At 40.3% G+C, this 144,179-nt stretch overlaps 1 protein-coding gene across 1 annotated transcript; it reads right to left on the reverse strand.

Annotated features, from left to right (window-relative positions):
- Window positions 1-127,235: 127,235 nt before the first annotated feature.
- Window positions 127,236-128,441, reverse strand: LOC132601537 (uncharacterized). The gene has a single exon (XM_060314616.1). It carries the CDS (start codon window positions 128,439-128,441, stop codon window positions 127,236-127,238), a length of 1,206 nt encoding a protein of 401 aa, XP_060170599.1.
- Between the last annotated feature and the right edge of the window lie 15,738 nt (window positions 128,442-144,179).

The following is a 144,179-nucleotide window of genomic DNA, read 5'->3' on the forward strand; positions in this document are numbered from 1 at the left end:
GCGAGAGTTTGTTGATGCTTTTCTCCGTCACTATATGCCTCCAGAAGTTCGGCGAACAAGGGCCGATAAATTCTTGAATTTGAGGCAAGGTAGCATGAGTGCTACAGAGTATAGTATCCGCTTCAACTCCTTGGCCAGGTATGCTTCGGCCATGGTAGCGGATATGGGCGATCGGGTGCACCGGTTCGTGCAAGGCCTAGGGCCACACTTAATGGATAAATGCTTGACTGCGTCCCTTCAGGATGGCATGGATATTGCACGCATTCAGGCATATGCTCAGGAATTAGAGGAACACCTACAGCAGCGGAGAAATGAACGTGAGAAAGACAAGGGACATAGCAAGAGGGCTAGACCTTCGGGTTCGATAAGCGAGTCCAGGGGCGGGCACAGACAACAGTTCCCCAGGCATTCAGGCTATCCTACGACCAGTACACCTCCACAGTTTATGGGGCAGAGAATTGACAGATGTACTCATTCCGGGCCGAGTCAGGGTTACTCGGGGTCTCAGTTTAGAGATGATTCAGGCCAGTCAAGGCCACCTTTACCACGATGTTCCCAGTGTGGGAAGTTGCATTGGGGTCGATGCCGATTGGGCTCGGATGGTTGCTATTCATGTGGTCAACCAGGCCATATCATGCGTGATTGCCCCTCAATACAGGGTAGAGGTAGGACCCAGCCAGCAGGGTCGGCAGCCGGATCATCAGCATCTGTACGCCCTACGGGCCCAGGTTCACATGCGCCAGTCGGCCATGGTAAAGGTAGAGGCAGAGCTCCCAATACTAGCAGTCCTCAACACCGTATTTATGCTTTGGCTGGACGCCAAGATCTTGAGTCTTCTCCTGATGTGGTCACAGGTATATTATCGGTATTCTCTCATGATGTATATGCTTTGATTGATCCGGGCTCCACATTATCATATGTTACTCCATATATTGCGGGTCGATTTATAGTCGAGCCGGAGTCGATCAAACCTTTTGAGGTGTCTACGCCCGTTGGTGAATCGGTGATAGCTAGCCGAGTGTATAGAGATTGTGTAGTCGTGATATGTGACTGTCGTACTATAGCTGACTTGCATGAACTAAAGATGGTAGATTTTGATGTCATTATGGGCATGGATTGGTTGGCTTCTTGCTACGCCAATGTCGATTGTAGAATGAAAATGGTTCGCTTCCAGTTTCCGGGAGAACCAGTTTTAGAATGGAAAGGAAATACGGAGTCACCAAAAGGTAGGTTTATTTCCTATCTGTAGGCAAGGAAGATGATCACGAAAGGGTGTATCTATCACTTAGTGCGAGTTCAAGATGTTGAAGCTGAGTCGCCGACTCTTCAGTCAGTTCCAGTAGTGAATGAATTTCCGAATGTGTTCCCGGAAGAGCTTCCAGGCCTTCCTCCCGAGCGGGAGATTGATGTGTTGCCAGACACTAAACCCATATCTATTCCTCCCTATAGAATGGCGCCCGCAGAACTGAAAGAGTTGAAGGAGCAATTGAAAGACTTGCTTGATAAAGGCTTCATTAGGCCCAGTTCATCCTCGTGGGGAGCCCCTGTATTGTTTGTCCGAAAGAAGGATGGCTCCTTGAGAATGTGCATTGATTATCGACAATTAAATAAGGTGACGATTAAGAACAAATATCCTCTTCCGAGGATTGACGATCTATTTGATCAATTGCAAGGTGCCAAGTGGTTTTCAAAGATCGATTTGAGGTCCGGGTATCACCAAGTAAGAGTTAGGGAGAAAGATATCCCTAAGACAGCTTTCAGAACAAGATACGGTCATTTTGAGTTCCGAGTGATGTCGTTTGGGTTAACTAATGCACCGGCAGTGTTTATGGACTTAATGAACAATGTATTCAGGCCTTTTCTGGATCTATTCGTGATTGTATTCATCGATGATATCCTAGTGTATTCTAGATCCGAGGCAGAACATGCGGATCACTTGCGTATTGTCCTTGGAGTTCTTCGAACTCGAGAGTTATTCGCGAAGTTTTCCAAATGCGAGTTTTGGTTGAACTCAGTGGCATTTCTGGGCCACATTGTTGCAGCTGACGGTATTCGAGTGGATAGCCAAAATATTGAGGCAGTGAAGACTTGGCCAAGGCCCACGACCCCTACGGAGGTTCGTAGATTTTGGGCTTAGCAGGTTATTACAGAAGATTTGTTTAGGGTTTCTCTTCTATTTCTGCACCGCTTACAAAGTTGACTCAGAAGTCAGTCAAGTTTCAATGGACAGACGCTTGCGAACGTAGTTTCTAAGAGTTAAAGGGTCGATTGACTTCTGCCCCAGTTCTGACACTTCCAGAGGGATTGGAAGGATACGTTGTTTATTGCGATGCTTCAGGTGTTGGGCTAGGTTGTGTATTGATGCAACATGGCAAGGTGGTTGCGTATGCTTCCAGGCAGTTACGGAAACATGAGCAGAATTATCCTACCCATGACTTAGAATTGGCCACGGTGATCCATGCATTAAAGATATGGAGACATTACTTATATGGTGTCCACGTGAATATTTATACAGATCATAAAAGTCTCCAGTACATCTTCAAGCAGAAAGAGTTGAATTTGCGGCAACGACGATGGCTAGAGTTTCTAAAAGACTATGATGTTGAAATCCTGTACCACCCCGGAAAGGCAAATGTTGTGGCTGATGCTCTTAGCCGTAGGTCGATGGGAAGTCAAGTGATGTACGACAAGAAAAGAAAGAGATGACCCATGATCTTCAGCAGTTAGCTAGCCTAGGAGTCCGAGTGGTGGACTCAGGTAGCAGCGGAGCTGCTATTCATAATTCAGTAGTTTCATCGCTAGTAGCGGAAGTAAAAGAGCGACAGTATGAGGATCCCATGCTAATGCAGTACAGAGATACACTCCCTCAGAAAGAGGAGTCATCGTTTGATATTTCAGGAGACGGAGTTCTCCGATGCCGGGGCAGATTATGTTTTCCCGATGTGGCAGGTCTACGCCACCAGATTTTGAGAGAAGCTCATTGTTCCCGTTACTCCATTCACCCTGGAATGGTATGAAGAAAGATATAGCGGAATTCGTGGCTCAATGTCCTAATTGTCAATAGGTGAAAATCGAGCACCAAAATCCGGGTGGAGTATTGCAAGCTATAGAAATCCCGACGTGGAAGTGGGAAGTGATTAATATGGATTTCATTTCAAGCTTACCCCATTCTCGACATAACTATGATTCCATATGGGTGATCGTGGATAGACTTACTCAATCAGCTCATTTCTTACCGGTCAGGACTACCTATGTGGCTGATGATTACGCAAAGCTTTATCTTAAAGAGATAGTGAGACTCCACAGTGTTCCAGTATCTATTATCTCCGATAGGGGAACTCAGTTTACAGCCAAGTTTTGGAGGTCCTTCCAAGAGGGTTTAGGGACCCAAGTGCGCCTTAGCATGGCATTTCACCCCCAGACCGATGGGCAAGCTGAACGTACTATTCATACTATTAAAGATATGTTACGGGCATGTATGATAGATTTTGGAGGAAATTGGGATGACCATTTGCCACTCATTGAGTTTGCTTACAATAACTGTTATCATTCTAGCATTCAAATGGCACCGTATGAGGATTTATATGGGCGAAAGTGTAGATCCCCGATTGGGTTGTTTGAAACTGGAGAGGCCAAGTTGATAGGGCCAGATTTGGTTCAGCAAACTATAGAGAAAGTCAAGCTCATACAAGATCGGTTGTTAGAGGCTCAAAGTCGCCAGAAGTCCTATGCGGATAATCGTCGAAGGGACTTAGAGTTCCAAGTTAAGGATTGGGTATTCTTGAAAGTGTCGCCAATAAAAGGCGTTATGAGATTTGGCAAAAAGGGGAAGCTCAGTCCCCGGTATATCGGACCCTATGAGATTGTGTGCAAAATAGGCAAAGTGGCCTATGAGCTAGATCTACCTCCAGATTTGGAGTCAGTCCATCCAGTATTTCATGTCTCGATGCTTCGGAAGTGTGTTGGAGATCCTACGAGGATCGTCCCAGTGAATGATATTCAAGTGACAGAAAAGTTAACTTATGATGAAATACCCATTGCCATATTAGATAGGCAAGTACGGGGGCTTAGAAACAAAGAAGTGGCCTCAATTAAAGTTCTGTGGAGAAATAACAATTGAGAGGAAATGACATGGGAAGTGGAAGAGAATATGCGATCCAAATACCCACATTTATTTCAGCCATTGGGAGAAGTCCAAGATGAGACGTCGAGATTATGAGGTATGTATGATTCCCTTTTATACATTCAGGTCGTGTGTGGGCAAATTTCTAGTGCTGTTGTATTATTTCCCTGTGAGGCATTGTTATTGTGGGTTGCTGTGACAGGGTGGTAGTGCCACATTACAGAGGAAACTCTGGCGTAATTTTTATAGAATTCCCCAAGCCTTTAACATTCGAGGACGAATGTTCCTAAGGGGGGTAGAATGTTACACCTCGGAAAATTTCCCGTTGATATGCAAGTGAACGAACTAGTGATTTGTGCGAGGAGTGCGAGAGTATAATGTTTCATGAGCAATGTGCGTAAATGGACGAGAATGATTAGAATGAAAAGTCGAGAAATTTGAAAAGTTGAAAGTTGGCAAAACTGCCCAGTGGTTGTAAAGTGCAAAATACGGACCGTAAACTGGTATACGGTCCGTAAATTGGAAGGTCGTAAACTGCCATGCAAGGCTTCGACTTTCTACCCAGTGGAGAAATGGTAAAATACGACCAGGAGGACGGACCGTAAATTGATTTACGGCCCGTAAACCATGGTCGTAAATAACCATGCATGCAGCCTAAAGTTTCTGGCGCTGCTTAAGGTTAAAGACGACCATGAGGGACGGTCCATAAACTGAAATACGGACCGTAAACCTCCATGGACGACCACTGTTCACCCCAGCACAGATTTTCAGTTCATTAAATATAAGGACCAAGACTTGTTTTATTTCATTTCTACACTACACCACTTCTCTCTAGAATCATCTCTCTACATTTATTTCATAAGTTTTCAAGGACTATAAGCCACCAACAACATAAACAAGTGAATCAAGTGAAAGCAAGCCATTAAATACCATTCAACTCAAGAAATGCAAATGGAGAAAAACTAGGGTTTTGCTCAAAGTTGAGTATTATTAACCAAAGCTTGTTCCTACAACTTCTAAGGTAAGATTCATGATTTTTACATGATGTTTAAGGTATTGAATAGTTGAAATACATGGATTGTAGAAAATATGGTCAAGTAGGTCATGAATGATGAATAGTGACATTTTGAGGAATAGTTTGAATTGAATCATGAATGTTGTTGTGTTGTGATATGAATGCATTATAAATGTTACTAAGATCATGAACTAGACACTTTAGACGAATGGACGAAGTTGGATGTTATGACCATGAATATGGGTGACTTAGAGGCAAATTAAGGAGTCTAAATAATGTGGATAATGTGAATGACTAATGGCCATTGTTATGATACTAATGAAGGTATAGACCCTAGCTTTGGAAGGAAGCATGCAAGTGTAGAATAGTCCGACAAAAAGGTATGTAAGGCTAACCCTTCTTACCTAAGGCATGGTTCCTTGGCCAAACTCTTAAATCCTCTATATGAGTATGTTGTATTCAAGTGACTGACACTCCGAGCTCATAAGCTCACGACCCTCGATACATGCTATGAATGTACCACGCACCCCCTTGACGAGTAAGCATAAGATAGAGATGTAGCGAAAATGATGATGATAGTGATGACGATGATGATAATAATGATGCTAAAGGTGCCTACGGGCTATTATATTCACATGTGCCTATGAAGGGCTATAATGACACCCCGAGCTTATAATGCCGGGTAGAATATATGTATATGGATGTATATATATATGTATGTATATGATTACGTAACGCGCGCACACATCTGCAGATGGTACGGATAACCCTGAAGCCTTGGTAGGGCCAGGTAGAAATAACATTGAGCCTTGGTTGGCCAAGTACGTATGAAACACCGAACCTTATGGTCGGGTACGCTATGTATGTATATAAGTGTATGGCTATGTATATAATATGAATATGAATGTGAAAAGACTATGTATACGAATACGAGCCCTATTATGAAATACGCATGAGAAATGGAAAGTTCCTATGAAAGGCAGGTAAGTGCCATGATGATGATATTATTGTCTTCCCTCCTATGCCACTTCATATATTGTCTATGATGCTTCTACATTGATGTTGATCATGTTTTACATACTCAGTACATTCTTCGTACTGACGTCCTTTTATTTGTAAACGCTGCGTCATGCCCGCAGGTGCACAGGGAGACAGACTTGATCCATAGCTGCTTATTCAGAGATTACATAGCGGAGCTCCATTTCCTTCGGAGCCATAGCTTTTGGGTACTTATTCTTTTGTGTATATAATTATGGGCATAGCGGGGTCCTATCCCGCTCATGTGATGTGTTATACTCTTCCTAGAGGTTGGGCAGTGAGGCCAATAGATTTGGTGAGTTTGCGGCCAGTTTCTTGCATAGAAAACTTAGTTTGCGACAGCAAACTGGTCCACAAACTCTGATTTTCGGTGAAAAAGCATTTTTTCGATTCGTTTGACCTCTAATCCTTATGGAACCTTCGTCGAACTTATATAGAACTTCATTAACCATCTAAGGAGCCTTATACCTCCCTCTCAAGAGAATGCTAAGTAATTTATAACTCAAATTATACGAAATCCTCCCAAAACATGATTCAAATTCCAATTTCTTTAATGAACTTACTTCCGCCGATTCATTTGACTCCAAAACCTTAAGGTACATACTTAAAATGATCAAATACCCTTCTTAACCTTGTAAGGGATTCATGTACATTTTAGGCTTGCATTATTTTACTCATAATGCAAACGACACGAAATTTTCAAAGTGTAACATTCTTCCCCCCCTTAAGAACATTCGTCCTCGAATGTTAGACTCTTAAGGATTCTACAAAAATTTTGCCATAGTTTTCTTTGTAACTGTACCACTACCATCCTGTCACAGTAACCTAAAATATACAATGCCTCACAGGGCTACAACAACAACAATAATAATGCCCACACATGACTAAGAAATCATTAAAAGAAAGCCTTACATACCTGAAGGCAATGGTGGCTCTGTCTGAACCTTATCCGGGAGTGGAAAAAAATGTAGATGTGGACTTCATATCTTCCTCCGCTTCCCAAGTCATTTCTTCCCTATTATTGTTTCTTCATAGAACTTTAACTGAAGCTACATCTTTAGTTCTTAGCCTCCGAACTTGTCTATCTAGGATTGCAATGGGGAGCTTCTTCATAGGATAATTGCTTGGTGACATGAACATCATCTACAAGTACAATTCTGGAAGGGACTCCAATGCACTTGCGAAGTATTGATACATGGAAAACCGGATGAACTGTCACGACCCGGCTAGGGGCCGCGACGGGTACCCGGGGCGGTCCCTAGCCGGGTCGTGACAGAAGTGGTATCAGAGCAGTTCATCCTAGGAAGTGTCTACGAGCCGTGTCTAGTAGAGTCTTGTTTATCGGTGTGTTGTGCACCACATCTATAAACAGGAGGCTACCGGGCATTTAGGAAACATGACCATCTTTGTTCTTAATAGATCGTGCGATAGAGCTGTGTTATAAGACTATCTCTCCCCTAACAGTGCGTTGTCATTTCAGCAAAACCGATGAAGGGAAAAGCTACGACTGCCCAGAAGGGCAAGATGTTGAAGAAGGGCTTGATCAAGAGCCGTCTACGGATATGGAGGAGGGCGAACCCCAGAATAACGCCCCACTTCGATTTTCCTATACCTCGCCCACTTTTAAGGATCAGAGGGAAGCCTCGATCTTAGCTCCAGTACCCCCCGTTCCTTCGCAAGGTACCGCAGGCCAAGAGATGAGACAGGCCATTCTTTTACTGACTCAATTGATAGCCGCTCTGTCACGACCCGACTCGGGGCCGCGACGAGCAACCGGTGCTAACCCACCCGAGCACCCTCTTAGCTTACTCTTATACTTACATCTAGGTGAGCCACATAAATATACATACATTTCCATTCATTCGTCAACTAGTCCCAATTGGACAACGGTACATTTATATCACCATAGGCATCTAAGCCACATCAATGTACGTGGGCCAACGTGGCCGACAAAATGATATACAAAACATAGGCCGACAAGGCCGGACATGTCTAACCATATACACATGACTACATGGAGCTGATGGGAGATGCAACCGCATATCCAATATTCTGAGCCGCATCTCCACCGCAAGTTGGAGTTTGGTGGAAGTTGATAAAATAGGGGAAGTGCTGCCCAAATTTTGGTAGCTCGTTCATTACACAAGTTTGAACTTAAGAATGTTTTCAATACTTAACATTAGTAAGAATCCTCTAAGATGTAGATTTGCGGGCTCGGGAGGAGAACATTAAGTAATTAAGGAGACGTAAAGGTATGTTAAGGCTAATCCTTTCTTTCATAAGGCATGACTCTATTGTCGGAAACATCTGCATGATATTCATAATGTCTTCAATGATGACTCCATGTTACACCCCTCATTTTTATAGTGGTAGAACCTAAGGTTTCCTAGTCGGGTATGCCTTTAGAATAGAGACTCGAGCCCGAGTTTGGAGGTCGAAAGTGTCTTTCCCCATGTACAAGGGTACTAGCAGGTATTCCTGGCAATTTACAGGATTAGAAGTTGAGCGAATCGAATCGACGCGATCTGAACAGAGTCTGAGAAAATTTGCAGACACCCGGTCATCGTCGATGGGTCGTCGACATGGTCGACGGACCGGCGATGTGCGGCGTCGACAAGGTTCCGCAGCTGGTAATCTGCATGCGCAGGTCGACGGAGCAAGTCGACAGACTGTCGACACGTCAACGGGTCGTCGACCCGCTCGTCGAACCGGACCATTGTTGCCTTTTTTTAATTCCCAGTATAAATATGTGGTTCACGACCTTATTTCATATTTTTATCTCTTACAAATCAGAAAAACCCTAATATTTACTCTCCTAATATTTTCCATCATAATAGTAGAGATTTGGTAAGATCAGAGCCCCATAAGACCCGAGCTTGTGATGAAGAAGGTTGCTTCTAGGGTTTCTTCAAGGTTATGGAGCTTAGGGAGTTGGAGTTGAAGTGATTCTTGGGATCTTACACCCCTCAAGGTATGTAAATGATTTCTACCCTTATATTTAAGTTGATTATCAAGAGTTTTAGTGATTTTAAGTAAAAAGAGGGTATTTGTGAGAGTGGTAAGTTGATGAAGGGCAAGGTAGTGATTTGAGACTATGTTAAGAGATAATTGGGGATAAATTTTAGTATGTATTTACATATATATATGTGTGTGTGTGTGTGTGTGTGTGTGTGTGTTCTTATTGTTATTGTGGTTAATGTTGGATTAAATAGGAAGTTGAAGAGTTGTAAGCTTACAAGGGAAATTATTATCTATAAGTCGTTAAGCTTTATATGCATTTGAGGATTATTAGTAAGCTAGGTAAATAGTTTAATTGAGGACTATGTTATCTTAATTGTAAACTTGCAAGTTTGAAAGGTAGAAGTTGGACGATTAGGTATACTTCAAGGTCTGTTAAAGCTACCCTTTCTTTCTTTTGGCCTTGTCCTATGATATGACCCAACAAGCGAGTAAGCAAGCTTCCATATTATTCAGCGAGTAAGCGAGCTTCCATATTACTCTACTCTTAGAAGCATTAGGAGAACTTCAGTCTTTGATGTTCATGTACCCCGTTTATGAGTGGTCCTTCTGTTCATGGGTCCAGTCTTATGTAGCCAGGTCTATGCATATAGTTTATTCATGCATTACATTAATTATATATTTATGTACATTGACCCGTCACCAGAAGGTGTTATATACGCGAATATTAGATATATGTAAGTATGAGAAGAGATATAGGCGTTATATACGCATTACCAATATGCTGATGATATGAGAATCAGGCTACAACTACCATAGCAATGTATATGATGATGGTCGCAGAGAGGCCGATATGATATGAGAAAAGAGACAGGCGTTATATACGCACATATATCAGGCGTTATATACGCATGTACACGTATATAGATGTATGACCATCATTGATAGGCATGAGCATGCATATTATAGGCCCACAAAGGCATTGTCAGTTATACAGATTTATGCAGATACAGGCAGATACTAGTACATACAAGTACATGCAGTTAGTCATTTCAGCTTATGATTTTAGATCTTATCCATGATTCTTATGTATATATATGTTGTTCTTATGCCTTAGATACTCGGTAAATTATCCGTACTAACTCCCCGTTGCTCGAGGGGCTGCATTCATGCCCGCAGGTACTGGTAGATAGACAGGTGGTCCAGCTCAATAGGATCTCTAGATCTAGCAGTGGTCAGTACGCTCCATTTGATCCAGAGCTGCAGTCAGTTTTGGCATACCACCCTTTTGAGATGTGTGTGTATATGGGTATGAAAGGGCCCTATCCCGTCCTTTCTACACCTTTCACTCCGGTAGAGGTCTGTAGACAGTTGTATGTAGTAGTCAGATGACGTAGCTGTTACATCCCGTATTTTTGAACGTCGGATTAATTGTAAGTTGAGGTGGGGCCCACACGTCAAGATTTTTTTTTGGGACATGTGACAAATTATATGAATCACATATGTGAAGTTAAACACAACTCAAGAAGGACCCTTGGGCCAAATCAAAGTGGAAGTCCTCCAAACGAATATTTTTAAGAAAACGGTTTCGGGTGACCTGACTTTGGGGGGAAAAAACGGTATTATAAGTTTCGAATTTGGACAATACCAAGAAATAGAAGTTGTAGATAATTGAATTAGCTTTCCATCCATAGGTCGTGGGTTCCAAGGTGACGTCGATACAAGGAGATATGAACGTTTTAAGGTCGAAAGGTCAGTGGGCTAGGCCCAACTCGGGACCAACCGAGTTGGCCCAAAAAAATGAAAAGAAAAATTTGGGCCCAACTCAAAGGGGTGGCCGGCCAACAATGGCCCAAACCCATGGTCCTAATTAAATTTTCCATGTGCTAATAATATATAGTAGTCATTATCCTATAGAGGGTTCAAGAAAACAACATAAGGAGAAGACAAGAACAACAACTCAAGCCAATTTCGGGTTTGGCCATAGAAAAATCAACCCCCAAAATCTTGCCTCTAAAATTATTTTCTTGTTGAATTCCTACTAATTCAAGGTCCCTCTACAACTTGGTGTAGTTGTTTTGGAAGAAGGAGCACTTGGTTCCTCAATTTGATCATATATTCAAGTGAAGAAGATTAGGAAAAAGGGTAAGAATTCATCCCTTTTATTTGTGTTATGAAGTCTTGTTTGTGTTGTAGTATGTGGGAATGACTTGATTGTATGGAAAAATGGAAGATTTCAAAGTGGGTATGAAATATAGTGTATGTAGCTGTGTGTGTATATTGTTGTATATATGATATGAGTTGAATTTTATGTTGTATTCTAGTTGTGGTTATGATGGAAATTATATTGGGAATGAAAGTTGAATGAATTTTGGTTGAAGTTGGAATGTAGAAGATTATGTCACCTTAGAATAATTTTGTGATATTATGGAAATGAAGTTGTTAAGATGTAAATTATGATTATGGTTGATGAAATTGGAAGATGGAAATATGTTATGAATATGTAGGTTGAAGATTTGAAGTTTTGGGTGAATTATGTTTTGGTGGAAAGTTTGTATATTTTGTATATCTTGCGAATATTTCGTAGAAATGATATGAAATATTTCCAAATTATATTGTGATGATCTAGATTAATGATGAATGTGAAACCATTGAGATTAGTTTGGAAATTGAAGTTGAAATGAAGGTTATGACATTATGTTGAAAAGATAGTTAGTTAAGTCATATTGTGGTTATAGTGATTGTTGTTGTTGTTGATGTTGTTGTTCGGTTGTTGTTGATTGTTTTGGCCGATTTAAATTCTCGGGGATGCTATGTGTATAGGGGAGATGCTGCCCAAAATTTTGTAGAAAAGTGTTGACTTGAGATTTAAGCCTAAAGCCTTATGGTTAACATTTGGTAAATGTGACCATTTGCAGATTTTGGACGAAACGGGAAGTGAACTTGGAAAGGCGTAAAGTGCGTAAAAGGTATGTAAAGCTATCCCGATTCTTCTCTTGGCATGTCCTAGGTGTACTAGGATTGGCTTTGAACTTCGGAAGACATTCTGCCCATTGGAATCCGCAATTGAAAATGCTCCTTTTTCGTTCAATAGAATTGAACCCTCTAAGCAGGCTTACTAAAAAATTATGCAAACTTCTCCAAACTGCCTAGAAAGTTATGGAATACCCCTAAGACCTCTGTAGGTGACCCCATAAGCTTAATATACGTAATTTGAGCCCGCCGCCTTGTTTGTCCCTAGGCGGGCCCACTATTTATGATTTTACCCTTATGGTCCTTTGTAAATTGATTTCAAGCAATTTTTAAGGAAACGTCTTAACTACTTTTCCGACTACTAATGATACTTATTCTGGATACTATATCGAGTCTCTGTAAAGGTACGATATTTTGTATTACGTTTAGCTCCACTATTCCCGCTTTGCCCTCTTATTGTACTATTGCCTTATTTTCGAATAATATAAAATAAAATGTTTTAACTATCCTTTCAACTACTAAGGAAAATCGTTTGCTGACTCCCTCGAGTTTGGTAAGCTATTTTGGAATATGAAAAAGATTTCAGGAGGATTATTCTTCCGTAACTCATTATGACATATGACATACACTTGCTATGATTTCGTCCGACTTCATCGATTTGATTTGTCATTCGATATGCCTCATTGAGTCTCTGGAAATCTATGACATTTTTATTGCATTTAGTTTCTCACTACTCCATTCGTGGATGCCTCAATGTTTCCCACACTGAGCCCGGGCCAGAATATGTTGTCAAGCGTATTCCACTGCATTGTTCGCCGTGCCTCGATGTGAGGGGGCAAGTATATATGTACATGGGTTTCGGAGTATGCTGTGCCATGTACACACATTCTTATATGCTATGATCTGATATGGCCATCTGATATGATATGTTATGTTACGGGGTTATCCCCTACTCTATTCCGTATGTATGGTGGCACCAGCGTCGGGGGGTGGCCACGTTCTGTTTGTCGAGCCCTTGACAGGGGCCGGATATGATATGCTGTATGTTTCTGAACACACTCCTCATGTTTTGAAAATATGCATTTGATACTTCAGATGTCACACTCACTTCTCTGTAAGTCTTGTTTCGGTTATGATCTTGCTCCGTATTGGGACCAGGTACGACATATGTTTTCAACAAATACTATTTATGCTTTATGATCAATATTTTGCTAATCTGGATATTCTGTCCATTTTCTGTACCTTCTGTTCTGATTATGACTTTGTTTACTACGTTCTGTGCTTTACATACTCAGTACATATTTCGTACTAACCCCCTTTCTTCGGGGGCTGCGTTTTCATGCCGCGCAGGTACAGAAGACAGATTTCCTGACCGCCTGCCTAGGACATCTATTCTGCTATATTGGGAGCACTCTTTTGTTCAGAGCCTGTATATTGGTACAGTTTGCCGCTATTATATATATGTATGCTATTCAGGGGTATGACGGGGCCCTGTCCCGTCTTATGATTATGTTATGATCTGTAGAGGTCTGTAGACATACTTGTGTGGGTTCTGTATATGTTCGGGTATGATACGATCTGTGACAGCCTCATCGGCCTCCATGTACTGTGTCGGTTCTTTTATGCTAATTACTAACGTCAACTGACTTTTATATTTGAAATATTCTGTCATTTTGCTAATTTGGGTTATCGGGTACGTCTGGGTGTCCAGCACGGACACTAGTCGCGGCCTACGGAGTTGGGTCGTGACAAAAGTGGTATCAGAGCGGTTTGGTTCTCGGAATGTCTACAGACCGTGTCTAGTAGAGTCTTGTTTATCGGTGTGTTGTGCACCACATCTATAAACAGGAGGCTACAGGGCATTTAGGGTGTTACCTTTCTTTGAATCTTAGATCGTGCGATAGAGCCAGCTGTAGGAAATGAAGTCCTTTTTTTTACTAACCCTTGATTGCAGCTGGAGAACGGTATCGACGTAAGACAGCGATTGATGATATTGGAAGCTACACAGTACACAGGTAAGCAATGGTATGAAAGACGTATGCTGGGTAAGGTATTGAAGTACGATTGAAACATAAAGTTTAAAATCGTAAGGGAAAGTAAACAGGAAAGTGTAACAGGTGCAGTTTGAGTTGGGCATGTGAGGTAAGCCTCGGGATCTTTGTACTTTTATTTGAAATTGTTAGCCCCGTGTGGCTATGATGCGATATGATATGATATGTATATACGTATATGTGTTGGCCCTGTGAGGCATGGTTGGTATTTCCTGTGTACAGGTTTTGGGATAGTAAGAAATACAGAGGAACCTCTGCCCAAATTTTTCCAGAAATATAAACAGGAAAATAAGATATAAATTCTTAATATGTCTTGAAAGTCGATACCGATAGGGTAAATCTCTTATGTTGGGTTAAAAGTTTAAGACATACCCTCCATGTCATTCGTAAGAAGCGTTATCCTCATATGGAAAATTTTATCTCGAGAAAGCATATACGAGTAGCGAATTCACAATTTATTTGGAGGGACCAGAAATATGTTCTAACCCCATTTTGTTTTAGCATAGCCCATGTGAAGGGCAAAATATGCGGAAGGGCAAAAATGTCTGACGATCAAGTTTCCTCTAATTGAAAGAATACAAAGCGTATGACAAGCAGGCGGGAATTGAGTGGTTCGCTCACGACTCAAATATATATATATATATAAAAATATGGAGGTAGTTATGTGAATTAAGTACTAAAAGATTCCGCGAAGTTCGTCGGACTCTAGTTTTCTTTTGTTGGTGGTCGGAAGATGCCTTACAGTAACATTTTATCAGTTTTCCTCGAATGATTGGAGATGGAATTTGTGGAATAAAAACTCCAACTCGGGGGACGTCTAGAATAATATATATATACATGGAGGTAAATATTGAGGACGTACAAGGGGCGACACGGTAACTATATAGTCAGAAAAGTAAAAGAATTCTCGCTAAGTCGGGGTGGGACCCGCTACGAGAACGTTTTGAAAAGTTGTTAAGACCCCGATTTGCCTTAAATTACGTGACAAAGGCTGTGCGGGGCAATCGATGTAATTATACCGGTCTTAACGTGCCTAAATGCATTAAAGTTGTAAGGTTAAGCGTGCCAGGGCCAGAGCAATTCTGGGATGGGTGACCCCCTGGGAAATGTACAAAATTTTCGCAACATAGATATGAGAGACGAATAGGAAATTCGGGGTAACCTAAATGGAATTAGGATATGTGGAATGGCTAGAAATTTTATAGGGGTCACACGAGCTGAGACGGATTGGATTGTTAAAAAGAAAGAAAAAGCAGCGCAGCCCTGAAATTAGAGTAAATTCGAACAAGTGATTGAAGATGTATTGTAAAAGAAATGGCAGTGATATATATGCGTATGTGTAGGCCCCCCCATTAATGATGTCGATTGATTGGTGAACCCTAATAGCCAGTGTTGTCATATACGAAAAACATTAACTGGAGAGAATGTACGAGAAAAGGGGAAAGGTGTGGTACCAATGTTACGAAATAGATTGATACTTATTTCGCTACCGGTTGAGATTGGAAGATCCAAATGTCAGGAGAAGTGAACCGTGAGAAACGTAATTAAGCGGAGCCTCTGAAAGAGTCGACGGGCAAAGCACGAAGTTAATTGCGAAAGCAAACTAAAATGGAATAGTACAGGGCAAAGAAAAACTTACGACATGAAATGATGAATTATGTGAATATCAAATAATTCGATTGTCGAGAAAATAGGACGACAGATAAGGAATGGGTATGAAGAAAGTATGTGGTTACTATGAGATAAGCAACTACCCTAATTATATCAATTGAGTGCCAACTATCGAGTAAGATTGTGTACTATGTAATTATGATTCTGTTAAGGTTTCGTACGAAGATAATCAAGTTGTAGGTTAGAAGGAAAAGATTCGAATATGGTGTAAGTATAACCCTAAGGAGGGGGAGCGAATGAAAGTAAAATAAATTAAGCATGAACGAAAATAACTGACATACAGAAGATTGAAGCGATAAAGGACTGGTCTAGGCCTTCGACATCGACTGAAATATGTAGTTGTCTGGAAATGGTCAGATTATGGCCTATGTCCCTCGGCAGCTCAGACCGCACGAGGAAAAATTATTTCGCCCATGGTCTGGAATTAGCTATGGTGATTCATGCTTTAAAGATATGGTGGTATTACTTACGTGGGTGCGCGTTGATATTTATACGGATCCTAAGGGCTGCCAGTATACGTTTTAAGAAAAAGGGAGCCGAATTCGCGGCAGAGAAGATGGTTAAATTATTGAAGGATTATGATGTTAATATTTTTTGCCACCCCAGAAAAGCTAAAGCTGTGACAGACACACTTAGTCGTGAGTCTACGGACGGCTTGACCGGCGTACATTCAGAAGTAAAGAATTGGTCTATAAAACTCATTAGTCAGCTAGCCTTAGAGTCCGTTTGGTCGGTTCTGAAGATATTGGAATTTTGTCCGAAGAAGTTACTGAATCATCGATCATGGGAAAGGTAAAACAGCGTCAGTTTGAGGATTCTATTCTAGTATCGTACAGAGATACAACCTTTGACAAGGAAAAGATCCAGCTCGAGGTTTTACCGGATGAGTATTGTTATACCGAGGAAGATTATGTGTGCCCGACATCGTAAGACCCGTTGACCAGTGCCCAAATTGTCAGCAAGTTAAAATTGGGTATCAGAAACCGGGTGGACTGTTTCAGGAAATGAAAATTCCGACTTAGAAGTGGGAAATAATTAGTATGGATCTCATTACGGGTTTGCCTCGCGCTCCACGGAAGTATGATTTCCATATGTGGTATAGTTGATAAACTGACAAAAACCAGCCCATTTTCTCCCCGTCAGAACCACTTATTCGGTTGGGAATTATGCCAGACTATATGTATTAAAGGAATAATGAGACTCCACGGAGCTCCTATATCTATTGTCATTGACAGAGATACTCAGTTTATGACTAATTTCTGCAGATTCGTTTCAGGAAGGATTAGGGGCTCAGGTAAGTCCAAGCACAGTATTCCATCCTCAGAGTAATGGACAGGTCGAGCACACTATACAAATGCTAGAAGATATGTTGCGAGCCTGTATTATTGATTTCGGAGGTAGCCGAGACGATCATCTGCCGTTGATCGAGTTTGCTTATAATAACCGCTACCATTCTAGCTTAATACGAGGCTTTGTATGACAAAAAAATGCAGGTCACCCATCGGCTAGTTTGATATTGGCGAAACAGAATTAATAGGCCCAGATATGATCCAATAGGCAGTTGATAAGGTGAAATTTATCCGAGAGAGACAATTAGCAGCTTAGGGTCGACAGCAGTCATATTCTGATAAACGGCGTCGACCATTGGAATCCCAGGTTAGTGATTCGGTATTTTTGAAGTATCGCCTATGAAAGGCATAATGTGATTCGGTAAAAAGAGTAAGTTCAATCCGCGATATATCTGACCTTATCAGATTGTTCGAAGAATTAAGAATGTCGTTTACGGGCTAGACCTACCATCTGATTTGGAAGAAGTACATCCGGTATTTCACGTATCCATGCTCCGAAAATGTGTCGGCGATCCTCCTAGAATATTTCCAACAAATAATATTCGGGTGACGGAGGAACTATCGTACGAAGAGCAGCCTGTAGCCGTTCTGGATTGCCAAGTAAGAAAATTACGGAACAAAGATGTAGCTTCCGTTAAGGTGCTGTGGCGGAATAATAACAGGGAGGAGATGACCTGGGAAGATGAAGAAGAAATATCCTCAGTTGTTCGCTATCCCTCCAGGTAATTGAAAAGCTTTGCTTAGTTATATTCATTAATGAATGTGTATTATGTGTGCTGACCATAAAGAGAAACTTCCCCGAAGTACTTACAGACCCTATAAGCCTAATCTAACATTCGAGGACGAATGTTCTAAAGGGGGGGAGGATGTTACATCCCGTATTTTTGAACGTTGGATTAATTGTAAGTTGAGGTGGGGCCCACACGTCAAGATTTTTTTTTGGGACATGTGACAAATTATATGAATCACATATGTGAAGTTAAACACAACTCAAGAAGGACCCTTGGGCCAAATCAAAGTGGAAGTCCTCCAAACGAATATTTTTAAGAAAACGTTTTCGGGTGACCTGACTTTAGGGGGCAAAAACGGTATTATAAGTTTCGAATTTGGAAACTACCAAGAAATAGAAGTTGTAGATAATTGAATTAGCTTTCCATCCATAGGTCGTGGGTTCCAAGGTGACGTCGATACAAGGAGATATGAACGTTTTAAGGTCGAAAGGTCAGTGGGCTAGGCCCAACTCGGGACCAACCGAGTTGGCCCAAAAAAATGAAAAGAAAAATTTGGGCCCAACTCAAAGGGGTGGCCGGCCAACAATGGCCCAAACCCATGGTCCTAATTAAATTTTCCATGTGCTAATAATATATAGTAGTCATTATCCTATAGAGGGTTCAAGAAAACAACATAAGGAGAAGACAAGAACAACAACTCAAGCCAATTTCGGGTTTGGCCATAGAAAAATCAATCCCCAAAATCTTGCCTCTAAAATTATTTTCTTGTTGAATTCCTACTAATTCAAGGTCCCTCTACAACTTGGTGTAGTTGTTTTGGAAGAAGGAGCACTTGGTTCCTCAATTTGATCATATATTCAAGTGAAGAAGATTAGGAAAAAGGGTAAGAATTCATCCCTTTTATTTGTGTTATGAAGTCTTGTTTGTGTTGTAGTATGTGGGAATGAGTTGATTGTATGGAAAAATGGAAGATTTCAAAGTGGGTATGAAATATAGTGTATGTAGCTGTGTGTGTATATTGTTGTATATATGATATGAGTTGAATTTTATGTTGTATTCTAGTTGTGGTTATGATGGAAATTATATTGGGAATGAAAGTTGAATGAATTTTGGTTGAAGTTGGAATGTAGAAGATTATGTCACCTTAGAATAATTTTGTGATATTATGGAAATGAAGTTGTTAAGATGTAAATTATGATTATGGTTGATGAAATTGGAAGATGGAAATATGTTATGAATATGTAGGTTGAAGATTTGAAGTTTTGGGTGAATTATGTTTTGGTGGAAAGTTTGTATATTTTGTATATCTTGTGAATATTTCGTAGAAATGATATGAAATATTTCCAAATTATATTGTGATGATCTAGATTAATGATGAATGTGAAACCATTGAGATTAGTTTGGAAATTGAAGTTGAAATGAAGGTTATGACATTATGTTGAAAAGATAGCTAGTTAAGTTATATTGTGGTTATAGTGATTGTTGTTGTTGTTGATGTTGTTGTTGGGTTGTTGTTGATTGTTTTGGCCGAGTTAAATTCTCGGGGATGCTATGTGTATAGGGGAGATGCTGCCCAAAATTTTGTAGAAAAGTGTTGACTTGAGATTTAAGCCTAAAGCCTTATGGTTAACATTTGGTAAATGTGACCATTTGCAAATTTTGGACGAAACGGGAAGTGAACTTGGAAAGGCGTAAAGTGCGTAAAAGGTATGTAAAGCTATCTCGATTCTTCTCTTGGCATGTCCTAGGTGTACTAGGATTGGATTTGAACTTCGGAAGACATTCTGCCCATTGGAATCCGCAATTGAAAATGCTCCTTTTTCGTTCAATAGAATTGAACCCTCTAAGCAGGCTTACTGAAAAATTATGCAAACTTCTCCAAACTGCCTAGAAAGTTATGGAATACCCCTAAGACCTCTGTAGGTGAACCCATAAGCTTAATATACGTAATTTGAGCCCGCCGCCTTGTTTGTCCCGAGGCGGGCCCACTATTTCTAATTTTACCCTTTTGGCCCTTTGTAAATTGATTTCAAGCAATTTTTAAGGAAACGTCTTAACTACTTTTCCGACTACTAATGATACTTATTTTGGATACTATATCGAGTCTCTGTAAAGGTACGATATTTTGTATTACGTTTAGCTCCACTATTCCCGCTTTGCCCTCTTATTGTACTATTGCCTTATTTTCGAATAATATAAAATAAAATGTTTTAACTATCCTTTCAACTACTAAGGAAAATCGTTTGCTGACTCCCTCGAGTTTGGTAAGCTATTTTGGAATATGAAAAAGATTTCAGGAGGATTATTCTTCCGTAACTCATTATGACATATGACATACACTTACTATGATTCCGTCCGACTTCATCGATTTGATTTGTCATTCGATATGCCTCATTGAGTCTCTGGAAATCTATGATATTTTTATTGCATTTAGTTTCTCACTACTCCATTCGTGGATGCCTCAATGTTTCCCACACTGAGCCCGGGCCAGGATATGTTGTCAAGCGTATTCCACTGCATTGTTCGCCGTGCCTCGATGTGAGGGGGCAGGTATATATGTACATGGGTTTTGGAGTATGCTGTGCCATGTACACACATTCTGATATGCTATGATCTGATATGGCCATCTGATATGATATGTTATGTTACGGGGTTATCCCCTACTCTGTTCCGTATGTATGGTGGCACCAGCGTCGGGGGGTGGCCACGTTCTGTTTGTCGAGCCCTTGACAGGGGCCGGATATGATATGCTGTATGTTTTTGAACACACTCCTCATGTTTTGAAAATATGCATTTGATACTTCAGATGTCACACTCACTTCTCTGTAAGTCCTGTTTCGGTTATGATCTTGTTCCGTATTGGGACCAGGTACGACATATGTTTTCAACAAATACTATTTATGCTTTATTATCAATATTTTGCTAATCTGGATATTCTGTCCATTTTCTGTACCTTCTGTTCTGATTATGACTTTGTTTACTACGTTTTGTGCTTTACATACTCAGTACATATTTCGTACTGACCCCCTTTCTTCGGGGGCTGCGTTTTCATGCCGCGCAGGTACAGAAGACAGATTTGCTGACCGCCTGCCTAGGGCATCTATTCTGCTATATTGGGAGCGCTCTTTTGTTCAGAGCCTGTATATTGGTACAGTTTGCTGCTATTATATATATGTATGCTATTCAGGGGTATGACGGGACCCTGTCCCGTCTTATGATTATGTTATGATTTGTAGAGGTCTGTAGACATACTTGTGTGGGTTCTGTATATGTTCGGGTATGATACGATCTGTGACAGCCTCATCGGCCTCCATGTACTGTGTCGGTTCTTTTATGCTAATTACTAACGTCAACTGACTTTTATATTTGAAATATTCTGTCATTTTGCTAATTTGGGTTATCGGTTACGTCTGGGTGTCCAGCACGGACACTAGTCGCGGCCTACGGAGTTGGGTCGTGACAGTAGCCTTGTTGGATTCTATTCTTTTGTGTACAGTATATGTAGCAGCCTAGCTGGCTTGCACTGTTCGTCCGCTTATTGTGTATATATGCAGATTGTACAAAGTTTTGATGTTTCCCTATTATGAGATCAATTTATGCCATTATGGGCCCTTGATGTTTAGTAAGATTAAGATATGAGTATAGGGGTGTTTGGTCGCTAGAGGTCAGACGCTCATCACGACTCATCGGTTTGGGTTAAGACAGAAATGGTATCAGAGCAATTCCATCCTAGGTTTGTCTACAGACCGTGTCTAGTAGAGTCTTGTTTATGGGCGTGTTGTGCACCACACTTATAAATAGGAGGCTACGGGGCATTTAGGGTGATGTCATTCTTTCTCTCTTAGATTGTGTGATATAGCCCTGTGTTAAGTGTTCGCTTTCTAATAAATTGCTCTGATTTCAGTGATGCCCCGCAAGAAAGCTACAGCTGCCCAGAAGGGCAAGAGAGTGGACGGTAAGGCCACTAGCCATACTCGGTAGGACACGAGGGCCCAGTATGAGATCCAAAGTGAGGGGCCATCTGAATACTCGCATACCCCGCGTCCAGCAGCTGCCCCAGTTCCTCAGCCGGATGCACAGGGCCAGGATGTGCAGGATGTTGTACAGTTGTTGACCAGATTAGTAGCTGCCCAGGCTCAATGGCAGGGAGTTGCTGTTAACCAGGCAGACAGGACCGGTAGTTCGATGGTTAAGACCTTCCTTGGGTTAGGTCCTCCCGAGTTTTCTGTGGTAAAGAAAAATACGGACCCCTAGGATTTCGTTGATGGTATTCAGACAACTTTGAGGGTAATGCATGTGGATGAGGTTGAGTCGGTGGATTTGGCTTCATATAAACCCTGAGCTATTGCGATACAGTGGTATCAGGCATGGGAGTTATCTAGGGGAGAAAATGCCCCTCCAACTGTGGGGCGAGAGTTCTCAGATGCTTTTTTTTGCCATTATTTACCTCCAGAGGTCCGACGGACCCGAGAAGACAAGTTCTTACGTATTGAGCAGGGAAGTATGAATGTTCAAGAGTATTGTGTACATTTCGATTTCTTGGCTAGATATGCCCCAGCCATGGTGGCTGAGATAGAGGATAGAGTTCATCGCTTTGTGGCTGGTCTAGGGCCACACTTGATAGATGAGTGTACTACTATTGCGTTACAGCAAGGCATGGATATCTCCCGTATACAGGCGTATGCACAGAATTTGGAGGATCGTAAATGCCAGGGGAGGATAGAGCGTGAGAGTGACCGGGGTCGTGGTAAGAGGGATAGATCTTTTGATATGAATGGTGAGTTCAGGGGAGGACAGAGACAGTAGCATTCCAGATATTCTTATCAGCCGGCAGGGAGTGCACCTCCTTGATTTTTAGTCCCTAGGTTTGATCGGTCTTCTTATTCCGGAGCAGGCCAGAGTTCTAGAGCATCCGGCTCTCAGTACCGACTAGAGTCAGGCTAGGTGAGGCCACCATTGCTGCGGTGTGCTCAGTGTGGTAGGCTACACGCTGGCAGTGTCGATTGGGGTTAGATGGTTGCTATGCTTGTGGGCAGCCAGGCCACAGGATGAAGGAGTGCCCGATGGGGGTTGGTACAGGTATGGTTCAACCTTCAGGGTCTGTGGCTGGCTCTTCTTCTGCAGTGCGCCCTTCAGGGAAAGTTTTTTAGATGCCAGCAGGGCGAGGTAGAGGAAGGAGTAGAGCATCCAGCTAGAGCGGTCCTCGGCACCGCGTGTATACATTGGCTGGTAGACAGTAACCCGAGACGTCTCCTGATGTTGGTACAGGTATATTATCTGTTTCCTCCCATGATGTTTATGCACTGATTGATCTAGGTTCGATTTTATCATATGTTACGACCTTTGTTACCGGAAAGTTTAGGATAGAGCCCGAGCTGATTAAACCTTTTGAGGTGTCTACGCCAGTTGGTGATCCGGTTATAGCTAGGTGAGTATACTGGGACTGTGTTGTTATAGTTTGTGACCGCCACACCGTAGCAGATTTGATTGAGTTAGATATGATTGATTTTGATGTTATTATGGGCATGGACTAGTTGGCTTCTTGTTATGCTAATGTTGATTGTAGAGCAAAGATGGTTCGATTCCAGTTTCCAAGCGAGCCAGTCCTAGAGTTGAAAGGCAATGCTGCTTCACCTAGAGGTAGGTTTATTTCCTACCTTAAGGCACAAAAGATGATCAGAAAAGGGTATATTTTCACCTAGTTCAAGTTCAAGATGTGCAAGCAGAGTCGCCGACTCTTCAGTCTGTTCCTGTGGTTAATGAGTTTCCAGAAATGTTTCCAGATGAGCTTCCAGGCATTCCCCCATAACACCGTGAAGCCGAACTATCTCTTTAATGTAAAGTTTTGCATAATCTTCTGCCACTTATGTAGTTCTGACTGGTAAGAAATGAGCTGACTTCGTGAGTCCATCCACAATCACCAATATAGAATAATACTTACGTCGAGAACGGGGTAAGCCTGTAATGAAGTCCATGTTAATTACTTCCCACCTCCAAGTTGGAATTTCTATAGCTTGCAACAATTCGCCCAGCTTTTGGTGCTTGATTTTAACTTGTTGATAGTTGGGACATTGAGCTACGAATTCCGCTATATCTTTCTTCATCCCATTCAACCAATATATAGATTTAAGAACATGGTACATTTTCGTTCCTTCGGGGTGGACAGAATAGCGGGAGCAATGGGCTTCCCTCAATATTTGGTGGCGTAACCCTGCCACATCAGGAACACATAATCTGCCTCGGCATCGAAGAACTCCGTCTCCTGCAATCTCAAATGATGACTTCTCCTTCCGAGGGACTGTATCTCTGTAATGCATTAGCATGGGATCTTCGTATTGTCACTCTTTCACTTCCACTACTAGCGACGAGATTGCTGAATTCTGAATGGTAGTCCCCTTGCTACTTGAGTCCACTACTCGAACTCCTAGGCTAGCTAACTGCTGGAGCTCACGAGCCATTCCTTTTTCCTCTGGTTGTACATCACACAAACTTCCCATGGATCTACAGCTAAGAGCATCAGCCACAACATTTGCCTTTCCAGGGTGATATAGGATATCAACATTGTAATCTTTTAGCAATTCCAACCATCGTCGTTGCCGCAAATTCAACTCTTTTTGCTTGAAGATATACTGAAGGCTCTTATGATCTGTGTAAGTATCCACGTGAACACCACACAAGTAATGTCTCCACATCTTTAATGCATGAATCACTGCAGCCAATTCAAGGTCATGGGTTGGATAATTTTTCTCATGTTTTCGTAATTGCCTTGAAGCATACGCAATCACCTTACCATGTTGCATCAACACACAGCCTAGCCCAATGCCTGAAGCATCGCAATAAACAACATGACCTTCCAATCCCTCTGGAAGTGTCAGGACTGGAGCAGAAGTCAATCTATCTTTTAGCTCTTGGAAACTACGTTCACAAGCATCTGTCCATTGGAACTTTGCTAATTTCTGGGTCAGCTTTGTGAGTGGTGCAGAAATAGAAGAAAATCCTTCTACAAATCTCCTGTAATAACCTGCTAAGCCCAGGAAGTTACGAACCTCCGTAGGAGTTATGGGCCTTGGCCAAGTCTTCACGGCCTCAATCTTTTGGCTATCTACCTGAATACCATCGGCTGAAACAATGTGCCCCAGAAATGTCACTGAGTTCAACCAAAATTCACACTTAGAAAATTTTGCAAACAACTCTCAAGTTTGAAGAACTCTAAGGACAGTACGCAAATGATCCGTATGTTCTGCCTCGGATCTAGAATACACCAAGATAACGTCGATGAATACAATCACAAATAAATCTAGGAAGGTCCTGAACACATCGTTCATCAAATCCATAAATACTGCCTGTGCATTAGTTAGCCAAATGACATTATGCGGAACTCAAAATGGCCATATCTTGTTCTGAAGGCTGTCTTAGGGAATCTTCCTCCCTAACTCTCACTTGATGATACCCGGACCTCAAATCTATCTTTGAAAACCATTTGGCGCGCCTTGTAATTGGTCAAATAAGTCATCAATCCTCAGAAGAGGATATTTGTTCTTAATCGTCACCTTATTCAATTGCCGATAGTCAATGCACATTCGCAAGGAGCCCTCTTTCTTTCGGACAAACAATACGGGTGCTCCCCACGGGGATGAACTAGGCCTAATAAAGTCTTTCTCATGCAGTCTTTCAATTGCTCCTTCAACTCTTTCAATTCTGCGGGGGCCATCTATAAGGTGGAATAGATATAGGCTTAGTGTATGGCAACACATCAATAGCAAAATCAATCTCCCGCTCGGGAGGGAGGCCTGGAAGCTCTTCCGGGAATACATCCGGAAACTCGTTCACTACGGGAACTGACTGAAGAGTTGGTGGTTCAACTTCTACATCTTAAACCCGAACTAGATGATAAATGCAACCTTTTGTGATCATTTTCCTTGCCTTTAGATAGGAAATAAACCTACCTTTTGGTGACGCAATATTCCCTTTCCATTCTAAAACTGGTTCTCCCGGAAATTGGAAACGAACCATTTTCATTCTACAATCAACATTGGCATAGCAAGAAGCCAACCAATCTATGCCCATAATAACATCAAAATCCATAATTTTTTAACTCATGTAAGTCAACCATAGTATGATGGTCACAAATCACAACTACACAATTTCTATACACTCGGCTGGCTATTACCGATTCACCAACGGGTGTAGACACCTCAAAAGGTTTGATCGACTCCAGTTTGACTCTAAACCGACCCCAATAAATGGAGTAACATATGACAATGTGGAGCCCGGATCTATCAAAGCATATACATCATAAGAAAATACCATTAATACACATGTGACAACATCAGGAAAAGACTTAAGATCTTGGCTCCAACCAAAGCATAAATACGGTGCTGAGGACCGCTAGAACTGGGGACTCTCCCTCTGCCTCTACCATGGCCGACCAGCGCATGTGAACCTGGCCCCATAGGGCGTATAGATGACGAAGATCCGGATACCGACCCTGAAGGCTGGGTCCTACCTCTACCACCAACTGAGGGGCAATCACGCATAATATGGCCTAGCCGACCATATGAATAGCAAACCTCTGAACCCAATCGGTACTGACCCCAATGTAACTTCCCACACAGGGAATATCGTGGCACGGGTGGCCTCGCCTGACCCGAGTCGCCTCTAAAATGAGAACCGAAAAAACTATGACTCGGCCCGGAATGAGTAGATCTATCAAATCTCTGGCAAGAAAATCGTGGAGGCACACTAGTCATATAATGGCCTGAATGCCTCAAAAACTACTATTTGTGCCCGCCTCTATACTCACTCATCGGACCCGAAGTTCTAGCCCTCTTGTTATACCCTCTATCATGCTCGCGCTCAGTTCTTTGTTGTTGTAGGCTTTCTTCTAAATTTTGAGCATGGGCCTGAATACGTGAAATATCCATGTTGTCCTGAAGGGACGAAGGCAAGCACCTATCCATCAAATGTGGCCCTAGGCCTCTCACAAATCAATGCACTCGGTCACCCATATCCGCTACCATGGCCGAAGCATACCTAGCCAAAGAATTGAAGAGGAGACTATACTCTAAAACACTCATGCTTCCTTGCCTCAAATTCAAGAAATTACCGGCTCTAGCTCGCCGAACTTCTGGAGGCAAATAATGTCAGAGGAAGGCATCTACAATTCTCGCCATACCGGGGTAGGCGCATTGGCTCCCCATGAAGCCATCCAAACCGTGTACCAATGAACCGCAACATCCCTCAATCCATAGGATGCTAACTCCACAGATTCGGTGTCCGAAGCATGTATCAACCGAAGTGTCCTCAACATTCCATCAATAAAATTCTGAGGGTCCTCATCCGGATTTGATCCAAAGAATTTTGAAGGGTTCAAGCTAATAAAATCACGGGCCCTTACACTAACAACCCTATCACCTTGCCCTGTACTTTGCCGCTGAGTCTGGGCGGCAACCAATTAAGTAAGCAAATGAATGGCCTCTTTTACACCTTGGCCTGAAGCATCCGGTGGAGGAGCTGGAGGTGCTAGAGCTGGGGCTGAGGCTCCCTCACGCTCCTCAGAAATAGGCACTGAATGGGAGGACTGAGATTGAGCCGCATTCTAGGACTCACTTTCCTCTACAACCATTGGCGGTGCTCTTTCAGCCGGATTTTCTGCCACTGTCTTTCCCTTTTGAGCTTTTTCTCTTTACAAGCATCTCTGAAATACATAACACACGGTTAAGGAAAAATAAGTCCTTATATCATAGCTCTATCACACGATCTTATGAAGAAAGAAGGTCATTCATTCCTAAGATGCCCGCAGCCTCTTGTTTATAAGTGTGGCGCGCAACAAACCCATAACCAAGACTCTACTGGACACGGCTCGTAGACACACCCTAGGACAGAACTGCTCTGATACCACTTTTGTCATGACCCAATTGGAGGGCCGCGACGGGCACCCGGTGCTAACCCACCCGGGCACCTCTCATCACACTTTCACATTAATATCTCGGTGAGCCACATAGCTAAATCGTACTTTCGGTCCATTATTCATACTAATTCCATTGGGCAACAATACATATATATCATCATCAATAACAATGCCCATATAGATGTACATAAGTCGATGAGATAAATAAAATGATATCCAAAATATAGGCCGACAAGGCTAAACACATCTAACCATATACACATGTCTACGAGCCTCTAAGGAGAGTATGTCATATCATATAGGCGGGACAGGAGCCCGCTATGCCCATAAATATGCACACAAAAGAATAAAAACCAAAAGTTGTAGCTCCGAATGAAATGGAGCTCCGCTATGTAGTCCCTGAGTAATAAAGCTATGGATCAAGCCTGTCTCCCTGGCCACCTGCGGGAATGACGCAGCGTCCACAAACAGAAAGACGTCAGTACGAAGAATGTACTGAGTATGTAAAGCATGATCAACATCATTATGAAAGCATAATAGACAACATAAGAATAGCATAGGATGGGAGATAGTAATATCATCGTCATAAACACTTACTTGCTTTTCATAGGGACTTTCCATTTCTAATGTGTGATTGTGTACATACATCCATATCCGTATCCGTATTCTTATCCGTACTCATTTACATTCATATCCATTTCGTATTCATATACATATTCATATTCATATACGTATTCATATTCATATACATATCATTTACATAACATACCCGACCATGAAGATTCGGTGTTTCACATACCTGGCCCTACCAAGGCTCAGGGTCATACATACCTAGCCTTACCAAGGCTCAGGGTTGTCCGTACCCAACTGCAGTGGTGCGCGCACAATATATAAATATTCTACCCGGCCATATAAGCTCGGGATTTCATAATAGCCATACATAGGCACATATACATAAAAACCCATAAGCGTCTTTAGCATCATTTCTATCGTCGTTCATTACATCTATCCCTAGAGGATTACTCATCATAGGAGGAATTTAGTACAATCGTAACATATCGAGAATCATGAGCTTAGTAGCTTTTAAAGATAGAATCATTTGGAGGACATCATAGGCTTATAGAATATTAGATATTTGGCCAAGTAACCATGCCTTATGAAAGAAGGGTTAGCCTTACATACCTTTCCATTCAACTATTCTATCATTTGCACGTTCTCCTTCAATGCTCATGTTTCTACCTTCATTAGAGGTATACTATCATTAGAAAATCGGTAGTTTAACATACAAGACTAAAAGCTTAGAGAAAATTGGACAGCATCTCCTTTATTTATACGACTTTCTCCATATCATATATCAACCCCCAAACATCAATAATAACATTCACAACATCATAACAATGGTCTTTATTCACCTACATTATCAATATTCCTCAATTCACTTCGAGTCATCCATATCCATGGTCATAGCACACTATTACATTCACTCATATACAATGTTTATCCCATGTTCTTAATATCATTTATAATGTGCTTTATAATCATAACATATCAAGAATCATGACTCAATCCAAGCTACTACTCAAAAATGACACTATTCCTACATTCATGACCCATTTTCTATCTCCTTCTACAATCCAAGTGTTTCAACTTTTCAATACCTTAAACAACATGGAAAGACCATAAAACTTACCTTAGATGGTGTAGGAATAATACTTGGGTGGAAATACTTCACTTGAGCCAAAACCCTAGTTCACCTCCAATGAAATTTCTTGTCTTGGATGATCTCTAATGAGTTTCTTACACTTGGTTTTCTTAGTTTGATGAAGTTGATCATAAATTTCTCTTGAGTTCTTATGGATGAAGAGTGGAGAGGGTTCTAGAGAGTTCTTGAAGTGTTGGGTGAAAATGAAATGAAATAATGAACTTGGTCCCCTTTTTAATAACTTAAAAATCTAATCCGTCGGGAAAATATACGGACACTTATATGGTCCGTATAAACTTATATGGTCCGTATAGTGACCGTGAAATCGCCGCTTCAACATCTCGCTTATTTGACCATTATACGGCGCATTACACGGTCCGTATAATTTTATACGGTTCGTATAAGTGACCGTATAATCCCATCAGTGAGGGACCTTCACTGTGATGATTCTGCGAACCATTATACGGACCGTATAACATTATACGGATCGTATAATCGGCCGTGTAACCCATCTTTTCTCTGATCTTGTTCTCGTCACTTCGTTTGATCTCCAATCCTTATGGAACTTTCTTGATACTTGTTTAACACCTCATTAACGATCTAAGGGACGTTATAATTCTTCTCCAAGAGACTATTAAATCATCATTAACTTATTACTCGTAAATCCTTTCTGATACGCATCGTATGCCTTCCCCTCTATTGGCAAACTTTCTCCTCTTAATCTGAATGTCTTTGCAAATCTCAATTAGGGTCATCAAATGTCATTTCTCACTTATTGCAATACCGTATACTTCATGCCCTTCGTTACTCTATTCACTGTGCATCAATTGGGAATTTTCCGAGGTGTAACACCGTTGTACCCCCTGTCGGGGTGTGACACCTATATGGCTCGGTATGGTATTATTATGTATGTATGTATGATAACATTTTCTTTAGAGAAAGGTTAACCATGTGCAACAGCCGCCTTCTAAGGTATAATATGATCTCTTCATCTTATGTTATTCGCATTCTTGCATTATGCTGTTATTCATACCTTACATACTCAGTATATTATTCGTACTAACATCCTTTGTGTTTGTGGACGCTGCGTTCATGCCCGCGGGTAGACAGGGAGACAGACCAGACCCTTAGGTTGTTTCATCAGCGATTGCATAGAAGTTCTCTATTGATCCAGAGCTGAAGTTTAGTTGGCATTATTCTTTTGTGTACATACTTGGGCATGGCGGGCTCCTATCCAGTCTTTATGATGTTTTGTATATCATTTTGGCAGCCTTGTCGGCTTGTAGATATGGGTATAGTTGATAATGTCTATATAGATGTGCATATGTTCGATGGAACCTGTATCTCTTCAGTTTGTGGTAATTATGAGTTAGCCATGTAGCTCACCTAGATATGATTATGAGAAGTATGTTAAGAGGTGCTCGGTAGCTTAGCTCCAGGTGCCCGTAATGGCTCTCCAGTTGGATCATGACATTTAAGCTTGTCTCTTCTTCTTGTAAAAGCTTGGGAGAGTATTTTAAGGTGAAGTAACCTTGGGTACAGTCACGACCCGACTAGGGGCCGTGACGGGTACCCGGGGCTAACCACCGAGCAGTACTCATTCTACTACTCACCATACTCATTAAGCATCCTTTTATCAAATTCATACTTAAATCATAAGAAAATCATTTCAATTGAAAACATAAATACCTTTATATACGTAAGCCTCTCGGCTATCAAAAGGAATATATATACATATAGATGTATAATAGCAACTTTGTGAGACCATATAACCCACATTGCGTATCTACGAGCCTCTACTGGAGTACTAGACATAAGGATGGGATAGGACCCCGTCGTGCCCAAAACTTACATATACATATATTGTTATACCACGTATATTTATACATCGAGTTATTCGCAAGAGAATCGACTCAAGTTAAAGACGGGACCATTTTCGGATACGAAATAGGAACCATTAATTTTCAATTTTAATTAGAACATAAATTGTTTATAAATTTTATTTAGTGTAGAAATATTATTGGAGATTAGGGATTAATTAATTATGATTAGATTATTAAGTGGGGATTAGTTGTTAATTAAGATTAATTAGGATTTTAATTAGAGAGTTAGGTGGGGCCCACCTGATTTAAATAAAAAAAATTAAAAAAAGAAAAAGAAAGAGAGATGACTCATTAAAGAGCAGCACGTGTCAAGTTGAGGTACAAGATATACATGGGTCATTGGATGAGCAATTTAGGAGCAAAAATTTAATTTCATAAAAGATCAACTTAGAAAAAAAAAAAAAAGGAGCAGCCATGGCTGTTTTAAAAAACAAATTGCTTTGATTTAATTCCAAGGTGATTTACAAGTTCAAGGAGGTGATAGCAACATTGGATATTGAATCGAGGAAGAAGAAATTGCGAAATTGGAGCAATTAAGAGTAGAAATTCCTCCAAGAAAATTAAGGTAAGATTTTCTTGTTTTATGGTATAATTGTGTTAATAGTGTTGTAATGGAGTTATTAAAATTGGATTGGACGAAATTGGAAGTAAGAAAATGCATAAAATTGATGTTATGGGAAATTGTGGGATGAAATGGATTTAGAATTGTTATGAGCGGAGTTATGAGAATTTTATATGTATATCGCTGTTGTTGGTATTGCTGTGTTGACAGGAGGAGAATTGGAAATTCAGGTTAGGCGAATATATGGGGGAAATGCTGTCCAATTTTCGTTAACTCTTTAACTAATGGAAAACCCTAAACGAGAATGTATAAGTTAAAGGATAAGTTCTATAAGAAATGGGCTACGGATTTATGAACTAGAAAGTATAAATACTAACTATGACATTACTCTTATATTAAATATGCTAAGAAGAGCGACAAAGCGAACGGAATTACGAGTCGTCGTTAACAGGTATGTAAAGCTGTCCCTTTTTTCTTTTGGCATGTCTTAGATTTAAGTGACGAATGATATGAGCTTTGGGGTAATTCTATTCATAAGTTTCGAGCGTGATTCATGATTCTTATTCACTTCTTGATGTTAGAACTCTTAAAATGATTGAGCTTCCCTCTTCAGTTTTCTGTACGCTGGATAATAGTCGATGTATATCAGTTCCTATTCTTAAGAACTCTATGATAACTAACGTCCAGACTTCTATAAGATGTTTCATACCATATTGACATATGACTATGATTCCTAAGGCTCTTTGATATACTTTATGATGACATTCGAGGGATGCTTGATATGTTTCCTAGTGGCATTCGAAAGGTACTTGATATGACTATTGCCTTGATTTTCAAATGATAGCTCGTTTTGATTATTCTATCGAGTCTCAGATGGTTTTAACTTGCATATGGTTTCTCACTACTCTGCTCGTGCATGCCTCAATATATCTTTCACTGAGTCCCGGGCCAGGGCATGTTTTCGTGCACAGTTTCGCTGCATTGTTCACCGAGTCCCTCACTAGAGGGCCGGGACACGTTATATATATATATATATATGATGATGTGATGATATGATGATATGATGATATGTTATGGCGGCCAGGAGGGCATATGATGACTTCATTCACTGAGTCCCTCACTAGAGGGTCGGGTACGGTATATGTATATGATGATATGATGGTATGATGACATGATGATATGATTTTATTCACCGAGTCCCATAATGGGCCGGGTACGGTATATGATAATGATATGCATGATTTTGTTTCGTAAGGCATAGGTATAGTGATTTCTTGATTATCATACCTGTCTCCTGGAATCTCTACTTCAGTTATGATCTTCCTTATTGTATTTCATGCTTTATATACTCAGTACATATTCCGTACTGACCCCCTTTCTTCAGGGGGCTGCGTTTCATGCCCGCAGGTACAGATAGTCGATTTGGTGACCCTTCAGCATAGGACTTCTACTCAGCTGTCTTGGAGAGCTCCGTTGTTCCGGAGTTTAGACTTTTGGTACAGATCTTATGATATATATATATATATGTGTATGTTTATCCAGGTGTACGACGGGGCCCTGTCCCGTCATATTTCACTGTTAGTACTCTTAGAGGTCTGTAGACATGTGTGTGGGTTGTGTATAAGTTCTGTTCAGCTGTGTCTATACGATGTGCTATGACATGATATCCGTCTGTAGTGGCAGCCTTGTCGGCTTGCATATGACATGATATTGATGTGTAGTGGCAGCCTTGTCGGCTTGCGTATCATTTTATGATTTGATCAGTTGTGACTCCTCAGGAGACAGTCTGTCTGACTATACATATATGATGACGTTATGAACCGTTGGAGTTCTTTTGCAAGTTTCCATATTGTTCATAGATTCAGTTTGATTATATTTAACAAGTACATATACGGGTGTCCAGGTCGGGCACCAGTCACGGCCTACGGGGTTGGGTCGTGACAAAAGTGGTATCAGAGCAGTTCGTCCTCGGAGTGTCTACAGACCGTGTCTAGTAGAGTCTTGTTTATCGGTTTGTTGTGCACCACATCTATAAACAGGAAGCTACAGGACATTTAGGATGTTATCTTTCCTTCTTATCCTAGATCGTGCGATAGAGCCCAGCCATAGGAAATGAAATTCCTTATACTAACCCTTGATTTCAGCTGAAGAACGGCATCGACAGAAGAAAGTGACTGATGATATTGGAAATCAAAAAGGTACGCAGGTAAGAAACGATACGAAATACGTATGTCGGGCAAGGTATTTGAAGTGCGATTGAAATGTAAAGTTGAAGATTGAAAGGGAAAGTAAACAGGAAAGTGTAACAGGTGTAGTTTGAGTTGGACATACGAGGTAAGTTAATCATTTCATACTGTTGTTGATATTGGGAGCCCTGTGTGGCTGTGATATGATATGGGATATATATATGCCGGCCCTGTGAGGCATTGTTGGTATTTCCTGCGTGCAGGTTTTGAGATAGTAAGAAATACAGAGGAAACTCTGCCAAAATTTTCCTAGAAATAAAAAGAGAATGAGATATAGGTTTGTAATATGTCCTGAAAGGTCGCGACGATAGTAATGATAGGATTTGACTAAGTTGCAAGTACGGCTGACTTCGAGAAATAAGTTAACCGTTGAATTGATGGTAATAGTAATTATGAGATCGGTATCAATATGGTAAAAAGGGAAATGCTAGGGTAATTTGGAAGGGCTTGAGATACTAAAAGATGATTTAGAAAAGGCTGGCAAGTCTTAATAGGGTGTTATATTAAGGTATCAACTGAACTGACAAGTAGGGATAAATTACGATGAGTTTACATTAAAAGGAGTAATAGTATGATTGAGATAAAGGTACGGAGGAGGAAGAGTTATGACAAATATGAAGGTATTGATAAGACAGCTTGTGAGATATTAAGGATAAGATTGATCTCAAAGGGTGAAAAGTTAAGTACGCCTACTCCACAGAGTGTAATTAAATTATAGTAAGAATCGTTAATAAGGTTAGGAAGTGTTACGTTATAGGATGGATTATGAACAGGATGTAATGTGAATACCATAAGGATTATTATAGAAATGAGTAGAGCCTAGCAAGGAAGTAACTAAAGGATATGATGTGATTAGTGTGAAACGGAAAAGCAAATGTAGAACGAATAAGAAAGACTTACAAAGTTCTACAGGGAAAGTTCAGAATAGAGATCAAGTGGTAATGAAAGTGGAAGCGAGCACAGGAAGAGAAGGAGTTAATTGAAAGAAGAAGATAAGAAGAAAGCGAGTGGGATTACAGTATAGCGATGTGTTATGACGTGTAGCTAAGAAAACAAGTAATATAAGCGACATAATGAATGCCAGAAATGACTGGTATGATAAGAACAAATAGGGATGAACAGAATAAACTATGAAAATAAGAAAGGGGTTATGTAGAAGTAGTTTTTTCTGAAGTATACATGAGTAGCATGAGATTCTTCGTGCACAGAATAAAAGATGGGCACACATTGGAGAAATGAAACGAATACTAAAGGAAGCACTCAAGACAGACGTAACTAATTGAGTATGAGTATAGGACAAAAGGGAAATATATAGCTATGAACTTAAGATGTAGTACGATGAGAAGGTGATAAGACAAGACCATTATTAAGACGAATTTGATATGATTTTGAGTAAGTTAGAAGTTACCGATGGGTATACAACAAGGATGAAAAGCAGGAGGCATAAAAGAGTACCACGTGTACGTGACTCCACCTCGGAAACAGTGAAATCCATAAAGGACAAGGATTGTGGATTTGCAAGACAACTGGTGTATTGTAAATATATTAGAAGAAACAGACGGTATCCGTTGGGATAAAGATAGTGTTATGAGAAAGCTGGAGACACTTATTATTAGAATATAAGTGCGACTAAATGGAGAATTTGAGACGATGATAAGCACTACCTAACTACTGATTGGGATGAATAGAATGTGGCTTCGGACAAATTGCTACATTAATTATATTACTCGAGTACCAACCATCAGATAAGATTTTGTACTATACATCGAGAGTTCTCATCGCCTCGTGATTGTGCTGGGGTTTTATACATGGGTAACATGAGTTATAGATGATATAAAGGAAGACATGGATATGGTGCAATATACCAAATGTATTGGAAAGGAATTATATGGATTTGAAAATTTGAAATGGAGACATAGAGAAGAATATAAATAGATAATGATATGGGTACACCCAAAAGGGGGGAAGTGGATGAGAGGAATGCAAGTGTAGGATGAAAACAACTGATACTGTAATACATTTAATGTGAAAACTTAAACTTAAAGTGAGATCCCATGTTGAAACAAGTTGGTAAGATCTAAAAGCCAGCGATAAACAGATAGAAGCCAAGATAGTATTTGAGACGGTGCTGAGAATTATTGGAAAAGATCTTGGGTAATATGACATCAAAAGGTGGATGCTTATACAAAGGGAGAATACGACAAGAGAATGGTAATGAATAACTTAACAGATGTTATGAAGGATAGCAATGCTATACTAGATTAGAGGTTAAGACGTTGGCAATGGGGTTGCTTGCTAATGGTACTATAACTTAGAAGTAGCATAGGAAAAGGGTAGGAAATCTCCTATAATAGGATATAAGGAAATCAAATGGTGAATAAAGGAAGGGAAAGGAGCATGACAAGATATACCATAACTGAGTTTTAGTAAAAATAAGATATGTAGAGCAGAATAAGCCAGGAGAAGGAAAGACTATGACTAAAATTGGATGCACTTTGTACAAATTGTACAGGAATAGTTCTGCAGCCTATAAATATTTGTATGCTAAGGATGAGACCAAGTAGGTACTTGATAAGAAGGGTAAGAATTCAGTAACAACAATATGGTTGCAATATTTTGGGTACGCCAAAGAAAGGTGTAAGATGGTTTCAAAAAAAACTACAGAGATATAATTAGTACTAAGGGAAAAGCCATAGTTGAGCCTTGATATCAATTGAAAGATATAAGAGAAGAATGTAGGGTCTGCATAAAAACTAGAGAGGCAACGCTAAGGTATTTTCTGGGCTGATTGAACACCTACTCATGCTCATGTAAAGGTTGCAATAAGAGGCGTGATAGGAGTACTAAGAGAAAATCGAAGTAAAGGGGCAATAGAAGGGTTTGAGTCAGATAGAGAAATGACACGAGATAATATACCTAAAGTATTGCCAGTTAGGGTAAAGGAAATTATCAAATGAGTTAACTGAGACAATCGGAACAAGCGGGTTACTGCTTACTGGATGACAGTAAAGTTGTAATGTGAGGGAACCCTAGCGCTATTTGATAGCCAACCCTAAAGATCAAGATCAAGAAGTAAAAACAAATGATAGTTAAAGACCTTTAAAAGAAAGTCAGAAAGTGACACATGATGGTGAGGATTCCAGAATATGGACTATCACAGTGGAGTAAAGCAAGGATACTGGAATACAAAAATGTTACTCTCTGTGAAATTTCGTTACTCGTAGAACCTGCGAAGGGTTCACAGGTTACCAGAGGCATGCGATACTCCAGGGATATTAAAGCCTAATGAACCGACGAGAGACGTCTGCGCGTTATAAAAATCATATTTAAAGATTGGGAGATAAGATGAAGGAAACAATATCTTAAGGGAATAACTATAGGAGAAGAAGGAGTCAAGTTAAGACTAAGCGCAAAAGGAAGAAAGTAAGATTTCAGCGGAAAAAGCTCGCAACACAACTGACAACGGACTGCGAAGTAAGATAAGAGTAAAGGCAATGACGTGGAATTATCACCTCGGGAAGCAACAGAAAGAGGAGATATTACAGGAATGACTATGTAGGGGCCTGGAATGCGTTATAATGAATTATAGAGAATCGACCAATGGAAGAGGTATGTGAAGGGCATAATTAAATAAGAGAACACTTGAGAAAGTATTGGGAATTCAAGATCAGTTAACATTCGAGGACGAATGTTCTAAAGGGGGGAACGATGTTATACCCCGTATATTTATACGTCGAGTTATTCGCAAGAGAATCGACTCAAGAAAAAGACGGGACCATTTTCCGATACGAAATAGGAACCATTAATTTTAAATTTTAATTAGAACATAAATTGTTTATAAATTTTATTTAGTGTAGAAATATTATTGGAGATTAGGGATTAATTAATTATGATTAGATTATTAAGTGGGGATTAGTTGTTAATTAAGATTAATTAGGATTTTAATTAGAGAGTTAGGTGGGGCCCACCTGATTTAAATAAAAAAAATTAAAAAAAAAAGAAAGAGAGATGAGTCATTAAAGAGCAGCACGTGTCAAGTTGAGGTACAAGATATACATGGGTCATTGGATGAGCAATTTAGGAGCAAAAATTTCATTTCATAAAAGATCAACTTAGAAAAAAAAAAAAAAAAAGGAGCAGCCATGGCTGCTACTGTTCACGGCCAGCCATGGCTGTTTTAAAAAAAAAAATTGCTTTGATTTAATTCCAAGGTGATTTACAAGTTCAAGGAGGTGATAGCAACATTGGATATTGAATCGAGGAAGAAGAAATTGCGAAATTGGAGCAATTAAGAGTAGAAATTCCTCCAAGAAAATTAAGGTAAGATTTTCTTGTTTTATGGTATAATTGTGTTAATAGTGTTGTAATGGAGTTATTAAAATTGGATTGGACGAAATTGGAAGTAAGAAAATGCATAAAATTGATGTTATGGGAAATTGTGGGTTGAAATGGATTTAGATTTGTTATGAGCGGAGTTATGAGAATTTTATATGTATATCGCTGTTGTTGGTATTGCTGTGTTGACAGGAGGAGAATTGGAAATTCGGGTTAGGCGAATATATGGGGGAAATGCTGTCCGATTTTCGTTAAGTCTTTAACTAATGGAAAACCCTAAACGAGAATGTATAAGTTAAAGGATAAGTTCTATAAGAAATGGGCTACGGATTTATGAACTAGAAAGTATAAATACTAACGATGACATTACTCTTATATTAAATAGGCTAAGAAGAGCGACAAAGCAAACGGAATTACGAGTAGTCGTTAACAGGTATGTAAAGCTGTCCCTTTTTTCTTTTGGCATGTCTTAGATTTAAGTGACGAATGATATGAGCTTTGGGGTAATTCTATTCATAAGTTTCGAGCGTGATTCATGATTCTTATTCACTTCTTGATGTTAGAACTCTTAAAATGATTGAGCTTCCCTCTTCAGTTTTCTGTACACTGGATAATAGTCGATGTATATCAGTTCCTATTCTTAAGAACTCTATGATAACTAATGTCCAGACTTCTATAAGATGTTTCATACTATATTGACATATGACTATGATTCCTAAGGCTCTTTGATATACTTTATGATGACATTCGAGGGATGCTTGATATATTTCCGAGTGGCATTCGAAAGGTACTTGATATGACTATTGCCTTGTTTTTCAAATGATAGCTCATTTTGATTATTCTATCGAGTCTCAGATGTGTTTTAACTTGCATATGGTTTCTCACTACTCTGCTCATGCATGCCTCAATATATTTTTCACTGAGTCCCGGGCCAGGACACGTTTTCGTGCACAATTTCGCTGCATTGTTCACTGAGTCCCTCACTAGAGGGCCGGGACACGTTATATATATATATATATATATATATATATATATATATATGATGTGATGATATGATGATATATTATGGCGGCCAGGAGGGCATATGATGACTTCATTCACTGAGTCCCTCACTAGAGGGCCGGGTACGGTATATGTATATGATGATATGATGGTATGATGACATGATGATATGATTTTATTCACCGAGTCCCATAATGGGCCGGGTACGGTATATGATAATGATATGCATGATTTTGTTTCGTAAGGCACAGGTACAGTGATTTCTTGATTATCATACTTGTCTCCTGGAATCTCTACTTCAGTTATGATCTTCCTTATTGTATTTCATGCTTTATATACTCAGTACATATTCCGTACTGACCCCTTTCTTCGGGGGGAGGGGGGGGGGGCTGCGTTTCATGCCCGCAGGTACAGATAGTCGATTTGGTGACCCTTCAGCATAGGACTTCTACTCAGCTGTCTTGGAGAGATCCGTTGTTCCGGAGCTTAGACTTTTGGTACAGATTTTATGATATATATATATATATATATATATATATGTTTATCCAGGGGTACGACGGGGCTCTGTCCCGTCATATTTCACTGTTAGTACTCTTAGAGGTCTGTAACATGTGTGTGGGTTGTGTATAAGTTCTGTTCAGCTGTGTCTATACGATGTGCTATGACATGATGTCCGTCTGTAGTGGCAGCCTTGTCGGCTTGCATATGACATGATATTGATGTGTAGTGGCAGCCTTGTCGGCTTGCGTATCATTTTATGATTTGATCAGTTGTGACTCCTCAGGAGACAGTCTGTCTGACTATACATATATGATGACGTTATGAACCGTTGGAGTTCTTTTGCAAGTTTCCATATTGTTCATAGATTAAGTTTGATTATATTTAACAGGTACGTATACGGGTGTCCAGGTCGGGCACCAGTCACGGCCTACGGGGTTGGGTCGTGACATATATACCAAAAGAATAATCAATGGCACCTCCGGAAGATGGAGTGCTCTTCAAATCAGCTAGTAGCCCCTATGAGTCTGGATCACCTCCTGTCTACCTGTGGGCATGAACATAGCGTCCAAAGAAAACAGACGTCAGTACGAATATTGTACTGAGTATGAGAGGCATAAACAATAATGATACATCAATGAGATAAAGGAGGCATTAATAAGGAGCAATTGTATATGACTGTAACTTATAGAAGAAATAGCACATGCTGACTTACTCATAATCATCATCATCTCATGTATGCAATAATGTATAAGCTGCTCGCCCATATAGGTACGGTGTGATAATGTATAAGCTTCCCGTCCATATAGGTACGGTGTGATAATGTATAAGCTTCCCATCCATATAGGTATGGTGTGATAATGTATAAGCCTGCGTCCAGGCCTCCCGGGTCCAGGGTATAAGCTTCCCACTATAGTGGTGTGTATGTCTGCCCGCCTTAGCGGTGTCTGCCCACCTTAGCGGTGTCTGCCCGGCCATATAGGCATGGTGTAATATCATCATCATGTGCATATCATAGGCCTATCATACTATTATCATAATGCATGCATAATAGCTCGAGGATAGCTATACATTATTGAGGTGACGTAAGGTCGTGATCCCCCGATTTCATTATGGAGCATTCATTAGCATTCTGCCTCACCTTGAAGGGATTAGCTTATAAGGTGAGTGTATACAATAACGACATCAATGGGTTATAGATAACATCATTAGCTTTTTAGGATCATCATATCATGGATTCTAGATTCTTTAGACTCAAACTTATCATCATCATTATCGTACTCATAGTGTATCTCTTATTTCATATGGCTATTCATGAACAAGGACTCTTAGTTTTCTTGAAGATAGGAAACTCATGAAGAAGGAGGAAATTCATGCCATAAGATTCATGCCTTAGAAAGAAAGGACTAGCCTCACATACCTTTTTTTTTAACTAATGTATCACTTGCTTGTTCTCCTTTGATGCCCACGTTTCTACCTTCAATAGATGTCGCATGAACGTTAGTCAATCGATTACTTAAACGTGCTTACTATTTCTAGGAAAATTTGGGCAGCATTCCCTTTGTTTACACAACTTTTACCATATTCTATATCAACTCCCAAACATCCGTAACATCATTCATAATATCATAAATAACAATCATCATTTATCTACATTATCCTCATCTCACAATTTCACTTCAATTTCCCCATAATCATGGTCATAATTCACTATTACGTTCTTGCACGTATAATGCTCATCCCATTTTCTAAATTTCATTTATAATCTACTTACAATCACAACATATCCATATTTATGATTCATTCCAAACTACTACTCAACAATAGCACTATTCTCACATTTCTGACCCATTGTCTATATTCTTCAACAATCCAGGTGTGTCAACTTCTCAATATCTTAAACATAGTGAAAATATCATAAAACTTACCTTAGATATTGTAGGAACAAGCCTTGAGTAGCAACACTCTTCTTGCACCAAAAACCCTAACTCACTTCCTTTGAAATTTCTTGGCTTAGATGACTTTGATGGATTTCATACTCTTGATTCTTGTTGGTTTGATGAAGTTGATCATCAATTTCCTTTGGATTCTTGTGGATGAAGTTTATGGAACCTTCTATAGGTCTTGAGAGATGAAGAAGGAATGTGGGAAATGAATTAATGAAGTGGGAACACATTTATATAACCAGAACCTATTCAGCTCGTCGGGACTTCCACGGTCGGTGGAATATTGTATGGTCCGTGGAACAGGTCGTGGTTCACCACTGGCCAGTCATCATTTCTGATGGATATTCCACGGACCAGTATACGGTCCGTGGAAGGTTTCACGGCCCGTGGTTGTGGTCGTGGAACTCACAGCTTCTTCCGAAGTTGTTCTCGTCGTTTCCTTTGATCTCCAATTCTTATGGAACCTTCTTAGCACTTGTTTAACAATTCATTAATGATCTAAACATCCCTATAACTCGTCCTCAAAACCTTACCAAAGAATCCTTAACACAAATATTTACGAAACCTTTCCTAAACCTCACTTATACTCCACTTGTCCTTATCAATTCTTATTTCATCAATTCATATAACCTCAAGATCTTGACGTACGCATTCTAAGACCACTACACATTCTAAGACCACTACACATTCGTCTTATAATCTTAAGAACTTCATGTGACCCTTAAGCTCGTGTTGGTTCATTCACTATGCGACAACGTGAAATTTCCAAGGTGTAACACTTGGATTTCATATTTTCTTCCGCTTCCCGAGTCATTCTTCTCAGTTGTTATTCTACCATAAGACCTTACTGAGGCCACTTCTTTATTTCGAAATCTCCGTACTTGCCTATCTAATATGGCAATGGGTACCTTTTCATAGATCAACTTTTCTGTTACTTGAACATCATTTACTAGCATGATTCTAGTAGGATTTCCAACATATTTACAAAGCATCGAGGCATGGATGGTAGATCTAACTCATAAGACATCTTGCCTATTTTGCATACAATCTCATAAGGCCTAATGCATCGGGGACTAAGCTTAGGTCTCTTTCTTAATTGTCGCTTATAAATAGCAATATTAGTAACAACGACTTTACCGCTAGTACCTATTTCTTCTATTCTAATATAGTGTCGCCATCTTTTACAATACCCCTTGAATTATTTGCTCTCAATATCACGGGGCTCAAGGTCTTCGCGAATGGTTTCTCGTACAGTCTCAGATGTCCGCTCAATTAGTGTCCGTTTATTTACTGGTTATTAGACTCATTCCTGCATAACTCTCACTTTTGTTTTAGAGTCTATATCTATCACATCATCGGGTTCATCGTTTCAATTTCTACACTTGTATTTTCCTTACTCACTTCCCCCCTTTAAGGGTTTTACTTGTACCATCCTCAAATTCGTTGCCTCACCTTCAAATCTTGAATTCATGTATCCCCTACTATACTACATCCCATTTATGCTGTTTCCCATAATTTATGGCTACGATAATTCATGTGAAGTCTTAACATACTCACCTTGCAGTCTTGTAACCAAATAATACAATCAATATAGGAATCCGAACAAGGATGTATTTTCACTTAGCTCATCTGGTAGTTATGAGTCAATATCTAAATCCGCTCCAATTAACAACTTTCTGCCCCATAGGGATGCTCACAATAGTAGTAGGTCTAATTATCCATACCATTCATATAATGTCGCTTGCCCTCTTCTTCGGTGCTCAAAGTTCACTTGTAACGTCATCTTTGTTTTCCAGGGTCTAATTCTCATATGCCACTAATACCCCTAACGCCTCACATTCTTTTACTCTTTTTTTGCACTCAACACTGATTTCAAGACCAATTATAATCGTATTATATTTTTCATTGGTGATAGATTTACTCCATCGCTTTATCATCGTACGGTAAACCCATAACTCGTGATCATCTCTTTCTTTTCAACTCTTTACTTCATATACTTTACTCGCTCTAACTTGGTATAGGATATTCAAAGGAGATACATTTTTCTTTTAGTCATAACACGACTACTTCTTAAGTGCGCATACTTCGTATATTTCCTTTTCTCTCTATTCTCATTTTTATTCCTTTACATTCCTTCCTCCTCAATTAATCTTATTTCCTCCCCTTTTATGGTTAATCCTTTATTATTTCACATAAGGAACTCTATTCCTAACTTAGTACCGCTTTGCCTCTTAGAATATATTGCCTTTGTACAATCCATTCTTTTTGCTTTCGAGACTTCTTCTATTCATCCTGATCATCCCCTCTCACCCTTATTGTGTTGATCCTCCTCCTGATAATCGTCCTATTTCGTTATTCATCTTTCTGTAGTCTTGGTCTCTTAGATTCAGCTAAAGATATCACTCATACTCTCGACTATACCAATCATAAACTACTACTACTTTGCCATACCACTTCTTTCCGATTTCTTTTTCAAGTTGACTTCCCCCTTTTTGTTGGCTATCATTTCTATCATTGTGGAATCCCTATGCTGGACTTTCCCCTAACAAGGTCTTTTAAGCTTTCTCATCTACCGCCCCGTGGCTCGCTTGCTGGTTTCACCATTGCATTCACTCTTTATTCATGTAGAACATGCCACATCCTTAGTCGTTTTCTCGCGATACTTTGTATTACAGTTCTTGTTACGTTCTCATTATACCTTGATCATAATCAACGCTATAGAGTGACACTTCTTTACTTCGTTCGCAAGCCTGCTAAAAAAATAAAATAAATCTTACGAAGTAAGCATACTCAACTTGTTACTCCTTCCAATCAGTTCTATTACGCTTACCATATAAATTGTTTTAACAACGTGTTCTCATTCATTATAACCCTTCGTATTTGTACCTCTGTCTCCAGGTACTGTTACTTTATTTACTAGTAAACTTATCATATCTTACTCGCACTTATCCGTACAATCAATACTCCAGTATCACACTCTATTGGGGTTACCCTTTCTGTCACGACCCAACCCCGTAGGCCGCAACTAGTGTCCGTGCTAGACACCTGAACGTACCCAATAACCCAAACCAGCATATAAGCAGAATATTTAAATGTAAAAGTCAATTGGCGTTATTAATTATCACAGATTAACGGATAAACCACAAGGAAGCCGATCAGGCTGTCACAGGTCATACCAACCCAAATCATATGCAGAACCCACATGTATGTCTACAGACCTCTACAGAACACATCAAAATCATAAGACGGGACAGGGCCCCGTCATACCCCTGAACAACATACAAATGTACCATAGCAAGGATTGTACCAAACATAGGCTCCGAACAATAGAGCACACCAAGATGGCAGAATATAGTCCTAAACATGCGGATCAGCAAATCTGTAGTCTGTACCTGCGCGGCATGAAAACGCAGCCCCCGAAGAAAGGGGGTCAGTACGAAATATGTACTGAGTATGTAAAGCATGGAACGAAGTAAACAAAGTCATAATCGAAGCAGAAGATACAGATAATGAACGGAATATCCAGATTAGCAAAGATGCTGATCATAATGCATAAATAGTATTTGCAGAAAACGTATGTCATACCTGGTCCCACTACGGGACAAAATCATAACCGAAACAGAACGTACAGAAAAGTGAGTGTGATATCCAGAGTATCAAATGCATATTTTCAAAACATGAAGAGTGTGTATAGAAACATATTCCATATCATATCCGGCCCCTGCCAAGGGACTCGGCAGACAGAACGTGGCCACCCCCCGACGCTGGTGCCACAACACATAAGGATCAGAAAAGGGGAATAACCCCGTAACATAGCATAACATATCAAATGGCCATATCAGATCATATCATATCATGTCAGAATAGTGTACATGGCACAGCATACTCCACAACCCATGTACATATATACCTGCCCCCTCACATCGAGGTACGGCGAACAATGCAGTGGAAGACGCTTGAGAACATATCCTGGCCCGGGCTCAGTGTGGGAAACATTGAGGCATCCACGAATGGAGTAGTGAGAAACTAAATGCAATAAAATACCATGTATACTTCCAGAGACTCAATGAGGCATATCGAGTGACAAGTCAAAACAATAAAATCGGACGGAATCATAGTAAGTAAACTTCGGATGTCATAATGGGTTACGGAGGCATAATCTTGCTGAGATCGTTTCCAAGATCCAAAACAGTTTATAAGACTTAACGGAGTATTTAAAACAATTCTTTAGATAATAGTTAGAGGAGTAGTTAAGACATTTCCTTTAAAGCAGCTCGAAGACAAGTCATAAATACAAAAGGGGTAAAATCGGAAATAGTGGGCCCACCTCGGGACAAACGAAGCGGTGGGCTCAAATTACATATTTTAAGCTTGTGGGGTCACCTATAGAGGTACTAGGGACATTTCATAACTTTCTAAACAATTTGTGAAAGTTTGCCTAATTCTTCCAACAAAGCATACCTAAAAGGTTCAATTCTATTGAATGAAAAAGTGACAATTTCAAACGCGGATACCGATGGACAGAATATATTCCGGGGCTCAAATCCGATCCTTGTACACCTAGGACATGCCAAAAGAAGAATCGGGATAGCTTTACATACCTTATATGCTCTTTACGCCTTTTCAAATTCAATTCCCGTTTCGCCCAAAATCTGCAATTGGTCACATTTACCAATTCTCAATTTCCAATCTTTAAGTATTCAATCTTTATTCATAATTGCCTACAGAAATTTGGGCAGCATCTCCCCTATACATATATCATCCCCGAGAATTTAACTCGGCCAAAACAATCAACAACAACCCAACAACAACACCAACAACGACAACAATCAATATAGGACACAATATAACACAACTAGTCTTCTTTCCGACATAATGCAAGAACTTTCATTCCGACTTCCCATTTCCAAACCAATCTCAATGTTTTCATATTGATTATTAATCTAGATTATCACAATATAATTTGGAAGCATTTCATATCATTTCCACAAAATATTCACAAGATATACAAAATATACAAACTTTGTACCAAAGTCATAATTCATCCAAAACTTCTAATATTCAACCTACATATCCATAACATATTTCCATCTTCTAATTTCATCAACAATAATCATAATTCACATCTTAACAACTTCATTTCCATAATATCACAAAATCATTCTAAAGTGATATAATCTTCTACATTCCAACTTCAACCAAAATTCATTCAACTTTCATTCCCAATATAATTTTCACCATAACCACAACTAGAATACAACATAAAATTCAACTCATATATGTATACAACATACATACACTCATGGCTACATATATATATATGCATATATATATATACATACACTTTGTAAACTTCCATATTTCCATAGTTTCTACTCATTTCCATATACTACAACACAAACAAACCTTCATAACATAATAAAAAGGTATGAATTCCTACCTTTTTCTCCAATCTTCTTCACTTGTCCAAAGTGTGAGATTGATGAAACTAATGCTCAATCTTCCAAAACAACTACACCAAGTTGTAGAGGGACCTTGAATTAGTAGGAATTCAACAAGAAAATAATTTTAGAGTCAAGATTTTTTTGAGGGTGATTTTTCTATGGCCAACCTGAAATGGCTCTTATGTTTGCTCTTGGTTTTTCTTCTTTCTCTTCTTTCTTTGTTTCTTGAAACTTCTATTAGATAGTGATCATTTATAATTAATTAGCACATGGAAATATTCATTAAAACCATGGGTTGGGCCTCACTTGGCCGGCCACCCCTTAAACATTGGGCCTAAATTTTCATTTTATTTGTTTGGGTCAACTCGGTTGATCCCGAGTTAGGCCTAGCCCACTGACCGTTCGACCTTAAAACGTTCATATCTCCTTGTACCGACATCACCTAGGAACCCACGACCTATGGATAGAAAGCTAATGCAATTATCTACAACTTCTATTTCATGGTATCTTTCCAAATTTCAAACTTATAATACCGTTTGTGCCCCTCAAAGTCAGGTCACCCGAAAACGTTTTCTTAAAAATATTCGGTCGGAGGGCTTCCACTTTGATTTGGCCCAAGGGTACTTCATGAGTTGTGTTTAACTTTACATATGTGATTCATATGACTTTTCAGATGTTCCAAAAAAAAAATCTCGGTGTGTGGGCCCCACCCCAGCAAATAATCCGACGTTCAAAAATACGGGATATAACATCCTCCCCCCCCCCCCCCCCCCCCTTTAGAACATTCGTCCTCGAATGTTAAATTAGCCTTATAGGTCTTACAAACACTCCGGGGGAGTTTCTTATTATGAGTAGCACACACGAATTATTTACCAATTAATATAACAAGTTTAGAGATTTAGATCACCTGTAGGTGTAGAGAACAAGTGAGGGTACTTTTTCTTCATTTCATCCTCTGCTCCCCAGGTCGTTCCTTCTTTATTATTGTTTCGCCATAAGACTTTAACAGAGGGTATATCTTCGGTACGCGGGCTCCTCACCTGACGATCCAGAATAGCTACAGGTTGCTCTTCTTAAGAAAATTTCTCCATCACCTGAATATCATTCACTGGAAATGTTCTGGAGGGATCACCAACACATTTGCGGAGCATGGACACATGAAATACCGGATGTATCGCTTTCAAATCAGATGGCAGATCTGGCTCATAGGCGACATTCCCAATCTTTCGAATATTCTGATAAGGTCCGATATATTGCAGACGGAGCTTACCCTTTTTGTCGCATCGCACCACGCCTTTTATAGACGATACTCTAAAAAATACACAATCACCGACCTGGAACTCCAAGGGTCGACGTCGTTTATCAGCGTATGACTTCTATTGACTCTGAGTTGCTAATACTCCCTCTCGGATAAGTTTCATCTTATCAACCGCCTATTGGATCATACCTGGGCCTATTAGTTCTGTTTCGCCAATATCAAACCAGCCGATCGGTGACCTGCATTCTCTGCCAAACAAAGCCTCGTACAGAGCCATCTGGATGCTAGACTGGTAGCTGTTATTATAAGCAAACTCAATCAACGGCAGATAACTATCCCAGCTGCCTCTGAAATCAATAACACAGGCTCGCAACATATCTTCTAGCGTTTATATAGTGCACTCGGCCTGTCCGTCGCTCTGGGGATGGAATGCTATGCTCAGACTCACCTTAGTCCCTAATCTTTCTTGAAAAGATCTCCAGAAATTTGCCATAAAATGGGCACCTCCGTCAGTGGTAATAGATGTAGGAACTCCGTGGAGTTGCACTATTTCTTTAATATATAGTCTGGCATAATCCTCCACTGAGTAAGTGGTTCTGACGGGAAGAAATTCGGATGATTTTTTTTCGGCCTATCCACAATAATCCAAATAGAGTCATACTTCCGCGGAGTGCGAGGCAACCCTGTAATGAAGTCCACTTGGCTTCTGATGTTCAATTTTAACCTGCTGGCAATTCGGGCACTGGGCAACGAACTCTGCGATGTCCCGTTTCATGCCATTCCACAGTATAAGCATATAAGTTCATGGTACATTTTAGTGGATTCAGGATAACAGAATACCGAACATTATGCGTTTCGCCCATAATTGGCCGTCGCAGCCGTACAACGTCAGGCACACATAATCTGCCTCTGTATAATAATACCCCATCAGGTGAGATCTCAACTGGGTCCCTTTCTTATCAAGGGTTGTATCTTTGTACCATACCAGAATAGAATCCTCGAACTGACGCTGTTTTACCTCTTCTCTAATCAACGATTCAGCAACTTCTCGGACAAAATCCCAATATCTCCAGAATCGACCAAACGGACTCCAAGGCTAGCTAACTGATGAATTTTACAAGCCAATTCCTTCTTTCTGGATACACGCCGGTCAAACCGCCCATAGATTTGCGGTTAAGTGCGTCTGCCACAACGTTAGCTTCCCTTCAGCAACTTGGACTACATTCACAAGTACCGGTCCACTGAGATTTCACTGCCTTCTGAATTAGCTTCATTAATAGTGTCGTAGCAGAAATAAATTTCTCTACAAATCTTCTGTAATATCCGACCAATCCCAGAGAACTGCGTATTTCAGTCGATGTCGAAGGCCTAGGCCAATTCCTTATCGCTTCAATCTTCTATGTGTCAATTGTTTTCATTTATGCTTACTTTACTTTCATTTGCTCCCCTTCTTTGGGGTTATACTTCTACCCTATCCATGTCTTTTCTTTCTAACCTATAACTTGATTATCTTCGTACGAAACCTTAACAGAATCACGATTATATAGTACAAAATCTTATCCGATAGCTGGCACTCAAGTAATATAATTAATGTATAAGTTTATCTCTTAGTAATCACATTCTTCCTTCATACCCATTCCTTATCTGTCGTTCTGTTTCCTCAATAATCGAATTATTTGATACTCACATGATTCATCGTTTCATGCCATAAGTTTTCCTTTGCCCTGCACTATTTCATTCTAGCTCGCTTTCGCAATTAACATTCGTGCTTTGCCCGTCAACTCTTTTAAAGACTCTGCTTAACTATGTTTCTTACGGTTCACTTTTTCTGGTATTTCATCTCCTTACCCCCCACTCAATTATTCTCTCTTCTTTCCAAACATCGTTGTATTAGAATTTTCCAAACTCAACCAGTAGCAAAATGAGTATCGGTCTATTTCGTAACATTTGTACCATACCTTTCCCTTTTCCTCGTAAATTCTGCCCAGTTAATCCTTTCTATATATTACAACACTGGCTATAAGGGTTCACCAATCGATCGACATAGTCGTAAATGGGGGGTCCTACACATACGTACATATCTCACTACCATTTCTTTCACCATACATCTTCAATCACCTGTTCAAATTTTTACTCTAATTCCAGAGCTGCACTGCTTTTCCTTCCTTTTTACCAATCTAATCCGTCTCAGCTCACGTGACCCCTATAAGGTTTCTAACCATTCCACACATCCTAATTCCCTTTAGGTTACCCCGAATTTCCTATTCGTCTCTTATATCTATGTTTGCCAAAACTTTTGGTACATTTCCCAGGGGGTCACCCATCCCAAAATTTCTCTGGCCCTAGCACGCTTAACCTTAAAACTTTAATACATTTAGGTGCGTTAAGGCCGGTATAATCACGTCAACTGCCCCGCGCGACCTTGGTCACGTAATTTAAGGCAAATCGGGGTCTTAACAACTTTCAAAACGTTCTCGTAGCGGGTCCCACCCCGATTTAGAGGGGATTCTTTTACTTTTCTAACTATATAGTTACCATGTCGCCCCTGTAAATCCTCAATATTTACCTCCATGCGTGTATATATATATACTTTTAGACAGCTCACGGGTTTAGGTTTTTATTCCACAGATCCCATCTCCAACCAGTCGATGAGAACTGATAAAATGTTACAAACTAGAATCCGACGAACTTCGCGGAATCTCTTAGCACTTAACTCACTTAATTACCTCCATATTTGTGTATATGTATATTTTTGAGTCGTAAACGGACCACTCAATTTCCACTGCCTGTCATACACTTTGTATTCTTCCAATTAGAGGAAACTTAATCGTTAGACATTTTTGCCCTTCCACATATGATGTCCTAAAGCAAAATAGGGTCGGAACATATTCCGGTTCGTTTAAATAAATTGCAAATCTGCTACTCATATATGCTTTCTCGAGATAAAATTTTCCAAATACGGATAATACTTCTTGCGAATGACACGGAGGGTATCTCTCAAACTTTAATCCAACATAATGAATTTACCCTATCGGTATCGACCTTCAAGACATGTTAAGAATTTATATCTCATCTTCCTCTTCGTATTTCTAGGAAAATTTGGGCAGAGGTTCCTCTGTATTTCTTACTATCCCAAAACCTGCCCACAGGAAATACCAACCATGCCTCACACGGCCAACACATATACGTATATACATATCATATCACATCGCATCATAGCCACACAGGGCTGATAATTTCAAATAAAAAGTATAAATATGCCGAGGTTTACTTCACATGTCCAACTCGAACTGCACCTATTACACTTTCCTGTTTACTTTTCATTACGATTTTAAACTTTATGTTTCAATCGTGCTTCAAATACCTTACCCAGCGTACGTCTTTCATACCATTGCTTACCTGTGTACTGTGTAGCTTCCAATATCATCAGTCACTGTCTTACGTCGATACCGTTCTCCAGCTGAAATCAGAGGTTAGTAAAAAGGAATTCATTTCCTACAGCTGGCTCTATCGCACGATCTAAGATTCAAAGAAAGGTAACACCCTAAATGTCCTGTAGCCTCCTGTTTATAGATGTGGTGCACAACACACCGATAAACAAGACTCTACGAGACACGGTCTGCAGACACTCCGAGGACGAACCGCTCTGATACCACTTTTGTCACGACCCAACCCCGTAGGCCGCGACTAGTGTCCGTGCTGGACACCTGAACGTACCCAATAACCCAAACTAGCATATAAGCAGAATATTTAAATGTAAAAGTCAATTGGCATTATTAATTATCACAGATTAACGGATAAAGCACAAGGAAGCCGATCAGGCTGTCACAGATCATACCAACCCAAATCATATGTAGAACCCACATGTATGTCTACAGACCTCTACAGAACACATCAGAATCATAAGACGGGACAGGGCCCCGTCATACCCCTGAACAACATACAATTGTACCATAGCAAGGACTGTACCAAACATAGGCTCCGAACAATAGAGCATACCAAGATGGCAGAATATAGTCCTAAACATGCGGATCAGCAAATCTGTAGTCTGTTCCTGCGCGGCATGAAAACGCAGCCCCCGAAAAAAGGGGGTCAGTACGAAATATGTACTGAGTATGTAAAGCATGGAACGTAGTAAACAAAGTCATAATCGAAGCAGAAGATACTGAAAATGAACGGAATATCCAGATTAGCAAAGATGTTGATCATAAAGCATAAATAGTATTTGCAGAAAACGTATGTCATACCTGGTCCCACTACGGGACAAAATCATAACCGAAACAGAACGTACAGAAAAGTGAGTGTGATATCCAGAGTATCAAATGCATATTTTCAAAACATGAAGAGTGTGTACAGAAACATATGCCTTATCATATCCGGCCCCTGCCAAGGGACTCGGCAGACAGAACGTGGCCACCCCCCGACGCTGGTGCCACAACACATAAGGATCAGAAAAGGGGAATAACCCCGTAACATAGCATAACATATCAAATGGCCATATCAGATCATATCATATCATGTCAGAATAGTGTACATGGCACAGCATACTCCACAACCCATGTACATATATACCTGCCCCCTCACATCGAGGCACGGCGAACAATGCAGTGGAAGACGCTTGAGAACATATCCTGGCCCGGGCTCAGTGTGGGAAACATTGAGGCATCCACGAATGGAGTAGTGAGAAACTAAATGCAATAAAATACCACGTATACTTCTAGAGACTCAATGAGGCATATCGAGTGACAAGTCAAAACAATGAAATCGGACGGAATCATAGTAAGTAAACTTCGGATGTCATAATGGGTTACGGAGGCATAATCTTGCTGAGATCTTTTCCAAGATCCAAAACAGTTTATAAGACTTAACGGAGTATTTAAAACAATTCTTTAGATAATAGTTAGAAGAGTAGTTAAGACATTTCCTTTAAAGCAGCTCGAAGACAAGCCATAAATACAAAAGGGGTAAAATCGGAAATAGTGGGCCCACCTCGGGACAAACGAAGCGGTGGGCTCAAATTACGTATTTTAAGCTTGTGTGGGGTCACCTATAGAGGTACTAGGTACATTTCATAACTTTCTAAACAATTTGTGAATGTTTGCCTAATTCTTCCAACAAAGCATACCTAAAAGGTTCAATTCTATTGAATGAAAAAGTGACAATTTCAAACGCGGATTCCGATGGACAGAATATATTCCGGGGCTCAAATCCGATCCTAGTACACCTAGGACATGCCAAAAGAAGAATCGGGATAGCTTTACATACCTTATATGCTCTTTACGCCTTTCCAAATTCAATTCCCGTTTCGCTCAAAATCTGCAATTGGTCACATTTACCAATTCTAAATTTCCAATCTTTAAGTATTCAATCTTTATTCATAATTGCCTACAGAAATTTGGGCAGCATCTCCCCTATACATATATCATCCCCGAGAATTTAACTCGGCCAAAACAATCAACAACAACCCAACAACAACACCAACAACGACAACAATCAATATAGGACACAATATAACACAACTAGTCTTCTTTCCGACATAATGCAAGAACTTTCATTCCGACTTCCCATTTCCAAACCAATCTCAATGTTTTCATATTGATTATTAATCTAGATTATCACAATATAATTTGGAAGCATTTCATATCATTTCCACAAAATATTCACAAGATATACAAAATATACAAACTTTGTACCAAAGTCATAATTCATCCAAAACTTCTAATATTCAACCTACATATCCATAACATATTTCCATCTTCTAATTTCATCAACAATAATCATAATTCACATCTTAACAACTTCATTTCCATAATATCACAAAATCATTCTAAAGTGATATAATCTTCTACATTCCAACTTCAACCAAAATTCATTCAACTTTCATTCCCAATATAATTTTCACCATAACCACAACTAGAATACAACATAAAATTCAACTCATATATGTATACAACATACATACACTCATGGCTACATATATATATATGCATATATATATATACATACACTTTGTAAACTTCCATATTTCCATAGTTTCTACTCATTTCCATATACTACAACACAAACAAACCTTCATAACATAATAAAAAGGTATGAATTCCTACCTTTTTCTCCAATCTTCTTCACTTGTCCAAAGTGTGAGATTGATGAAACTAATGCTCAATCTTCCAAAACAACTACACCAAGTTGTAGAGGGACCTTGAATTAGTAGGAATTCAACAAGAAAATAATTTTAGAGTCAAGATTTTTTTTAGGGTGATTTTTCTATGGCCAACCCGAAATGGCTCTTATGTTTGCTCTTGGTTTTTCTTCTTTCTCTTCTTTCTTTGTTTCTTGAAACTTCTATTAGATAGTGACCATTTATAATTAATTAGCACATGGAAATATTCATTAAAACCATGGGTTGGGCCTCACTTGGCCGGCCACCCCTTAAACATTGGGCCTAAATTTTCATTTTATTTTTTTGGGTCAACTCGGTTGATCCCGAGTTGGGCCTAGCCCACTGACCTTTCGACCTTAAAACGTTCATATCTCCTTGTACCGACATCACCTAGGAACCCACAACCTATGGATAGAAAGCTAATTCAATTATCTACAACTTCTATTTCATGGTATCTTTCCAAATTTCAAACTTATAATACCGTTTGTGCCCCTCAAAGTCAGGTCACCCGAAAACATTTTCTTAAAAATATTCGTTTGGAGGGCTTCCACTTTGATTTGGCCCAAGGGTACTTCATGAGTTGTGTTTAACTTTACATATGTGATTCATATGACTTTTCAGATGTTCCAAAAAAAAAAAAAAATCTCGGTGTGTGGGCCCCACCCCAGCAAATAATCCGACGTTCAAAAATACGGGATATAACACTTTCTCTTCCATGTCATGTTTTGGTACTACCAAGCATTTCTCTTTACCATATCAATGTCACTCTTATAACTACTATTACTATCAATTCAATAGTATTTAACTCATCTCGTGTAGTTGTTAATGATACTCCTAGCTTAATCTCGTCCTTCCATTACCTTGTTGCACAACGTCTTTTCTTGTTGGAACATGTCACAAGCTTATATCTTATCTCCTTTAGATTCTAGGAAAATTTCGGCAGAGTTTCTCTTGTAAGCATAACAATCCCAAACCTGCACATAGCCCAGAAAACACGTCCGATGTCCCAATAGGACATATACCAGGTCACACATAATACGCAACTCAGCAACACAAGATCACTTACCATTAAAGGATATAAATAGTAGAGCTTGTCTTATAAGTTGTGCCTGCACCCTCGGTCTAGGATTCCAATATCTATATACATACACATATTATTTATATTCACTCCCTATCAATCAGCTTACTCGTATCTCACAATCCTGGCTATCACTAGGTTACTAACAAATATAGCCATTTCAAATTGTCGGATTGGCTCAGATTTTCACCTCAACACAATCATCATAACGAGGGTGATACATGACAGCATAGGATCAGAATCAATCGATACACACATATCATAAGAGGATACTAACAATATACCTGGAATAATATCAGCGGAAGACTCAGGATCCTGTCGCTCAGCTAACACATGGATATGATGCTGGGATCCACTTGGACTGGGCGTTCCTCTTTGGTCTCTATCTCCACCTACTAAAATCTGTGGCCTTGGCCTTGGAGGGCGTACCGACGATGAAGAGCCAACTATCACTCCCGTAGCCCGAACCTTATATTTACCACGCCTCCATGGGCAATTGCGCATGATATTGCCTGGCCGAGCACAGGTATAACAAACGTCTGAGCTCAAGCGGCACGGTCCCCAATGTAACTTGCGACACCGAGTACATCGTGGCATCGGGGATCTCGTCTGACTAGAACCACTCCGAATTCGAGAACTGGAAACTCTGAGACTCTGGGGTGACTTAGAATAAGTAGGTCCATTAAATCTGGGTCTAGAAAACTGCGGAGGAGCACCACTTGTCGAATGAACTAACTGCCTAAATAATTGTTGCCTCGGAGCACCTCTAAACTCATGATCAAACCCTGAAGAATTAGCTCTCTTTCTCCAACCCCTGTTACCGTGGCCCACATCCGGCTGTCGAGCTTGAGCGGCTACTAATTGAGTCAGTAGAAGAATGGCCTGTCTCATCTCTTGGCCCGAGGCGTCTGGTGGAGGAACTGGGGGTGCTGGAGCTAAAGGTAAGGCTCCCCTCCGATCTTCGAAAGTGGGCAAAGATTGGGAAAACCGAGGTAGGGCCCTATCCAGGGGTTCGCTCTCCTCCATATTCATAGACGACTCCAGTTCAAGCCCTTCTTCGACCACTATCTTGCCCTTCTGGGCTGCCGTAGCTTTTCCTTTCATCAGCTTTGCTGAAATCATATCACACTATTAAGGAGGAGATAATCTTATAACACAGCTCTATTGCACGATCTGTTCAGATGAAAGATGGTCATTTTTCCTAAATGCCATGTAGCCTCTTGTTTATTAGTGTGGCGCGCAACACACCATAAACAAGACTCTACTAGACACGGCTCGTAGACATTTCCTAGGACTGAACTGCTCTGATACCACTTTTTTCACGACCCGACTAGGGGTCGTGACGAGTACCCGGGGCTAACCACCGAGCACCACTCGTTCTACTACTCATCATACTCATTAAGCATCCCTTTATCAAATTCATACTTAAATCATAAGAAAATCATTTCAATTGAAAACATAAATACCTTTATATACGTAAGCCTCTCGGCTATCAAAATGAATATATATACATATAGATGTACAATAGCAACTTTGTGAGATCACATAACCCACACTGCGTATCTACGAGCCTCTAATGCAGTACTAGACATAAGGACGGGACAGGACCCCATCGTGCCCAAAACTTACATATACATATATACCAAAAGAATAATCAATTGCACCTCCGGAAGATGGAGTGCTCTTCAAATCAGCTAGTAGCTCCTACGAGTCTAGACCGCCTCCCTGTCTACCTGTGGGCATGAACACAACGTCCAAAGAAAACGGACGTCAGTATGAATATCGTACTGAGTATGAGAGCCATAATAAATAATGATACATCAATGAGATAAATGAGGCATCAATAAGGAGCAACTGTATATGGCTGTAACTTATAGAAGAAATAGCACATGCTGACTTACACATAATCATCATCATCTTATGTATGCAATAATGTATAAGCTGCCCGTCCATATAGGTACGGTGTGATAATGTATAAGCTGCCCGTCCATATAGGTACGGTGTGATAATGTATAAGCTGCCCGCCCATATAGGTACGGTGTGATAATGTATAAGCCTGCGTCCAGGCCTCCCGCATTCGGGGTATAAGCTGCCCATTATAGTGGTGTGTATGTCTGTCCGCCATAGCGGTGTCTACCGGCCTTAGCGGTGTCTACCCGCCTTAGCGGTGTCTGCCCGTCCATATAGGCACGGTGTAATATCATCATCATGTGCATATCATAGGCTTATTTCAAATGGCTATTCATAAACAAGGAATCTTAGTTTTCTTGAATATAGGAAACTCATGAAGAAGGAGGAAATTCATGCCATAAGATTCATGCCTTAGAAAGAAAGGACTAGCCTCACATACCTTTTTCGGTTAACTAATGTATCACTTACTTGTTCTCCTTTGATGCCCACGTTTCTACCTTCAAGAAAAGTCGCATGAACGTTAGCCAATCGATTACTTAAACGTGCTTACTATTTCTAGGAAAATTTGGACAGCATTTCCTTTATTTATACAACTTTTCCCGTATTCTATATAAACTCCCAAACATCCGTAACATCATTCATAATATGATAAATAACAATCATCATTTATCTACATTATCCTTATTTCACAATTTCACTTCAATTTCCCCATAATCATGGTCATAATTCACTATTACGTTCTTGCACATATAATGCTCATCCCATGTTCTAAATGTCATTTATAATCTACTTACAATCACAACATATCCATATTTATGATTCATTCCAAACTACTACTCAATAATAGCACTATTCCTACATTTATGACCCATTGTCTATAGTCTTCAACAATCCAAGTGTTTCAACTTCTCAATATCTTAAACATCATGAAAATATCATAAAACTTACCTTAGATATTGTAGGAACAAGCCTTGAGTAGCAACACGCTTTTTGCACCAAAAACCCTAACTCACTTCCTTTGAAATTTCTTGGCTTAGATGACTTTGATGGATTTCATACTCTTGATTCTTGTTGGTTTGATGAAGTTGATCATCAATTACCTTTGTATTCTTGTGTATGAAGTGTATGGAACCTTCTAGATGTCTTGAGAGATGAAGAAGGAATGTGGGAAATGAATTAATGAAGTTGGAACACATTTATACAACCAGAACCTATTCTGCTCGTCGAGACTTCCACGGACACTTCCACGGTTCGTGGAATATTTTATGGTCAGTGGAACAGGTCGTGGTTCACCACTAGCCAGTCATAATTTCTGCTGGGTATTCCACGGACCGTATACTGGTCCGTGGTTGTGGTCGTGGAACTCACAGCTTCTTCCGAAGTTGTTCTCGTCGTTTCGTTTGATCTCCAATTCTTATGGAACCTTCTTAGCACTTGTTCAGCACTTCATTAATGATCTAAACATCCCTATAACTCGTCCTCAAAACCTTACCAAAGAATCCTTAACACAAATTTTACGAAACCTTTCCTAAACCTCACTTATACTCCACTTGTCCTTATCAATTCTTATTTCATCAATTCATATAACTTCAAGATCTTGACGTACGCATTCTAAGACCACTAAACATTCGTCTTATAGTCTTAAGAACTTCATGTGACCCTTATGATCGTGTTGGTTCATTCACTATTCGACGACATGAAATTTCCAAGGTGTAACAAGTACGGATAACACCGAGCCTATCATAGTCGGCTACAGATAACACTGAGCCTATATGACCAGGTAAAGTATTATATATGTATGTTGAAAATGTTTTTTTTAACGGGAAAGCATGCATAACATCTGCCTTAAGAGGCATTCAGATGTACAGGTTATCTCTCTTATCTCATACTCCTTTAGTATCCTTATTATGTTGTTATTCATGCCTTACATACTCAATCCATTATTCGTACTGACATCCTTTTTTTGTGGATGTTGCATTCATACCCGCAAGTAGACGAGGAGACGGATCAGACCCTTAGGCTGCTTCCTCAGCGTTTGTACAGGAGCACTCCACTTGTTCCAGAGCTGCAGATCAGTTGGTATGATTCTTTTGTGTATATATGGGCATGGCGGGGTCCTGTCCCATCCTTATTATGCTATGCACTCTATGTAGAAGCTCTTAGACAGATTCATACAGTTAGATGTCTTATGACTTTCTTGGTCCATGTTTTGTCATATCATTTTCACAGCCTTGTCAGCTTGTATATATAGGCATAGTTTGACGATGTATATATATGCATATATCTTTTAGTTCATGTGCCTTACATTTTATGATGATATTATTAGTTAGCTTAGTGTCCCACTCAGGTATGATTATGTGATGCATGTATGTCATATGGTGCTTGGTAGGTTAGCTCCGGGTGCCCGTCATGCCCTCCGGTTAGGTCGTGTCACCAATAATCACCCGAACTTCTTCCGAAACTTTACAAACTAACAAGTAAGCCTTTTATAAGCATGTGGTGACCCCTTCCATCTCTTTTCCCGTGAATAATCGATCATGTGTGGTCACCCTCAACTCCAAAAGATGAATTTCACCCAACTCATCAACCTAATATTGAGAAGCTATAACTTATGACTTAAATCATCATGTCCCTCAATTCGCACCAGCCACACAAATTTGATAGAACTCCATGAAATCTAAATGCATCAAATTCTCCTAATGCTTTCTCTTAACTTGCTCACAACCTCGAACACTTTGACGCAAGGCCTGCGGACTTATATACCACACCTTCAACCATTGAATCTCTAATTGTAATACCTCGTTAGGCCTTTAGCGAGTCCTAGGGTATCAACCTTACAATCCATGTACCTTACCTTCCACAATTTCTCCCAATTCTTTAATATTTGAATAGTCACACATGTTATCTAGTCGGCAACGCTTCAATATAATCTACTAGCACGAACATAGCCTCACCTCAAAAATATAACTTTAACTTTCAAACTGAAGAGATTTCCAAGATTCCCTCTTATTAATTAACTCTAACCCATTCATCCAAAAATGCTATAACATTACCCCTCTTGGTACAATACAAGTCGCCTTTCCATCAATCTCATCGCGTCGATCACCTGCAATTTGCTCCTCACCAGTCGCCAATCGCAAAACCCCATGAACTTCATCATAACACTCAGTCAATTTTTGTATACTTCCTTCTTCAAGCGTACTTAACAATTACACGCCATCTGAATAATGCAAAATAGCACCACCATCATTCATACCTGACCCAAGTAATCCCGTTGCTTCGAATTCAAATCCTTTCCTTTTCCGAAGATGTACCTTACTTCTTCCGATTCTGGATCAACTATGCATTTATCTTAGTCAAATTTTCCATATTCCATCCAAAATCACATTCACCGCTATCAATCGAACATCACTCAAACCCACTCAAGTGTGTACCATAATATCATAAGTCTAGAAAAATAGTTGAGCCAATTTTGGAGATAATAGTATACCACACGCCCAAAAAATTGAGAGTTTCCCTTTCCTCACTCGAACTTCAAATTGAATACTTCTTTAAATCCGGTGCATCACATTTACAATTCTTCATGAAGTCTCTCCTCTAGAAATACCAACTGACTCTGGTTATTCCAACAAAAATCAATTATTGTCGCTGTGATACCCCAAACCACCACTAAACTAGTCTATAATCCCTAAGTCTATCCTTAATTACCGCACATATAATCCTACTAATTTCCTCATATATCTTCACTGAAGTACTGCTAATCCCACTAAAGAATCCTTCTTCCATCTTGGCTCATGAGTTTACAGACACAAGATCAATACCCAAATGTTCTATAGTGAACTCATCTCTCCTGGTTTCAGCCGATATTGTTGATCCTTAACTCAATTTCTGAAATGCTCTTCACAACATAAATAGAATAGTCTCATACCACAACTACCTAAGGACTTATCCCACTTCTGACACTATAACCATGAAAGATGCCATGCTAGTATCACCGATTATCCTTTCCCATTCGACGACTACAGTATATCTCACCAAAATTGACAAACTCATAGCCCAAAATGTCTCCTCCCTATCACCATCCCCCGCGACACCAAATGACCCAATAAACACACCCTTTACTGAAGATTTACAACTGCCTATTCCCTTAAGATTCATTCGTCACAAGTAGCTTTCCCGACTTGACCTAAAGCCGATAGACATTTCCTCAGAGAACTCCCAAACCAATAGTTTTTACTCCATCGCCACGATTCTATCATGGCCAAGCTCAACTTACATTTCCATAACCTTACCCAACAACCACCTTCACATATCTTGCATCCTTATCCTTGTGAGATACCAATTGTCCCCTTCATATACCATAGATCAATCCATTTCAAGTTCTCTTCCTTACATTTGTGTCCCATAAGACAACAGAAGACTCTTTATAATCATTTCCTAAGAAGCCTTACTCCCTCATACCGTATCACAAAGGTCGTGGTTCATGTTTTATCGAAAGCTTCCCCTTATAGTATTACCATGGTAACTATCCTCTTGGCCAACCAGACGATCCTCCAGCCAAACCAGATGATCCTTCACAAGCTTACACTTGTCTTTCGATATCGACATTTATACTCTTCCATTGCTCATTTGTTTACTTGTCGTTGATATACTCGTACCACAAAACTATCATAATAAACTTAGACGACGCTGGAGCTTCCCCCCTCCAATCACACCTCGAGAGAACCATTCTTGTTAAGCCATAATTACACTTCTTCAACTTCCGAGAAATTAACCTTTGCAGACATGGCAATCATAGAGTCCTCTGTATTATCACTCCCATTTCCCAAGGATATCACCGAACTAAGGATTCTTAATACAACCCCACTCAACTGTGTCTTCAAATCGTAGCTGAAAACTGAACTTGGTCGCGTGCCCGTATCACAATGACACATCTCGTACCATATCGTGCGACGCCATATCAAGCCACCCGTGTACAAATTCAAGATCGTGTCCCCAATATCAGTGAGAGAATAGAACAATGAAATTCAGATACCAATTTGAACAAAGTCACACGTGATAATGAAAGAACGAAAGTTTCCTAAATGTCTTGTAGCCTCTCAACGATTGGTACGGACGACAACGTACCAATCCACAAGACTTTACTAGACATTGCTCTTTTACTTGTGAGACCGGTGAACCTTGGGCTCTGATACCAATTTGTCACAACCCATTTCATGGATCATGATGCCACCTAAACTATCCCCCGATAGACGGATTATCCCCGAATCCTTTAACCATTTTACAAATAATAGGAAGTACACACGCAAGAAAATACCACTTAACAATATTTATCCATATAATACGTGCGAAAATATTTAATCATTACAATCCCAAAAACCTGGTCTGACTTGTATAAGAGCTTCTAAATACAGTGCAAGTCTGATATACAAAATAGAAAACTGTCTGAAATCTAAATAACGGAATCATAAGATAGGAGGAGATCCAGGGTTGCAAAAGTGTCTGATGGCTCACCCTGAAATATCGAAATGGACCACCTTGGGATCAGCCACGATGCCTAGTACTGGAACAAGGATTAGTATCTGCACCCAAAGAAAGTGCATCAAGTGTAGTATGAGTACAACCACTAGTACTCGTCGGTATCATAGGCCGACAACGAAGGGAACACATATACAGAATATAAAGATCGAAGTTATACACTCAATGCATCAGTTCAACTTAGCTTTACCAACTATGCCCAATTGAATCACATTTCACACTAAAACAGACAAGCACACATCATATAAGGAAAATAAGAGACAAATGGATATATGAGTACATGAATGCAATGCATTGGCCAATATCAACTTGGTACACACACGCTAGTGGTCATTCTAGCTAGTCGTGACCCATGGGGGATGACTCGCAAGGTCCATATACCTGTCACTGTACCGCCCGAGGTCTGTTCCCTTCGAACTGTAACCACTCACTGTACCTCCCGACTTTACCGCCGAACTGTGAGACACTCACTGTACCGCCTGACTTTTTTGTTGAACTATGACAACAATAACCTTACCTTATTCCGATTCTTATGCCATCTTGTAACTTTCCTTTGTCGTAACTTATCCAAATGTGCATATAAATGGGAAATGAATGCAACAACATAGTATCTTATGTCAACAGCATTATGAATTTCTAGTATGAATATGCGTAATCAAACTAGATACATGTTACACCTTGGAAGATTCCCCGTACCTGTACTATGAATAGGACAACGAAGGTCATAGCGTATATGACATTTCGATGAGTAGGAATAGTGTTTGATAACCCCAAACGAGATTTCAAAACCATTCGAGATAAGGAAAGGAAGTTGTTGAGGAAAGCGAGTCGTAAGTCGTATATCGAGTAGGAATAACGAGCAACGAGTTGGTGAGGGCATAATGGTGTCTTAGAGACATGAAATGACGTCCCTTAGATTGGTATTGAAGTATTAAACAAGTGTTAAGAAGGTTCCATAAGGATCGGAGATCGAACGAGACAACGAGAACGAAAACGGAACCACTGGGCATTATACGGTCCAACCTACTGACCGTATAATTGGCCAATAAAGGGACCAGATACTGGACCAATTGTACTCCCATACATACGGTCCGTATAAATAGTACGGACCGTATGTTGGTCCGTATAATGGGCCTCGGCCAGCTTTTAAATTAAGTGTAAGGGGTCATTTTTCATTTCACCCATTTCATTTCCCACCTCTTCCAACTCAAGAAGCCTCTAGAACTTTCCCTACTCTTCAACCACAAGAGAAATCCAAGGGAAACTAAGATCAACAACACATAATCCATGAAATAAAGTGTATGAAAACTAAGTAGGGTTCATTTTCCTCAAAGAAAATCAAAGGAGGTGAAGAAGGGTTTTGATGCTAAGGTAGAAACTCAACTCAAGGCTTGTTCAACTAACATCCAAGGTAAGCTTTATGATCATTTCATGATGTTTAAGGTATTAGAAGGCTTAGATACTTGAAATGTAGAAGAACATAGAAAGTGGGTCATTATTGAGTGAATAGTGACATAATTGAATGATAGTGGAATTGAATCATGAAAGTTGAAGAGTTGTGATTAGGAATACGTTATAGTGATGTGTACATCATGAAACAAGCATTAAATGCGTGAAAACACAAAGATGAGCTATAAGTAGAAATATGGGAAATATTGGAGAAAAATGGTGGATTTTGCTAAATATGCATAAATGATGATTGTTCATTGTGATATGGTGAGTAGTATTGTGAATGTTGGGAGTTGATATAGAACATGGGAAAAGTAGTATAAACAAAGGAAGTGCTGCCCAATTTTTCCTAGAATTAACGATGCGTTCTTGTAGTCAATTAACTAATGTTAATTCGAATTCTCTCATGAAGGTAACGACGTGATACCGAAGTAGAACAAGTGAGCGATAGCTTACTTAAACGACCAAGGTATGTGAGGCTAGTCCTTTCCTTATAATGGCATGAATCCTATAGCGTAAACTCTTTATCCTCTTCATGAGTTTCCATTTTCCGGAAAGTTAAGAGCCTACATTCATAAATGTATATATAAGATAAGAGATACGATATGATGATGCTATATTGATAATGAGGTTATTGCCGCCTACACTCACCTTATGTACTAGTTTCTTCAAGGTGTGGCAGAATGTCAATAATTGCTCCATAATGACATCGGGGGATCACGACCTTACGTCACCCCGATAGAGTAGAAATGATCTTGAGCTTCATGCATGAACTATGATAAGATAAGCATGTTTTGATAAGTATATGATAGTAAGCATTTTATGATGAGCATGACATGATTGCATCACACCGGGCCTAGTTAGCCGGGCAGTCACCGCCAAGGCGGGCAGCTATACGGATACACCATGACCTTTTGGCATGGGCAGACACCACTAGTGGGCGGCATGAGATGGTACCCCAGACGCGGGAGGCCTGGACGCCGGCTAATATAATTGATTATCACACCGTTCCGACATGGACGGGCAGCTTGGATATTATGCATATATGACATGATGATAAGCATGAGTAAGACAGCATGCATTACTTTCCATATGATTGTTATTCAGATCCATATGTTTCATATCGATGTTCTCATTGCATTATTGATGTCTTTCTTCTTTGTTTATGCCTCTCATACTCAGTACAATATTCGTACTGACGTCCGTTTTCTTTGGACGTTGTGTTCATGCCCACCGGTAGACAAGGAGGTGAGCTTGGCCCAGATCCTCAGTAGCTGTCAGCTGATAGAGAGCACTCCATTGTTCGGAGGTGCTTATGGTTATTCTTTTGGTACATATGTGTATTTTTTGGCATGACGGAGTCTTGTTCCGTCTATGTATATAGTATGTCAATAAAGGCTCGTAGATACGCAGTGGGGGTTATATGGTCTCACATGATGTTGTTATGTATATATATATATATATATATATATATATATATATATATATATATGTTATTTTGATAGCCGAAAGGCAAATAAGTATAAAGCATTTATGTTTCTATAACATATATGCTTTCTTACACTTCCATGAATAAAAAAAATAAAAAAAATTGCAAAAGAGCATTAGATGAGTAAGATGAGTAGTAAAGTGAGCGGTGCTCGGTAGCTAGCTCCGGGTACCCGTCACGGCCCCTAGTTGGGTCGTGACAGAAGTGGTATCAGAGCAGTTCGTCCTAGGAAATGTCTACGAGCCGTGTCTAGTAGAGTCTTGTTTATGGTGTGTAGCACGCCACGCTAATAAACAAGAGGCTACAGGGCATTTAGGAAAATGACCATCTTTCTTCTTATGAGATCGTGCGATATAGCCATGTCTAAGATTATATCCCTCCTAAAAGTGTGTTATGATTTCAGAATATGCCGCCAAAGGGAAAAGCTACCGCCGCCCAGAAGGGCAAAGCTACGGCAAAAAGGCGCGTAGAAAGAGAGCCTCCGCTGAATGTAGAGGAGGGCGAATCACAAAAGGATGCCTCGCCCCAGGTGGAAGAGCAAGGGGGAGCCTCAGTCCCAATTCCTCCACCCGTTACTTCGGGTCAACAAGTGACCGAAGCTATTCATTTGTTGACGCAATTAGTTGCCGCCCAGGCACAGCGGCAGAGTGCGGGCCCGAGTGATCGTTCAGCCAGTACGAGAGCCCGTGACTTTCTGACTTTGAACCCTCCGGAATGTTTCGGGTCGAAGCCGAATGAGGACCCGCAAGGCTCTATTGATGAGATGCTGAGGACGCTGAAACTTATGCATGCTTCCGAGACCGAGTCGGTAGAGCTGGCCTCTTATAGACTCCGCGATGTGGCGGTATTATGGTACAACAATTGGATGGCCTCAAGAGGAGAAAATGCACCTCCTCCGGTTTGGCAGGAATTCGTGGATGCCTTTATTCGTCATTATTTACCGCCCGAGGTCCGCCGAGCTAGAGTGGACAGGTTTTTGAATCTGAAGCAAGGAAGTATGAGTGCTCGGGAGTATAGTATGCAGTTTAATTCTTTGGCTAGATATGCCCCAACTATGGTGACCGACATGGCTGTATTAGAATTTTCCAAACTCAACCAGTAGCAAAATGAGTATCGGTCTATTTGGTAACATTTGTACCATACCTTTCCCTTTTCCTCGTAAATTCTGCCCAGTTAATCCTTTCTATATATTACAACACTGGCTATAAGGGTTCACCAATCAATCGACATAGTCGTAAATGGGGGGTCCTACACATACGTACATATCTCACTACCATTTCTTTCACCATACATCTTCAATCACCTGTTCAAATTTTTACTCTAATTCCAGAGCTGCACTGCTTTTCCTTCCTTTTTACCAATCTAATCTGTCTCAGCTCACGTGACCCCTAAAAGGTTTCTAACCATTCCACACATCCTAATTCCCTTTAGGTTACCCCGAATTTCCTATTCGTCTCTTATATCTATGTTTGCCAAAACTTTTGGTACATTTCCCAGGGGGTCACCTATCCCAAAATTTCTCTGGCCCTAGCACGCTTAAACTTAAAACTTTAATACATTTAGGTGCGTTAAGCCGGTATAATCACATCAACTGCCCCGCGCGACCTTGGTCACGTAATTTAAGGCAAATCGGGGTCTTAACAACTTTCAAAGCGTTCTCGTAGCGGGTCCCACCCCGATTTAGAGGGGATTCTTTTACTTTTCTAACTATATAGTTACCGTGTCGCCCCTGTAAATCCTCAATATTTACCTCCATGCGTGTATATATATATATACTTTTAGACAGCTCACGGGTTTAGGTTTTTATTCCACAGATCCCATCTCAAACTAGTCGATGAAAACTGATAAAATGTTACAAACTAGAATCCGACGAACTTCGCGGAATCTCTTAGCACTTAACTCACATAATTACCTCCATATTTGTGTATATGTATATTTTTGAGTCGTAAACGGACCACTCAATTTCCACTGCCTGTCATACACTTTGTATTCTTCCAATTAGAGGAAACTTAATCGTTGGACATTTTTGCCCTTCCACATATGCTGTCCTAAAGCAAAATGGGGTCGGAACATATTCCGGTTCGTATAAATAAATTGCAAATCTGCTACTCATATATGCTTTCTCGAGATAAAATTTTCCAAATACGAATAATACTTCTTACGAATGACACGGAGGGTATCTCTCAAACTTTAATCCAACATAATGAATTTACCCTATCAGTATCGACCTTCAAGACATGTTAAGAATTTATATCTCATCTTCCTCTTCGTATTTCTAGGAAAATTTGGGCAGAGGTTCCTCTGTATTTCTTACTATCCCAAAACCTGCCCACAGGAAATACCAACCATGCCTCACAGGGCCAACATGTATACGTATATACATATCATATCATATTGCATCATAGCCACACAGGGCTGATAATTTCAAATAAAAATTATAACTATACCGAGGCTTACTTCACATGTCCAACTCGAACTGCACCTATTGCACTTTCCTGTTTACTTTTCATTACGATTTTAAACTTTATGTTTCAATCGTGCTTCAAATACCTTACCCAGCGTACGTCTTTCATACCATTGCTTACCTGTGTACTGTGTAGCTTCCAATATCATCAGTCACTGTCTTACGTCGATACCGTTCTCCAGCTGAAATCAGAGGTTAGTAAAAAGGAATTCATTTCCTACAGCTGGCTCTATCGCACGATCTAAGATTCAAAGAAAGGTAACACCCTAAATGTCATGTAGCCTCCTGTTTATAGATGTGGTGCACAACACACCGATAAACAAGACTCTACGAGACACGGTCTGCAGACACTCCGAGGACGAACCGCTCTGATACCACTTTTGTCACGACCCAACCCCGTAGGCCGCGACTAGTGTCCGTGCTGGACACCTGAACGTACCCAATAACCCAAACTAGCATATAAGCAGAATATTTAAATGTAAAAGTCAATTTGCGTTATTAATTATCACAGATTAACGGATAAAGCACAAGGAAGCCGATCAGGCTGTCACAGATCATACCAACCCAAATCATATGCAGAACCCACATGTATGTCTACAGACCTCTACAGAACACATCAGAATCATAAGACCGGACAGGGCCCCGTCATACCCCTAAACAACATACAAATGTACCATAGCAAGGACTGTACCAAACATAGGCTCCGAACAATAGAGCACACCAAGATGGCAGAATATAGTCCTAAACATGCGGATCAGCAAATCTGTAGCCTGTACCTGCGCGGCATGAAAACGCAGCCCCCGAAGAAAGGGGGTCAGTACGAAATTTGTACTGAGTATGAAAAGCATGGAACGTAGTAAACAAAGTCATAATCGAAGCAGAAGATACAGAAAATGAACGGAATATCCAGATTAGCAAAGATGCTGATCATAAAGCATAAATAGTATTTGCAGAAAACGTATGTCATACCTGGTCCCACTACGGGACAAAATCATAACCGAAACAGAACGTACAGAAAAGTGAGTGTGATATCCAGAGTATCAAATGCATATTTTCAAAACATATGCCATATCATATCCGGCCCCTGCCAAGGGACTCGGCAGACAGAACGTGGCCACCCCCCGTCGCTGGTGCCACAACACATAAGGATCAGAAAAGGGGAATAACCCCGTAACATAGCATAACATATCAAATGGCCATATCAGAACAATGCAGTGGAAGACGCTTGAGAACATATCCTGGCCCGGGCTCAGTGTGGGAAACATTGAGGCATCCACGAATGGAGTAGTGAGAAACTAAATGCAATAAAATACCATGTATACTTCCAGAGACTCAATGAGGCATATCGAGTGACAAGTCAAAATAATGAAATCGGACGGAATCATAGTAAGTAAACTTCGGATGTCATAATGGGTTACGGAGGCATAATCTTGCTGAGATCGTTTCCAAGATCCAAAACAGTTTATAAGACTTAACGGAGTATTTAAAACAATTCTTTAGATAATAGTTAGAGGAGTAGTTAAGACATTTCCTTTAAAGCAGCTCGAAGACAAGTCATAAATACAAAAGGGGTAAAATCGGAAATAGTGGGCCCACCTCGGGACAAACGAAGCGGTAGGCTCAAATTACGTATTTTAAGCTTGTGGGGTCACCTATAGAGGTACTAAGGACATTTTATAACTTTCTAAACAATTTGTGAAAGTTTGCCTAATTCTTCCAACAAAGCATACCTAAAAGGTTCAATTCTATTGAATGAAAAAGTGACAATTTCAAACGCGGATTCCGATGGACAGAATATATTCCGGGGCTCAAATCCGATCCTAGTACACCTAGGACATGCCAAAAGAAGAATCGGGATAGCTTTACATACCTTATATGCTCTTTACGCCTTTCCAAATTCAATTCCCGTTTCGCCCAAAATCTGCAATTGGTCACATTTACCAATTCTCAATTTCCAATCTTTAAGTATTCAATCTTTATTCATAATTTCCTGCAGAAATTTGGGCAGCATCTCCCCTATACATATATCATCCCCGAGAATTTAACTCGGCCAAAACAATCAACAACAACCCAACAACAACACCAACAACGACAACAATCAATATAGGACATAATATAACACAACTAGTCTTCTTTCCGACATAATGCAAGAACTTTCATTCCGACTTCCCATTTCCAAACCAATCTCAATGTTTTCATATTCATTATTAATCTAGATTATCACAATATAATTTGGAAGCATTTCATATCATTTCCACAAAATATTCACAAGATATACAAAATATACAAACTTTCTACCAAAGTCATAATTCATCCAAAACTTCTAATATTCAACCTACATATCCATAACATATTTCCATCTTCCTATTTCATCAACCATAATCATAATTCACATCTTAACAACTTCATTTCCATAATATCACAAAATCATTCTAAAGTGACATAATCTTCTACATTCCAACTTCAACCAAAATTCATTCAACTTTCATTCCCAATATAATTTTCACCATAACCACAACTAGAATACAACATAAAATTCAACTCATTTTTGTATACAACATACATACACTCACGGCTATATATATATATATATATATATATATATATATATATATATATATATATATACATACACTTTGTAAACTTCCATATTTCCATAGTTTCTACTCATTTCCATATACTACAACACAAACAAACCTTCATAACATAATAAAAAGGTATGAATTCCTACCTTTTTCTCCAATCATCTTCACTTGTCCAAAGTGTGAGATTGATGAAACTAATGCTCAATCTTCCAAAACAACTACACCAAGTTGTAGAGGGACCTTGAATTAGTAGGAATTCAACAAGAAAATAATTTTAGAGTCAAGATTTTTTTGAGGGTGATTTTTCTATGGCCAACCCGAAATGGCTCTTATGTTTGCTCTTGGTTTTTCTTCTTTCTCTTCTTTCTTTGTTTCTTGAAACTTCTATTAGATAGTGACCATTTATAATTAATTAGCACATGGAAATATTCATTAAAACCACGGGTTGGGCCTCACCTGGCCAGCCACCCCTTAAACATTGGGCCTAAATTTTCATTTTATTTTTTTGGGTCAACTCGGTTGATCCCGAGTTGGGCCTAGCCCACTGACCGTTTGACCTTAAAACGTTCATATCTCCTTGTACCGACATCACCGAGGAACCCACGACCTATGGATAGAAAGCTAATTCAATTATCTACAACTTCTATTTCATGGTATCTTTCCAAATTTCAAACTTATAATACCGTTTGTGCCCCTCAAAGTCAGGTCACCCGAAAACGTTTTCTTAAAAATATTCGTTTGGAGGGCTTCCACTTTGATTTGGCCCAAGGGTACTTCATGAGTTGTGTTTAACTTTACATATGTGATTCATATGACTTTTCAGATGTTCCAAAAAAAAAAAACTCGGTGTGTGGGCCCCACCCCAGCAAATAATCCGACGTTAAAAAATACGGGATATAACATCCTCCCCCCCTTTAGAACATTCGTCCTCGAATGTTAAATTAGCCTTATAGGTCTTACAAACACTCCGGGGGAGTTTCTTCTTATGAGTAGCACACATGAATTATTTACCAATTTATATAACAAGTTTAGAGATTTAGATCACCTGTAGGTGTAGAAAACAAGTGAGGGTACTTTTTCTTCATTTCATCCTCTGCTCGCCAGGTCGTTCCTTCTTTATTATTGTTTCGCCATAAGACTTTAACAGAGGGTATATCTTCGGTACGCGGGCTCCTCACCTGACGATCCAGAATAGCTACAGGTTGCTCTTCTTAAGAAAATTTCTCCATCACCTGAATATCATTCACTGGAAATGTTCTGGAGGGATCACCAACACATTTGCGAAACATGGACACATGAAATACCGGATGTATCTCTTTCAAATCAGATGGCAGATCTGGCTCATAGGCGACATTCCCAATCTTTCGAATAATCTGATAAGGTCTGATATATTGCAGACGGAGCTTACCCTTTTTGTCGCATCGCACCACGCCTTTTATAGACGATACTCTCAAAAATACACAATCACCGACCTGGAACTCCAAGGGTCGACGTCGTTTATCAGCGTATGACTTCTGTCGACTCTGAGTTTCTAATAGTCCCTCTCGGATAAGTTTCATCTTATCAACCGCCTGTTGGATCATACCTGGGCCTACTAGTTCTGTTTCGCCAATATCAAACCAGCCGATCGATGACCTGCATTCTCTGCCAAACAAAGCCTCGTACAGATCCATCTGGATGCTAGACTGGTAGCTGTTATTATAAGCAAACTCAATCAACGGCAGATGACTATCCCAGCTGCCTCTGAAATCAATAACACAGGCTCACAACATATCTTCTAGCGTTTATATAGTGCCCTCGGCCTGTCCGTCGCTCTGGGGATGGAATGCTATGCTCAGACTCACCTTAGTCCCTAATCTTTCCTGAAAAGATCTCCAGAAATTTGCCATAAAATGGGCACCTCCGTCAGTGGTAATAGATGTAGGAACTCCGTGGAGTTGCACTATTTCTCTAATATATAGTCTGGCATAATCCTCCGCTGAGTAAGTGGTTCTGACGGGAAGAAAGTCGGCTGATTTTTTTCGGCCTATCCACAATAATCCAAATAGAGTCATACTTCCGCGGAGTGCGAGGCAACCCTGTAATGAAGTCCACTTGGCTTTTGATGTTCAATTTTAACCTGCTGGCAATTCGGGCACTGGGCAACGAACTCTGCGATGTCCCGTTTCATTCCATTCCACAGTATAAGCATATAAGTTCATGGTACATTTTAGTGGATTCAGGATAACAGAATACCAAACATTATGCGTTTCGCCCATAATTGGCCGTCGCAGCCCTGCAACGTCAGGTACACATAATCTGCCTCTGTATAATAATACCCCATCAGGTGAGATCTCAACTGGGTCCCTTTCTAATCAAGGGTTGTATCTTTGTACCATACCAGAATAGAATCCTCGAACTGACGCTGTTTTACCTCTTCCCTAATCAACGATTCAGCAACTTCTCGGACAAAATCCCAATATCTCCAGAATCGACCAAACGGACTCCAAGGCTAGCTAACTGATGAATTTTACAAGCCAATTCCTTCTTTCTGGATACACGCCGGTCAAACCGCCCATAGATTTGCGGTTAAGTGCGTCTGCCACAACGTTAGCTTCCCTTCAGCAACTGGGACTACATTCACAAGTACCGGTCCACTGAGATTTCACTGCCTTCTGAATTAGCTTCATTAATAGTGTCGTAGCAGAAATAAATTTCTCTACAAATCTTCTGTAATATCCGACCAATCCCAGAGAACTGCGTATTTCAGTCGATGTCGAAGGCCTAGGCCAATTCCTTATCGCTTGAATCTTCTATGTGTCAATTGTTTTCATTTATGCTTACTTTACTTTCATTTGCTCCCCTTCTTTGGGGTTATACTTCTACCATATCCATGTCTTTTCTTTCTAACCTATAACTTGATTATCTTCGTACGAAACCTTAACAGAATCACGATTATATAGTACAAAATCTTATCCGATAGCTGGCACTCAAGTAATATAATTAATGTAGAAGTTTATCTCTTAGTAATCACATTCTTCCTTCATACCCATTCCTTATCTGTCGTTCTGTTTCCTCAATAATCGAATTATTTGATACTCACATGATTCATCGTTTCATGCCATAAGTTTTCCTTTGCCCTGCACTATTTCATTCTAGCTCGTTTTCGCAATTAACATTCGTGCTTTGCCCGTCAACTCTTTTAAAGACTCTGCTTAACTATGTTTCTTACGGTTCACTTTTTCTGGTATTTGATCTCCTTACCCCCCACTCAATTATTCTCTTTTCTTTCCAAACATCGTTGTATTAGAATTTTCCAAACTCAACCAGTAGAAAAATGAGCATCGGTCTATTTCGTAACATTTGTACCATACCTTTCCCTTTTCCTCGTAAATTCTGCCCAGTTAATCCTTTCTATATATTACAACACTGGCTATAAGGGTTCACCAATCGATCGACATAGTCGTAAATGGGGGGTCCTACACATACGTACATATCTCACTACCATTTCTTTCACCATATATCTTCAATCACCTGTTCAAATTTTTACTCTAATTCCAGAGCTGCACTGCTTTTCCTTCCTTTTTACCAATCTAATCCGTCTCAGCTCACGTGACCCCTATAAGGTTTCTAACCATTCCACACATCCTAATTCCCTTTAGGTTACCCCGAATTTCCTATTCGTCTCTTATATCTATGTTTGCCAAAACTTTTGGTACATTTCCCAGGGGGTCACCCATCCCAAAATTTCTCTGGCCCTAGCACGCTTAACCTTAAAACTTTAATATATTTAGGTGCGTTAAGGCCGGTATAATCACGTCAACTGCCCCGCGCGACCTTGGTCACGTAATTTAAGGCAAATTGAGGTCTTAACAACTTTCAAAACGTTCTCGTAGCGGGTCCAACCCCGATTTAGAGGGGATTCTTTTACTTTTCTAACTATATAGTTACCGTGTCGCCCCTGTAAATCCTCAATATTTACCTCCATGCGTGTATATATATATACTTTTAGACAGCTCACGGGTTTAGGTTTTTATTCCACAGATCCCATCTCTAACCAGTCGATGAGAACTGATAAAATGTTACAAACTAGAATCCGACGAACTTCGCGGAATCTCTTAGCACTTAACTCACATAATTACCTCCATATTTGTGTATATGTATATTTTTGAGTCGTAAACGGACCACTCAATTTCCACTGCCTGTCATACACTTTGTATTCTTTCAATTAGAGGAAACTTAATCGTTGGACATTTTTGCCCTTCCACATATGCTGTCCTAAAGCAAAATGGGGTAGGAACATATTCCGGTTCGTTTAAATAAATTGCAAATCTGCTACTCATATATGCTTTCTCGAGATAAAATTTTCCAAATACGGATAATACTTCTTGCGAATGACACGGAGGGTATCTCTCAAACTTTAATCCAACATAATGAATTTACCCTATTGGTATCGACCTTCAAGACATGTTAAGAATTTATATCTCATCTTCCTCTTCGTATTTCTAGGAAAATTTGGGCAGAGGTTCCTCTGTATTTCTTACTATCCCAAAACCTACCCACAGGAAATACCAACCATGCCTCACAGGGCCAACACATATACGTATCTACATGTCATATCATATCGCATCATAGCCACACAGGGCTGATAATTTCAAATAAAAAGTATAAATATGCCGAGGCTTACTTCACATGTCCAACTCGAACTGCACCTATTGCACTTTCCTGTTTACTTTTCATTACGATTTTAAACTTTATGTTTCAATCGTGCTTCAAATACCTTACCCAGCGTACGTCTTTCATACCATTGCTTACCTGTGTACTGTGTAGCTTCCAATATCATCAGTCACTGTCTTACGTCGATACCGTTCTCCAGCTGAAATCAGAGGTTAGTAAAAAGGAATCCATTTCCTACAGCTGGCTCTATCGCACGATCTAAGATTCAAAGAAAGGTAACACCCTAAATGTCCTGTAGCCTCCTGTTTATAGATGTGGTGCACAACACACCGATAAACAAGACTCTACGAGACACAGTCTGCAGACACTCCGAGGACGAACCGCACTGATACCACTTTTGTCACGACCCAACCCCGTAGGCCGCGACTAGTGTCCGTGCTGGACACCTGAACGTACCCAATAATCCAAACTAGCATATAAGCAGAATATTTAAATGTAAAAGTCAATTGGCGTTATTAATTATCACAGATTAACGGATAAAGCACAAGGAAGCCGATCAGGCTGTCACAGATCATACCAACCCAAATCATATGCAGAACCCACATGTATGTCTACAGACCTCTACAGAACACATCAGAATCATAAGACGGGACAGGGCCCCGTCATACCCCTGAACAACATACAAATGTACCATAGCAAGGACTGTACCAAACATAGGCTCCGAACAATAGAGCACACCAAGATGGCAGAATATAGTCCTAAACATGCGGATCAGCAAATCTATAGTCTGTACCTGCGCGGCATGAAAACGCAGCCCCCGAAGAAACGGGGTCAGTACGAAATATGTACTGAGTATGTAAAGCATGGAACGTAGTAAACAAAGTCTCTTCTTTCTTTGTTTCTTGAAACTTCTATTAGATAGTGACCATTTATAATTAATTAGCACATGGAAATATTCATTAAAACCATGGGTTGGGCCTCACTTGGCCGGCCACCCCTTAAACATTGGGCCTAAATTTTCATTTTATTTTTTTGGGTCAACTCGGTTGATCCCGAGTTGGGCCTAGTGATAACGTCCAAATCCACCCTATTAATTAGAATGGGCACGGTCGTATGCAAATATAATTTACCCAACTATGAGTCGGGGTCGAATCCCACAGAGAACAATATGTAGGTGATTTAAGCAAATTAGAAATTATCACTAACAATAGCTATGCCCGAACGCATCAATGGTGGTTTTTTATAAGGTTTTGATAAAATACGGAAATATAAATTCTAATCTAGAAAGCAAGTAAATTGATCAATGGCAACAAGAATGGAAGGAGGGAAACTACTTCTCAAGTAACGATCCAATCTATTTCACGAATTGTAAATAATAGCAAGTTTATGTTATTTAGCCTCGGATAATGACTCTAAATTAACTTCTTCCGAAGATTAACTAGACTACCCAATTGAACATCCCTCAAGCAATTAGGAGCATTAAGAACACCCGAATATGGCTACAAGTGGTATTGTCTATTCCTAGATCAACTTCCATTAGATGAGGGTTAACGCCCCAAATTCATGTTAATTATCCTATCCCAACTCCGTTTTTCCTCTTCCGAGTTTCAAACAAAGTAAATGGGCGAGTTCAAAGGTTAGCTAATCCCTTGAAAACATTCATGAACAAGAATAATTAAAATAGCAAAAACTTACTTGATTAAGAACAATGCAAATGAATAAATAAGCACAACAAGAGTATCAATCTTAATTGTCACCAAGAGATTTCCATCAACAAGGATTAAAAAGAAGAGAGAACATTTTTGTAGGAACCCTAGCCTCCAACTTGTGGGAGCTGCCAAAGATACTGATGTTTTGCCCTCATTTTCTATTTATAGGAACTGGAATGGAAGAAATCGTCAAATCCCAGGTTCTGGTTGAAAATTGCCGAAAATCCTTCATCGCGATCGCGCAATGTGTATGCGCGATCGTGTGGATGACGTCAACTTCCCCTGCTCCCTTAATCGCGATCGCGTGTAGCTCCTGCGCGACCGCGTGGAATTAACAACGCGCGTAGGCGCGATCGCGTTACATTCTAGTGCGATCGCGTGGAGTACAATTCCCGCGTGGGCGCGATCGCGTGGGTACTCTGCGCGATCGCGTAGAGTATTTTTCCACGGCTCTTTTCCAGAACTTCCAGTTAATTCCAGTTTTGCAACTTTTTTGCTTGTTTTCCACAGTTAGGCTCTAGGGACCTCGTATTACCTGAAACATGACAAAAACTACGTAAAATGACATAGACTTGCTTAAAAACAAGTAAAACTTATAGTTAAAAAGCATCGATTGTAGTGTAAAATCACGCCACATCAACACCCCCAACTTAAAGTATTTGCTTGTCCTCAAGCAAGCCATACAAAACCATGACTCAATCTAACACCTAGATATTATAGAATAACAATGTCTACATTGGTTTTGTCTTTGAACTACCGGCATGCATGTTTTCCTTTAAACGACCACCCCCAACTCTCTACTTTAAAACAATATGCATAACTCAAGAACACTACGACTAACAATGAAGCTTCAATGAATGACATTACATTATCGAACATATTATGGTGCACACAAACGCTACTTTAGGTGGTCACTTTATTTTGTTCAATTCTCATCCTTATGCCCTCACATAGACCAAAGAATGTCCCAACACACATATATACGATAAGAATGGGACGAAGACGAAAGAGAAGAGAAAAACACTCACACTCACAAAGAAATTCATATCTACACATGCAAATACCATATGCTTGCCCTTATTTTCTATGTTTTCATCCTAGGCTCGTTCGGTTGTGATCACATTAGGACTTGTTTCGGCTTGTAATGTAGGTTTAGGGACAGGTCGGATACTTTTTGGAAATTAGTGACTCACCCTCCTTGAACACTACAACATCTTGTCACCTTAATTCGCCTCTTTTCTTTCCACCCCTTTATTTTCTTTCAGTTTTCGACCTCGATGTGGTTTTACTTCTAACCAACTTACAATTCTTTTTGCGTTACAATTTTCTGATTTTTTTTTTTTTTTTATATATATATACGCAACTACCACATCGAATCTCCACTAGCAAACTCCACCACCCCCAACTTATGTTTTTAACATGTACTCCACATTTAATTCACCCCCAACTTAGGCATTTTGCCTCATCTAACTAGTAGCATCAAGGAGGGAACAGGTGCGAAGATGGATTAATTTCACAAAGGGTAAGGTTTCATAATTTGCTAGCCAAAAAAAAGGTCAAAAAGGCTCAAAAGGGAAACTAAGGGTATTTAACACTTTTGGTAAGACTTATTTTGGCAAAGTGACTATTTCAACAAAGAAAGCCTAAGATCATTTCACAACCAAACTAACTTTCGCATTTCAAACAAGACCAACCGGGCAATTTCTAGATTATACATGCATAAACAGAATCAAACTAACACTTCACACACACATCGGCATAAGGACAATAATTTTTACACTTGTGATCTCCTAAGTAGTAATTCATCACACACAACACCCCAATAATCACAATGTCATATAAAGAATCAATCATGTCAGACAATAACTGTTCTAAGTATGCATTTTTCAAAATTTCGAGGGGTCCAAAAATTTCAACAAAACACAATACATGCCATTAGTTGCCAAGTAGTACCAAATAAAACAAAATTACTCTATTCAACCTAAGTAACATCCTAAACATGCCAGTTTCAACAAAATAAAACCCCCCTCAGGAAAAGAACTCTGGCAAAGAAAAGCCGAGGAGGTTCCTACCCCTAACTAAAAAATTTGCAGTGTCCTCACTGCAGTACATCAACACAGATTTTTTTTTTCATACCTCCTAGCACTGCGTGCTATGGTCATCTCTGCTCACCCTCTGAACTGGAGCTGCTGGGCTCTAGCAGGACAAAATCGTCCTCATTTTCCTCCTCTTCATGTTGTGCGCCGCATACACTCCTCAGAATGCTCATCATTTTGTTCAGGAATTTGCTTTGCTTCTTGGCGTGCTCCCTTGCCTTTTTCTGCCTCCTCTCTATTTTTCCCTGCTTTTCTTTGATATGCTTCATGTCCTCCACAATACCTGCTAATGTTGGACCAATAGGAACAGAGGGAGCTGTAGATGTGCCTTCTCCATGTGGGCCCGCAGGGAGACTAGCCACTAGCTGCTGAAGCCGATTGTCCATCCCATGGACCTGGGTGGAGATATATTGGAAAGGCCTGGCTGCTTCTTGTATTGGTGGTAGGATTGGTATAGCCATAGGAGGAGCAGATGCCCCACCAGTAGAATCTGATGCAGTAGATGTAAACTGCCCAAATGACGAGCCTGCTATATCAATCTTCCTTTTCTTTTGTATAGCAACAGACCCTTTCTTTTTCAAAGGATGAATTGGTCCCCCAGGCCCCTTTTCTTTGTCACCTGGCCTTGTGGGCACTCCATCAGTGGAGCACAGGTAAGTGATTAATGACGGGAAGAATAGACTCTTAGTCCGTTCAAGCACCACCTCCCGGATTTCTTGCATAATGAGCCTCCCCACGTCGACAGGCAACCCTTCCATCACAGCACAAATTAATTTGGCCCTCTCAATGGGCACGTCTGACTCATGTTTGGAAGGCAACACCCTGGATGCGACAATATCAAGCCAAGTTTTGGCCTCAGCAGTGAACTCTGTAGAGTCAATTTTTCTCTGCATTGTTGTCAGCCACTTTGGTTGCTCCCCACCGTGGAGGTGGGTCACAAACCATTGTTGCCGCAGTTGTTCATACATCTGTGTCATCTCGCTGTTGTCACCATCCTGCAGATTGTAATAGGCATTTATTCTTGAGGCATTGCACAGGACATCCACACCTCTGACTTTGACAATTGCCCTATGTGTAATGTCTGCCTCTGCAGCATTTGCGTAGAATTCCCGCACAAGGGTATGGTTTGCCCTGATTGGTTCATCTGCAAAGCGTATCCAGCCGCTTGTTACCAACCTTCCATAGAACTCGGGCATCTTTTCTTCCAAATTTTCTGTTACAAAGCCCCTCTCTTCAATGAAGCTCTTTCCCAGCAGCCTATCATACAGCTTCGAACATTTTGCTGACTGGAAGGTGGTGGTGTCATAATATTCAATCAAGGGTACTTGGGCAGCACTGGATGATGAAGCCATTTTTTAAGTTTAAGTACTTACAAAACAAACACAATGCATATGAACACCTACAATGATGTATAATGAGGAGTTGGGTTAAGGAAATTTGTCCCCCAAGTTTTGAGCAGCTCTGAACGAGCATTCTGTTTGGGCACTGCCACTTTTTCTTAATCGCGATCGCGTGGCAACCAGGCGCGATCGCGCCAATTTGAGAATTTTGTTCACCGCGATCGCGGTTCAACATGACGCGATCGCGTAATTTTTCAGAAATTATTCAGCGCGATCGCGTCTATTTTCAGCGCGATCGCGCAGAGTCTTTTCAGATTCTCAGAAACATTTTGACAAACAGGTGGTGTGCATGATTTTTGGGGCTTCGATTCAACGATTTTAAGCTTGTATTTTGCCCCATGTTTTTCTTCATATCAACACCCATCTCTCAACTCACATTACTCAACAACAAACAACCATTTATATAACAAGAAATTCAACAATTTTATCATATATTCATGCTTAAACAAGTGGAAGAAAATTTTTCTTTCACAATTTCTAACATGGAAAGATGATAAAAACAACCCTAGGATCAAGACAATGAAAGAATCACATACCTTGTGGTTGCAAGTTGAAGAATTCTTCTTCAAAATTGAAGTTGAATTTGAGAGAAAATTGAGAGAATTTTTGAGAAAAAGTGAAGGAAATGATGGGTTTCTACGGTTTTGCCTTTCTTTACTCTGTTTTGAAAACTGAAAACGCGCCTCTGCGCGATCGCGTGGTGATGTGGCGCGATAGCTCAGAGTAATTTCTCTTTTTCTTTTTTTTTTTACCGCGATCGCGAAGAGTAAAATTCGCCCAAATTTTTCCAGATTCAGAAAATAAGCACAGAAACCAGTCTAACAAATTACAGAAACCAGCAGCTACTGATTTGTGGCTGTTCTGAAAACTCAACCTATTCAAAACAATTCCAAAAATTGTGAAATTTTGCAGATTAGTCACAAATCATAAACTAAACAATTCTAAAAAAAAAAAACAAATTTCAAAAATGATAAAATGATAAAAAAAAAAAACGATGGGTTGCCTCCCACCAAACGCTTAAGTTAACGTCGCGGCACGACGGATACCAACTTTACCGCTTTTCTCGCCATTTGGAGCTTATGAATTGGGCACCTAACTTGGAATCAAGTTTGTGACCACGAGCAGTGGGGGGTGGTAAATATCTGATCACGCCAAGTAAAATATTGTTCATTCTACGCTTCTTGGCTTTCAAGTGAGGAATGTCATTTTGCCTTGTTGAATTTTCAAATTGCAGAATATAAGGCTCTTGAACTTTTTGAACTATGACATCCTCTTTTTCCCCCGGATTGGGGTCAACACCAACCATATTGTTCAGAACAATGGTTGACTCCCATTCATTTTTTTCTTTGGCATTCCCAATAAACTCATCTTCATGATTTACCCTTTTATCTTGAGCATTGGGTAGTTCATAATGATTTGCCCGTGGAGGATTTTCTTCTTCTTTCATCAAACCAAGTTGGAGACTAGTTTCCAAGTACTCTTCAAAAGCTTTTTAGTTTTCATTACCCTCACCTAGTAGACACTCCATCATGAATTTGAACTCACCAATTTGGCCATGCTCACAATAAAAGTCATTACTAAACAAGTTTTCATGGAAAAATGCCATTTTTTTTTTTTTTTTTTATATAAAATAAAACACAGAAAACAACAACACAAATATTTACGGGTTCGGATCAAAGCAAGTTAGCTTATTTCCTAGATTAGCCAAAATACACCAATTGTTCCCCGGCAACGGCGCCATTTTTGATAACGTCCAAATCCACCCTATTAATTAGAATGGGCACGGTCGTATGCAAATATAATTTACCCAACTATGAGTCGGGGTCGAATCCCACAGAGAACAATATGTAGGTGATTTAAGCAAATTAGGAATTATCACTAACAATAGCTATGCCCGAACGCATCAATGGTGGTTTTTTATAAGGTTTTGATAAAATACGGAAATATAAATTCTAATCTAGAAAGCAAGTAAATTGATCAATGGCAACAAGAATGGAAGGAGGGAAACTACTTCTCAAGTAACGATCCAATCTATTTCACGAATTGTAAATAATAGCAAGTTTATGTTATTTAGCCTCGGATAATGACTCTAAATTAACTTCTTCCGAAGATTAACTAGACTACCCAATTGAACATCCCTCAAGCAATTAGGAGCATTAAGAACACCCGAATATGGCTACAAGTGGTATTGTCTATTCCTAGATCAACTTCCATTAGATGAGGGTTAACGCCCCAAATTCATGTTAATTATCCTATCCCAACTCCGTTTTTCCTCTTCCGAGTTTCAAACAAAGTAAATGGGCGAGTTCAAAGGTTAGCTAATCCCTTGAAAACATTCATGAACAAGAATAATTAAAATAGCAAAAACTTACTTGATTAAGAACAATGCAAATGAATAAATAAGCACAACAAGAGTATCAATCTTAATTGTCACCAAGAGATTTCCATCAACAAGGATTAAAAAGAAGAGAGAACATTTTTGTAGGAACCCTAGCCTCCAACTTGTGGGAGCTGCCAAAGATACTGATGTTTTGCCCTCATTTTCTATTTATAGGAACCGGAATGGAAGAAATCGTCAAATCCCAGGTTCTGGTTGAAAATTACCGAAAATCCTTCATCGCGATCGCGCCATGTGTATGCGCGATCGCGTGGATGACGTCAGCTTCCCCTGCTCCCTTAATCGCGATCGCGTGTAGCTCCTGCGCGACCGCGTGGAATTAACAACGCGCGTAGGCGCGATCGCGTGGAGTACAATTCCCGCGTGGGCGCGATCGCGTGGGTACTCTGCGCGATCGCGTAGAGTATTTTTCCACGGCTCTTTTCCAGAACTTCCAGTTAATTCCAGTTTAGCAACTTTTTTGCTTGTTTTCCACACTTAGGCTCTAGGGACCTCGTATTACCTGAAACATGACAAAAACTACGTAAAATGACATAGACTTGCTTAAAAACAAGTAAAACTTATAGTTAAAAAGCATCGATTGTGGTGTAAAATCACGCCACATCACCTAGCCCACTGACCTTTCGACCTTAAAACGTTCATATCTCCTTGTACCGACATCACCTAGGAACCCACGACCTATGGATAGAAAGCTAATTCAATTATCTACAACTTCTATTTCATGGTATCTTTCCAAATTTCAAACTTATAATACCGTTTGTGCCCCTCAAAGTCAGGTCACCCGAAAACGTTTTCTTAAAAATATTCGTTTGGAGGGCTTCCACTTTGATTTGGCCCAAGGGTACTTCATGAGTTGTGTTTAACTTTACATATGTGATTCATATGACTTTTCAGATGTTCCAAAAAAAAAAAATCTCGGTGTGTGGGCCCCACCCCAGCAAAAAATCCGACGTTCAAAAATACGGGATATAACACTTTCTCTTCCATGTCATGTTTTAGTAATGCCAAGCATTTCTCTTTACCATATCAATGTCACTCTTATAACTACTATTACTATCAATTCAATAGTATTTAACTCATCTCGTGTAGTTGTTAATGATACTCCTAACTTAATCTCGTCCTTCCATTACCTTGTTGCACAACGTCTTTTCTTGTTGGAACATGTCACAAGCTTATATCTTATCTCCTTTAGATTCTAGGAAACTTTCGGCAGAGTTTCTCTTGTAAGCATAACAATCCCAAACCTGCACATAGCCCAGAAAACACGTCTGATGTCCCAATAGGACATATACCAGGTCACACATAATACGCAACTCAGCAACACAAGATCACTTACCATTAAAGGATATAAATAATAGAGCTTGTCTTATAAGTTGTGCCTACACCCTCAGTCTAGGATTCCAATATCTATATACATACACATATTATTTATATTCACTCCCTGTCAATCAGCTTACTCGTATCTCACAATCCTGGCTATCACTAGGTTACTAACAAATATAGCCATTTCAAATTGTCGGATTGGCTCAGATTTTCACCTCAACACAATCATCACAACGAGGGTGATACATGACAGCATAGGATCCGAATCAATCGATACACACATATCATAAGAGGATACTAACAATATACCTGGAATAATATCAGCGGAAGACTCAGTATCCTGTCGCTCAGCTAACACATGGATATGATGCTGGGATCCACTTGGACTGGGCGTTCCTCTTTGGTCTCTATCTCCACCTACTAAAATCTGTGGCCTTGGCCTTGGAGGGCGTACCGACGATGAAGAGCCAGCTATCACTCCCGTAGCCCGAACCTTATCTTTACCACGCCTCCATGGGCAATTGCGCATGATATTGCCTGGCCGAGCACATGTATAACAAACGTCTGAGCTCAAGCGGCACGGTCCCCAATGTAACCTGCGACACTGAGTACATCGTGGCATCGGGGATCTCGTCTGACTAGAACCACTCCGAATTCGAGAACTGGAAACTCTGAGACTCTGGGGTGACTTAGAATTAGTAGGTCCATTAAATCTGGGTCTAGAAAACTGCGGAGGAGCACCACTTGTCGAATGAACTAACTGCCTAAATAATTGTTGCCTCGGAGCACCTCTAAACTCATGATCAAACCCTGAAGAATTAGCTCTCTTTCTCCAACCCCTGTTACCGTGGCCCACATCCGGCTGTCGAGCTTGAGCGGCTACTAATTGAGTCAGTACAAGAATGGCCTGTCTCATCTCTTGGCCCGAGGCGTCTGGTGGAGGAACTGGGGGTGCTGGAGCTAAAGGTAAGGCTCCCCTCCGATCCTCGAAAGTGGGCAAAGATTGGGAAAACCGAGGTAGGGCCCTATCAAGGGGTTCGCTCTCCTCCATATTCATAGACGACTCCAGTTCAAGCCCTTCTTCGACCACTATCTTGCCCTTCTGGGCTGCCGTAGCTTTTCCTTTCATCAGCTTTGCTGAAATCATAGCACACTATTAAGGAGGAGATAATCTTATAACACAGCTCTATTGCACGATCTGTTCAGATGAAAGATGGTCATTTTTCCTAAATGCCCTGTAGCCTCTTGTTTATTAGTGTGGCGCGCAACACACCATAAACAAGACTCTACTAGACACGGCTCGTAGACATTTCCAAGGACTGAACTGCTCTGATATCACTTTTTTCACGACCCGACTAGGGGTCGTGACGGGTACCCGGGGCTAACCACCGAGCACCACTCGTTCTACTACTCATCATACTCATTAAGCATCCCTTTTATCAAATTCATACTTAAATCATAAGAAAATCATTTCAATTGAAAACATAAATACCTTTATATACGTAAGCCTCTCGGCTATCAAAATGAATATATATACATATAGATGTACAATAGCAACTTTGTGAGATCACATAACCCACACTGCGTATCTACGAGCCTCTAATGCAGTACTAGACATAAGGATGGGACAGGACCCCATCGTGCCCAAAACTTACATATACATATATACCAAAAGAATAATCAATTGCACCTCCGGAAGATGGAGTGCTCTTCAAATCAGCTAGTAGCTCCTACGAGTCTAGACCGCCTCCCTATCTACCTGTGGGCATGAACACGACGTCCAAAGAAAACGGACGTCAGTACGAATATCGTACTGAGTATGAGAGCCATAAACAATAATGATACATCAATGAGATAAAGGAGGCATCAATAAGGAGCAACTATATATGGCTGTAACTTATAGAAGAAATAGCACATGCTGACTTACACATAATCATCATCATCTTATGTATGCAATAATGTATAAGCTGCCCGTCCATATAGGTACGGTGTGATAATGTATAAGCTGCCCGTCCATATAGGTACGGTGTGATAATGTATAAGCTGCCCGCCCATATAGGTACGGTGTGATAATGTATAAGCCTGCGTCCAGGCCTCCCGCATTCGGGGTATAAGCTGCCCATTATAGCGGTGTGTATGTCTGTCCGCCATAGCGGTGTCTACCCGCCTTAGCGGTGTCTGCCCGTCCATATAGGCACGGTGTAATATCATCATCATGTGCATATCATAGGCTTATCATACTATTATCATAATGCATGCATAATAGCTCGAGGATAGCTATACTTTATTGGGGTGACGTAAGGTCGTGATCCCCCGATTTCATTATGGAGCATTCATTGACATTCTTCCTCACCTTGAAGGAATTAGTATATAAGGTGAGTGTATACAATAACGGCATCAGTGGGTTATAGATAGCATCATTAGCTTTTTAGGATCATCATATCATGGATTCTAGATTCTTTAGACTTAAACTTATCATCATCGTCATCGTACTCAAAGTGTATGTCTTATTTCATATGGCTATTCATAAACAAGGAATCTTAGTTTTCTTGAATATAGGAAACTCATGAAGAAGGAGGAAATTCATGCCATAAGATTCATGCCTTCGAAAGAAAGGACTAGCCTCACATACCTTTTTCGGTTAACTAATGTATCACTTACTTGTTCTCCTTTGATGCCCACGTTTCTACCTTCAAGAAAAGTCGCATGAACGTTAGCCAATCGATTACTTAAACGTGCTTACTATTTCTTGGAAAATTTGGACAGCATTTCCTTTGTTTATACAACTTTTCCCGTATTCTATATAAACTCCCAAACATCCGTAACATCATTCATAATATGATAAATAACAATCATCATTTATCTACATTATCCTTATTTCACAATTTCACTTCAATTTCCCCATAATCATGGTCATAATTCACTATTACGTTCTTGCGCATATAATGCTCATCCCATGTTCTAAATGTCATTTATAATCTACTTACAATCACAACATATCCATATTTATGATTCATTCCAAACTATTACTCAATAATAGCACTATTCCTACATTTATGACCCATTGTCTATAGTCTTCAACAATCCAAGTGTTTCAACTTCTCAATATCTTAAACATCATGAAAATATCATAAAACTTACCTTAGATATTGTAGAAACAAGCCTTGAGTAGCAACAAGCTTCTTGCACCAAAAACCCTAACTCACTTCCTTTGAAATTTCTTGGCTTAGATGACTTTGATGGATTTCATACTCTTGATTCTTGTTGGTTTGATGAAGTTGATCATCAATTACCTTTGTATTCTTGTGTATGAAGTGTATGGAACCTTCTAGATGTCTTGAGAGATGAAGAAGGAATGTGGGAAATGAATTAATGAAGTTGGAACACATTTATACAACCAGAACCTATTCAGCTCGTCGAGACTTCCACGGACACTTCCTGTCACGACCCAACCCCGTAGGCCGTGACTAGTGCCCGATCTGGGCACCCAAACACATTTATCAAATGCTATCTCTAAATTTTTTTCAAACGCATTCAAGTATATAGCAGAAGCCGACAAGGCTATATTCCAAATTTAGGTAATTTCTAAAAAACTTTTGGCAGAGTTTCCTTTGTTACAGACTATCCAAAATAACCCTGCACACAGAAAATACCAACAAAGGCCACACCGGCCAACAAGGCAACATGTAAACATATGCGGACCGGCCGCCGCGGCGAATGGGATAGCCCAAATACAACATATACACACATCCGTACAGAAAGACCCCAACCCACAAACATGTCTACAGGCCTCTAACACAGACAACAGAATCATATGGCGAGACAGGGCCTCGCCGTACCCCAGAATAGTCATAAACACAACAATATGTACAACTGAAGGATCTGTACCAAAAAAGTGGGCTCCGGAACAAAGGAGCACTCCCAAAAGCAGACTGTGTACCTAGGCTGGCGGACCACCACAGTAAGCGTCTGTACCTGCGTGGCATGAAGCGCAGCCCCCGAAGAAAGGGGGTCAGTACGGAATATGTACTGAGTATGTAAAGCATGGAATGCAGAAAATAGAAACATAACCAGAACAACGGTACCAAAGCAATTTTGCTATCCAAAATACCAGAGTGCTTACCTTCCACACACAAGTCATCTATATATATTTATATGCCGATGTCGGAGGCCAGAAGAAATACAATAAATACGTGAATCATCCTGTGTACCAAAAACTTACCTACCAAACTCAGGGTGTGCATGACAGGATCGTATATCTTATGTGTATATATCGAATAACATGCCCCGGCCCTTTGTGAGGGACGCGGTAAATGGAATCATATATATTAACATCATAAATCAAATATTCATGTATCGTGCCCCGGCCCTTGGTAAGGGACGCGGTGAATCATATATCAAATATGCCAATGTCATGTATCATATATGCAAGTAACGTACCCCGGCCCTCAGGGAGGGGCGCGGTGAATCATATTTCATGTATGTCAATGTCATGTATCATATATGCATGTGACATGCCCCGGCCCTCTTTTGCGGAACGCGGTGAATGGAGTCATCATATGCCATCCTGGCCACCTCCCCGTAATCATATCATATACATATACATGCCCCGGTCCGCAAGTGAGAGGGACGCGGTGAATAATGCAGAGAAGTACGCACGAGAACATATCCTGGCCCGGGCTCAGTGAAATCCAAATCGAAGCTTGCACGAACAGAGTAGAGCGAAACCACATGCACACAATCAAGACCCGAGATACACACATACTTATATGCAAACACATTATCGACATCTGGAGGCCCAGAAACAAGCTTTGGGTCAATCGGGAATAGCATACGAAAGTTACGAGCGCTCGAAGTACAGAGCACTCCATAAATGTTTCGGAAGTCAATCTTTGCAAAACCGAAGTATTAGTCGTATCGGATATCTTCCGGATGATGTATAGATCAAATTAAGTACAACTTAAATTCATACGCACATACCATTACATATCAAGGCATTAATTATATCACTTATTTTATTTTATTTTCTTCTTCATATTAATAACTAAGGAACATATCAATGGGTCTTTAGATAACATGCCTCACGAAAATTGGGGACAATATGACTCATAATATTCTTTCCGACACAAATTCCTTATACTCATTTCGTTACTCAATCATATCGTAAGGTGGGTCATGTCAGGCATACTTCTATCAATATAATTCAGAATCATAGGATGACTCGGAACATATTAGCTAGCGCTTTAGAAGCGAATTACTTCCGGATATCTCACGAATCAGACCAAATATAATTTATAGGATCGCGTATTCATATCAACATATGGATTAAGGACTCAATGGTACAGTAAGACAACCATCGTTTGGTAATCGGAACAATCACCAAAAGTTTCCCTTAATTATTGTACGGAATTAAATCAAATAGAATAATAGGGAAGGATTCGGGAATAGTGGGTCCACCTCGGATCAAGTCGAGGTGACGGACATGAATCATGGACATTAGGGTCTATAGAGTCATCCAAGGAAGTTTCGAATCGATTTGATTACATTTACAACCAAAACAGGAGATTTATAGTTCAATTAGATTGAATGAATAGTGCTCAAATTAAATTTTGGATTTCTATGAACAGAATTGTCCCCGAGGCTCAAGTATCGACTTAGTATACCTAGGACATGCCAAAAGAAGGAATAGGGTAGCCTTACATACCTTTCTCGCGGCTTATGCTCGCGCAAAATCAAACCCCGTTTCGTCCAAAATCTGCAATTGGTCATAAGTGCCAAATATGAGTTGTAAACTCTTAAGAATTCAACTTAGATTCATATTGTCTATCGAAATTCCGGCAGCATTTCCCCTATAAATTCAACCTCCCCGAGACTTAGCTCGATCATAATATCAACACAACAACCCAACAATACCAACAACATCAAGAATCACAACAAAACACATCCTAGTATAAATGTTTTTTTTTCCTTTCTTCATTATGCAACCATTCCCATTCCAACTTCACACTTCCAACCCAATATCAACGTTCTCATATTCATTCACTAATTCAAAGTTATTCAAACATAATTTAAGAACATTCCGACAATACTCAAGTATTCAAACAACCCCGCCAATTCCATATTCCATCCTAGACTTCTACAATCGCGACGAAACAACAAAGTCGCGTTGTTTTCTTCCTAATTCATTACCAACAACCAAAATTCGCATTTTTGATTCTTGTATTCATAATTATATAAAAACTACATAAAAATCACATAATTTTCCCATAACAACCTACAACCATTTTCAATACCAACTCTAGTCGTTAAACCTTTGTTTACATCATAAACGCCACAGCGACACAACTAACAAGCCAAACAAAATATAATTCACCATTTCCATGTCACTATGGCTCACGGCCATACACACTTCACCCACTCACACACACCACGCACCCACACCTCAATTCCAAAATTTCCATGCAACACTAATCACTATAACATACACATTTCTTCCATAACATAAGAGAATAGAATTATTACCTTTTTCTTCCAATTTTCTCTTGCCGCAAACGTAGTCCTCTCGCTAAACTAATTATACCGCGTTGTAGAGCGTCTTGAACTTGTTAAGAATTTAAGGAGAACAATATTTTTGGATCAAGATTGATGAACTTGGAATTTTTTTTTCTTTCTTCACTATGGCCGAGGGCCTCTATTTTTTTTTTTCTCTCAATCTTTCTTTCTTGAAGGTTCTTGATCTCTTATGACAAATAATAAAGGCCTTTCTCTATATATTTCATAAATTAGATTTTTATGGGCCTTGGGCTATTTTTTTAAAGCCATGGCCGGCCAACACATGGTTTGGGCCTCAATTTGTTTTTTTTTTTTTGAAGCCCAAAACTTCATGGATCCTATTTTTTTTGTAATTCCCGAACTAATTTCCGAAATTCCAATTTTTGCCCTTAGCCTTCCTCCGTATTTCCGCACCAATATTTTTCATGAACAACATATACATATTGGCTAGAATCAACATATGGCCTTATTTCTTACAAACCAAAATCATTTCGAATTTTCCGAATGTCCAAAATTACGGGATATAACATCCTCCCCCCCTTAAGAACATTCGTCCTCGAATGTTCAACTGACCTTAGGGGGGGTCTCGTGATACCTCGGGGAGGTTTCCTTCTTTCTTTGAAAATTTTTCAAACGTTACAGTCGCTATCTCCTTGTCTTCCATTTACTTACTTTTCTTTTCTTTCCAAATATCGTCGTGTCGTCATCCTCTAACCTTATTGTGGTGAGATCAGTATCAGTTTATTTCATAACATCTATGGCACACCCTTTACTTGTCTCTTAAATTTTTGTTCAGCTAATGTCTTTCATATACCGCAACACTGACTGCTGGTGCCCACCGTCGATTGGTACCGTCATAAATGGGATGTCATACACATACACACACATTTACTACCATTTTGCTCACAAAATATTTCCAAACGCTTATTCAAACTTACTCTGATTCCCGTACTGTATTGCGCTTCCTCCTTCCTCACCAGCCGAGTCTGCCTTAGCCTACCCAACCTATTTAGAGTTCCTAACCGTGCGGTACATTCGGATTTCCTTTAGATTACTCCTGATTTTCCCATCTGTGTTTTATATTTACATCTATAAAAAAATTTGGTGTACTTCCCAGGGGGTCACCCATCCCAAAATTGCTCCGCCCCTAGCACGCTTAACCCCAAAACTTCCGTGCATTTTGATGCATTAATGCTGGTATCATTGCGTCGACTGCCTCACACGACCTTTGTCACGCACCTTAAGGCAGGTCGATGTCTTAACAACTTCCGGGAGGTTCTCGTAGCGGGTCCCACTCCAATCCGGAGAGGATCATTTATCATTTAATCATTATCATGAAACTACCGGGTTAACCCCTTTTTTTTTTTTTTTTTTTAACATTCACTTTTATCTGTACATATGACTACCACAGACGGTTTTTATCGATTCGGGTCTCATCCCAGTTTTACTAGCAATCGGGGGGGGGGGGGGGGATATATATATATCAGTACATATTTATTTCGGAAGAAAGTTAATAATATACCTGTATCTGCATCTGGCGGCGCCTCCTGATCCTGTCGGCTGGCCAACGCATACAAGCAGTTTGAAGGACCGCTGGAACCGGGAGCTCCGCCACGACCTCTGCCGCGGCCTGCTGGTATCGGCACAGCCTGCCCCGTGGGGCGCATAGCTACAGAAGGGAGAGACGAGCCAGCAACTGACCCAGTGGGCTGGACTGAACCACCTGAACCTCGCCTATACGGGCACTCCCTCATAACATGGCCTTGACGGCCGCAAGTAAAACAAGCACCGGTGGCACGACGACACTCTCCTAAATGGCGCCTGCCGCACTGGGGACACTGAGGCATAACTGACCTCGTCTGGCTGAGCCCTCTACTTACCTGCAAATCGGGAGCCCTAGAGCTCTGGCCAGCTCCTGAATATCTGACACTATCAAATCTCTCTCCGGTAGGCCGTGGGGGCGCACTTTGCGCTGGCTGGGAAGACTGTCTAATATACTGTTGAGGCTGTCCGCCTCGAAACTCCCCAGAGTATCCCGTGGACCTGGCCCTCTTGGGCGGCCTCCTGTCTCGATCCCTACTAGAATAATCAGCCCTGTGTCGGTCCTCCATACCCTGAGCATAGGCCTGTAGCCGGGCGATATCCATGTCTGTCTGCAATGCCACCGCCATGCAACCATCAATCAAATAGCGGTCTAACCCCATCACGTACCGGTGCATCCGGTCAGTCATATCTGCTACTATAGCAGGTGCATACCGGGCCAGAGAATCAAACTCCAAATTATACTCACGAACACTCCGACCCCTCTGCTGCAGATGCAAAAATCGATCAACCCGCGCCCGCCGTAACTCTGGTGGCAAAAAGTGGCGGGTAAAAGCAGCCACGAACTCGTCCCAAGTAGCTGGGGAAGCACCCTCACCCCTGGATAGCTCCCAGGACTCATACCAGTGAGCAGCAACATCCCGCAGTCTATGCGAGGCCAACTCAACAGACTCAGTCTCTGAAGCCCTGACCAAATCTAGTGAGCGCCGCATCCCCCGAATAAAGTCATGGGGATCCTCGTCGGGCTTAGACCCGAAGAACTCTGGAGGGCCACATAATAGAAACTCTCGAACCCTCAGGCTGTCACGCCTGTCATCATCATCATCATCTCTCCGCCCGCGTCTGCGAGCCTGCCCCGCTACCAACGTAGTCAATAACTGCACAGCCTCTCTCAGTGTCCTGTCCTCCGCCCCTGGCTGAGGAGCTGGAGGCTCGGGTGCGGGTACTCGGGCCCCTGGAGCTGCTGATGGACCTGCTCCAGGCTCCGCCGGTGGTGTAGCAGATCCCTCTGAGTGGGGTACAACCTCGGGCAAATCCTGAACACGAGCTCGGGTTACTCGCTGCGCCTGACTGGTCTCTCCGACCATCACCTTACCCTTCTGGGCAGCCGTAGCTTTCTTCGGAGGCATCACTGAAAAACACAACAACCGATCAGAACAGAATCACCTTAATAGCACAGCTCTATGGCACGATCTAAGATCCAAAGAACGGTAACACTCTAAATGTCCTGTAGCCTCCCGTTTATAGATGTGGTGCACAACACACCGATAAACAAGACTATATTACACACGGCCTGTAGACATTCCGAGGACAAACCGCTCTGATACCACTTCTGTCACGACCCAACCCCGTAGGCCGTGACTAGTGCCCGATCTGAGCACCCAAACACATTTATCAAATGCTATCTCTAAATTTTTTTCAAACGCATTCAAGTATATAGCAGAAGCCGACAAGGCTATATTCCAAATTTAGGTAATTTCCAGAAAAATTTTGGCAGAGTTTCCTTTGTTACAGACTATCCAAAATAACCCTGCACACAGAAAATACCAACAAAGGCCACACCGGCCAACAAGGCAACATGTAAACATATGCGGACCGGCCGCCGCGACGAATGGGATAGCCCAAACACAACATATACACACATCCGTACAGAAAGACCCCAACCCACAAACATGTCTACAGGCCTCTAACACAGACAACAGAATCATATGGCGAGACAGGGCCCCGCCGTACCCCAGAATAGTCATAAACACAACAATATTTACAACTGAAGGATCTGTACCAAAAAAGTGGGCTCCGGAACAAAGGAGCACTCCCAAAAGCAGACTGTGTACCTAGGCTGGCGGACCACCACAGTAAGCGTCTGTACCTGCGTGGCATGAAGCGCAGCCCCCGAAGAAAGGGGGTCAGTACGGAATATGTACTGAGTATGTAAAGCATGGAATGCAGAAAATAGAAACATAACCAGAACAACGGTACCAAAGCAATTTTGCTATCCAAAATACTAGAGTGCTTACCTTCCACACACAAGTCATCTATATATATTTATATGCCGATGTCGGAGGCCAGAAGAAATACAATAAATACGTGAATCATCCTGTGTACCAAAAACATACCTACCAAACTCAGGGTGTGCATGACAGGATCGTATATCTTATGTGTATATATCGAATAACATGCCCCGGCCCTTTGTGAGGGACGCGGTAAATGGAATCATATATATTAACATCATAAATCAAATATTCATGTATCGTGCCCCGGCCCTTGGTAAGGGACGCGGTGAATCATATATCAAATATGCCAATGTCATGTATCATATATGCAAGTAACGTACCCCGGCCCTCAGGGAGGGGCGCGGTGAATCATATTTCATGTATGTCAATGTCATGTATCATATATGCATGTGACATGCCCCGGCCCTCTTTTGCGGAACGCGGTGAATGGAGTCATCATATGCCATCCTGGCCACCTCCCCGTAATCATATCATATACATATACATGCCCCGGTCCGCAAGTGAGAGGGACGCGGTGAATAATGCAGAGAAGTACGCACGAGAACATATCCTGGCCCGGGCTCAGTGAAATCCAAATCGAAGCTTTCCCGAACAGAGTAGAGCGAAACCACATGCACACAATCAAGACCCGAGATACACACATACTTATATGCAAACACATTATCGACATCTGGAGGCCCAGAAACAAGCTTTGGGTCAATCGGGAATAGCATACGAAAGTTACGAGCGCTCGAAGTACAGAGCACTCCATAAATGTTTCGGAAGTCAATCTTTGCAAAACCGAAGTATTAGTCGTATCGGATATCTTCCGGATGATGTATAGATCAAATTAAGTACAACTTAAATTCATACGCACATACCATTACATATCAAGGCATTAATTATATCACTAATTTTATTTTATTTTCTTCTTCATATTAATAACTAAGGAACATATCAATGGGTCTTTAGATAACATGCCTCACGAAAATTGGGGACAATATGACTCATAATATTCTTTCCGACACAAATTCCTTATACTCATTTCGTTACTCAATCATATCGTAAGGTGGGTCATGTCAGGCACACTTCTATCAATATAATTCAGAATCATAGGATGACTCGGAACATATTAGCTAGCGCTTTAGAAGCGAATTACTTCCGGATATCTCACGAATCAGACCAAATATAATTTATAGGATCGTGTATTCATATCAACATATGGATTAAGGACTCAATGGTACAGTAAGACAACCATCGTTTGGTAATCGGAACAATCACCAAAAGTTTCCCTTAATTATTGTACGGAATTAAATCAAATAGAATAATAGGGAAGGATTCGGGAATAGTGGGTCCACCTCGGATCAAGTCGAGGTGACGGACATGAATCATGGACATTAGGGTCTATAGACTCATCCAAGGAAGTTTCGAATCGATTTGATTACATTTACAACCAAAACAGGAGATTTATAGTTCAATTAGATTGAATGAATAGTGCTCAAATTAAATTTTGGATTTCTATGAACAGAATTGTCCCCGAGGCTCAAGTATCGACTTAGTATACCTAGGACATGCCAAAAGAAGGAATAGGGTAGCCTTACATACCTTTCTCGCGGCTTATGCTCGCGCAAAATCAAACCCCGTTTCGTCCAAAATCTGCAATTGGTCATAAGTGCCAAATATGAGTTGTAAACTCTTAAGAATTCAACTTAGATTCATATTGTCTATCGAAATTCCGGCAGCATTTCCCCTATAAATTCAACCTCCCCAAGACTTAGCTCGATCATAATATCAACACAACAACCCAACAATACCAACAACATCAAGAATAACAACAAAACACATCCTAGTATAAATGTTTTTTTTTCCTTTCTTCATTATGCAACCATTCCCATTCCAACTTCACACTTCCAACCCAATATCAACGTTCTCATATTCATTCACTAATTCAAAGTTATTCAAACATAATTTAAGAACATTCCGACAATACTCAAGTATTCAAACAACCCCGCCAATTCCATATTCCATCCTAGACTTCTACAATCGCGACGAAACAACAAAGTCGCGTTGTTTTCTTCCTAATTCATTACCAACAACCAAAATTCGCATTTTTGATTCTTGTATTCATAATTATATAAAAACTACATAAAAATCACATAATTTTCCCATAACAACCTACAACCATTTTCAATACCAACTCTAGTCGTTAAACCTTTGTTTACATCATAAACGCCACAGCGACACAACTAACAAGCCAAACAAAATATAATTCACCATTTCCATGTCACTATGGCTCACGGCCATACACACTTCACCCACTCACACACACCACGCACCCACACCTCAATTCCAAAATTTCCATGCAACACTAATCACTATAACATACACATTTCTTCCATAACATAAGAGAATAGAATTATTACCTTTTTCTTCCAATTTTCTCTTGCCGCAAACGTAGTCCTCTCGCTAAACTAATTATACCGCGTTGTAGAGCGTCTTGAACTTGTTAAGAATTTAAGGAGAACAATATTTTTGGATCACGATTGATGAACTTGGAATTTTTTTTTTCTTTCTTCACTATGGCCGAAGGCCTCTATTTTTTTTTTCTCTCAATCTTTCTTTCTTGAAGGTTCTTGATCTCTTATGACAAATAATAAAGGCCTTTCTCTATATATTTCATAAATTAGATTTTTATGGGCCTTGGGCTATTTTTTTAAAGCCATGGCCGGCCAACACATGGTTTGGGCCTCAATATTTTTTTTTTTTGAAGCCCAAAACTTCATGGATCCTATTTTTTTTGTAATTCCCGAACTAATTTCCGAAATTCCAATTTTTGCCCTTAGCCTTCCTCCGTATTTCCGCACCAATATTTTTCATGAACAACATATACATATTGGCTAGAATCAACATATGGCCTTATTTCTTACAAACCAAAATCATTTCGAATTTTCCGAATGTCCAAAATTACGGGATATAACACTTCCACGGTTCGTGGAATATTTTATGGTCAGTGGAACAAGTCGTGGTTCACCACTGGCCAGTCATAATTTCTGCTGGGTATTCCACGGACCGTATACTGGTCCGTGGTTATGGTCGTGGAACTCACAGCTTCTTCCGAAGTTGTTCTCGTCGTTTCGTTTGATCTCCAATTCTTATGGAACCTTCTTAGCACTTGTTCAACACTTCATTAATGATCTAAACATCCCTATAACGCGTCCTCAAAACCTTACCAAAGAATCCTTAACACAAATTTTACGAAACCTTTCCTAAACCTCACTTATACTCCACTTGTCCTTATCAATTCTTATTTCATCAATTCATATAACTTCAAGATCTTGACGTACGCATTCTAAGACCACTAAACATTCGTCTTATAGTCTTAAGAACTTCATGTGACCCTTATGATCGTGTTGGTTCATTCACTATGCGACGACATGAAATTTCCAAGGTGTAACAAGTACGGATAACACCGAGCCTATCATAGTCGGCTACAGATAACACTGAGCCTATATGGCCAGGTACGGTATTATATATGTATGTTGAAAATGTTTTTTTTAACGGGAAAGCATGCATAACATCTGCCTTAAGAGGCATTCAGATGTACAAGTTATCTCTCTTATCTCATACTCCTTTAGTATCCTTATTATGTTGTTATTCATGCCTTACATACTCAATCCATTATTCGTACTGACATCCTTTGTTTGTGGATGTTGCATTCATACCCGCAAGTAGACGAGGAGACGGATCAGACCCTTAGGCTGCTTCCTCAGAGTTTGTACAGGAGCACTCCACTTGTTCCAGAGCTGCATATCAGTTGGTATGATTCTTTTGTGTATATATGGGCATGGCGGGGTCCTGTCCCGTCCTTATTATGCTATGCACTCTATGTAGAAGCTCTTAGACAGATTCGTACAGTTAGATGTCTTATGACTTTCTTGGTCCATGTTTTGTCATATCATTTTCACAGCCTTGTCAGCTTGTATATATAGGCATAGTTTGACGATGTATATATATGCATATATCTTTTAGTTCATGTGCCTTACATTTTATGATGATATTATTAGTTAGCTTAGTGGCCCACTCAGGTATGATTATGTGATGCATGTATGTCATATGGTGCTTGGTAGGTTAGCTCCGGGTGCCCGTCATGCCCTCCGGTTAGGTCGTGTCACCAATAATCACCCGAACTGCTTCCGAAACTTTACAAACTAACAAGTAATCCTTCTATAAGCATGTGGTGACCCCTTCCATCTCTTTTCCCGTGAATAATCGATCATGTGTGGTCACCCTCAACTCCAAAAGATGAATTTCACCCAACTCATCAACCTAATATTGAGAAGCTATATCTTATGACTTAAATCATCATGTCCCTCAATTCGCACCAGCCACACAAATTTGATAGAACTCCATGAAATCTAAATGCATCAAATTCTCCTAATGCTTTCTCTTAACTTGCTCACAACCTCGAACACTTTGACGCAAGGCCTGCGGACTTATATACCACACCTTCAACCATTGAATCTCTAATTGTAATACCTCGTTAGGCCTTTAGCGAGTCCACGGGTATCAACCTTACAATCCATGTACCTTACCTTCCACAATTTCTCCCAATTCTTTAATATTTTAATAGTCACACATGTTATCTAGTCGGCAACGCTTCAATATAATCTACTAGCACGAACATAGCCTCACCTCAAAAATATAACTTTAACTTTCAAACAGAAGAGATTTCCAAGATTCCCTCTTATTAATCAACTCTAGCCCATTCATCCAAAAATGCTATAACATTACCCCTCTTGGTACAATACAAGTCGCCTTTCCGTCAATCTCATCGCGTCGATCACCTGCAATTTGCTCCTCACCAGTCGCCAATCGCAAAACCCCATGAACTTCGTCATAACACTCAGTCAATTTTTGTATACTTCCTTCTTCAAGCGTACTTAACAATTACACGCCATCTGAATAATGCAAAATAGCATAGCCATCATTCATACCTGACCCAAGTAATCCCGTTGCTTCGAATTCAAATCCTTTCCTTTTCCGAAGATGTACCTTACTTCTTCCGATTCTGGATCAACTATGCATTTATCTTAGTTAAATTTTCCATATTCCATCCAAAATCACATTCACCGCTATCAATCGAACATCACTCAAACCCACTCAAGTGTGTACCATAATATCATAAGTCTAGAAAAATAGTTGAGCCAATTTTGGAGATAATAGTATACCACACGCCCAAAAAATTGAGAGTTTCCCTTTCCTCACTCGAACTTCAAATTGAATACTTCTTTAAATCCGGTGCATCACATTTACAATTCTTCATGAAGTCTCTCCTCTAGAAATACCAACTGACTCTGGTTATTCCAACAAAAATCAATTATTGTCGATGTGATACCCCAAACCACCACTAAACTAGTCTATAATCCCTAAGTCTATCCTTAATTACCGCACATATAATCCTACTAATTTCCTCATATATCTTCACTGAAGTACTGCTAATCCCACTAAAGAATCCTTCTTCCATCTTGGCTCATGAGTTTACAGACACAAGATCAATACCCAAATGTTCTATAGTGAACTCATCTCTCCTGGTTTCAGCCGATATTGTTGATCCTTAACTCAATTTCTGAAATGCTCTTCACAACATAAATAGAATAGTCTCATACCACAACTACCTAAGGACTTATCCCACTTCTGACACTATAACCATGAAAGATGCCATGCTAGTATCACCGATTATCCTTTCCCATTCGACGACTACAGTATATCTCACCAAAATTGACAAACTCATAGCCCAAAATGTCTCCTCCCTATCACCATCCCCCGCGACACCAAACGACCCAATAAACACACCCTTTACTGAAGATTTACAACTGCCTATTCCCTTAAGATTCATTCGTCACAAGTAGCTTTCACGACATGACCTAAAGCCGATAGACATTTCCTCAAAGAACTCCCAAACCAATAGTTTTTACTCCATCGCCACGATTCTATCATGGCCAAGCTCAACTTACATTTCCATAACCTTACCCAATAACCACCTTCACATATCTTGCATCCTTATCCTTGCGAGATACCAATTGTCCCCTTCATATACCATAGATCAATCCATTTCAAGTTCTCTTCCTTACATTTGTGTCCCATAAGACAACAGAAGACTCTTTATAATCATTTCCTAAGAAGCCTTACTCCCTCATACCGTATCACAAAGGTCGTGGTTCATGTTTTATCGAAAGCTTCCCCTTATAGTATTACCATGGTAACTATCCTCTTGGCCAACCAGACGATCCTCCAGCCAAACCAGATGATCCTTCACAAGCTTACACTTGTCTTTCGATATCGAAATTTATACTCTTCCATTGCTCATTTGTTGACTTGTCGTTGATATACTCGTACCACAAAACTATCATAATACACTTAGACGACGCTGGAGCTTCCCCCCTCCAATCACACCTCGAGAGAACCATTCTTGTTAAGCCATAATTACACTTCTTCAACTTCCGAGAAATTAACCTTTGCAGACATGGCAATCATAGAGTCCTCTGTATTATCACTCCCATTTCCCAAGGATATCACCGAACTAAGGATTCTTAATACAACCCCACTCAACTGTGTCTTCAAATCGTAGCTGAAAACTGAACTTGGTCACGTGCCCGTATCGAAATGGACCACCTTGGGATCAGCCACGATGCCTAGTACTGGAACAAGGATCAGTATCTGCACCCAAAGAAAGTGCATCAAGTGTAGTATGAGTACAACCACTAGTACTCGTCGGTATCATAGGTCGACAACGAAGGGAACACATATACAGAATATAAAGATCGAAGTTATACACTCAATGCATCAGTTCAACTTAGCTTCACCAACTATGCCCAATTGAATCACATTTCACACCAAAACAGACAAGCACACATCATATAAGGAAAATAAGAGACAAATGGATATATGAGTACATGAATGCAATGCATTGGCCAATATCAACTTGGTACACACACGCTAGTGGTCATTCTAGCTAGTCGTGACCCATGGGGGATGACTCGCAAGGTCCATATACCTGTCACTGTACTGCCCGAGGTCTATTCCTTTCGAACTGTAACCACTCACTGTACCTCCCGACTTTACCGCCGAACTGTGAGACACTCACTGTACCGCCTGACTTTATTGTTGAACTATGACAACAATAACCTTACCTTATTCCGATTCTTATGCCATCTTGTAACTTTCCTTTGTCGTAACTTATCCAAATGTGCATATAAATGGGAAATGAATGCAACAACATAGTATCTTATGTCAACAACATTATGAATTTCAAGTATGAATATGCGTAATCAAACTAGATACATGTTACACCTTGGAAGATTCCCCGTACCTGTACTATGAATAGGACAACGAAGGTCATAGCGTATATGACATTTCGATGAGTAGGAATAGTGTTTGATAACCCCAAACGAGATTTCAAAACCATTCGAGATAAGGAAAGGAAGTTGTTGAGGAAAGCGAGTCGTAAGTCGTATATCGAGTAGGAATAACGAGCAACGAGTTGGTTAGGGCATAATGGTGTCTTAGAGACATGAAATGACGTCCCTTAGATTGGTATTGAAGTATTAAACAAGTATTAAGAAGGTTCCATAAGGATCGGAGATCGAACGAGACAACGAGAACGAAAACGGAACCACTGGGCATTATACGGTCCAACCTACGGACCGTATAATTGGCCAATGAAGGGACCAGATACTGGACCAATTGTACTCCCATACATACGGTCCGTATAAATAGTACGGACCATATGTTGGTCCGTATAATGGGTCTCGGCCAGCTTTTAAATTAAGTGTAAGGGGTCATTTTTCATTTCACCCATTTCATTTCCCACCTCTTCCAACTCAAGAAGCCTCTAGAACTTTCCCTACTCTTCAACCACAAGAGAAATCCAAGGGAAACTAAGATCAACAACACATAATCCATGAAATAAAGTGTATGAAAACTAAGTAGGGTTCATCTTCCTCAAAGAAAATCAAAGGAGGTGAAGAAGGGTTTTGATGCTAAGGTAGAAACTCAACTCAAGGCTTGTTCAACCAACATCCAAGGTACGCTTTATGATCATTTCATGATGTTTAAGGTATTAGAAGGCTTAGATACTTGTAATGTAGATGTGATTGAATGATAGTGGAATTGAATCATGAAAGTTGAAGAGTTGTGATTAGGAATACGTTATAGTGATGTGTACATCATGAAACAAGCATTAAATGCGTGAAAACACAAAGATGAGCTATAAGTAGAAATATGGGAAATATTGGAGGAAAATGGTGGATTTTGCTAAATATGCATAAATGATGATTGTTGATTGTGATATGGTGAGTAGTATTGTGAATGTTGGGAGTTGATATAGAACATGGGAAAAGTAGTATAAACAAAGGAAGTGCTGCCCAATTTTTCCTAGAATTAACGATGCGTTCTTGTAGTCAATTAACTAATGTTAATTCGAATTCTCTCATGAAGGTAACGACGTGATACCGAAGGAGAACAAGTGAGCGATAGCTTACTTAAACGACCAAGGTATGTGAGGCTAGTCCTTTCCTTCTAATGACATGAATCCTATAGCGTAAACTCTTTATCCTCTTCATGAGTTTCCATTTTCCGGAAAGTTAAGAGCCTACATTCATAAATGTATATATAAGATAAGAGATACGATATGATGATGTTATATTGATAATGAGGTTATTGCCGCCTACACTCACCTTATGTACTAGTTTCTTCAAGGTGTGGCAAAATGTCAATAATTTCTCCATAATGACATCGGGGGATCACGACCTTACGTCACCCCGATAGAGTAGAAATGATCTTGAGCTTCATGAATGAACTATGATAAGATAAGCATGTTTTGATAAGTATATGATAGTAAGCATTTTATGATGAGCATGACATGATTGCATCACACCGGGCCTAGTTGGCCGTGCAGTCACTGCCAAGGCGGGCAGCTATACGGATACACTATGACCTTTTGGCATGGGCAGACACCACTAGTGGGCGGCATGAGATCGTACCCCGGACGCGGGAGGCCTGGACGCGGGCTAATGTTATTGATTATCACACCGTTCCGACATGGACGGGTAGCTTGCATATTATGCATATATGACATGATGATGAGCATGAGTAAGACAGCATGCACTACTTTCCATATGATTGTTATTCAGATCCAGATGTTTCATATCGATGTTCTCATTGCATTATTGATGTCTTTCTTCTTTGTTTATGCCTCTCATACTCAGTACAATATTCGTACTGACGTCCGTTTTCTTTGGACGTTGTGTTCATGCCCACAGGTAGACAAGGAGGCGAGCTTGGCCTAGATCCTCAGTAGCTGTCAGCTAATAGAGAGCACTCCATTGTTCGGAGGTGCTTATGGTTATTCTTTTGGCACATATGTGTATTTTTGGGCATGACGGAGTCTTGTTCCGTCTATGTATATAGTATGTCAATAGAGGCTCGTAGATACGCAGTGGGGGTTATATGGTCTCACATGATGTTGTTATGTATATATATATATATATATATATGTTATTTTGATAGCCGAAAGACAAATAAGTATAAAGCATTTATGTTTCTATAAAATATATGCTTTCTTACACTTCCATGAATAAAAAAAAATTGCAAAAGAGCATTAGATGAGTAAGATGAGTAGTAAAGTGAGCGGTGCTCGGTAGCTAGCTCCGGGTACCCGTCACGGCCCCTAGTTGGGTCGTGACAATACATATGTGTCAACTCCTAAATCTAGAACAACTTGCTTTCACAAGTATATGAGATATGGAGCGACGAGGTAAGCATAATCAATCATGACAAGTACAAGTCAAACATGGCTATCATAGCTCACATAAACAGCAATCATACCAACCTAAGTGGATTTATCACCACAACCATGCCCAAAGGCTCAACTTACTTTCCCCGTCATTCTAGCTACTGAACAATATACACTGGTACTCACCCAAGTGCTTATCGCAACCACTAAAGTGGGACCCCCATCATGCCTGATACCCCTTTAATATTTATGAACTACATATACCCTCCAATGGGGTCTAAAGAATAAACTGTAACCTGCCTTGAGGCCGAACAGGAGCCACGAACCCTCAAGCCAATGCTTTTTCTTTCCGTAGTGCTTCCGAGCTATCGAAGTCTATCAAACATGTAATCTAAATTAAAATACAATTCTACGAATACCCATATTGCTATAAGAAGGATTCGGGTCTGAAAAGTCAACTTAAAATCCCGTTTCAAACCTCGAAGGTCAAAATTGTAATTTATTGTGAAATCAAGTTCAACATGGTCACGCTAGTGCTCTACGAGATTATACGAATCCAACAATACCCATATTGCTATACTTTGGTTCGGAACCCAAAATAATCAAACCTCAGCCCCAGGGGTAAATTAAATTTGAATTTTAGTGTGGAATTAGATTACCCATAGTCTAAATAGTGAAATCCTAAGATTCATGGAAATCTAATCATAAATGAGCCTTCAATTTCACTATTTATTCAAAACCCCAATTAGGGAAAACCCTATTCTCATACCTAATATCATGGATTGAACTTGAAAATAATGGATGAAATCATGAATTAAAGCCTAAAATCATGAATTGCTTCTTTCTTTTGTCTTAGGCTAGATCCAACAAGATCACAAACTTCCCCAAACTTCGATTCAACACCCAAAACTCATCCGGAACCCACCTTGCACAAACCAAATATACAACTTGAGTATAATCAACGCTACGAAATTGCTCGCATATTTTGAATTTTCCAAAGAGGTCGTCTTGAACCGGTGTTGACCAAGGTCAACTCCAAATCCTTAAACTCGCAAAATCCTAGCCAACGACTCAAAACACACCCAAACGCCTCGGGACCCGAACCAAAGGCTGAACAAATTCATAAATGGCGTTCCTGATCTAATGGAAACGACAAAGCTTCGAAAATGATAAAAATATCCCCGATGTTGACTTTTGTCTACCCTATCCATTTCTTTGACTTAAAACGTCCAAAACCATCAAAATCAATCCGAAACCCGCACAATTACATCGGAGAACATGTCACCGATCTCCGCCAGTCATAAATACCGAGATGAAACTACGGGAAGGGTATTTTAGGTAAAATAAGGCAAAAAACTCAAAACGACCAAACGGGTCGTTACAAGTTTCCATCGCTCCAAATCGGTTTCTGTTTGAACATTCCTACGAAAAGTTATTAAATGTTTTATTGAAGCTAAGACTATCCGTAAGTGAAATCATGCGCACGAGAAAACCAAATCATGCACCCAAAATCAGAAAGGTGGGATAAGGGTGTCAAGTGGGTCGGGCCTGGCCGGGCCATTTAAATGTGGGCCACAAAGGGCCGGTCCAGGCCGTAAGTTAGGGGGGACGGGCTGGGCTTGGAGAGGGAAAAGGGTGTCCGGCCCAGCCCACCCCAGATAGGGGCTACACCTCGGGCTAACCGGGCCGGGTTATAGTTAGTGGGCCGGGCTTTTTTTTTTTAATTCTAATACAAAAATAGAAATTTACATTTACTAATATTAATAAAATTAACATTTACATCTAATGATAAAATTGCTAAATTAAAAAAAACAAATTTAGTCGTCATCAAATTCAAAAAGCTAGCCGTTGTAAATTTAAAAAACTTGTCGTTGCTAATTTTATTTCGTCCAAGTGAAAAAAAAAATTGTAGCCCATCAACCTTTGATCCAAAAATCTTAATTTTCTTGTATTCCTACTAAGCTCAAGACCCTCTTCAACGTGGTATAAATTTTGAGGCAAGAAAGTACCTTTTGTGGCAAGTGGAAAATTTTGAAAAAGGTAAAGATTCTATCTTTTTTTTTATGGAAGATATATATATATATATATATATATATATATATATATATATATATATATATATATATATTGTAGTATATGGAGATGAATGTAAAGTATGAAATTTGTGTGTTGTGGGTGTGTGGGTATGTGGCCGTGTGTATGGGTGTAGTGAAGGAAGGGGAATTAAATTTATTTAGTATGTTAATTATGTTGTTGTGTTCTTGTGATGTAAATGGAAGGCTAATGGTTCTAGTTGACATGAAAAACTTGTTGTTAAGTTGTTGTAGGAAAGTATGTGATTTTATTATAGTTTATGTAATTATGGGAATGGAGTTGTTAAGGTGCAAATTGTTGTTGTTGTTGATGAAATTGGAAGAAGAAAATGCGACTTTGTGACTTTGTCGCATTTGTGGAGATTCCGAGTGGAATATGGTGTTAGAGGGGTTATTGAATATTTTGTAGAATTGTATGAAATGCTTTTGAATTGTATTTGGTTGATCTTGAATTAGTAATGAATATGTGAGCATTGGAATCGGCTTGAAAATACGTAGTTGAATCGAATATGATACGCTATGTAGAGAAGAAAGTTATTAATGTTAGAATGCGTTTAAATTGACTCTTGATGACTATTATTATGGTTGTTGGTATTGTTGGTGTGGTTGTTGATGAATTTGACCGAGTTAAATTCTCGGGGATGTTGAATTTACAGGGGAGATGCTGCCGAAATTTCTATAGACAAGTACTAGTTAGAATTGAATTTCTAAGTACTTGTAGCTAATGTTTGGTAATTGATAATGTTATTGTAGATATTGGCGAGCCCGAGACTTGAGTCGGGGTTTGATTAGCGAACGATCGAGGTATGTAAAGCCTACCTTTCTTTTTTTGGCATGACCTTTTTGGAATGAACAAATAACGTATAAGTTTGCTCCTAAAGAAAATCCTATTCTTAGAGCCACTAGGATGACTAACATCTTTGACCTCCATAAGCTATTCCATATGGCTGGATACATATTTTATGATGTTCAAAGATTCTATTTGTTATGTTCCGAATGTTGTTCGAAAGAAAAACGAGAAGACTAAAGCCTTTGATGAATACTTCGATATGAAAAAATGGTCTTAAAGTCCCCATTTGATTTGATCCATAATGTTATCCGCAAGTTTCCTAATATGAATATGTGATCCATAATGAGGTTCGAAAGTCTTCTAATATGAATGATACTTGAATTTCCAAGTATGACTTATGAAATATTTTCGGAAGGTTCCGTACTTCGAAAGTTCGTAACTCTCTCATACTAATTCCGATTGACCCGAATCTTATTTTTGAGCCTTCAGATGTTTGTAAATATATTTGGCTATCGAGTTTGAAATTTATTTATGTACTTATATGCATATGGTTTCCGCATTATTCCGCTCGTGCATACTACTATTACATCGTTCGCCGGATCCCAGGCCGATTTTGTGATCGTGCGCACTATGTTATATTCGGCAGTATGATGTGTTACGGTTCCCGAGACCTCGCCATAGGGCCGGGTACCGCTTATATACGGCGTTATGATGTGATATGGCATATGATATGTTCTGATGTTGTGATATGTTATGATGATACGATATGTTCGGGGATTGTACGGAGATTTGAAACCTTCTGGAGTATGATGTGTTGTGGCGCCAGCGTCGGAGTGGCGACCACGTTCCTGAGCCCTATGCATGATTTTTATTTGCATTATATATATTTTCAGCACAGGTTTTGATATACTAATTCTGTATCCATCTTCTGCACTTTCTCACTCCAGTTATGATTCGGATGACTGTATCTCATACTTTACATACTCAGTACCTATTTCGTACTGACCCCCTTTCTTCAGGGGCTGCGTTTCATGCCGCAGGTACAGGCGTTCGTTCAGGTGACCCGCCAGTGTAGGGTACTTATTCTGCTGTTTGGAGTACTCCTTTTGATCCGGAGCTCATATTTTTGGTACATATCTCCTGTTATATATATGTTCTGTATATATGGCTATTTGGGTACGGCGGGGCCCTGTCCCGTCATATGTTCCTGTTATGGTTTGTAGAGGCCTGTAGTCATATATGTGGGTCATGGGTCATGTTTGTTCGTTTATGTTTATGATCTGTGCCTTAATGCGGTCCCATTTGCTATTATGGCCAAAACGGCCCATATGTTTGTATATGTACGTATATCTGGGCGATGTGTATTCCGCCAGCCTACCGGATTTGATATGATGTTTCTGTACGGGCGACCGCTTAAGATGATATTTGTTTTCAGTATCTGTTTAAAATAACGTATGTTAAGTTTGAATAAATCTTTGATATGTCAATCTGGTACGTAAGTCGGTTTGGGTGTCCAAATAGGGCACCAGTCGCGGCCCACGGGGCTGGGTCGTGACAAAAGTGGTATCAGAGCGGTTTGTCCTCGGAATGCCTACAGGCCGTGTCTAGTAGAGTCTTGTTTATCGGTGTGTTGTGCACCACATCTATAAACAGGAGGCTAAAGGACATTTAGGGTGTTACCTTTCTTTGAATCATAGATCGTGCGATAGAGCTGTGCTGTTAGGATGATTTCTTTCTGACCGATTGCTATGTTTACAGTGATGCCTCCGAAGAAGGCGACGGCTGTCCAGAAGGGCAAAGCAGTGGCAGGAGAGACCATCCAGATACAGAGGGTCACTCGGGCTCATGCTCAGATTATGCTCGACAGTGCACCCCAGTCAGAGGGTTCTGCTACACCACCACCAGAGGATCCTGGAGCGGTTCCACCACTAGCTCCAGAGGCTCCAGCGCCCGAGCCTCCAGCTCCTCAGCCAGGGGCGGAGGATAGGGCGATGAGAGAGGCTGTGCAGTTATTGACGACATTAGTAGCAGGACAGGCTCGCAGACACGGGCTAGGGGGTGATGATGGTGACAGACGTGACAGTTTGAGGGTCCGTGATTTCTTGACCTGTAATCCCCTAGAGTTCTATGGGTCTAAGCCCGAAGAGGACCCCCAGGATTTCATCCGACAGATGCAGCGCACACTGAGACTGGTCAGGGCTTCTAAGACTGAGTCTGTCGAGTTAGCTTCACACAGACTGCGGGATGTAGCGATTAATTGGTACGAGTCTTGGGAGCTGTCCAGAGGTGAGGATGCTCCTCCATCCGTGTGGGACGAGTTTGTAGCCGCCTTCCTCAGCCACGTTTTGCCCCCAGAGTTGCGGCGGGCGAGAGTTGACAGATTTTTACAGCTGCGGCATAGAGGCAGGAGTGTCCGAGAGTACAGCTTGGAGTTTGATTCTCTAGCTAGATATGTACCTACCATAGTAGCTGAGATGGCTGACCGGATGCACCGGTACGTGATAGGGTTGGATCGCTACTTGATTGACAGCTGTATGGCGATGGCATCGCAGACTGGTATGGACATTGCCCGGTTACAGGCTTATGCGCAAGGGATGGAGGACCGACACAGAGAGGATCAGTCGGGTAGAGATCGTGATAGGAAGTAGCCCAAGAGGACTAGATCAGCCAGTTATTCAGGAGAGTTCCGAGGCGGGCAGCCTCAGCAGCAGCAGTCTAGTAGATATCCTCCTTCGTCAGGCCGGGGTACACAGTCTACAGGTAGACGATTTGGCGGTGCAGGGCAGTCTGGGACAGGCCAGAGTTCCAGAGCCTCGGGTTCACAGACGAACAGGGGTCCCAGTCAGTCTAGGCCACCCATGCCCCGGTGTTCTTATTGTGCGAGGTCGCACCCAAGAGAGTGCTATAGAGCTACGGGTGCCTGTTTTTCTTGTGGCCGCCAAGGCCATATTATGAGAGATTATCCGTTGGCGGTTGGTTCTGGTGGTGCAGCTCAGCCGACGCGATCAGCTGCTGGTTCGTCTTCTACTCCTTCAGCTATGCGCCCTGCGGGGCGAGGTATGCCAGCACCGGCGGGCTGTGGTAGAGGCCGTGGCGGGGTTTCTGATTCTAGCGGTCCTTCGAACCACATATACGCATTGGCCAGCCGACAGGATCAGGAGGCGTCGCCAAATGTGGTCACAGGTACATTATTGGTCTTTTCCCGAGCTGTATATGCATTGATTGATCCAGGTTCTACTTCATCATATATTTCTCCCCTCGTTGCTATTAAAATTGGGATAACACCTAAACCTATAGATTCGTTCAAGGTAGCTACGCCGGTCGGGGATTTCGTTATAGCGAGACAGGTATATAAGGATTGTTCTGTGATTATATGTGGCCGTGGCACTAAGGCTGATTTGGTAGAATTAGATATGATGGAATTTGATGTTATTATGGGTATGGACTGGTTAGCCTCTTGTTATGCTAATGTAGACTGCCAGAAAAAGGTAGTTCGCTTCCAGTTTCCAGGGGAACCAGTTATAGAATGGACAGGAAATACAGCATCGCCGAGAGGTAAGTTTATTTCATACCTCAAGGCCAGGAAGATGATTCAGAAAGGGTATATTTATCATTTGGTCCGTGTGCATGATACTAAAGCAGATATACCTACTCTCCAGTCAGTTCCGGTTGTTAATGAATTTCCAGATGTATTTCCGGACGAGCTTCCAGGTCTTCTCCCTGAACGGGAGATAGACTTCACGATAGATGTGCTGCCAGATACTCAGCCTATATCTATTCCTCCTTACAGAATGACACCTGCAGAATTGAAAGAATTGAAAGAGCAGCTGAAAGATCTATTAGAAAAAGGCTTTATCAGATGCAGTACGTCACCCTGGGGAGCACCGGTATTGTTTGTAAGAAAGAAAGACGGGTTGCTGCGGATGTGCATTGATTACAGACAGCTGAATAAGGTGACTATAAAGAATAAATATCCCTTCCCCCGGATTGATGATTTATTTGATCAGTTGCAGGGTGCTAAATATTTTTCGAAGATAGATTTGCGTTCGGGCTATCATCAACTGCGGGTACGAGAGGGAGACATTCCAAAGACTGTCTTCAGGACCCGATACGGGCATTATGAGTTCAGGGTGATGTCTTTTGGGCTAACTAATGCTCCAGCAGTGTTTATGGATCTGATGAATCGGGTATTCAGGTCGTTCCTCGACATGTTTGTGATTGTGTTTATTGATGATATTCTGGTTTATTCACGATCAGCAGAGAAGCATTCAGATCATCTGAGAACCGTACTTGGCACACTTCGGCAACAAAAATTATATGCTAAATTCTCCAAGTGTGAATTCTAGTTAACTTCAGTGGCATTTTTGGGGCATATCGTTGGAGCAGATGGTATTCGGGTCGACACACAGAAGATCGAGGTTGTACAGAATTGGCCTAGGCCCACGACACCGACTGAGGTATGCAGTTTTCTGGGATTAGCTGGATATTACAGGAGATTTGTGGAGAATTTTGCTTCTATTGCAGCACCATTAACGAAGCTAACTCAGAAGGTAGCAAAATTTCAGTGGACCGATGCTTGTGAACGCAGCTTCCAGTTGCTGAAGGAAAAATTAATTACAGCTCCAGTTCTAGCTCTTCCAGAGGGGTCAGACAGGTATGTCATTTATTGTGATGCTTCTGGTATTGGGATAGGTTGTGTATTAATGCAGCATGGTCGAGTTATAGCTTATGCTTCCCGGCAGCTCAGACCGCACGAGAGAAATTATCCTACTCATGATTTGGAATTAGCCGCGGTAATTCATTCTTTGAAGATATGACAGCATTATTTATATGGGGTTCATGTTGATATCTATACGAATCACAAAAGCCTTCAGTATATTTTTAAGCAAAGGGAGTTGAATTTGCGGCAAAGAAGATGGCTTGAATTATTAAAAGATTATGACGTCGATATGTTGTATCATCCTGAAAAAGATAATGTTGTGGCAGATGCACTTAGTCGCAAGTCTATGGGCAGTTTGATCGACGTGCAGCCAAAGAAGAAGGAATTAGTTCGTGAAATTGATCAGTTAGCCAGCCTTGGAGTCCGTTTGGCCGATTCTGGAAATATTGGGCTTTCTTCCGAGAAGTTGCTGAATCATCGATTATGGAAGAGGTAAAACGGCGTCAGTTCGAGGTTTTTTTCCTATTTTGGTACAGTACAGAGATGTGGCCCTTAATAAGGAAAAGACCTAGTTCGAAATTTCACCTGACGGGGTATTACTATATGGAGGCAGGTTATGTGTACCTGACGTTGCAGGGCTGCGGCGACAGATTATGGGAGAGGCACATTATGCTCGGTATTCTGTTCATCCTGGATCCACTAAAATGTACCATGATCTCAGATGTTTATATTGGTGGGATGGTATGAAAAAAGATATTGCAGAGTTCGTTACTCAGTGCCCAAATTGCCAGCAAGTTAAGATCGAGCATCAAAAGCCCGGTGGATTGTTACAGGAAATGGAAATCCCAGCTTGGAAATGGGAAATAATCAATATGGATTTCATTACAGGTTTACCGCGCACTCCATGCAGGTATGATTCTATATGGGTTATTGTTGATAGGCTGACAAAATCAGCCCATTTTCTTCCGGTCAGGACTACTTATTCGGCTGAGGATTATGCCAGATTGTATATTAAAGAGATAGTAAGGATTCACGGAGTTCCTATATCTATTATAACCGACAGGGGTGCTCAGTTTACAGCAAATTTCTGGAGGTCATTTCAGGAAGGATTGGGGACTCAGGTGAGTCTTAGCACAGCATTCCATCCTCAGTCCGACGGACAGGCCGAGCGTACTATTCAGACACTGGAAGATATGCTATGGGCCTGTGTTATTGACTTCAGAGGTAGTTGGGATGATCATTTGCCGCTTATTGAATTCGCTTATAATAACAGCTATCATTCCAGCATCCAGATGGCACCGTATGAAGCCCTATATGGTAGAAAATGCAGATCTCCGATTGGTTGGTTAGCAGCCTAGAGTCGAAAGAAATCTTATGCAGATAAACGACGTCGACCTTTAAAGTTTCAAATTGGTGACTGGGTATTTCTGAAAGTGTCGCCCATGAAAGGTGTAATGAGATTCGGCAGAAAAGGAAAGCTCAGTCCGCGATATATTGGGCCTTATCAGATTATTCGAAAGATAGGCGAGGTCGCCTACGAGCTAGACTTACCATCTGATCTGGAGGCGGTACATCCGGTATTTCATGTATCAATGCTCCGTAAATGTATTGGTGATCCTTCCAGAATATTTCTCATAGAAGATGTCCAGGTAACTGAGGAGTTGTCCTATGAAGAACAGCCTGTAGCTATTTTGGATCGACAGGTGAGAAGATTGCGCACCAAAGATGTGCCTTCTGTTAAGGTCTTGTGGCGAAACAATAACAGAGAAGAAATGACCTGGAAAGTAGAGGACGAAATGAAGAAGAAGTACCCTCACCTGTTTCCTATGCCTACAGGTAATCTAAATTCCGTAATTGGTTGTGTTAATTGGTAATGACTTATATGTGCTGTTTATAAAGAGAAACTCTCCCGAAATGCTTGTAAGACCTTATAAGGCTAATTTAACATTCGAGGACGAATGTTCTAAAGGGGGGGAGGATGTTATATCTCGTATTTTTGCATATTCGGAAAATTTGAAATAATTTTGACTTGTAAGAAATAAGGCCATATTTTGATTTTATTTAATATATATGTTTTGTTCATGAAAAATGTTGATGTGGAAATATGGAGGAAGGCCAAGGGCAAAATTGGAAATTTTGGAAATTAGGTTCGGGAATTTCAAAATAAGACCCATAACTAATTGGGCTAAAAAAAAAAAAGAAAAAGAGGCCCAAAAATTATGTAGTGGCCGGCCATGGCAAGGAAAAGAGGGCCCAAGCCCATGTGTCAATTTAATTCAAGTCCACAAATAAATAAGAGGAGCCACTAGTCATCTTCATTTGGAAGATTCAAGAAAAACAAAAAACAAACTTGAGAGAGAGAGCCAAGAAGGGGTTCGGCCAAGTGAAAAAAAAAAATTGTAGCCCATCAACCTTTGATCCAAAAATCATAATTTTCTTGTATTCCTACTAAGCTCAAGACCCTCTTCAACGTGGTATAAATTTTGAGGCAAGAAAGTACCTTTTGTGGCAAGTGGAAAATTTTGAAAAAGGTAAAGATTCTATCTTTTTTTTTTATGGAAGATATATTTATATATTGTAGTATATGGAGATGACTGTAAAGTATGAAATTTGTGTGTTGTGGGTGTGTGGGTATGTGGTCGTGTGTGTGGGTGTAGTGAAGGAAGGGGAATTAAATTTGTTTAGTATGTTAATTATGTTGTTGTGGCCTTGTGATGTAAATGGAAGGCTAATGGTTCTAGTTGGCATGAAAAACTTGTTGTTAAGTTGTTGTAGGAAAGTATGTGATTTTATTATAGTTTATGTAATTATGGGAATGGAGTTGTTAAGGTGCAAATTGTTGTTGTTGTTGATGAAATTGGAAGAAGAAAATGCGACGTTGTGACTTTGTCGCATTTGTGGAGATTCCGAGTGGAATATGGTGTTAGAGGGGTTATTGAATATTTTGTAGAATTGTATGAAACGCTTTTGAATTGTATTTGTTTGATCTTGAATTAGTAATGAATATGTGAGCATTGGAATCGGCTTGAAAATACGTAGTTGAATCGAATATGATACGCTATGTAGAGAAGAAAGTTATTAATGTTAGAATGCGTTTAAATTGATTCTTGATGACTATTATTATGGTTGTTGGTATTGTTGGTGTGGTTGTTGATGAATTTGGCCGAGTTAAATTCTCAGGGATGTTGAATTTACAGGGGAGATGTTGCCGAAATTTCTGTAGACAAGTACTAGTTAGAATTGAATTTCTAAGTACTTGTAGCTAATGTTTGGTAATTGATAATGTTATTGTAGATATTGGCGAGCCCGACACTTGAGTCGGGGTTTGATTAGCGAACGATCGAGGTATGTAAAGCCTACCTTTCTTTCTTTTGGCATGACCTTTTTGGAATGAACAAATAACGTATAAGTATGCTCCTAAAGAAAATCCTATTCTTAGAGCCACTAGGATGGCTAACATCTTTGACCTCCATAAGCTATACCATATGGCTGGATACATATTTTATGATGTTCAAAGATTCTATTTGTTATGTTCCGAATGTTGTTCGAAAGAAAAATGAGAAGACTAAAGCCTTTGATGAATACTTCGATATGAAAATATGGTCTTAAAGTCCCCATTTGATTTGATCCATAATGTTATCCGCAAGTTTCCTAATATGAATATGTGATCCATAATGAGGTTCGAAAGTCTTCTAATATGAATGATACTTGAATTTCCAAGTATGACTTATGAAATATTTTCGGAAGGTTCCGTACTTCGAAAGTTCGTAACTCTCTCATACTAATTCCGATTGACCCGAATCTTATTTTTGAGCCTTCAGATGTTTGTAAATATATTTGGCTATCGAGTTTGAAATTTATTTATGTACTTATATGCATATGGTTTCCGCATTATTCCGCTCGTGCATACTACTATTACATCGTTCGCCGGATCCCAGGCCGGTTTTGTGATCGTGCGCACTATGTTATATTCGGCAGTATGATGTGTTACGGTTCCCGAGACCTCGCCATAGGGCCGGGTACCGCTTATATACGGCGTTATGATGTGATATGGCATATGATATGTTCTGATGTTGTGATATGTTATGATGATACGATATGTTCGGGGATTGTACGGAGATTTGAAACCTTCTGGAGTATGATGTGTTGTGGCGCCAGCGTCGGAGTGGCGACCACGTTCCTGAGCCCTATGCATGATTTTTATTTGCATTATATATATTTTCAGCACAGGTTTTGATATACTAATTCTGTATCCATCTTCTGCACTTTGTCACTCCAGTTATGATTCGGATGACTGTATCTCATACTTTACATACTCAGTACTTATTTCGTACTGACCCCCTTTCTTCAGGGGCTGCGTTTCATGCCGCAGGTACAGGCGTTCGTTCAGGTGACCCGCCAATGTAGGGTACTTATTCTGCTGTTTGGAGTACTCCTTTTGATCCGGAGCTCATATTTTTGGTACATATCTCCTGTTATATATATGTTCTGTATATATGGCTATTTGGGTACGGCGGGGCCCTGTCCCGTCATATGTTTCTGTTATGGTTTGTAGAGGCCTGTAGTCATATATGTGGGTCATGGGTCATGTTTGTTCGTTTATGTTTATGATCTGTGCCTTAATGCGGTCCCGTTTGCTATTATGGCCAAAACAGCCCATATGTTTGTATATGTACGTATATCTGGGCGATGTGTATTCCGCCAGCCTACCGGATTTGATATGATGTTTCTATACGGGTGACCGCTTAAGATGATATTTTTTTTTCAGTATCTGTTTAAAATAACGTATATTAAGTTTGAATAAATCTTTGATATGTCAATATGGTACGTAAGTCGGTTTGGGTGTCCAACTAGGGCACCAATCGCGGCCCACGGGGTTATGTCGTGACACCGGTGGTGGGCCGGGTTTACTAGGGCGGTTTCGGGCTGGCCCGACCCACTTGACACCCTTAGGTGGGATTTGATGTGTGCTATAACAAGTAGAAGACATGGAAGCACGCATGACTACAGGTCCATGGCATATAAAATGACCCCAAAACATGACTTATCTTATTTTCTTATCTTCTAAATTAACGTAGGGCATGACTCCAAGAGACTCTTTTGACAATCTAACCAACCTTTTATAATTAAAATCGATTACTTAACACGCTGGGATACAGATCTAACAGTAAAGTCATAAATTTTGGTAGAAATCAACAAAACCCATTAACCCTAAAGGATTAGGGCTTGGAGAATCTCTTAATGGTAATTTTCGATGCCCTAACTTGTTGGATTACTATTTTTAGAACGTATAGAGAGTATTCACTACAAGTATTAGTAAAGTTGAAGATGCAGTGGTGAAAACACATTGAAGGTTAGTTTGAAACTCTACGGAGGAAGATAGGTTTGACAAAATTTAATGTGATGAACATCGTTGTAAATAATCTTTTGGGACAATAACAAATCAGAATGGACTCATAACTCAATCCCCATGCAGGAATATTTAAATCAAGAATTTGGACAATGGTGGCCTAAGAACTGGTTCAAATATTAAAGTAAGGATTGATGATTTCTATAATCATAAAACGTACATTGTCGTTACGGAATACTCAGACATGTTGGCAGTTCGGATTGGTTGAAGAAAGTGAGTTTGAATATCGTTTGTGGCAAAGTTGAGGCTACTTTCCCGAGTCAAGGACTTGATTATAACATATGCATATTAAGTATTTGAAATTTGATGTAATTACATAGTTTAGTCTGTTTATTTGAACAAGTAATTATACAGATATGTGAAAATTGGTGTAATTGAGAGTGTGTAATTGCATTCTCCAATTTTCAAGGGGGGTTGAGAATTAGGTGTAATTACACCCTGAAATTACAAGGTTACTTTTTAGGTTGTTTTTTTTTTTTGTTTATTTTAATTTCTTTTTATTTTTCATTTATTTTTTATTTCTATTATTTTAATTTCTTTTGATTTTTAATTTATTTTTTATTTCTGTTATTTTAATTTCTTTTTTATTTTTACTTTTTTATTATTTTTATTTTTTAATATGTATTTTTGTTTTTATATTATTTATTTTTCATTTCATTTCTTCTCATTCCAAACTTTTACTTCTTGTGGTTCCATGTAATTGCTCGTATTTTTTTATTTTATTTATTCATTTAGCATAACCGTGTTATTATTCTAATTTTTTAAACTACACCTCTTAATATTGGAAAGAATGAGTCATTAACAAACTTGGCATATAACGAGTGACGTAATTAAAGTAGAATTTCTTTGTGAATGAGGTTATAGACTTATATTTTCCCTTTCTTTTAAATTATTTACTTAAGTTACGTTGGACTTACTTATTTAATGTTGGAATTTGACGTAAGAGTATTATGTTAAACCTTTTTTTATTTATTTTGAATTTAGGTTATATTTTCAATTTTAAGTTATTTGCATTCACATTGCATGTTTTTTATTTTTCACTTACATTTGATGGATTTTTTGCGTCAAATATTTGAATAATGTTATGGCATTATTTTTGTAAATATATTTTTTTTGTCAAACATCTAATCCATGACATTCTCACAAAAAAAGTCTTCTTTTAAGTTTTATAGTTAATTAAAATTAATTAACTTGAAAAATATATATCAATTATTTTTTACAATATCAGTTACAAATATATGATTATTAATTAATATATTATCAAGAAACAATGTGTTATTAAATAACTAATTTAATATCATTTATAAAGGAAAATATTTTTAAATATTAATTTTAAATTTTTTATAATTAAATTTTATTTTTAAATTAAACTAACTGTGTAATTACACTTGTGCAACCAAACAGCACCCTTGTAATTACACTGTAATTACGTTATGACAATCAAACAGATCGCTATAATTACACTACTGCGTAATTACTAGGCTGTGTAATTACTACCCTAGTAATTACACCAATTCCAATTACCAGGTGGCTTTCCAAACAGGCCCTAAGTATAAAGTCAAAGCCTATATATTTGTGCATTCCAATAAGCATTTGCAATTCTAGTACTTGAACTGCTAGAAGGTTTAGAATGAATAATGTAAAGAGCTCAGCAATCAGCATGTGCATACGTTTAACCAGTTAGCTCAGAATTTCATAAAGTGAATGAATTGCATGATTTGAATAACTTTTTAATTACTCCGCTACACTTTCTTATATTTATTTAGTCCAGGCTAGTCTTGCTCCTCCGCTTAAGAGGTGGTCAACGAGATTTACCGAGTTTCATATCCGTCGTACTTAGCTCTTGACAGGTGTTAAGGATGTAGGACCAGGCTCGTGGATCATTCTGGAATCTGCCGACTTAGTTACTAACTCCGTTCATTCAGCCCAAAAGGAGCAAATTCTCTTAAAAGTTTTATTTATCTTAGACACTTAGGGGTCGTTTGGTAGAGTGTATAAGGCAGGATATATTGGTATTAAATTTTTGGGTTAAATTTGTACCATGTTTGGTTTGAGCTATTAATTAATCCCGGTATAATATTATACCACAATCGTGGATAATATTATCCCATTTCCTAGCTGGTATAACTAATACCGATTTTAATAATCTTGGGATAACTTTCTTAAATGACTATCTTAACCCTTAACCACAATTCCTGCACTCATTTATGCAAAATTTCTGCATTTTTTTTTTTGCTTCAGTTTTTGTATTTTCTGCATTCGTTTTTGCATTTTTCTGCATAGTTTCTGCACTCTTTTTTGCACAATTTCTGCATAGTTTCTGCACTCATTTTTGCACAATTTTTGCATTTTTTCGCTTCAATTTTTGTATTTTCTGCAATTGTTTTTGCATTTTTCTGTACAGTTTCTGCATTGTTTCTGGCTTTCTGCACACTTTTTTGCATTTTTCTGTGAGTTCTTTATAATGGGTAATTTATAACCTATGCACCAGGTTAGAGCTCTTGCATGTTTCTGCACTTATGCACAATAAGCCATTGGAATATCAAGGTTAAAATTGGAAATAAAAAGTTTATCCAGTTTTATCCAATTTCAAACCAAACACATGCTTTGGATTATACATGGTATATCTCACCTTTAATCCAATGAACCAAATAAAGAAGTAATACTAAATAATCCATGGATTATAATTCCAGGACTATAATTCCAGCATAACTTTGTCCGCGTACCAAACGACCACTTATATTATTCCCAGAGAATATCCCAAAGACTTATGTACTCATATTCCAGTTAAATGCTCATGGATTGATATTGGGTTTAGTTTTGTGGACTTTTTATAATCGATTTGCTATTCAATTTTTCAGACAGTTATATATATATATATATATATATATATATATTTATTTATTTATTTTATTTTTTTTAATAAAATTCACTAGGTATTTTGGTGCCTAGGGCTAATTTTATAAATTTTTCTCAAAGCAAATCCTACAGGTCTTTACAAATGTAGCCAACGACTAATAATAAAAAACAAATTAAACTAATGACCAAATTAAGACTTATAGCTTGTCTTAACTTGATACTACAAATTGCTAAAGAATTAATTAAAAGCAGTAGAAGTAACAGTGAAAACTGAAATGAATCTTCCGGACCTTGCCTAAGCACACTACCTTCTCCAAATATTGATAATTCCTCAGTAGGATCAGCATCCTGGGGTGCTAATACCACCCACTGAGAAAAAAGCAATAAATAGATCATGAGTGTAACTTTGTAGTTCAAGCAGTCCCAAAATAGCACCGTATACCATGTATACCACTGGTATATCTGTGTATATCAATCTGAAATATCTGTTGTTCAAAACCTTCCCAACTGTAGTATAGTACACTGTTTTCCCTAACTGTTGTAAATTTTGCCCCAGCAGTATTGGACAATCTTCAAGCTGTATTGTTTCCTTGCAGTTACTGCAAATAGCCCTTGCAGCCTTTGTTGCTTTTTGCTCCAGTGATGCAGTTCATCTTGTGACACCACATTTGCATATGAACTGCAACATATATTGCCTCTTGCTGCATCTGTTCATTTCTTCCAATATCTTGTGTAGATTGCATTAGTGTAGACTGCTGCACCAATCATTTGCTACTGTCCATTAATTGTCCATGCTAACCTGCAAAATAGAGCACTACACCAGCAACCAAGAAAATTGTTGCTCTTTTTCATAACTGATTCCCTGCAGTTGCAGATGAAACAAAACTACACCACACCATTTCCTCGTAAGGATCAGTGATGTAGTTATATTTCCTGGCCATCTTGTGCTGATCAGAAGTAGCAGATCAACATCATTTTCATCCTGGCACCAGACCAGTTAAGCTGCCACTTGCTCAATTCTAGCTACATTGGTTCCCTTCAGTTGCTGTATGTATAATGCAGCCATCTTGCAGCTTTCGTGTCCTCCTTTTGTTGTTGTGAGTCCATGCTAAGCCTGCACTCTCCTTGCCAAGGTACCTGCAAAACAGAAAACAGTGTGAGAAAATAAAGTACCATTATGTTCTCTCCTTGAACATGATGGCAGTGATCCCTTTCTCCCCACCTCACCACCCTTGTGTCTCCATGTTAAACAGCAGCAACCAAAAGTGTTGTACATACTGGAAACACCAGGCCTGAGCTTTGCTGGTGTTTGAAACTTGCCAACAACTTCCCTCCACACTATTCCTTTAAATTTGCATTTTATCTCCAAGACGAAATCTTTGTTCCTCCATGAACACCTCCAACCTTCTCTGCAGATTCTCCTCCTTATTTTTTTTTCTCCTCCTTGTGCACAGCAGCAGCAAATATGCTGCATTTATGCACACCAACAGCAAAACACCTTGTGCACAACCATCAAACCAATGCTGCAAAGCTCCTGTAATGCATATCTGAAGGAGGCCAGCAGTAGAAGAAATACTGCTGCTGCCCTATTGTAACTCCCATAGTTGTTAGTTCCTCATTGTAATTTCCTCCAGTTGTACACTTCAGCTGAGGAACTAAAGAAGCAAAGAAGCATCAGCCTGTGTGTGCAGCAACCAGCAGCTGATGCATCTCTCACTTCCTGTTGTTTTTAGCTATAATCCTTCAGCTGCACATCTGTGTGTTTCCTAGCTGCTGTACACAACAGTGTTATGGCCCAGCATCATCTTGGCCACCTTAAGTTGTTCATGCCAACAACCACCTCCAGCCTTCTTTGCACATTCTTTTTTTTTCTTTATTTGTGTGTTCCCCTCCTGGTGCACACTAGCAGCACCTTGTGCACCAACAGCAACCAAACCAAGTCTGCCTTTCATGCTGCAAACAGGCCTCATTCTTGTCACCAGAAGCCTTTCCATGCTGTTCCTCTGATGTTGACCGAGGCAATGCTATGATGCAGCAACCTTCAACCTACTGCATTAGTAAACCTCCAACCTTCTCTGCATACCACCAGCACCCTTTGTTCCACCAGACTTGTACAAACTGTCCCCACTTTTCTTTGTATTACTTCACACAACCAGCCTCTATCCAGACCAAATTGCATGTGATTCTTCTTAGCACCCCACCATGATACAGACATGATGCATTGCTAGTGTTTCATACTCAACAGCTGTTCCTCCAACACATTTAGCTGCTGCACATTTGCTACTATCCTTGTAAACAACAGTGTTGTGCCTTAGTAATCAAGGCAAAATCCTTGTTCGTCCATGACTTCTGGTAATGATTCCTTGCTGCAAACCAGCAAACAAACCAGCAAACCAGCAACACCTCCACCTTCTCTGCAGAGTCTCCCTTTTTTTTTATATATATGTTCCCCTCCTGGTGCACAACAGCAGCTAAATTCTGCATTTATGCACACCAACAGCAAAGCACCTTGTGCACCAACAGCAACCAAAAAGGCTGCAATGACAGTACCAAGCTACTCCTCTGATGCATATCTGAAAAAAAGACCAACAGTAGAAAAAACTACTGCTGCTGCCCTATTGTAACTCCCATACCTTAGGAAACCAAATTTCCACCTGAAAATCAGTGACAAACAGGCCCCTTTCTTGTAGTTACTTCTTGTAACCAGTTGTACACTCAACTGAGGAACTAACATCAGGTGCCATAATTCATCTGAGCAGAAAGCACCATCAACAGCCTTTTGTTCATAAAGTCCCAACTGTAGCATGCCCTATCTGTTGTAGACCAGCATTGCACCAGAGAAACCAAACCAGAATCCCCCCCTGGTTGTAACTTCAATGCATCAGAATTCATCTGTGCTAGTTTCTTCATCTGACCAACTGCCCTCATCCACCAAAAATTATGCTAGAGTAAGCACAATATCCAGCAAATACTATCAGTCATGATCTGCAGATTGTGTACACCAGAACCACCCCTTATGCTTGCAACTCTAAATTCTAGTTGCACCAAATTAGCTGCAAAGAGTGAGCTGCTGCTTACACTGCCAGCAACCAATTCCAACCACACAACCTCCCATATACCTAGAATCCAGGCTCTCCACCCAAAACAGTTGTAAATAATGGCTCCAGCAATCTGCATCTTCCCATCAAGTGTTTCTAACCAGAAAACCATATTTCCCATTTTGCCCCTAATCATGAAAAAACCAGTCTTGCTATTCCAAACCATCAGGTTCTCCATACAACATAATTTAAATGATTGTAAACATCATTATCCATCATCCTACCAGATTTTTAGACCTGAAAAACCATATTTCCCATTTTGCCCCTCATTAAGAAATACTAATGAATTCCACCCTCCTCCTACTTATTATCAAATTATCAGTATAATGGGCAAACCACACACTGATATCCTGTCAATAAGCACTCCAGCATTCATCAATATCTCTTTTGAGTTCTAATTCTCAAATAAGGACACTGCAACTTGTCACTATTGAGAATCTTTCTTTCTATTGGATCCAGATCTATAAAGGAATTCGCAATCACCTCCCCATGATCGAGGGCATAATTAGCCAAGTGATCATCTAATTGATTGCCCTCTCTCATGATATGCAACACCTGGACATCAACATTATTAATAATCTCCAAAATCTCCTCTACAGCAAAGATTATATTCCAAGGGGGTTTCCATTGCCTCTCCAAAATGTTTTTCAATAAAAGTGAATCAGTCTCTAATATGAAAGAATACACATGTTGAGAAAGACAGTATCTTGCAGCTTTAAGAAGTGCCATAGCCTCAGATTCAGTGTTAGTACTGTCCTCTATTTCTTTAGCTTTTGCATAAACCAAGTTACCAGTAGCACCCCTAACACAAAATGCATATGAACTTCTACCAGGGTTGCCCCTAGTAGCACCATCCGTGTTGCATTTCAAGCAACCTTCAAAAGGCAATTTCCACCACACCTTAGTCACCTGCAACTTTGGAACATAATTTTCCAGGATTCTCAGAATTTCAGGCCACCTGTGAGGGACAGTTTTGATACATGGCTTCCTCAATCTCACAAATTGTTGAATATTAGTTGAGGCCTGATAAATGACTCTACTAATTGACACCTTGTCCCTATGCTTGTCTCCATTTCTCTTCTTCCACAACTCCCAAACAATGATAGAAGGGATGGCATAAAAGATTGGTTTTATCCTTAGTATCACATCAGCAGTCCACCACTTTGTAATAACTTGGTGCAAATGCATGCCATCTATATTTATACCAGCAGCACCACAAAAATAAGACCATGCTTTTTGAGCAGTTTCACATGTCAAGAAAATATGGGTGACAGTTTCTTCTTTGGGATTAGCACAACACATGCACATAGAAGGCATGTGATATCCCCAACTTCTAATAACATCATCCAAAGGCACTTTAAAATGCCACACCCTCCACATTAAGAACGAAATCTTGAATGGCAACCCTTTCACCCAAATCTTGTTGTACACATCCCTCTTTTCACCTCTGCTTCTTATAAATTCCTATGCTGACTTAACAGTGAAATCACCTTGAGTTTCCAGAATCCACCAAGGTTTTTCAAGTTCATCACCCTTAGCTGGAGGCTGCAATTCTTTATGAATGTAATCTGCATATTCTTCAGGAAGGTTATTTCTTATTGCTTGTTCATGCCATCTGCATTCTGTGACAACATCAGACACATTATTAATCTCTTCATTACAATAGAAATCAGACGGTGTTATAAAATAAAGAGGTCCCAAACCAGTCCAATTATCAAACCAAAACAACGAGGACCCCATTCTAAGTTGCCACCATATCTGATGATCAATTAAGTCCCTTGCTTGAAGCATTTTCCTCCAACTGTGTGAACCTGCTTTCCATGGCACAAGTATGGGGTTGTTTTTCTTTAAGTACTTGTTGCTCATAAAAGCACTCCACAGTGTTGGTTTGGTTCTAAAGTTCCACCATAACTTAGCAAACAATGCCATGGACATATCACGAAGTGATCTGAAACCCAAACCACCCTCATCACAAGGCAAGCAAACAGTATCCCAACCTGTCCAATGCCTTCCCCTCTCACCAACAGTGTTGCTCCAGAAAAATTGAGCAAATATCTTGTGCAGTTTCTCAATCACAAAGGAAGGTGGGTCAACAACAGACAACAAATGCATAGGCATGGCTTGTAATACATGCTTCAACAGAATTGCCCTTCCACCAAATGACAATAACTTCCCTTTCCACCCTTGCAATCTGTTTCTCACCTTTGCTATAAGCTCTGAATAGAAAGACATCTTGGAACTTGCATAATAAATGGGACAGCCAAGATATATCACAGGAAATTCCTTCTTTGCAATGTCAGTAACCCTTTCTACCTGCTGAAATATCTCCTCATCAACCCTGTCATGCAAATAAACTGAACTTTTGGCCTTGTTGATCAACTGCCCAGATGCTTGTTCATATTCAGTCAAAACATTCATGATCAATCCCAATGAAATCTCACATGATGAAGAAAAATGATAGTATCATCTGCATACGCAAGGTGGTTAATTTTTGGGCTCCATTTAGGCAAACCAAATCCGGTGAACCACAAATTGTTATGCAAAGCATTCAAACCCCTTGATAATACTTTAACAGCTAATATGAATAAAGTAGGCGACAAAGGATCACCTTGCTTGACGCCCCTAGTAGAATGAAAGAAACCATGAGGTTGGCCATTAATAAGTACCGAATACCAGTTATTTCCAACAATTTCATAAATCAGGCTTATAAACTGTTCACAAAATCCCATTTTCCTCAGAACGTTTGTAAGAAAAATCCATGACAGCCTATCATAGGCCTTTGTCATATCCAGCTTCATCACAACATTAGGAACAATAGCATTGGCATTCTTTTTACCTTTGTTTGTTCTGAGCCTGATATCAGTAATTATTTCTTGTGTCAATAAAATGTTCTCCACAATACTTCTACCCCTCACAAATCTTACTTGATTTTTTGATATCAAATCCGGCAACAAATGCACCATCCTCCCATGTACCACTCTGGAAAACACCTTATTCACAAAGTTACTCAGACTGATAGGCCTCATGTCACTAAAAGTCTGGATATCTTTCTTCTTTGGCAACAACACAAGATTAGTATGAGTAATGTACCTAGGCAGTTCAAAACCTCTGAAAAAGTCCCAAACCATGTTGAAAATATCATCTCCAACAATATCCCAGCATGTTTGGAAGAACAAGCCTGTAAAACCATCAGGACCACCTGCACTTGTACTATTTAAACCAAAACAGCCTGTTTCACCTCTTCTTTCGTAGGAACTGCCACGAGTTCTTCATTCTGCTCGTTACTAATCATGGATGGAACATGTTTCAGGATATCAAACCGTGTAGGAACCACTGTTTCATGAAATTGTGCCTGAAAATATCTAATTGCCTCATCTGCCATATCCTGCTCATTATCAATCCATTGACCAACACTATTTTGAATTCTCTTTAGCTGCAACATCTTCCTTCTGCCATTTACATGTGCATGGAAAAATTTTGAGTTCTTATCACCATCTTGAAACCAGCTCATGCCTGCTTTCTGTTTCCAGAACTCTTCTTCCAAATGCAGTACCCTTGTAAGTTCAGTCTGCACCTTCATAAGCTTTTCCCTATTGGCAAAGGAAGGATCAGCTTCAAACAATGCTTCATGAGCCTTAATAACTTCTTCCAAATTGGTTATCTGCTGAAATATATCACCATAAGTAGCTTTACTCCAAATTGATAAAACTTTCTTCAATGTTTTCAAATTCACATTGAATGTCATAAAGGAATTAGCAATCACATCTGTTGTCCAGTTTTCCTTTACAACATCAAGAAAAGTAACATGCTTGGTCCAAAAGTTTAAAAATTTGAAAGATTTCTTAAACTGTTGGACATGTTGCTTGCATTCTAGCAACAAAGGAGAATGATCTGAGCCAAGCTTGATCAAATGAGTGATTTCCAATCCTAGAAACAACTGCTGAAACTCAAAATTACCCAAGCACCTATCCAACCTTTTGAATACACAGTCATCTGCTCCTCTCCCATTCCACCATGTAAAGACACTTCCCTTATACCCCAAATCAGTAAGATTACAAGTTTGAATACAATGCCTGAAATCTTCAACTTCATTCAGAGACACCGGTAGGCCACCATACTTCTCCTCTTCATCAGTGATGACATTAAAGTCACCCCCAACTAACCATGGAATTGTCATATCAGAAGCAAGGTTATACAGGGAATCCCAAAGTTCAATTCTTTCAATTCTATCACACTTAGCATAGACCAAGGTGACAACCATCTCCCCTTCTATATCCCCGTTGAATAAATTCTGTGTAAGCTGCTGAACAGTGTCCATCAAGAATGTTACTTCATATTCTTCATCAACAAAGGCCCAAATTTTGCCAGAAATATTGCAAATAGCAGTCTTAAGCCCCAACCTTCTTCTGTAACTTTCCATCTTATAGGCTTGTTGAAATGGCTCCATCAAACCTATAAGAAAGAATTTGTGTTTTGTATGCATTGTTAAAAGCCTTTTTTGTATTCACTGATGTAATATTCCATATTAGTGCATTCATTAATACATATGGGATTTAGAATTTGTCCTCCTCGTTGTCACCCCTGAAACATGAGGTGCACTATCTTTTGCAACTTTCCTCTTTGCTTTCCCAGGCCCTTTTGCTATCTGTCTAGGGGAAATATCACTCTCTTTTACAGCATTTAAAAAATTCTGAGCAGTCGATTCTTCATCCATATCAATTCTAGCCTGTTCCCTATCTGGAATTGCTACTTGCAAATCTATAACATTATCTGGAGCTTTTTGTTCTACCAGATCCTTAGCACTAGAGTTTGCTTGAATTCTAGATTCTACACCAACAGTCTGATCTTGAGATTCATCAATATCATTCCCATCCAGGCTATACTCCTGCCTGCTATCTGATATTTGTACCTTGTCACCATGCACCTTATCACCATGCTTTTCCTTTCCAAGCGACCGCACCAGCTTTGAGCCACTCTCCAATTTATTCCCACTGCCTTTGTTTCGTGGCACTAGAGCAACTGTTTGCTTTCTTTGTATGTGACCTCTAGCTATTGGAGTCCCCTGTTGACTCTCATGTACTTTGAGTGCATTAGGATTTGCACTAACTGCCTGTTGTTCAAGAAAATCATTGGCTTTTTTGGCTGGGAAGTTATCCAACTCTTCACTACATGCATTATCTTCCTGAACCTGAGTATCGGCATTTTTTATTTTCTCTTCTGCAGCATGCCTCATACCACCATGCTTAGCAACTGCCTGAGTGTTGTTTGCTGCATTTGGAATATCCACTTCCTCTTCATCTATTACCTTGTCAAACATTGTGTTACATCCGACATTTTTGCATATTCGAAAAATTCGAGATAACTTGACTTGTAATGAATGAGGCCATATTTGGACCTTACTTGGTATGAATGTGTCGGCTATGAATACCTTGGTGTGGAATTACGAAAGGAGGCCAAGGGCAAAATTGGAATTTTGGAAATTCGTTTCGGAAATTACAAAATAAGAATTTTTGATGAATTGGGCTCAAAACAAATAATAATAAAATGAGGCCCAACAAAGGGAGCCCAACCGGCCACACTTCATGGCCCAAGTCCATGGAATATTATTCCATGTGACAAATTAATAAAAAGGGATAAGTATATACATGGATCAATGTTCATCTTTTGGAACATTCAAGAAAAAACAAGAAGAGTGAAAAAGAAGAAGAGGTCACGGCCTAAGAGAAAGAGAAAGAGAAAAAGAAAAGAAAAATTCTTGGAGCTCAAATCCTTGATTCAAAAATCCATCTCTTTTGGAATTATTACTAAGTTCAAGATTCTCTACAAAGTGGTACAATTATTTTGGCAAGAAACTACCATTTGTGGCAAGTGGAAGAGTTGAGAAAAGGTAAGAATTTTACCATTTTTAAACCATGGAATATACGTATATATGTTGTAGTGTGTGGGAATGAATGAAAAGCAAGAAAATTTTGTGTGTTGTGAATGTGTGTGTATGGCCGTGTGTGTGTATGATGGTGTAGTTGAGATGTGTTGAATTTTGTATTGTAATCTAGTTATGGTTATGGTAGAAATTGTATTGGAAATGAAAGTTGAATGAATTGGTGGAAGTTGGAAAATATAGAATATGGCCGTGTGGTACCATGTTAATGAGGGAAGATGAACTAAATTTCTCTAGTAGGTTAATTGTGTTATTGTGAAGTGAATGAAAGAATAATGGTTCTTGTTGTCATGGAAAAACAGTTGTTAAGTTGTTGTAGGAAATTATGCAAGTTTATTGTAACTTATGTAAATGTGGAGATGAAAGTAGTAAGAGGCAAATTATGATTATCATTGATGAAGTTGGAAGATAGAAGTATGTCATGAACATGTTTGCTAAAAGATTGGAAATTGTGGATGAATTATGCCTTTAGTAGGAAGCTTGTATATTGTGTATACCTTATGTATATTTGGCGAAAACGATATGATATGTCTCCGAATCATGTTGTAATGACCTTGATAAGTGATGAATATGAAAATGGTAAGATTGGTTTGGAAGTGTAAGGTCGGAATGAAAGATATTGTGTTATGTCGGAAAGATGGCTAGTAATGGCATATTGCATATTTTGTAATACTTGTTGTTGTTATTGATGTTGTTGTTGGGTGCTGTGTTGATATATTAAGCCGAGCTAAGTCTCGGGGATGTTAAATATATAGGGGAAATGCTGCCGAAATTTCGGTAGGCAATTATGTGATTAAGTATGGAATCCTAAAGGCTTGAATTGACAATTGGTAAACTTGACCATTTCTAGATTCTGGACGAAATTGGAATCGAAGCCAAGCGAGCGTAAGGCGCAATCGAGGTATGTAAAGCCTACCCCTTCATTCTTAGGCATGTTCTGAACGTAATAGGCTCGGTCGCGAGCCTTAAATACGACTCCGTTCCTCGGAATTCGAGATGGAAATCCGCTCCAATTCCTTCAGTAAGATTGAAACCATTTCCTTATAAAATGTCTTTAAAGTGAACTTTTGTATGAAACTTTCCTAAACGGAGTCGGAATACTTCCATATGATTATGGATGACCTCATAAGGTCTATTATCAGTAATTTACGTATATCGCCTCGAGTTGGTCCGAGGTGGGCCCATGGAGCCCCGATACCTCTTGTATGGCCTAAATTGCCTTCTTTCTGTCCGTTTTTCACAGGCAACATCTGAACTATCATTTTGACCATGATTTGACTGTTTTTATATAAATCTTGCAAAATGGTTTTGACATCTGAAAATATGATTCTGGTGATAATCTGTCGTGCCTTCCCAAGTAGGATATAGGCGCGTATTATGAATACCATCCGAATACTCTGATTTGACTCGCCGCTTGGCATACTTCAGGTTGATTGAGTCTGTATGTGTGTGGTTTCTCATTAATCTGTTCGTGGATGTCTCAATGCTTCCTTCACTGCGTCCCGGGCCAGGTTCTGTTATCGTGCATATTCCTCTGCATTGTTCATCGCGTCCCTCGGTGTGCGGGCCGGGATCTGTTTATATCGGTATGATATTATGATCAGTGTATGGGGATGGCGGCTAGGATGGCACATTATCTGATTCTGTCTGTCCACCGCGTCCCGTACTAAGAGGGCCGGGTTCTGTTTACCGCGCCCCCATGACAGGGCCGGGATCTGTATGTATGTTTGTATGTGCTATCAGCATTTATATAAGCACATGACTCTGTATGATTCGGTATGACTCTGCATGCATAATTCCGTCCGGTACACGTCTGTCTGTTCGTATGTATTGTGATTCTGTCTGTCCGTATGTATTATGATTTTGTCTGTCAGTCTGGACCATGATTCTGTCTGACCGCCGGTTCTTCGGGGGCTGCGTTACATGCCCGCAGGTACAGACGCACCTGGAGATACACCGCCAGTCTAGGACTCAGATTCTGCTATTTTGAAGAGCTCCTTTGATCCGAAGCGAATACTTTTGGTATATATCTTCTGACATCTGTATATTCTGTATGTATGACAATTCTGGGTACGGCGGGGCCCTATCCCGTCATTTGATTCTGTATGTCTGTTAGAGGCCTGTAGATATGTATGTGGGTTACGGGTTGCTACGATTCGGATAGGTACGTACGATTTTGTGACTCTGTCCGTTATGTTAGCCTCATCGGCTTATATGTAATTTCAGTATGTTCGGATATGTGGACTGTCACGACCCAACCCCGTAGGCCATGACTAGTGCCCGATCTGGGCACTCAAACGCATTCTAGTATATGGCAGAAGCCGACAACGCTTTATTTCAAATTTAGGTAATTTCCAGAAAAATTTCGGCAGAGTTTCCTTTGTTTTACGGACTATCCCATATACCCTGCACGCAGAAAATACCAACAAAGGCCACACAGGGCCAACAAAGCAACATTTAAATATATGCGGACCGGCCGCCGCGGCGAATGGGATCGCCAAAACACAACATAAGCACACAACTGTACAGAAAGACCCCAACCCACAAACATGTCCACAGACCTCTAACAGACCGACAGAATCATATGACGGGACAGAGCCTCGCCATACCCATGAACGAGAATATACATATATAGGAGTGACAGACTATACCAAAAGATGGCTCTGAATAAAAGAGCGCTCCAAAAATAGCAGAATGAGATCCTAAGTGGACGGATCAGCAAACCTGTCGTCGGTACCTGCGCGGCATGAAAACGCAGCCCCCGAGGAAAGGGGGTCAGTACGAAATATGTACTGAATATGTAAAGCCTGAGTTGCAGAAACAAAATCATAACTGGTATAGAACGTACAGAAAGTAAACAGAAAATACAAAGTATCAGATATATATTTTCAAACATGCGGAGTGTGTACAGAAACATATGTCATATCAAATCCGGCCCCTGCCAAGGGACTCGGCAGACAGAACGTGGCCACCCTCCCGACGCTGGTGCCACAACACAGAAGAATCAGAATAGGGGCATAACCCCGTAACATAATATGTCATATCAGATGGCCATAGTAAATCATATCAGAACAAGCGTACATGGCACAGCATACTCCACAAACCCATGTACGCGTATACCTGCCCCCTCACATCGAGGCACGACGAACAATGCAAAGGATCACGCTTGACAACATATCCTGGCCCGGGCTCAGTGTGGGAAACATTGGGGCATCCACGAATGGAGTAGTGAGAGACTAATGCAATTAAAATATCATGAATGTTTCCATAGACTCGATGAGGCATATCAAAGACAAACCGATCCAATGAAGTCGGAAAGAATCATAGTAAATGAGTTTCGAGTATCAAAACAATTTATCAGACTTAATGGAATATTTAAAACAACGTTTGTTAGGTAATTAGAATGGTAGTCAAAACGTTTCTTTTAAGAACTATTCGAAAAAGAAGACTTAAGTACATTAAGGGCAAAACCGGGAATAGTGGGCCCACCTCGGGACAAGCAAGGCGATGGGTCCAAATTACGCCCTTTAAGCTTATGGGATCACCTATAAAGGTTCTACGGACATTCTGTAGCTTTCCAAGGAGTTTAGAGAAGGTTTGCATAATTTCCAAGAAAACATACCAAAAGAGTTCAATCTTACTGAAAGAAAAAGTGATATTTTCACTTGCGGATTCCGAGGGGCAGAAAGTCTTTCGAGGCCCGAATTCGATCCTAATACACTTAGGCATGCCAAAAGAAGGATCGGGGTAGCTTTACATACCTTTTGAGCTTTTTAAGCCTATCCAAGCTCACTCTCCGTGTTATGTCCCGTGTTTTCGTATAATTGGAAATCGAGAAATAATTACGACTTGTGTGTTATAAGGACATAATTTGATTTTAGTGAATATGACTATGTTGGTTATGGAATTATTAATGTTAAGACCTCGGGGAAAGCCGAGGATAAATTTGGAATTTCGGAAATTAGTTTCGGGAATTACAAAATGGGACGTTTAGTGAATTGGGCCAAGAAAAATACAACACAAAATTGAGGCCCAAAGGATGGAGGGTGGCCGGCCATAACCATGGCCCAAACCCATTCCTTTAATGTCATGTGCTAGGCACATGACCAAGGTTATGGATATATATCACATTGTAGTTGGTAATTATCAAAGAACAAAGCAAAAATTCAAAGAGCACAAAAAAAAAGGGGTTCGGCCGAACTAGAGAGAAAAAGAAAGAAAAATTTCCAAGCTTGGTTGTTAATCCAAAAATCCTAATTTCTACATAGTTGTGAAGCACTCAAGGCCCTCTTCAACGGGGTATAATTAGTTTGGCACAAGGACCTCGTTTACGACAAGTCGGGTTTTCAAGAAAAGGTAAGAATTTTGCCCCTTTAATGTTATAGAATTGATATGAATATGTTAAGGATTGGGAATAGACGAGGATCCCGTAACTTTGATGTAAATAGGAAGCCGTGGGTGTGTGTGTATATGGTGTGTTGGCCGTGAGCCATAGGGAGAAGAAAGTGAGGTGAATTGATCTTGTTTAGTTGGTATAATGTGTTGTTGTGATCCTTGTGTCGTAAATGATTGATTGATGAATTAAATTGGCGTTGAAAAATGATTTCGGATATTATCGGAAAGCGTATACCTTCGGTATCAATATGTATATCATTGTATATTTAGGGTGCTAGAGACTTTAAATATGAATTTATAATGATGTTAATGAATTCGGAATGAACCGACGCGAGTTTGAATGTTCGTCGTGAATTTTCGATGTTTTGAAGAATTTCGGAAAGTAATGGATTTTGGGGCAATTTCGTGTATGGCTTGGATTGTAGTTAGGATGTGATTGTATAAGTTTGAATGAGGAAATGAATACCATTATGTAGATATAGAATTGGAGTTTTGGAAGTTTGAGTGAAAATTGCCAACTTAGGTAACAAAGTAGAACTTTGAAGCTAGAATGATTTGATTATAATTTGTGTTGTTTGATGATGTGTGGGCTGTTGTATTGATGTATTTTGAGCCGAGATAAGTCTCGGGGATGTTAGATTTATAGGGGAAATGCTGCCGAAATTTCGGTAGACAAAAATGAAGTTAGAGGCATTTTAAGCCTAAGAATCTCAATTGGTAACTTTGACCATTTGCAGATTTCAGACGAAACGGGACTTGACTTTTGGGAGAGCATACGACGTCTGTAAGGTATGTAAAGCTTCCCACTCCTTCATTTGGCATGTCTTAGTGTGATAGGCGAATATTGGAACTTCCGGAGCACTTCTGCTCCTCGAAACCCGATCCACAGAAAAGTTACTATTCATTCAATTCAATTGAAGCCTAAGGGCTCTATTTTGGCTAGGATGCCACCAATCGTTCGAAACCTATCGACATGTGGTCGGGTGACTTAGAAATGATTATGTATGACCTTTTGGCCCCTAAATGTTCGTAAATTATGTTCGCCACCTCAATTTGACTCGAGATGGGCCCGCTAACCCCGAGACGCCCTATTTGTCTTATTGGGCTATCTTTGTGAATAAAGTTTGATATGATACTTTCGATTTTGGAACTCCCTCCTATGAGATATATTTGGAATATTATGATATGCTAAGTTACGTTTTGAGCCATACGTACCATTTTGGAAACTTTTGTGAAACGGATCTTTGCATCGACTAAGTATTCGCTTATTTTGTGCTATGGAACGATTTGTAAAACTATTATGTTTTGAAAGACTATTTTGAAGTATGATTTGCATTTGTTTGCTCACGACTCCGCTCGTGCCTTATTATGACTTCGTTCACCGGTTCCCGGGCCGGTTATGATTCGTACGCCTTACGATAATTCGGCCGTATGCTGTGTTACGGTTCCCGAGGCTTCGCCATAGGGCCGGGTTCCGTTTGGAGTTATGCTGTGATATGGCTCATGATGCGATACGCTCACCTATGTTTGTGTTTGTGTTCGGAGATACGGAGATTTGAAACCTTCTGGTGTTATGCTGTGTGTGGCGCCAACGTCGGAGTGGCGACCACGTTCTTAAGCGTTTGCATGATTTCGTTTGCATTATGTATACGTATATGATTTTGATACGGATTTTGACATCCCGAATTGTACTCCACTTTGTTATCTGATTTGCTTTCAGTTTTGATCCATATTTCTGTACTCCGTGCTTTACATACTCAGTACATATTTCGTACTGACCCCCTTTCTTCGGGGGCTGCGTTTCATGCCCGCAGGTGCAGATATTGGTGATCCTCCACAGTAGGCTTCCCTCTTTGCTATTCCGGAGTACACCTCTTTGATCCGGAGTCCACTTTTGGTACAGACTCCTTCTGCTTTGTATATATTCGGTATATTTGACTATTTGGGTACGGCGGGGCCCTGTCTCGCCATATGTCTTTGTTTTGAGTTCGTAGAGGCCTGTAGTCATATATGTGGGGTAAGGGTCCTGTATATGTTGGTTTGATTTCGTTTTCTGGTCTTAAAGCGGTCTGCTTGTTATGATGGCCCCAAATGGCCCTTATGCTTATGTTTGCACTTTTGACCGGCGATGTCTATTCCGTCGCTCAGTTGTATTTGATTTGTGCGACCGCTTAAGACATATTTTCATATAAATTATGTTTGATATGATTTCGTAAAAATTCGGAAATAAGTTTGGACCTTATAATGAATGTGTGATTCGGTCTGGGCACCCAGGCAGGGTGCCAGTCGCGGCCCACGGGGCTGGGTCGTGACACTCCGTTTCGTCGAAAATCTGCAAATGGTCACATTTACCAATTGTAAGCTATAGATGCTACGAATTTAATTCAACTCATATTTGTCTACCGAAATTTCGGCAGCACTTCCCCTATACATATAGCACCCCCGAGAATTCAACTCGGCTCACAATCATCAACAACAACCCAAACAACAACATCAACATCAACAACAAACACTAGAAACACAATATGGCACAACTCACAATATGGCACAACTAGTTCTACTTGCCGACATAATGCCATAACCTTTACTTTAACCTTAACTTTCAAACTAATCTCAACGATTTCACATTCATTATCAATCTAGATCACCACAACATAGTTTAGAAGCATTTCATATCGTTTTCCTCAAATTATACACACGATATACATAATATACAAACTTTCCGCCAAAGTCATAATTTATCCAAAACTCCTAATCTTTGGCATACGTATTCATAACATGTTTCCTTCTTCCAAGTTCATCAATACTTGTCATAATTAGCAACCTAATAACTTCATTTTCATAATGTCGTAAAATCGTACTAAAACGACATAAGCTTCAATATTCCATTTCGATACAAACATATATCATTTTATCTCCATATACATTGCAAGTATCATAATAACACATTAAACAAACTTAATCCATTTCCATTCCACACACTCCAAACCACACGGCCAAACACCCCACTAACAACTTCTATCAAATTCATTCAACTTTCATTCCCAATATGCATTTTACCACAATCACAACTAGAATATGACATAATTTAAACTCACCATAATCATACAACATATATACACACACGGCCATATACTATATCTCCTACCCACTTTGCAAACTTCCATATTTCCATTCAATCAATTCATTTCTACATACTACAACATAAACAATACTTCATAACACAATAATAAGGGATAAATTCTTACCTTTTTACTCAATCTTCTACACTTGAATATAGGGTCAACTTGAAGAAACAAGACTTCTTCCTTCCAAACCAACTACACCAAGTTGCAAAGGGACCTAGAATTAGTAGGATTCCAACAAGAAAATAATTTTGGAGGCAAGATTTGGAGGGGGTAATTTTTCTATGCCAAACCCGAAATGGTCTCTTAGTGTTGCTCTTGTTCTTGTTTTGCTTTCCTTGTCTTATTTTTCTCTTGAACCTTCTTAAGAGATAAAGACTAATATTCACTAATTAGCACATGGGAAATATCTTAAAGGCATGGGTTTGGGCCATGTTGGCCGGCCGCCCTTGTCAAGAAATGGGCCTCATTGTGCTTCTTATTTTTGCAAGCCCAATTGGCTACAAATTTTATTTTTGCAATTCCCGAAACTAATTTCCGAAATTCCACGTTTTTCCCTTAGCCTTATCCCACACTTCCACGACAATATTCTTTCATACACAACTCCTATGTCAAGTAAAAATTAGTTATGACCTTATTTCTTACAAGTCAAGATTGTTTCTAAATTTTTCCAACGTGTGAAAACATGGGATATAACATCCTCCCCCCCTTTAGAACATTCGTCCTCGAAAGTTAAATTAATCTTATTGGGTCTGAAAATACTTTGGGAGAGTTTATGTTCAGAGACAGCACATCTGACACACATTCATTATTGAACACAATTAAGCAAAGATTTGAGGTTACCTGCGGGCATAGGGAACAGATGAGGATATTTCTTCTTCATTTCCTCTTCAGCCTCCCAGGTCATTTCCTCCCTGTTATCGTTCCGCCACAGTACCTTAACAGAGGCTACATCTTTGTTCCGGAGCCTCCTCACCTGACGGTCCAAAATGGATACGGGCTGCTCCTCGTACGATAACTGTTCTGTCACTTGAATGTCATCCGCAGGAAATATTCTGGAGGGATCGCCAATGCATTTGCGGAGCATAGAGACATGGAATACCGGATGTACCGCTTCCAAATCAGATGGAAAATCTAACTCATAGGCGACATTCCCAATTTTCCGCACAATCAAATAAGGCCCAATATAACGCGGACTAAGTTTGCCCTTTTTGCCGAACCGCATTACGCCTTTCATAGGCGATACCTTCAGAAATACCCAATCACCAACCTGGAATTCCAAAGGACGACGCCGTTTATCAGCGTATGATTTCTGTCGACTCTGGGCTGCCAATAGTCGTTCCCGGATAAGTTTCACCTTATCAACGGCCTGCTGAATTATATCCGGGCCGATTAACTCTGTCTCGCCAATATCAGACCAGCCGATAGGTGACCTGTATTTCCTACCATATAAAGCCTCGTACGGAGCCATCTGGATGCTGGAATGGTAGCTGTTATTATAAGAAAATTCAATCAATGGCAAGTGATCCTCCCAGCTACCTATGAAATCAATAACACAGGCCCGCAACATATCTTCAAGCGTCTGGATAGTGCGCTCGGCCTGTCCGTCACTCTGAGGATGGAAAGATGTGCTCAGGCTCAGCTGAGTCCCTAATCCTTCCTGAAAAGATCTCCAGAAGTTCGCTGTGAACTGAGCACCTCTGTCAGTGATAATAGATATAGGAACTCCATGAAGTCGCACAATTTCTTTAATATAAAGCCTGGCATAATCCTCAGCGGAGTAAGTAGTTCTGACGGGGAGAAAATGGGCTGATTTTGTGAGCCTATCAACAATAACCCAGATGGAATCATACTTCCGTGGAGTGCGAGGCAACCCTGTAATGAAGTCCATATTAATGATCTCCCACTTCCACGTCGGAATTTCCATTTCCTGCACCAGTCCACCCGGTTTCTGATGTTCAATTTTGACCTGTTGACAATTGGGACACTGGGCGACGAACTCTGCGATATCCCGTTTCATGCCATCCCACCAGTATAAGCATCGGAGATCATGGTACATCTTCGTAGACCCAGGGTGGACCGAATAGCGAGCATAATGTGCCTCGCTCATAACCTGCTGCCGAAGACCTGCAATATCAGGTACACACAACCTGCCCCTGAATAATAAAGTCCCGTCCGGAGTGAACTCGAACGGAGTCTTCTCCTTATCATAGGCTGTGTCTCTGTATCGTGCCAAAACAGGATCTTCATATTGATGCCGTTTGATATCTTCCTTAATAGATGATTCAGAAACCCCTCGGACAGAAATCCGTGTACCTCCAGATTCGGCCAGACGAACCCCAAGATTAGCCAACTGATGAAGGTCACGCACTATCTCTCTCCTGTTTGGCTGTAAATCTGCCAATCTGCCTATAGATTTCCGGCTAAGCGCATCTGCCACAACATTAGCCTTTCCCGGATGATACAGAATATCCACATCATAGTCCTTCAGGAGCTCCAGCCACCTCCGCTGCCGCAAATTAAGTTCTTTCTGCTTGAAAATATACTGGAGACTCTTATGATCTGTATAGATATCAACATGAACGCCATATAAATAATGTCTCCATATCTTCAGGGCATGGATCACCGTTGCAAGCTCCAGATCGTGAGTAGGATAATTCTTTTCATGCTTTTTCAATTGCCGAGAAGCATAAGCTATAACTCTGCCGTGCTGCATCAATACACATCCCAATCCCACGCCAGAAGCGTCACAATAAATAACATATCCATCGGGTCCCTCTGGAAGAGTCAGAACTGGAGCTGAAGTCAACTTCTCTTTCAGCAACTGGAAGCTTCGTTCACAAGCATCAGTCCACTGGAACTTGGCTCCCTTCTGAGTTAGCCTTGTCAAAGGTGCTGAAATCGAAGCAAACTTTTCCACAAATCTTCTGTAATAGCCAGCTAACCCCAGGAAACTACGTACCTCTGTGGGCGTCGTGGGTCTAGGCCAATTTTTCACGGCCTCAATCTTCTGTGTATCCACCCGGACACCATCAGCTGCAATAATATGCCCCAGGAATGCCACTGAAGCCAGCCAGAATTCACATTTAGAAAATTTTGCATATAATTTCCGATGCCGAAGTACCCCAAGTACCACTCTCAGATGATCTGCGTGTTCTCCCTCGGACCGAGAATAAACCAGGATATCATCGATAAATACAATTACGAACATGTCTAAGAACGGCCTGAATACCCAGTTCATTAAATCCATGAATACCGCAGGAGCATTAGTCAGCCCAAAAGACATAACTCTGAATTCATAATGCCCATATCTGGTCCGGAATGCTGTCTTAGGAATATCAGCCTCTCGTACCCGTACCTGATGATAGCCTGACCGAAGATCTATCTTTGAAAAATATTTGGCGCCCTGCAACTGATCAAACAAGTCATCAATTCTGGGGAGGGGGTATTTATTCTTTATAGTTACCTTATTCAGCTACCGATAATCAATACACATACGCAGCGACCCGTCTTTCTTACGCACAAATAATACCGGAGCCCCCCAAGGCGAAGTACTGGGCCTGATAAAGCCTTTTTCTAACAGATCCTTCAACTGCTCTTTCAGTTCTTTTAATTCTGCCGGTGCCATTCTGTACAGGGGAATAGATATCGGCTGAGTATCTGGAAGCAAATCAATAGTAAAATCTATCTCCCGCTCCGGAGGAAGGCCTGGAAGCTCATCTGGGAACACATCTGGAAATTCATTAACCACGGGAACTGACTGAAGAGTCGGCGTCTCTGCTGTCAAGTCTTGTACCCGAACCAGATGATAAATATAACCTTTTCTGATCATTTTCTTCGCCTTAAGGTATGAAATAAACTTACCTTTCGGCGATGCTGTATTACCGGCCCATTCTATAACTGACTCCCCGGGAAACTGGAAACGAACTACCTTATTTTGGCAGTCAACATTAGCATAACAGGAAGCTAGCCAGTCCATACCCATAATAACATCGAACTCGATCATATCTAACTCCACCAGATCTGCCTTAGTGTCTCGGCCGCATATAATTACAGAACAGTCTTTATATACCTGTTTCGCTACAATAAAGTCCCCAATCGGTGTGGCTACCTCAAACGGCTCTATAGGTTCAGACGTTATACCAATTTTACTAGCAACCAGAGGCGAAATATATGACAAGGTCAAACCTGGATCAACCAATGCATACAGAGACCGAGAGAAAACCGATAATGTACCTGTAACGACATTAGGCGATGCCTCCTGATCCTGGCGGCTGGACAGAGCATAAATGCGGTTCGAAGGACCGCTAGTACCAGAAGCTCCACCACGGCCTCTGCCGCGACCCGCCGGTGCTGATGTACCCGGCCCTGTAGGGCGCATAGCCACTGATGAAGATGATGACCCGGCGGCTGATCCGGTAGGCTGCGCTGCACCACCCGAACTACCCTTATACGGGCAGTCTCTCACAGAATGGCCCTGGCGGCCACAAGAAAAACATGCACCGGTGGCTCTGTAGCACTCCCCAGGATGGTATCTGCCTCAATAAGAACACTGAGGCCTAGGTGGCCTCGTCTGACCAGAACCCCTGTCTGTCCGCGAACCGGAAGCCCTGGAGCTCTGACCTGCTCCTGAATACCCTGGGCTATCAAATCTGCGACCTGTAGGCTGTGGAGGTGCGCTCTGTGCTGGCTGGGATAGATGTCTGCTAGGCTGCTGAGGCTGTCTGCCCCGAAAATCTCCAGAATACCCCGATGATCTGGCCCTCTTGGGCTGGCTCCGATCCTGACTCCTATCAGGCTGACGCTCCCTATGCCGGTCCTCCATGCCCTGGGTGTGCGCCTGAATCCGGGCAATATCCATGCCGGGCTGAGCAGCCAATACCAAACAGCTGTGGACAAAATAACGATCCAGCCCCATAATGTACCTGTGCATCCTGTCAGCCATAGTAGCTACCACAGCAGGTGCGTATCGGGCCAATGAGTCGAACTCCATACTGTACTCTCGAATACTGCGACCCCTCTGTCTCAATAATAAGAATCTATCAGCCTTGGCCCGCCATAACTCCGGAGGCAGAAAATGGCTAAGAAAAGCCTGAGAAAAATCATCCCAAACTGCTGGGGGAGCGCCGTCACCCCTAGATAACTCCCATGACTCGTACCAATTAGCCGCCACATCATACAATCGGTACGAGGCCAACGCAACTGACTCTGTCTCGGAAGCATTAATCAGCTGTAAAGTGGCGGTGTGGAAGAGCCTTCTGCCGGGGGCAAAATATCAGGAGCAATATGAGCATGGGCCCTGGTAACCCTCTGGGCCCGACTAGTCTCTCCCACAGCTGCTGCCTTGGCCTTTTGGGCCGCTGTCGCCTTTTTTGGAGGCATAACAGCAAATGTAACAATTCGTTAGGGAGGAATCATCCTGATAACACAGCTCTATCGCACGATCTAAGACAGAAAGAAGGGTAGTATCCTAAATGCCCTGTAGCCTCCTGTTTATAGGTGTGGTGCACAACACACCGATAAACAAGACTCTACTAGACACGGTCTGTAGACATTCCGAGGACGAACCGCTCTGATACCACTTTTGTCACGACCCAACCCCGTAGGCCATGACTAGTGCCCGATCTGGGCACTCAAACACATTCTAGTATATGGCAGAAGCCGACAAGGCTTTATTTCAAATTTAGGTAATTTCCAGAAAAATTTCGGCAGAGTTTCCTTTGTTTTACGGACTATCCCATATACCCTACACGCAGAAAATACCAACAAAGGCCACACAGGGCCAACAAAGCAACATTTAAATATATGCGGACCGGCCGCCGCGGCGAATGGGATCGCCCAAACACAACATAAGCACACAACTGTACAGAAAGACCCCAACCCACAAACATGTCCACAGACCTCTAACAGACCGACAGAATCATATGACGGGACAGGGCCCCGCCGTACCCATGAACGAGAATATACATATATAGGAGTGACAGACTATACCAAAAGATGGCTCTGAATAAAAGAGCGCTCCAAAAATAGCAGAATGAGATCCTAAGCGGACGGATCAGCAAACCTGTCGTCGATACCTGCGCGGCATGAAAACGCAGCCCCCGAGGAAAGGGGGTCAGTACGAAATATGTACTGAATATGTAAATCCTGAGTTGCAGAAACAAAATCATAACTGGTATAGAACGTACAGAAAGTAAACAGAAAATACAAAGTATCAGATATATATATTTTCAAACATGCGGAGTGTGTACAGAAACATATGTCATATCAAATCCGGCCCCTGCCAAGGGACTCGGCAGACAGAACGTGGCCACCCTCCCGACGCTGGTGCCACAACACAGAAGAATCAGAATAGGGGCATAACCCCGTAACATAATATGTCATATCAGATGGCCATAGTAAATCATATCAGAACAAGCGTACATGGCACAGCATACTCCACAAACCTATGTACGCGTATACCTGCCCCCTCACATCGAGGCACGGCGAACAATGCAAAGGATCACGCTTGACAACATATCCTGGCCCGGGCTCAGTGTGGGAAACATTGGGGCATCCACGAATGGAGTAGTGAGAGACTAATGCAATTAAAATATCATGAATGTTTCCATAGACTCGATGAGGCATATCAAAGACAAACCGATCCAATGAAGTCGGAAGGAATCATAGTAAATGAGTTTCGAGTATCAAAATAATTTAT

Source organism: Lycium barbarum, chromosome 7 (assembly GCF_019175385.1).
Source record: "Lycium barbarum isolate Lr01 chromosome 7, ASM1917538v2, whole genome shotgun sequence".
Taxonomy (NCBI): domain Eukaryota; kingdom Viridiplantae; phylum Streptophyta; class Magnoliopsida; order Solanales; family Solanaceae; genus Lycium; species Lycium barbarum.

Bases quoted from the DNA above. Each gene is read 5' to 3' on its own strand.
- LOC132601537 (XM_060314616.1), bottom strand. From the start codon at position 128,441: ATGGAAAGTTACAGAAGAAGGTTGGGGCTTAAGACTGCTATTTGCAAT.